The sequence below is a fragment of the Scatophagus argus genome, chromosome 14 (assembly GCF_020382885.2).
Source record: "Scatophagus argus isolate fScaArg1 chromosome 14, fScaArg1.pri, whole genome shotgun sequence".
NCBI classification, from domain to species: Eukaryota; Metazoa; Chordata; class Actinopteri; family Scatophagidae; genus Scatophagus; species Scatophagus argus.
Window position 1 is genome coordinate 19,084,475 of NC_058506.1, and position 119,615 is coordinate 19,204,089.

Here is a 119,615-nt window from a genome sequence, read left to right on the forward strand (position 1 = left end):
CCCCAAAATTGAGGCCAAAACATCTGCATCGCCCCCTGGTGGCTGGGCTGCAGTACAGCTCATAAACTCATTCAAAACCCAGCTGGAGGAGAACACGAATGATTTTTGTCCTGTTTCAGTAGGCATTACTTTAACCAGACAAGACCAGAACGGTCTGGGACATACAGGACTTTGTTCATTTAAGTCAGGAATTGATTCGGGTTGATCAGACGTTGCTTTAATTATTCAAAACTATTTACAAAAAGCAGACTCAGAAATGAGCTTCACATCAATAATTTTATGACCTTGAATGAATAAATTCAGTCAGCTACCGAGGGAGGATTTTCCGTCACCACGATGGATAAACGGGTGCTGGATGTTTTCCTCGGATCACAGAGTGAACACACGCACGAGTCGCCGGGGTTAGGACGCCTGTGCCTGAGCTTTAGAGGAAATCCACAACAATTCAAGTCAACGTCAGTCAGCAGCCACCAAACCTTGTGATTCATACGTGTTGATTTGGCTTCTGTGACGTCCACGGTGCATCACAAAACACCTTGAACTCTACCAGACATCACAGGCAGCTCAAATACGAACATCTTGTCCTTTGGAAATAATGGCTGTGGATGGTTTAACATTGTGGATTTTAAGCAGAGACATGGAGTCCTGCTCGGGTTCTGATCAGGGACAGGCTCATACCAGGTGAGTGAAATGAACTGCAGTCAGATGGTGGAATAGAGGAACAGACTGTGTGTAAGCGTGAAGTAAAAGGAGGAACCTGAGTCGGCTTTTATTTGTCCAAGATCCTGTTGCTTTGCATACGTGTCTTTAATTTAATCCTTTTGTTTGTTCTCCCTCATCTCTTATTAGTCTGTTTTTCATTTTCTCTCCTCATGTCCTCCCTCCCTGGTCCTGGTGGACTACTCATCTTTCTTCATCACACCTTTTTTTTTTTTTTATCCTTCCCAAACAACAAAAATGTCACCGTTAATGTCAGTGCAACACTGAGAAGCCAAAATTACTACAGGCTTTTAACATGGCTGCAGCTCCTCCAGAGCTTCAGAGAATCTTAATTCTGTTGTATCTCAATATGCGCCCACACACACACACACACACACACACACACTCTTCTTGGTCCTTTGGGCTCATCACAAAATAAAAGAAAGCAACTACTAAAGCTTCAGAAAGGTCAACATTGACTCATTAATTGCCCCCATGACCCTTAGGCCAGGCTTTTACCGTCACACGTGGTTTAGAAGCGACTTACAAAATCAGTTATTTCCTTTCACTGAATCCACCAACACCCGAAATTAACCCCGAGCAAGCGTCAAATGCAGGTGGATTTTCCATTTGGTGAGTGAACACCCTTCATTTCGAAGTAAATTAATACCTCGGTTAATTTGCTGTTGACATGTTGATTTACTGTCAGTTGATGTCTAACTAACCTACCGTTGCTCAACAAACGTCAGATCTGAGATTCGTAACTTGAGAGAGGAGCAATTTTCCCATCAGCTGCCTCGTGGCTTCGGTGGATGACAGGAAAAGCTAAAGGTTTAGGAAGTGAAATAAAAACAAATAACAACAATAATAACAGAAACAAGCAAGTGCCCATGTGTGTAAACATCTCCTCCATCCTCCGTCTTCTCCTGCGTTACCACGGCAACTCAAAGTCAGGCAGGATTCAAATGAGATGAATATACTGTAAGCAGACACACGCCCACACAAATGCACCCCACACACACACAGACACACACACACACACACGCCAACCCACAGAAGTACCCATCCAGGACTTGTGTTCGGTGCCGATTGTGATTGCGTGATGGGTCCCTGCTGCGCTGTTGTGTTCAGAGGACGAAAGATCAGCGTAAACAGGTGAGGACGAAGGTGATTGCTCGCTGATTACATCCACTTCTTTCATGAGGTGCAGATAGAAACGAAGAAGAGGAGACGGGCTGAAGAGGCTCTGCGGCCTCTTGGCAATCAGGACGTGAGCTGCGCAAAAGTGTCCTGAAACACGGCTAACGTCGTCGTCATCCAGCAGTCATGAAATCAGTCAAAATATGCTGAAATGGAGTCAGTTACGTCCCATCGGACAGCTGAAGTTTGGTTGTTTTTGTGTTGTACCAGGGGAGTACAGGGGATGACAGTCGCTGAAGTAAGTACTGCACTGAAGTACAATTTTGAGGACCTTGCATACTTTTTTCTTTTGCTTCTTTATACTTCTACTCCACTACAGTTCAGAGCCTCATGCAGTACTTGTACTTCAGCGATGATGAAAGATGACGTTATGAGTCGCGAACACCACGCGCCCCGGAGGGTCGGGGTCACGATATGCGGCCTGCCTGTGCTCACTCGGTCCTCACTGAGCACCAACGGGGTCTTCTGCAAGGCCAGCTAACATGTTAGCTTGACAGCTGTGGGTGCTAACAGCCGCCACGTTAGTTTCTTGTCAGGTGTTTTCTCACACCTGAACGAGACATGAGGTAGTTGGACACCATAAGTGATGGTTGTCTTTGGCGCATCCCACCACGCAGCGTCCATTTTAGCGTCTCAAGAGTCTCTCGAGTATTTAATGAATTACTACATACTGTGAAGCTCATACAATCTGAATTTCTGTGTTCAAGCCAATAAAGCAAATTTGAATCTGGGAAATAAAGAGTGTTTTGAGTGAACGTCTCAGCACAAAGAGCTCCACTGTGTGTGTGTGTGTGTGTGTGTGTGTGTGTGTGCAGTATCGCAGTGTGTGTGCGTGGTGCTGTGTCACTTCTGGATCAGACGTCATACAGTCACACTTTCTTTCACCCACACTCACACGTTTGTCACTGTTGTGTGTCACTTGACATCAAACTGAACACACACACACACACACAGACACACAGACATTGACTTGGAGTTGTGACATCACCCTGAACCCACTCAGACCGTCGTTTTCTCTTTTCATCGTCTTCTCTCTCTCTTTCCGTCCGCACTGTTGCTCAGCTCCAGCTCTGGCTGATAATTGTTATTGTTATTGTTGTTGTTGTTTTATTGCTCAGTTATTTTCTTCAAGTTTTTCTGAGTCTCTCACATCTGACTGGATGACCCGACTCGCTTTTGTTGGACAAGTTAAAGCAACTATTTTCTTATCAATAAATGGCCCAGACCCCTTTGTCGCTAGCCACACTCGCATCATTTCTCAGGGTCGGTTTGTCGGTCAGTTGGCCCACAAATCAAACTCTTTCAGTGTAATTTCGTACAAACATTCGTGGTCCCTGCCTGACTATAGCGCAGCCATGGCCTTTCCTCTAGTGTCACCAGCAGGTCAGATTTTTCACCCACGCTGTGAAATATCTGAAGATGTATTTGAAAGACGGGCACAGAGTTCCTGTTTCCCAGAGGATGTGTGATTAATGACTGCTTGCAAGTCATTCAGATTGAAGAGACGAAAGGGCGTATGCACTGCAGGACAAAGAGGGACACGTGTGCAGTCGGGTGGAGGAGGTCGGGTGAGACACGAGAGCCGGGAAGTGGTGTCGTCAGTGTCGGGACAGATTGCACTGAAAAGTGGAGTCACTTCATGGAGACACCAGAAGAACAGTCAGGGTCTTATCAAAGTCTGTAGGATTCATCCTCTGGGGTCCATGAATGTCAGGACAATCCATCCAGTCGCTGTTGAGCAGGTTAGCTAAATATAAGAACAACTATTTTTTCTTTTAAGAAAGACGCGAAACTCCTGTGGACAATATCGGAGTGAGTCAAACAGTTCATACTTTTATGCCCGCAGTCTCATCCTGCACATGTAATCCACCACTCGCGCTCAGCGTGGGCGGACTCCAACAGTGGGAACCACGTCAGCTGTAAACCACTTCAGAGGAGCATCTCTCCACCTGCTGGGAACCACAGACAGCTCAGTAACGACTCCATTTTTAGACTCTCCATCGGCCTAAAAATAAACTGTTACTACATCGTTCACATCTCAGTTGGAGGGGAAACAACAATTCTGTGTTTGTTGGGGAATTGAAGATGAGAGCCCAAACACTTGCGTCGTTTGGCTGCCGAATGTGTGATTCTGACAACAATAGTCGTAGACAAACTGAACGTAAAACAAACGCACGTCCCCGTAATGTCAAGGCAAAAATAAGACAAAAGATCCGTTCACTGCGCTTCAAAGCTACGAGAAATTTTACTCTTCATCAGGCGTCAAAGCAGAACAAACACATTCATCACTCAGGTGACTGACAGGTGATCTGCATGACTGAGCTCGACCAATCAGAGAGCTGAACAACACTGTCTGATAGTCCCACATGGACACAGGACTAATATTACACAAACACGTGCTTAACATGAATTAGTACAAATTAATCGGGAGCGCTAATTATTTCATTTTGCGCACAGTTTAGTTTTCCATATGTTCACAATAACAAGCAGATTGTGTGTTTTTGGAGGCTGCTTTTGAACACAGCTTTAATGTTGTTGGTTATCTTATCATCTTTTTTGAAAAGACCATAAAAAGATATTAAGTTAGAAACAACATGAAGATAATGAACGATAACCTTCATCACAATAACTTAATACACATGTGAGTCTGTGTGTCTATATGCTTGTTCTGCCGGACGGGATTTAAAAAGCAATAAAAACCGACTCACTTTAAATTTGTTTGCGATCATCTGATTTGATGTTACATTTAAACAAAACAAAACAGTTTCTCCGGTTTCCAGCAGCTGACACGCCAGATCATCTGCCACATTTTCTGTTTGTGATGCCACAACTGAAATTTGTCAGTTTTTCAGGCCCTTTCCCAAACATCCATTAAAGCTTAAGCACTAAATATTAAAATGCTTCTGATGAGATGTTAGCGTGTACCAGCACTAATGACCCACTACCCACAGCAGCCGCCGCAAAGCCTCATGGGAACTGAACAAAGCCTGCTGGTTGTGTTCACCCGGCAGAGAAACGTGACTCATTATTTTGACAGGCTGCATTAATGAAAAGATCTCCAGGGGAGACTTTGCAAAATTACATTTCTTCTCTCATCAGTAAACTGTAAAGGAAACTGTTGCTCACTGACTTCCTGGGAAATATTTCCCAAATGTTTGTTGGCAATAAAGGTGCTTACACACCAGCTTGGCTCCAAGTGTTTATGTTTTACCAGTTTATGCATTAAGCTTTTCTTTATTTCAGACTTTATGAGATACAGATGGCAAAACGAACAAATCTGAATGTTATGATGTTCAGTTTGTGTTGGTTAAACTGCAGCTTCAGTGTGATGATGAATTATATGTGTTTCTAATAAACTAGAAACTGCAGCGTATGTCATTACACGGTACATGAGTTACAGAAATGCAGTCGCAACGTGAGAAATGGGTTCAAAGCCTTTTTTTAAAAAAAAATCAGGCAACAGACAGAATATTTTTTCATCCAGAGAGTAAGATGAGAGAACTTCATTAATTCAGTTCTGTATTGTCAGACTCAAACTTATCGAAATCGATGCAGAAGAAACTTAAATTGCATCCACGCTTCCCCCACTTGTTTCTCCCACTGTGGATGCATGAATGTACTGCGTGCTGCGTACTGTGTACTGTGTGCTGCGTACTGTGTACTGCGTACTGTGTACTGCGGGCTGCGTACTGTGTACTGCGTGCTGCGTACTGCGTACTGTGTACTGCGTCCTGCTCAGCGCTGTCTTTAGAAACCACTGAATGTTTCAGTGAACTCTCTCGTGAACTGTGCTGCTGCAACACCTGAACAGCTGACAGTCATTCATCACAGTGTGACTTATCCTCTTAATCTGTCACTTCACTTTTCATTTGAGAGAAAGTTTTACTGAAATCAGTCAAAATCCCAGTTCTGGCTGAAGGGCTTTTCTAAAGCTTTGATACACCCACTTATCCTTTTACCAAAAGCTGTGAAGACGGAGAAGAATGAAGTTTTTGTTTAAAGGTTGAAAAAAAAAAGGGAACTTGAAGGAGACTCGTGACCCCGAAATGCTTCTTCAGCTCCGGCGTACTGCATGTGAGCAGCTTAAAGCCTCGATGCTGAGCAGTCGGGTTTCCCTGCTGAGGGCAAAAACAAGCAATCAGCACTTTGGCATCTCATCAGCATACCAATGAGCCTGTCTTATCTCGAAAACTTTCAAGAAGCAGGAACGAGGTAGGAAAAAAAAAAGTTATTAAATGTACTCTAAATGCACTTGGAGGAATGACGGATGCTGTCGCTTTTCTGTGGAGGTCAGACAGGATGTTGTTGTTGTGTCTTGTTTTAAGGCCACAGCACCCCCGTCGCTTCAGAAAGAGAGTGCTTCAGCTGCTGGTGGTCCTGCCCTCCCAGCATCTCCGGTGAAACTGTTTTGTTCTTCTTTGGAGCTGAAAGAGTGGAAGCATGTGGAATACAGATTGGATGATAAGTAGCTCTGTATTGACAGAAACAGGTGCACACAGAGCATTTGGTGTATGGCTGATTGCCACACAACATGCACACATTAACAGGGTATTGTAAGTTAATCACACCGTGGAAAGGCTTTTAATTTGCAGGTATTAAATCGTTCTCTGCACAGTTCACGGCTCTCTTTATATAATAGCTTTTGTTCGTCCCTCGCTCCCGCAGAGAGCTGTTGTCATAGTGATGTGATGCTGCAAGAGGAAGCCAGTCAGAGCTCGTCTCCTTCTCATCAAACTTCAGCTCCCGCTGAGGGCTCCGGAGCTAGAGATGAAAAATGAGACAAAACAAAAACGCACTTTAACATCTCGCCCCTTCACCAGATCCACACCCAACAGATCCGGTCCCAAAGACAGACTGTCCTGCAGACCCAAAGGGACACTAATATCACACTAGACTTGAAATGGTTCTGTGATTGTCACTCAGATGTTCACACAGGCTTTTTGACATCATTTTAAAGGAGATGACCCTCAGATACACTACATGGACAAAAGTATTTGACAGACCTCTTCATTATTGCATTCAGGTGTGGTATGGGGCTGGTTTTCAGGGTTTGGACTCGGCCCCTGACTTCCAGTGAATTGAAATCTTCATTTTGGACAATGCTATGCTTCTAACTTTGTGCCAACAGTTTGTTGAAGGCCCTTTTCTATTCCAGCATGACTGTGCCCCAGTGCACAAAGCAAAGCTCCATAAAGACATGGTTGGATGAGTTTGGTGTGGAAGAACTTGACTGGCCCACACAGAGTCCTGACCTCAACCCCATCCAACAGCTTTGGGAGGAACTGGAACGGAGATTGTGAGCCAGGCCTTTTGGTCCAACATCAGTGTGTGACCTCACAAATGCTCTACAGCATGAATGGGCACAAATTCCCACAGAAACACAAAGGTGTCTGTGTATTTGGAATGTGATGTCCGGTGTAATGGTCAGGTGTTCCATTACTTTTGTCTATATAGTTTACATTTAATGTCTGCCATCTGACCCACAGCTGACCCACAGTGAGCCGTGGCTGATGTTTAACTAACTAAGAGGAGTTAGTTAAAATGAAGGAAACGTTCATCTGCTCATGGATGATGACGTCCTCCTCGTCTGAGCTGTAATGTTAACTAGCTTAGTTTAGTTAGCCAGATGTTTTACTTCCACCAATGTGACGCTATTAGCTGCTCACACACAAAATCACACAGTCAGGAGCTTGTTTTGGTCCCTGTATCTCACTATTGAAACACTGTCCTCAACCTTTTTGTACCCAAAACTGCATTGCTGCACCATCCGCTGCTGTAGCTAAAAAATATGCTAAAAATATGTCTGCCCTTCAAAACCGAATAAAAACATGAACATAAACAAACTGCTGTGTAAACTGAAATGATGTTTACAGAAACATTAAACACAAACATAAACATTTACATAAACATTTTGTGCTTTAGCTGCTCTCCCAACAAAAGCAGTATTAATTCTCTGAATTCAAACAGATATCGAGTGTATTTTCCAGAATGTTCACTTAATCCTCAGAGGATTTCCAGGAATCGTCCAGTCCTGGAAACGTCATCGGATCTACCACAATCAGTCAGCTGTGTGACACCAAGCGACCAAACTGAAGGAGGCAATACAGGGACAAAAGACCAACGTGTGTGTGTGTGTGTGTGTGTGTGTGTGTGTGTGTGTGTGACGAACAGACTGATCTTTATGACGGAGGAACTGATCCAGACAACAGACTCAGTGTTCATCACAACAGGCTCTGAAACGACTGGCTGAAGGACTCACTGATCAAAACCTGTGTGTGTGTGAGAGAGTGTGTGTGTGTGTGTGTGTGTGTGTGTGTGTACAGTGAACTGACAGCACGTTCGGTCCGTCAATCACGAGATGCTTCATCATCATCCCAGCAGCAGGTTTCATCACACCTTCTCCTCCCTGTGATTGGTGGAGAATGACGTCAGTGCTGATTGGCTGACTTCACAGGAAGCACACTTGACCAAAACGTGACTCTGTGACTCAGGGCGAACATTAATCAGCTTCTTTGGTGCTCTGTTTTCATGTTAACTGTAGAAATGTCTAACTTTGGTAGAAGTTGAAGTTTTTTACATGACAAATTTGGCTGAATTTCTGTTGCCAGGAATGGACTGGACATGACTAGAGAATTCACTCTGATGCACCACATTCACTTGAATTTTATTTTGAAGATTTTCCTGAAATTTAGTTCCATAGTTGGATTGAGTCTAACCTGCTTCGGAGTCTTACTGATTTCATGTTACGTTCGCCGATTCGGTCTGTTTCTTCGTGGTAACAAAAAGATCTTGAAGAGCTTCTCCAGTCTGTGAGATTGAGGCCACAAACAAGCCACAGTGCAGCATCTCTAATGTAATGTAACATCCAGCACAGATGCAGAACAGCACGAGCAAACCTTCAACCTGAGTCAGTGATAAGACAATGAAGAGCCAATGAGATCCGTCGCCGTCGTCAGGAAGAGGCGTCGCTCCAACAGGACGCGACGCGGGGATTTGACACACAGCTGACGTCGCTCGGAAACGCTCACGCTGATTTGAATTCAGTGTGTTTGACAGTCAAATCAGCTGCAGGTCAGGAACTCACAGCCTGAGCACAAACACCACATGTTGGTCCAAGACGATAACCTGGACAAGAATCCTGCAGTCAGGTCGTAGTCCAGGTTGTGTGTGTGTGTGTGTGTGTGTGTGTGGCACTGCTGTGATGATGATATGAATATTTCATATACATGAGGTGCAGGTGTTGTAAACCGACAGTCACCTGATATCAGCTCACCTGTGACTGTCAGTAACTCGACATCGCTGATTAAAAGCTGCATCTGCTCTATGCTGACTTTTAGTTATTCAATACCGAAATTCTTTTAAAGGGGAAGTCCGCCTGTTTATGGTCACATCAGACTTCCCCAAAGTCCGGTGACTCACAAGAGACAGATTTTTTGTTTCCTTTTTATTAACATTTCCCATAATGCACCTTTTTGTCAGACCCTTCCTGCCTGATAGACGTCCACATCTTTATGCAGTACATATGCAGTATTTTATATCACACATTACACAGTATACTGCTGTTATAGATGGTATCATATTACTCTTACACTTTGGTTACTACACACCTCACTCGGGGCAGTACTGCAGTATGTAGCTGCTCTGTTTGTGGCTCTTTTACTCTTATTTATTTCCTCGTATGCTGTCTTTTCTTATTCTCTTTATTTCTATTTGTTTATGTTAAGATTTTGAAACTTTTCCTTCATCTGGTTCTTCCTTTTCTTTGGCTTTCTGTTGTCTTCTTGAGCTTTTCCTGTCAAACCGCTTTGATTTCTAAAAAGGTGCTATAAAAATAAAGTCATTATTATAAAAGTTATTATTAGCTGAAGTGCACTTTAGGTACTCTGTGTGTGTGTTTGCCTTGTAATTTCGAGTTCAAGTGCTCCTGTATAGTTTGTTTTATTGCAGTTCTTATCTTCATTTCATACTTTCATTGATTTTTTAAAAAAAATCTCTTTATTTATCTGTACTTCTTTCTGTCCTTGTGCTGCAGCAGCACCTGAATTTACCCTCCGAGGTTCAGTAAAGGATTATCTGACCTTATCTCCCTCCTTCACAAAGCTGACTGACCATCAGGACCATCGCTGGCTTTCAAATGGGTCTGATTTACTGTTTAGTGGACTCGGTTAACATTGTGAAGACTTTTCCCGTCACACTGCGGCCGTGTATGATCTAAACATGTAGTACACTCGTCTAAATCACGTGTCACACCTAGAAGTCTCTCTGGAGGTCGTCCTTTGCCAAGTCGTGAGTTCCTGGAAAAGCCCCGCCGGCGGGTTGATTTGTATTCTCGCCTTCCAGACGGACAGACAGACAGACAGACGGACGGGCTGAGTGTCACGAAAAGCTCCTTCTGCCAGTGATGAGACAGGACGGGAGGGACTGAACGGAGGAGAGGAGGAGGAGGAGGAGGAGGGAGGAGTCAGCCTGTCAAGGTGAACCGATAAACCTCTTTTTTATTACCGTTGACGTACAAAACACGACGCGCAGCTCCCACCGCGCAGGGTGGAGAAGAGGAGCGGAGGAGTTCACATCCTCTCACTGCCGATGATCCAGCAGGAGCCGGTGGAGAGACACACACACACACACTGACAGGAAATTCACGTTGGAAAGTGTGTGTGTGTGTGTGTGTGTGTTGTTTAGCCCTCTTTTTGTTTCTTTAAAAAAATGGACCTAAAACTGAGCTGAGTGCGTCATCCGCTCGAAGACGCCAGAGGAATTAAAGGTGAGTCTTTCTTAACGAAATGTGACGTTCAGGGACCTGTGGTGTGTGTGTGTGTGTGTGGAGCGACGTTATTGTTGTCTCAGGTATTTTATTACCTGCGTCGTTCACCTTATCTCATGATCTCCGCGTAGAAACGATGTCTCACGCCGCAGACGCTCGTTTATTGTCTGGTTGCATTCAGGAGTCTTTATTGTCAGCCTCAGGATGAAAGAAAAACCTCCCGCTGCTTCCCCTCGTGGAGGAAATTAAAGAAGGGACGTTTTAATGACAGCAACGCGTCCGAGCGGTTGCGTAAGTTCAGAATCGATCAGCTGGATCGATTTGATTCAGTTTAATTCAGAGACTCGGAGCTGCTTGGGTCCCTGATGAAGAAAATAACTTACAGCTGAAGTGGGTGCAACCACATGATGATCAATCATGAAATGAAAAGAGGTACTTTTACTCAAGTACTGTGCTGAAGAACAGTATTGATATACTTGTGCTTGATTATTTCCATTTTATGCTGATTTCTACTTCAACAAAGTGCCTAAAACTGATAACATAACATAAAAAAACACCACCAACGACAACAAACTTTATATTCTGTACTAATGAGTGAGCATTATGAATATTTTTATTTTTGGTACTTTGGTTTCTGTACTTTTACTTAAAGCAACAGTTCACCCTAAAATGCAGTCATTATCTCTTCACCTCCGTGCTGTCAGGTGAAGTTTTGTTGCCCACAAAACATTTTTGGAGGTTCACAGTGAAACAGCGTTTCACACTGTCAGAAACCGCTGAAGCAGAGGGGGACTGGCTTTAAAACATAAAAACAAGCGGAAAAGAAAACCTAATATTGCTCCAAACAGCTCGTTCGGAGTAATTCAAGTTTCTAAAAGTCCAAACATCCCAGATCAATTTGAAGACATTATTTACAAGCTGAAATCTTCACTAGCTGCTAAGCCAAAAGCAAACATGTTCCTCTAGATATGATTATTGGTTACTCTTGTAACCCAGGATTCCATGAGTATAGGTCAAGCGATTTCATTTCTCTCTTTTGGGTAACTTGATACCATTGCACCACAGAAGTACCACATTTCCCTCTGAAATGTAGTGGTGTACAAGTAAATGGGGTCAGGAAAAGAAAAGACTCCAGTAAAGTATTTGTACCTGCACTGTTCATCCAACATGGAGTAAAATCCCTGTTAAACTCTGTAGCTGAAGTCCTTAAAGACTAGCTCAGCATAAGGACAAGGACACAAATAAAAAACTCATTTCCTGGAAAAAAAAGTTTGTGATCTTAAGATTTCCATCTGACACTGAGCTCATGTGATCATGTGGGGGTTTTTTGCTATGAAATGAGTGAAATTTAGAGTGAAATGTGATGACAGACGTGCTGATCTGAAACCCCAGAGGGGATGAAGAGGCCTGCTGTGGCCTGGAGAGTGTCCTTGAAGCAAAACACCGAATCCACACACGATAAGCGGCTGGATGAGGAAAAATCAACCTGAAACTTGATAGGTAGCCACAGATTTTATATCCCTTTATAAACTGCTCTTTCTGATTGCTCATATTTTGAATGTCTGCGAATTTTTACTAAGATGAAATGCTGGTTGGTAGAGTGTGATTGACAGCCTCCACACATAGCGTTTCAAACACAACAGAGTTAGTTTGAAATGCACCGCATGGGTTTGGTGTGAAATCGACTTGATGTTTTGTTTTCATTATGCACACAAGAGAGATTCATATCCAGCTGTTGGTTTCAGGCCATTCTGCTGAATGTGCCAGCAAACACAGCAGTAAAGCCCACAAAGGCAGTGACGCTGAGGTTTTGTGAGGAAGCAAATCCACTCCACACATTTGTTAGACCTCAAGGATACACAAAATGCTTTTAACACTAAAGGTTTAAGTGGAATACAGACAAAACACTTGTTTTGTCTCCACGGCGCCTTTTTGACCAAACCTCTTTCCATAGAAGTGGAAAGCGATCGATGGATCATTTTGTCCGTTGTGGGTAGACTGCAGGTGTGTTTTCAACCTTTCTCGATTTGTCCATAAAAAAGTTTTTACATTTGGAAAAGTTGGTTTACGTAAATGAAGAAATTACTCGAAACATGAGGAACTGAAAACATTAGGAGACTGTAACCTTCCTCATAAGAAACACAGTCATGTTTCCGTCATGTTTTCCACAGTTTGAGTTTCACTTTTAAAGGGACAGTTCACCCCAAAAACAAGATCAGATTTCCAAAAATCACGAGCCGGTTTTTCAAGATAATCCACAGCATCTACTCAATTACGACAGGCTACCTAACTAAGCTAACTAAGCTAACTAAACTAACATTTCAGCTCAGCTGAAGCGGACGCCAGCAAAGCTTACTTCACACCCTGCTGTGAGCCTTTCGTCCACGTGTACATACACATCTCCTTCTGCACAGTCACAAGTAAAGAAAATAGTTCCTACACAAATTGGAGAATTAGCTCCGCTTACTGCTTATGTCGACGATCCAACTCTTTAATGATCGCACATTAGCACTGGCTGGAAATGATTCTCCTTTCACTTGGCAGATTTTCTTAAGATACAGTTAAAATTTGCACTACATTTGAACGTCTCTCTTTTTTGCCCACTGTCTTATGTAACTGTCCACTGTCAGAGCACTTTGAATTGCTGTTGTTAGAGAGTGTCTTGTATCAGATTGTGGTTCATATGAAAGAAAGATGAAAAACAAAAGGAGGGCTATAAATATGTAATGTACTGTACATGTGTTTTTGTACACATGTGGGCGTGGAGGTGGAGGTCTGAGTGTTGCTGAACGCTCCTCTGACGACTGGAACAGACAGGCAGGAAGCATGGAGAGTAAACAAGGGCTCTGTTCCAGATCAGCGCTCGTACTGTAGATTGAAATATCAGCAGCTGTGCGACCCTCCGCTGATGAATCACCTTTGCTGAACAATTTCAAATTACAGTAGACACAGGGGTGTGACTCCCAAAGGTGACGTGGAGGTGGAAGATGCGAAAACATGACATGAACGCTGAGGCTCCACTCGTGCTATAAATTCAACTTATCCTGTCCAATTAAAAATGAAAAACACACTCCTCAGAACTCATCACTTTCAATTCCAAGACGGCAGAGGTGTCACTGCTCTCAGAGGACTCATATCTGGTCTTCAGATGAGTCTGAGTGGTGACAGCATGAGATGTTAAAGGAACAGGATCTGAGAGTATTTCAAAGCGATGGTGATTCCATCATGAGCCATTCAAACAGCACAGGGTGAAATATTACATTCATAATCTCACCCGCTTTCCAAAAACAAACAAATCCTTCTGTTTTTTCCCCCTCATTTTGCTGACAGTTTGAAGATGACCAGTGGCTAATATTGTTTATTTGTTTGTTTGTTTAAACCTTGTATGATCACCTGCAGGCTCGTTACATGACAGCAGCTGATGACCACCAAAAAACAGATGATAAACAAGAGCGAAAGCTAATACTGATGTTAGCTTTTTGGAGAAGCTAACGTGTACCATTTCATGCGACTGGTGCAGCTTGTTGTGGCTCATTTGGATAGTATTTGCACTGATGTTAGCCTTCTGCCATTAAACTTCCCTGTCTGTGTATTAAAGGGTTTATCTTCTCCACAGACACGATTAATGCTCCTGACTTATTGAAACTAAAACTGAATCCATCACGGAAAGCTAACCTGACAGCGACAAGTGAACTGAGACAGCCAGCGAGTGCTGATCGAACAGTCGAGTTTCTAGTCAGAAGTTAAACTACGAGGTCTGAGATGAAGCGGTTCTGCCTTCCTCTCTTTGAAACTGAAGATGAGACAAGTAGATAAGAAATAGAAAATAAATCACACTAACTTTGATTATGACTTAACTTTCCATCTAGCGCCATCGTCAGGCCAAAATAACCATTTGTCCTGCAAAACTGACGATATTCACATCAGACTCATCTGTCCTTTGTGTTTAGAGGCTAGAATAAAATTATGGACACGGTCCACATTGTAGCAGGATCAGAGATCACAACTAGAAATAATATGAAATTATCTGTCAGCAGAAATCTTCAGACAGAGTTTCTGGGTGTCAGATCTCCAGATGGAGGTCTGCAGTCTAATTAAAGCCAGTCTGTCAGGGGTCGCTGACACGAAGTCCTGCAGACCTTCTGTTCTCCTCCACCGGCTCTCGTCTGATTTTTCTGCAACTTTGAGGGAAGAGGAGTGTCTGCATTGTCTTTAGGAGTGACATGTTTACTTGTTCTCCTCACTGCAGCGAAGAAAAAAAAACAACAACACCACAATCACTTTGCACGCTCAGTTTTGGTTCAGCTAAAATTTCTGCAGACATCAGCTGCTAATCAAGATGCAGAAATCCTGCACAGATTGGACCAAATTAAGAGAAGCGGTTTGTGTGTGTGATTATTCTGCTGCGGTTTTAACACAAAATTATTCATGTTTTCAGTTTTTCCTTCAGCGAATTAATGCTTTTTAGGAAAACGCACACAAACGCAGTAGAAGGAAACTGCATCATTCTGTCAGATTACTGAGTGTATGTACTGCTGTATGTACAGCTGGAGGAAAAATAAAGTACTCACATGATTTATTTTAGTAATAATACAGTGTAGAAATGCTGATACAAGTACCTGTATTCAAAAGAACTGTGGATTTGGACAATAAGGACTGAAGGACCACACATCACAAAATGCCCAATAAGTACATGTGCTTGAGGCACAAACTTAGGAAGAAACAACGTGACCACAGGGCCACTGTGACACTCTGAGACGGCCTTGTGGAGCGAACAACCCTCCACCACTGACCCAAACCAGACACTGAAAAACACCTTTAAAAAGGCCAAATCCATTGGACTGATTAACACGAACACAAAAACACAAAGATAAACAGAGCAAAATCAAGTCCACTGAAAAGAAACAAATCACAGCCATAGAGACATCAAGACCAGCAGCCCAGCTCAGGAACAGGAGCTTTTAAAACTTCTCTCCCAGTTCAGGTGCACCTCATTGAGCAATCAGGATGTAGAGCACCTGAGCAAAGGTAGAGAGGACAGGAGGGGAGAAGGGACAAACAGTGCAGGGAACACATACAGCCGTAACTCCTCACAGAGGACTCGATGGGTCAACATGTTTTCTGTTTCCTACCGAACGCCAGGCCTCTTTTAAGTCTGGCAACGACGAACGAATCTTTGGTTTTTCTGATGATTTTGTCATTCGAGTTTGTTCTGAAGGACTTTCTTCAATGACCCATTTTATTGTTTAATCTGGAAACCTTTTTCTGAATCATCCCTAACTGAAACATTCTGATTGCTGTAGAGCTTGTGGTAAAGCAGTGCAGGAACGAATATTTCATCGATTTGAACAAAAATAGGGAATAACGTGTCATGTTTTTTGAGCCTTCTGTAACATTTTTAGTGCCTTCATTACATCAGTGTGAATATTTTCTGTGCGAGCTGCTCTCTGAAGTGTGAAACTGATACTCACCCCCTGAGGTCAGCGTCATAATCCTGCCTGAACAGCTGAGATTTATGAGCATGCGACCTCTGCGCTGTTTTTACTGCTGCGAGTTCTCACTGTGTCGAAAATATTGTCTGAATTTGTCCTCTGATAATCAGGCACAATGGTCTCGTCTGCTCCTCGTGTGTCTTTGTAGAGCAGCGTGAGGCTGAGGAGTCCCGCTGGGATCTGAGAGGGAGGAATTCGGCATCCGGGAGGTACAGACGGACCCCCGACTCCGGTCCCCCGCAGCCCTGAAGGGACCAGGTGGACGAACCCGTCTGACAGGAATTCCTGCATCACCTCTGATGGTCTGATTGGACGTCCTGTCAGTTGTTCTGACCCACAGACCTTTTGTTTCCTCTTTTCTCTCTTGGACTTGGAAAAAAAAAAAAAGGTGATGATGCCAGTGCAACTTTATTTTCTGTCAGAAAAGATGGAGAAATTTCAAGTCCGGCAGCGTCGCTAAAACTGGGAGGATTATTGAGAGGAATCTAGTGGATGATGTTGGATGTTTACTGCTGCTGAGACCGCTGTGAAGGTGCACAGTTCAGATGTGGTCTGGGAGATTCGGACATGTTTCCATGTAAATGAAGAGCGCTGCAGAGGAGCTGATCTCAGAAACATCTGGACGGATACAGAAAGATCAGATTTCCTTCTCCTTAACTCCAGTTACCAGATTTTTGATCTTTCTTTTGCACCATGAAAGATTTCCTTTCATTTTTAGTGAATGTGCTTGGTGGTACAGTGCTTACATAATTTGCACCCAAGTCAGATTTTTTTTTTTTTTACTCCCAGTTTCTGCTGTTACATCTTAAACAGGTAACGTCCTGTGACTTAAATTCATTTAAAAAAAGTGCACACAGTCGGTTGTGATGGGACTAACGAAGCGCCGACGCCAGTGTTACCACAGCAGTTAGCCTCATCGTTAAGTTTTCACATTCAGGTCCTTTGTGCAGCTTCAAGGAAAACATTTTAATTATATGGTTAATGTTTGTGATTGCACATTTTATTGAGGATGCTGCTTTTTAATTGACAGACAGACCTGATACACAAACATAACAGACTAACTGCAGAACGTCTCGTATTCAGACATGTGACCCTTCCAGAAAGGATGCAGATTCTTCTGAATTTTATTGGATTTCCTGTCTGTGTGGACAGTTTTTTAATTTCTTCAGCCGACTCTAAGGATACCATTTTCCTTCGATTTCAACAAGAAAGCAGGAGACATTTTAATGTGTGAATCTTGTGAAGTATTGAGTGAAAGAGCTGCCATCCTGAAGCAAACCTACCACAGTTACTGCCTTCAGAAATCAAAGTTTCTAATTTTTTTTTTTTTTTTTGTTTATTCTGAAGGATGTTGGAACTTTTACTGACTTAAATTTATCACTTGCTTTTAGTCTTTCAGTTCCCAACTAGGATTTCGTCCTACATGCTCATCAGCACTTTCGGTGACATTTTTTTTAATCTGAAGTCACCTCTTCCTGCCTCGCGGGGAACTCTCAGCCCGTCCCGTCACCGCCATGGTGATGTCGCAGGGCACCTACACCTTCCTGGCCTGTTTCGCCGGCTTCTGGTTGGTCTGGGCCGTCATCGTCATGCTCTGCTGCTTCTGCAGCTTCCTGCAGCGCCGGTTGAAGCGCCGCCACGAGGAGAGGCTACGGGAGCAATGTCTGCGGTCTGTAGAGATGGAGCCGCTCAGCTGTCATCCCGCGGGATACCCTCCTGTTCCTCCTCCTCCTCCACCGCCTTCACAGCTGCCCAGGGAGCCTCCACAGTTCTGCCCTCCTCAAACCCTGTCGCCGCCTCTTCCTCTGCAGGTTCCTCATCCTCTGCCACAAGCAAACTGGATCAGCATGCCAGGTAAATATTTGGGAACAATGATGGATGGTCTGCTCTCTGAGAGCCTGAGGGTCTGGGAGGCAGTTGGGGGCAATTAAAGGTTTGGAGGGAGGATTTTAAAAGGTGAAACACATCAAGTTCCAACTTATAGACACGCCACATTTTGTATCCTTAAGCAACTACATACAGCTGAGGATTCATGAAATCACAGAGCGTTTAACCATCCATCCATCTCCTATACCGCTTTATCCGTCAGGGTCACGGGGGGGCTGGAGCCTATCCCAGCTGACTACGGGCAAGGGTTCGCCCTGGACTGGTCGTCAGTCAGTCACTGGGATTACACACAAAGACAGACAACCACACATGCACACACACTGACATCTAGGAACAATGTAGAGTAGCCAGTTGAGCTAATGTGCATGTTTTTGGGACCATGGGAGGGAAGCCAGAGTACCCGGAGAAAACCCACGCAGGCACAGGGAGAACATGCAAAGTCCACACAGAAGGGCCCAGACCGGGATTCGAACCTGGAACCCTCTTGACATGAGCCAACAGTGGTAACCACTGCACTGTCGTGCCACCCCACAGCATTTCTGTGATAATCATGTTGATTGTATTTGTTGTTTCCAGTAACTAAACATAAATCCAACATGTATGTTGTGTTTCTGAAATAAATTAATTGAAGATTTAAATTAAAATTAAGTTTAGAGTCTACCTGAGACGACCTACAGCAGCGATTCCCATACTCGAACAAGCTAACGAGTGGCTGCTGTCTGACTCTGGTGCATGAACCTGCATGAGCCCTGAATCCTCATCCGTCTGCAGTTTGGGTGTGGAGTGCAGAAAGGTTGTTTCCATTTCTGGCATCTTGTCAACATATAAAAAGCCAGTAGGCGAGAGGTTTAGTGACTGTCGGCGTGAGGCGGTGGCTGTTTCCTGGGTTTTATGTGCTGCTGGTGTTAGGAGTGAAGATTCTGCATTTACTTGCTGATTCAGGTCACTTCAAGTTAAAAACACTTGTCATGACTTCATCCTGTGTTTTTTGTTCTTTTCGTTGTTCGGAGCTGCCCACCAGCAGATTCAGCCGTCTTTGGCTTTAAGCTTTCCGATGGATGGTGCATGAAACAGCCGAGTGTTTTCCTCTCTTTGCCTTTCTTCAAACTTTAGCAGTCAGCATTCAAAATGTCAGCCGCTGCATCCATTAGTCTCAACAGCAAACTCTCCTCTGGAGCAGAGCATTAATCACTTCTCTACTGCTGAGTGTCAGTTCACCAACAAATACCAAACATGTCCCACCTTATTTGCTCTTTACTGACTGACCATAAGCATATTTCATTCATAACTGGACTCATTGCTACATCAAGTAAAACAGAGAAGAAACACGTGAACTCACAGCGCTCACATATGCGAGCAGTTCAGATGCAGACAGAGAAGCAGAGGACAGGAGGAGGATCACATTATGCGCTGTGTCAGATTATTTTAGACTCCTCAGTTCCCAGCTTCCACCTCCCTCCTTCCCTCCCAGCGTTCACGGTGACAGCTGCCGCTGAGACGTGGGTGGTGACTGTGGAGGCCGAGCGGTGACGGAGCGAGCAACAACACGGCCGGCCTAAACTAAAAAAGAGACAGAAAGGCGAGAAGAAAGAGACGATCAGAGGCCGAGCGTAGAGTCAGCGTTAGCTGGGCGACAGACGGTGGGGTGGGGGGGCTTTCTGCTCAGGTCTCCGTCTTGAGTTCCTCATGTGATTCCAGAAACAGATACTGACCGCCGCTCACGTGCCCGTAAAGCGTTTCAGTCAGCCAAAGCTAATCTGAGGCGTCAGTTAGCCGAAAGCCGAGGCTTGTGTGAAAATGCTCTAAAGTGTTGGGACCGCTGAGATGATTCATCATTCTTAAATTTTTGTTTTTGGAAAACATTTCGTCGTGAAGTAAACCCAGATTCCAGTGAAGTTTTGATGCTGTTCAAAAAAGAAACAGAATCACCTGCAAGCAGACTGTTTTGGTGATGGTTCAGACATCTGGAAGCAGATTCAGTGAGTTTGAAGGCTGTTTTTAATCAACACTCTGCCTCACTGCTGCACTCACTTCACAGTGCTTTGCTCAAGAGCACCTCAGCTGTTTCCTATTTGCAGTCCTTTGCAGTCCTCAATGCTCCTTTTTTCTCACCTCACTTGCCCATCGTTCCTCAGACCAAAGTTACTGTGTACAACATTTTTTATGGAAATTCATTCATGAGTTTTGGGCTCATTCTGCTTCACCCTCTTGGCAGATGCAAAGACGAGGCAACTTTCCTTTTCAGGAGTTCAAGCTCCAACTTAAAGAGCTAGAAAAGCACTTTCACAAGCCTCTTAAATTGTAAAGATGTCTGACATGGGGAAAAAAAAAGAAAAGTGCAACTGCAGTGAGTGCATTGTTGTCGGCGCTGAGCAGGATTAAGTCAAAGCACATGCATCTCATATGTCAGTGAAGGAGGCGATGAAACAAACTGTGAGTGTCTCTTGAGCATCAGTATGTACAGAAGACTGCTGTTTGCAACAGCTTTTTGTCTCACGTCTCCAGTTTTTGTAATCGCTGCACTGAAAGAGTAAAAGAGCATCAAGCTGCTGTCAAAGATGGTTAATGAGTGCAGACAGACAGTGAGGGATAAAACAAAAGGTTGCTGGAGTGTCAGTCACAAAGCAGACTGATGAAGAGGTTCAGTATCCAGGCAGCAGCAGAGCTAAAAGAGAAGCAGGTGCCGACCAGCTGAGTTCAGTGGAGGACGGAGAGAAAAACCAGGAGCTGCTTCGCCGAGGCAGAGAGACTCATTTGACTCAAAAACAGCCAACCAAGAAGAACTAGAGACAGATGGGCGTTAATTTATATTGTTAATGTTCAGTTATTTTGGAAACCTTCTCTGAGAGACTGCAGATTGTGCTGCCGCTCAGTCGTTTTCTATTAAACAGGGAGGCATTTCAGTTATTTGGCCTCATCTCGTGGATGTAAATGAACAAATTAATAGACACGTGAGTCAGTGTAACTCAGCACAACTCAGCAAACTGCCTCCAAAATGATCGCACCGCTGAAATCAACACGTCTCTAAAACAGTTTCAACAAAACGGAACTTTAAAACCTTCACGGAGGGCCGATTTATTGCAGGACTGTTGTATCAGCCCACATTATTTTTTATTTTTATTTTTTTTTAGATATTTTAGTGTGAACCAAAGTGTTGGACCCACTGACATCCACATCTTAACAGCCCTGCTCTCAAAGTGGCTTCATTCCTCAGTTGAAAGCTAAAGGTCGTGATTCGGTCCAGCAGAGAGGAGTAGATGCTGACGGCAAAAGATCTGAAACTGTGACAGGAGTTTGGCTCCAGAAACAGATTTCATGCATCGCTCATCTGTCATCCCACACGGCCAGCATGTCTTCCTCCGACAGGCTTTTGTATCCGAGTCTTGACCCGCACCGGACGTTCACACCGGAAGCAGATCCGATGAGTCGCCCGGTTCAGACCAGCGGTGGGTGATGATCCCTTCTCTGCAGAGTGTCGAAACCAAAATGAGTTTCTTCTCTCGGTTTTGCCTCAGTCATATAGCAACCGTGACGGTAAAACGACACGTGAACTGAGATTTCCCGGTTGATCTGCTTAGAGAGGAGAGGAGTGAGACGAGGAGATTAGACATGAGAGGATACACGAGGGAGAAAGAGGCCTAAAGAAAATAGAGATGGAAAAGAGAATGTGAGAGAGAGTAGATGAAATGAGATGAGATGCAACACAAACTGAGATGAGGTTAGACGAGAAATGAAAAGAAAGATGTGGAGACAAGAGGAGATGAGGAACGAGATGAGGTTACCAGAGAGGAGATATGACACCATGAGATGAGTGGAGAAAGAGAAGAGACATGGTATTTTATTAAAGACGAGGAGAAGCATGAGGTGAAATGTGAGCTATAAGATGTTAGCGATGAGAAACGGGGAACTGAAATGATGAGAAGAAGCATGAGACAAGAAAGACAAGGAGATGAGGTGAAGTGAGGTGAGAGGAGATTAGGTGAGGAGAGGAAAGACGTGAGGTAAATCCTGAGCATCTAAAAACCAGTGAAATGAAGCACACGCGCTGTTTCCCTTCAGTCGTGTTAATCCTGTAAGTCAACGCGGCAACTACGATCGCAGTGTTTTCTCCAGCGGCTGTCACAGATTGTACACTCAGCGCCGTGTTTGTAATGTAATAACTGCATCGCACGTAGCTCAGAGAATTGGCTGCCGCTTCAGACGAAAGCCCTCCCAGTAGAAACATCAGTCCGCTGTGTTCGTGCTCACATCGTTTAATGTATTTAAAGCTGTCCTTTTAAAGCAGCTGGCAGCATTGTTTACAGCACGCAGATCGACTGGGGGGACTTTAGACAGATCTGAGAAACAATGAGAGTCTGATCCTGTAGGTATCTGAGAGCCTCGTCGGAGGAGGGATGGATTTTGGCCAGGTGTGCTCAACACAAACGCACACACATTTGCATCTATAAATACATGCGGCACCAAGGCAACAGTTCAACAAACAGCTGTTGATTCACACCACCTTGATTTCCTGTTGCTGTGGCTGTGAACAGGTTCAAGCTGAGCTATATGATGTGGCTCGCTGGTGTCACAGCAAACTTGAACAGCAACGTGTGTCGTCAAAGCAGCCGCAGTCAGGAACGCTGACAGGAAACTACGGGAGGCTGCAGCCATTTTATCCAGGAGGTTCGCACAGCGGAGGATGCAGTCAGACTCCAGTCAGCCGCGACATTAAAGCCTCCTGCTTAATATTTTGTAGGTCTACCAAAACAGTTCTGACCTGTCGGGTGACACAGGACCTCTGCGGGTATTTTGTGGTCATCAGAATGTTGTGTCCTGTGCACTGAGCGTGAGGCCTCAGGGGTGGGAGGTGACCTACAGGTTGTCGATCAGGTTGGGCTTTGCAGAGTCTGCAGGCCGCTTTTGTGGTCCTTGAGACATTCCTGAGCTGTTTTCGAAATGTGACGGGGTACATTGACCAGCAGGGGGGGTGGGAGGGGGCTGGTGTTGATGGGAAGAGCTCTTACCATGGGGAGGGGTGGGTGTATTTGCTCTGCAATGTTTAGGTGGGTGAGGTGTGTCAGAGAACATCCACACGATGGCCAGAATCCAACGTTTCCCAGCAGAACACTGCAGTGTAAACAGCTGATTCATTTTATTCACTTCACCCGTCAGTGACGTTAATGTTGGTCACTGATAAGCGTAGACAGAGTTAAGTTAGGCAGCACAGTGGACCACATGGCAAGCAAATTATTTGTTTTAACTCTCAAAGTGTTAGCATCCGGGCTGCCTTAAAACAAAGCTGAAGCCGTGATTCAAAGCAAAACTACTTTTCTAGATGAAAATGCTTTGTCTGCGGTTCAGTCAACACTCACAGTCAGTGGGTCACGCAGGCTAATGAAGCGCAGGGCCACCAGCTCAAAGGGCACTTTTTCATGTTTTATCCACCAGTGTGATGGTCAGAACATGGGAAGAAAAGAAGAAAGATAAATACAAATAAATACACTGACTTGTGCCCAGTCAAGCTGCTCATCTCGCCCAGTGGCAAACAGAACAGCAAAGTGAAGCTCATGAGGAACTAATAAATTATGTTTTAATTTTTTAAAAATTTGATGAAGTTTGAAGTTTAAGCAAAGAAAGTTTTCTATTTCCACTTTTAAACGACAAACATCACCAGCTTTTGCTAATTAACAGTAACATTAATTCTGAGAGTAACTTTGACGGCAAGACAGAATAAAACTTGTGTGTGGTCCAGTTTACTCTGGTTTACTCAGCCAAAGATTGTTTATGAGGTAAGAGAAGCATCAGTGTATCCACGAGCATTTCAGCAGAGTGAGACCTCTTCATATTAAATTCAGCGGTTGCGTTCTCTGATTTAATATTTCATTCATCATCTTAAAGAATATAAATCATTTTTTCATGGATATAAAAGTTGAATTTTAGTGTGCAAACTTTCTCTTTTCTCCAAAAGAGCCTGTGAAGCTGAGAAGACGAGTTCCTGTTAATATTTCAGGTCCAGTGAAGTCTTTCTCTGAAAGCAGGAGCATTTGTGCAGCATTTCGACATATCGATCACAATCTGGGCAGATTCATCAGTCTGGAAATAGAAACTGTGTTCAGTTGTTCCAAAAAGACTGATGTTTGCAGCCTTAGGCTGTTTTATCAGGCCAGAAATCTTTTCCTTTATACTGACAAAACATTGAAATATAGACTCCACCATCTTACATTATGCCCACGGGCTCCCTGTCAGGTCAGATGTATTTTAGAAATGCTGCAGGAGTGAGCTTGTTGTTTTGCTTTTTCCCAGTCATACTTTTGTATCTTGTTTTTTAGCAGTTAAGCTAACACATTCTGCTGTTTTTTTGTTTTTATTTAATGCCACCCAGAAGAAAATGTCAAACTAATTTGTATCACGTAACAGATGTCATCATTCTCTAACCGTACCACACCTGAAGCTTAATGATTTAGAGCTTCGTTTTGTGTTCAACCACAATGATGGGAAATTGACTCTGTTGGAAGAAAAGAAAACTTGACTGAAGCCTGATGGCTATGATTCATGTCTCAGCATTCACTAAAAGCTTAAAAGAAAGAAAAAACTTGTGCAGGTGTTTTGACGCTGAACTTGTCTGAATCAGTCTGAACATTTCTCTGGCTGTAAATATAAACAGGGTTTGGTTCCTTCTGGGTAATTAGCAGCAGGTGTGAACGATCCAATCTCGTCAGGGCTTTCATTTGACTGCTGTGCTCACAAAGTGCAGATCCGTCATGAAATGTGTCACCGACAGATTTCAGAGAACCTGCAGAAAATTTCGACATTCTCACAACTTTGTCTCCTACAAACGCTTACATGCAACTAATTTGCAACAGAAAATATTTTTTGAAAGAAATTTAATGCAGACAAGATTACTTTTTTGTTTTCTGTCAAGTGAAATAATTTTTTTAAGCCTGTTCTGTGAATCACTTGGCCTTGAGCTTCAGCAGATTGTGTAGCTGTTGTAAACGAAGCTGAATACATTTCAGTGAAAACTATTTTCCTCATAATGTCAGACCACAACAGGCCTAAACACGATCCACGCTGAAATCCCTTCTTTATTCACTCCTCCGTACACACCAGACACTCATTAGTGAGACACAAATGGAGATTTCAGACACCTACTGTATGAATCATCATCGGCACATTTATATGTCATGTACCTGTAATTTTCACATATATAACATATATTTCATCATGGGGTTTGTCAGCAGAAAGTACTTAGCACGCTGTGGACTGTTTACCCTGATAAAACTGAACACATCCAGACTGGTCTAAATGGGAGGTTTCCCTGTTTACTGTCTGAATAAACACGAATGAATGACTGTTTGATGAAACTGTATTTTATGCGTATTTGTATCTTGTTGCGCAACGTGCTGCACTGCAGCTCCTCCAGAACGAAACGATGAAGTCATCATCAGAGGCCGAAAGATGGAGAACAAGAGCGCCTGAAATAGGAGCGAGTGATGGAGGAAATGAAAGCGTGTGAGAGAAATATTTAATGAAAGACAGAGAAACTAAAAGTGATGGTTTTTGTTCCCACAGTGGAACACATATGGGGGTTCAGTTGTGACTAGAAAATGAGGTGCCCATTTTTTTACATTAAAAGTTGTTCACCCAGCTAATACGCCAGATTGTCCAAGATTGCGTAATGACTGAAATGTGCTGCTAATGAGGACACATTCTGCACGCAACAAATTCAGCGTCAGCAGATCCAGAAACAAACAAACCCTGAAAAGAAATGCAAAGAAAACAATGCAACCGAAGTTCTCCAGACCTCTAGGGGGAGCTCTAAGTGGAGCAACTTGATTTTCAACCTCAGAGAGAAAGAGAGAGACTGTGGGAAAGTTTTACATGTGTTAAACCCGTCTGGTTTAAAATCATACCAGGATGAGTTTAATTTGCAGTATCCTCTTTTTTTCCAGACACAGATGTATTTGGGAAGCCACCCTGCTATGAGGAGGCAGTTCTGATGGAGGATCCTCCTCCACCTTACAGTGAGGTCTTGGCAGATCCGAGGGGGGGCACGTTCCTGAAGCCTGCCCCGCTCCGAACTGTGCCACCACTGCCGCAGCCGCCTCCTCCCAGGGAATACCAGGATCCTGCTCCGGTCTTCACATCTGAGACCAGCAAGCCGCCTGTGATGACTGTCTTCCCTGAGCGAGGTTACTCCTCCCTCATACGGCTGCCTTCGTCCCAGCGCTGGGACTCTTTGGGTCATCTCCTGTCCAACATGGACCTGAACCACAACAACCTCACCCCGCCGGGGGCCTGCTCCATGCAGACTGCCGCTGCAATGGCTACCATGCCCCGCCGCGAGCCCAGGACTCATCATGATGCGCTCCGAGGTGGAATACAAGGACTCCAAGGAGGCCTACAAGGACTTCGAGGAGGGACACAAGGGCTCCAAGGAGGGATACAGGAGTTCCAAGGAGGATTGCAGGGGCTTCATGGAGTCCATGGACTGAGGGGGCTGGAGCCAAGCTGTGGCCTGCCAACCGCCTTTCCCTTGCTGGGTCGGAGCACCGCCGTGTAGATGTGGACGCTCACTGGAGGAGTGTACCCAGCCAGCAAGTTGGAGGTTAATCTCTGCAGGCCCTTCGTGCAGGAGATCTGTAAAGACAGACTTCCTGTCTACGTGTTGCTCAGTGTTTACAGCAACACCGCTAGAAGTAGAGCTTTAGAGGGTTAAAGTACTGCAACGGCGTCAGGGGTTCAATTCTCCGCTCAGCTCTGTGGGCAAAGGCTGCCACTCAAAGGCTGCCAGCATCGTGGCTTTCAGCCTCATGTGTGGATAACGGAGGAGGTTACACACCATTTCAAACCAGTGCTGTCGAGTCCCAGAGGTATGCCGGTGTCATATTGGAGCAAATTGAGTCAAGGTTCTTTTGATCAGCAGAGGAGGAGAAAAACACGAAGGAGGATGAGCAACAAGCACAGCTGTTGCTCTACCTTTCATCTGCCTGTATTTTCATCTATACCTCCTCTTTTCTGTGTCACCCTCTCATTCTGTTTATCCCTCCTCTCCTCTCTCTGTGACTGAGCAACCTATTGTGCCAGTCTGCTGTTGCCATGGCTCCCGGGAACTATCTGTTGCCCACAAAGACCTCTCCTCTTTTATCTGCTCTGATTTTTCCAAGACTGTGTTCGCAGCTTGTCTCCTCTCAAGGACTGTGAGTATTAACACTTACAAAAGAACACGCGGTGACCTTCGCTGCCGCCGTGTTCGTGACGTTAGAGCACGTTTTCCCAGCTCAAACCAAAACAAAGCTGGCCAGAGAACCGAGAGTACACGGACTGCATTTTCTTACATGCTGCTTTTGTCGTTGTCGTCTTTGCTACAAACCTTTATTTGTGTCATTTATAAAAACAGTTTCTTTTTAATGTACAAATTAATCAGCATTCTTTTAAGCTTTGTGACAAATGTCTTTTTTTCCATGTTAAATAAACACATCTTCACCCGCTGGGATCCTTCCAATCATTTGTGGAGTACAGAAAAAAAGGATATACAGCTGTGATACTGTTTATCACGAATACCTGAAGTCATATCATCAATTTAGTTATTACTTGTGACAGAAGGGTCGCCGGGTCGACGGCTTGACGGCTGACATGCCCTTGAGCAAGGCGCCACCCCCCGCCCTCATATGGCAGCCCACTGCTCCTATGTGTTTCACTGCATGTTGCATGTGTGTTCAACAAGTGATGGGTCAAATGCAGAGAAGAATTTCAGTGTATGTAAAAAAAAAAATATAATGACAATAAAGTTTGAAGATTTAAAAAAAGAAGAAGAAAAGTTTAAAACTCACTACACGGCTTCAGGATTCAGCTGTAATTGCATCACATTGCCAAACTGATTTCTGTTTTTTAAAAAGTACGAACAATTCAACCTTTGGTCTTAGGTCAGAGTGTCAAGTCCCAAGTCATCATATTTCTCAGTTAGTCTAGATAGACACTTTATTGATCCAGAGGGAAATTCAATGTATGTCTCCAGTTGCATGTTGACAGCCAAGTGGGACGAATATCAACAAAGCTGAAGCGCAACACAGGATCAGTGACTTGGAAAGAAATCAAAGAATTCATCAGATAAGATTCATACAATCAGAACAGGAACTTCACCTGATGAAGTCCCTGTCCCTGATGAACGAGTGCAACTGGTGGACCGGGTACAGGATTCTCAGCTTTCTTCCCCAGTTTAACAGGAGCAATAAGACAGAATGAGATGACACTTAATTAATCGCTGGAACAGAAATTTAACATCTGAATTAAATAAATAAATTAAGACTATAAGCTGTGGGGTTTGGGTGTCGGTGACAACCATGAGATCACAACTTTTAACATCTCTAAACATGCATCTTCATCTGAATTCTTCCTCTTCACACCGCGATACACTCCATTTATAACAGAACTTGATTAAAATAAGTCGGTCATTGGTGTTTTATGTTATGATCTGTATGAAGCAGCACTCTCCGACGCCGTTCGGCCTTCTGATCTCGCTACTCTTCTGACCTCTGTGCTAACCCATGAGATTTTCACATGAATCATTCATCAGATTACCTCTGTTCTTTCTCCTCTGCTTCTCTCAGCTATAAAGTGGTCCTAAACATCTGCATATGCCAATCAGGGAGAGCTTTAATTTAAACTGTAGATTTTTGTTTACTCCCTCAGTTAGTCTCTCCTCCTCCTCTTACTTCCTCCTCCCTTGATTCTCTCCTCTGCATCCTCATTTTCTCTTTACTACCATTGACTCCCACTCCTGCCGTCATCTCTGCCTCAGAACAAGTCTCTTATTTCCCTTCATCTCGGTCCGTCTCTGTAGCAGAAGAGACAGGCTTCCTAGAAACACTCGATGTGATAGAAGCGAAGAGGAAGCTCAGATATTTTTAAGCCCTCAGATTCTCCAAGTATGATATGTCAGTGCCCCTGCTGGCATTGGTATCAGGCACCAAAACAAACTACCACATAACAAATACCTCAAAAAGAGTCCTTCATTTCAAAAGATTTCAATTTTCTTTCCTCCTAACTCTTATTGTGTTTGATCAAAGTTCACAAAAAATGCTTCACAACGGGGGATTCTTGCAGCGGTGCCCTACAAAGGCACCATGCAGTTAATGTTTAGTGAAAACTGAAATACTTCACTTAAAGGCTCAACGTGACTCTGTTGTTTGTAGGCGTACTGGGATTATGACTTTTGTACCGTTGGCTGAAAGTAAAATGTAAAGTGAAAGCAGATATGACATGTTGTCATTAAACAGTCAGTGCACTTGACTAACAAGGATTAACAAGTCAGCCCAGTTAATGATTTTTGGTTTGGTCCTGGAGTCTCATATCTGAGGTTCTGAAACTCTTTGTTCGACTCACATATTAGAAATCTTTGACCAGGTCTGTGGATTTCTATCAAGTTTGCTGTCTGTCTAAAATTGTATCTGAATACAAGGGTCTCATCCTTCTAAAGCTGCATTCGAAGACCAAAACTGTGCCATTTCAAAGACTCCTTCAAGTGTGGCCTTCTTTTCTGGGTTGTGAAGTGTACACCTGTTGGATGTGTGAGCAGGAAGAGCAGGGGATGTAAACAGGAACTGCCGATCTGTTTTGATATGGCCCGATTAGATTGGTCATGGTCATAGAGGGATGTGTCCCCCGAATTGAGACACAACCTGTGTCCGTGTCTCCACAGTCCTTTGAGCCCATGGACTTACTGAGTTCTGAGTCTGGAGTTCAAGAATTTCCTGTTTGAGTTGGTGACGATTCAAGAATTAAGAGTCAAGAGTTATAGTTAATTGAGGATCTCTGATCCATTGCTATCCCGATCTACAAACCGTTGTTGTATGCCCTGTCTGAAATCACTCCCTTGTTCACTCATTCACTACTCCTCATATGAAGGATACCCAACAGTTTACTCACACAGTAAATCAAGATTTTGAAACTTCAAATACAAGTAAACAGTAAGTGGCAGTGGATGTAGTGTGCCATAAAACCAACAAACACAAACACAGATGTTTGCAATGGTTTTCTGTCCTTGTTTGGTCAGATTCATTAATGTTCCACCTGTGTTTGGTCAGTTTCAAACGGAAACTAATCCCAGGTGTCCATATAGTGCAGTGTGTTAGCAATAAACTCACTGTCATCTTATGAGTGATGTGGCCTTTTACTTCCTGCTCTGCTGCAACTTGAGAGAAAGTCACAACACCAGATCTGTCTTCATTCTCGAAAGAGAAAAAGTTCCTTTGCGTTGTTTCCTTAATGACCACTGCTTTCTTCAGAGTTTCTTCCGATATTTTTGATATTCCTCGCGCGATTGAAGACGCCTTGACGCTTTTAAACACAATGGAACAAAGAATGTCCGAAAATTACAGTAGACGTCCTCTTTACCCTCCATTTTGACCTCATGCTGAATTATTCTCACTGTGTCTTTCTCTGAGAGACACGTCGTGAAGACTTGGTGGTTAATTGTAGGACAAAATTTCCTTTCTAGAATCCTGGACCGAGAATAGTAATTTGAGAATCGGTAGAAAACGTTCTACATTTGTAGGTGCGGCTTGTAGTTCTGTTTACGAGATTCAGTTGTGGTTGATCTGCGTTTGAGTCTGATTAATTAGTCAAACATGGAGACTGTGGATGTGAACAATCAGTGATGCACAGTTGAATAACCAGCTTCGCATTATTAATCGTGTGGTCTGAAGTGAAACGCCCTCAAACAAGTAGTGCAGCAGCAGGTTTCCACCCTGCAGCAGGCGACTCGCTGTTGAGTCACCCTTTAAACAGATCATCAATTACAATCATCAAATTTGAAACTGCAGAGCCACGTTTGACTTCATGGCCTCAGACGGAGAGCAACAACTGGAGCAATTTGTTTAAATGTCACATCCTCTCAGCCCTGCTCATTTCCTGCTGCCACAAAATGATGGTAATAATGGCTTTAAATGATTGCACTCATTTCCAGCTCAGGCTTTCATCAAGGTGGAGAGCCTCAATAATAATGCTGCAGCCAATTATTATCATGAAATCAAAAGGGGGAAGGGTCGGGATTGGCAGTTGGTTAAAAGCATAATACGCTGTTGCTCATGAATGACGTTTCCTCGAGCTTTTGGGTTTTTTTTTCCTTTTGTGAACAGGGATCTGGGTGGTTGTCCTTGCGATGGACCAAAGCCTGGCCACCATATTGGCCACCCGAGTCATAGGACACGAACACGAGCGCCTCTGGATTATCTCTTAAATACTCAACTCAAGTAAATCAACAGATGATTATTGCACAGGAAAGATTGCTTTGTATTTCTGTGCTTCCAAGCCACATCTGTGTCACTGACTTCAAATGGACCGTGATGAAGAACAAACAACTGAACTGAGATCACTGACATATAAATCTTCCTCCCACTGTACCAAAATGGACCCAAAATGTCCCACATGAGCGCTGCCATCATATTCCGGTGATGTCATTTAGAGCCAGAGTCTGTGCAGAAGTTAATTAACAAAATGCCAGACAATTTTTGTGTTGTGTTAAGTGAATTGTCCTAAGACTTTAGAAGGAGGAGCAGATCAGTATCAATTAGTTTAAGTTTAGTTTAATGAGATTCTTGTGCAAGTTAAAGATGAAAAATTTGTGTCCGTGTATGCAAATCGGAAATAGTATTTTAAAAAAGGAACTGTTTTTTTTCATTGAAATGTAATTGAAAATCATGATCTCTTCCGACACTTAACCAAAACGAATCCTACAGATTAAATATCATGAGCGTTTCACAAGCTGAAAATCTCTTTTCCTAACCAAATTGGTTCAGTCAATCATGTTGTCATTGTCCATTTCTGTTTGATATATGATACATTACATCGGTGGCTTCACGCGGATGATTCACAGATGAACATTACGTGTTCTCACATTTCTTGGCCTCCTGAAATCCGAGAGACAGATTGCACAAGCGAAAACGAGCACCACGATTTTAAAGATGTGCATTTCACCACGGAGGCCAACACCTTGAGGACGATGATTCAGACTGCACCGTTATGTAATGGAAAGAGAGGCCATTCAATGCTGCTTCCACAAGCAAACGGGTCATAAAAAGGATAGAGAGAGACAGCTTCATGGATGCTTCTCAGCGTTCACATGTCAGTGTTTTCCAAACAGATTTCACATTTTGACTCGAGATTCGGTTATCGCTCCACTAGGCGAGCATGTTATCACCAAACAGACTGGCAAACCGGTTCACAGAGTGAGAAAACATGTTGTTAGGTGCTCACATGTTTGTAACATAGTAGACGGTTTACTTTTAAATTTGTCGTTTTTGTCCCACAGCAGTCGGAGCGCACCGACTGATTTGACAGAATATTTACCTCCTCTGCTGAGCAGCGTGTCAGAGCGTACGTGACTTGACTTGAACCTTTTCCTTTAAATTTTCTATTCACAGCTCCGGGAGTAAAAGGTATGAAGTCCTGTAGCTGACAGGGGGCCATTTATTTATTCAAAAAGGTCTTGACATTGATGGTAAAATTATGAAGTTTCCTTGGTAACAATTTGATACCCAGCATGACTGTTGGCACTGGTTGACATTTTTCCATCCAAGCACCAAACAGTAAAAACAAAACAAAAGAAAGGAAACGACAGCAAACTGCTGGGATTTTCTCCTCCATCAGCACTTGACTCAACTGTTTAATATTAAGCTTGATATGTCATCTGCTCCATGTGGTCAGGAGGAAACATGTGCCTGCCCTTCCATCACCACAACCCCCTCCCCGAGCGAGGTGAGCTACGCTTATATCATGTCATGATTCATCTTATTATTGTCCAAAGTCCGTATCTATAAATGTGAATTAACAAGAAATCTCTGCCTTTAGTGAATTCAATTGAACTCTTTTCTTTTAATTTTCCCTTTCCTTCTTCCCTTTCTTTCTCTCTTCAGAGAGAGAAATCAATCATTCTCAAGTGGGGTAAACGTTCTTGAAAATGCAAGAAGTCTTAAAATAAAATTGGCCCAACATGCAAAAAACATGATTCTGAATCAAGTTTTAAGTGTCTTTTCAGAAATCTTCCTTTCTTGAGTAAAGACTTTCAGTTAGGATATAGTGTCTAAAAGGTTTAACGCTCGTCATGTTTTTGTTTATTGCTCTTAAATTAAATCGATATTAAAGCTTAAAGGGAGGCATTTCTTTCACTTCACTTGAGCATTTCAGTATTACGTTCTTTCGTACTTCGTCACCACTACAACACGTGATCAGCCCACAGTTCAGTGCCTGATAAATATCTTCTATCAAGAGGAAACTGCATGTTAGTGGCCTTTTATTGTGACTTACCCACAACACACCTGTGCGTTAATCATGTGGCTCAATCAGCATGTTGATGTGCCACACCTGTCAGGTGGGTGGAAGGGGATCAAGTCCTCACTGATTTAGATTTGACCAAATTTGTGCTTAAAATGCCTTTGACTTGAACTTTTGAAAAACGGGAGCAAAAACAAAAGTGTTGTGTTTATATATTTTGAGTGCACATTTTTGACCAATAAAACATAAGATGAGTTAATGCAAACCTCAGTTTCAAACTTGATCATATTTTAACTTTTACCTTCTGCACACTCTTGAAGTCAGAAGAAAATCAAACTGCCTCAGCTGCTGCAGTCTTTTGTCTCTGAGTGTTTAAAGGTTCCACATTCTTGATCCGACGGCGCTGAAGTCTGTGGAGCCGCTGAATAAAACCTTGGAAACAAGGAAAATTACTGCTGTTTCACTGCTTGATTCGATTTCACCATTGTGAACTCTTTCGTGGTCTGGCCTTTCAGTCTGAGACAAAACCTGCTCATTTTAAGACGGGAAATTTTACAAATTACAAAAAGAACTTCCGCTAACGCAGAGATTTCAAACCTTCAATTTTAACACAGGAAAACCACCCAGAAAAACTTTTCATCAGAAAGGAAAAAATCAAAACTGACCCTCTGAGTGAGAAAAACACTCAGCAGGAGGATAACAAACTCCATCCCAGTTGATAAGAAATATAAATTCCAGGAATTAATCATTTAAGTTGTATATTGAAACTTGAATGACAGTAAAGGTCTTAAATCTGAGCAGTAAAGAAATGGTCTGGATGTTTTCTGACGTTTGTTAATGACAAACATCAGCACATCACCAAAGATCTTGAGCATGTTTGAGACGACTGCGAAAGGAGCAAACGGAAAAAGATGAAAATTAAAAAACAAAAGACATGAAATGGAAAAGAGGAATTACTTGGGGATGATGAGGGAGAAGTTGTTCCCATTTTAAGGGTCAGCATGTGGGCGTTTATTTCAGAGGTAAGTTGGCCTTACTTCAGGGGTTAGGGTTAGGGTTAGGGTTAGGGTTAGGTGATGGGGAGAAGTAGATGCTCTTGTTGTTCTTGTAGGGGGGTAAAAGTTTATTCATGTTTGTTTTTGCTTTGTTTTCATGCTAAAACAAAGAACAAAATACTGATAATGTATAGTAATACAAAGAATACTATATAAGAAGCTGAAGCACACAGTATGTCTTCCTAGTGTAACTATAGCGTGCAGCCTGTGGGAAGTCAGGTTGCCCCTTGATCCACTTCTGTTTGCAGCCAAATTGTTTGGAACCAAACTCAGTCCCTGTGGGTCACATCTCAAACCACATCCATGTTTTTTCTGCAGCCGTGTCCTTCCTGTCGCACGCCACAGCAGCTCGTTTCTCTGAAGACGCACTGTGAAACGAGGTGGAAGAAAACCTGCAGCCTCCCGGGTCTCGATTCAGAGTCACTGTCACCGAGCTTAATCAGAGCTCATTTCCGTTGATTAATGAGTGATTAGAGGAGGCTGCTCACCAAGTGCCTGAACGAATTGATTGGACAACCCTGGGAGTATTCCCATCTGTCAGTCTAATTACAGTTGCCGTCTTCCCTCTCAACCGCCACGTCCCTGCAGCAAACAGCTCGGATATTCTCAGATCCTCTCAATCAGTCCATATGGTTTGTCAGTAGGAGAGAACCTGAAGATAAACAAGCTTTAAATGCAGTCGAGGTCAAAGATACAAACACATACTAATCGTGCAGCAATAATAGCAGCAATAATACAGTCGGTCAAAGCTGTTTACGGGAAACTATGACAGTGATTCATCATCTTTGTTTCTCCTGTGAGTTATCAAAGCAGAGACACGAGGAGATCTGATCTGGAACCAGGATTCATAATGAAGCTCGAGAGCTCAGCCTGACTCAGACCTGAAATCAGTCTCCCACTCTAAGAACTTCTGGTTATGTAAGGTAGTCCAGAATGCATGGGGGCTTATGGAGCTGTAACCAGAAAATGTGACTTTCACAGGGTAAAAAATATTTTATGCCAGTTTTCTTTATGCTTTCGGTGTAAGTGGTAGAGACGATAGATATAGTTCTGTTAGATTAGATTTTTGCGGATTTCTGCAGTTAAATGCTTTTCTGTAAGTTTTTGTAGCATCACTCACCAGTTTACAACATTCGCCATTTTGGTTTCACACATCAGTCAAGCAATAGTTAGGAAAATACATAAGGACAATAATACACAAAACCAAAAGTGTATTATTGTGGTTATGTTCACGTAATGATAATTGAAGTTAGCCAACTGTAAAGTAATGCTGCCAGTCGCAAATCCAACCAATAAGCATACATTAGCAGAATGCTAGCGCTTTATGGGCAAAACTGTTTCCAATGTGAGAAAAACAAACAGGTATTGGAAATTTTTCATAGCAATTTTGATATATAATTGATACTACATTTGAAAAAATAAAATAAAATTAGACCTTTTTTTGGTTTAGAAGTAGGTGTAAATGATTACTTTAGCCACTTAGCTCCATTCACTCCAGTTGATTGATAACTAGCTCACGAGTGCCCTCTAGGTGAACTGCAGCCAACTTCAGCACAATGGCATGAATAGGAAGTGGGCAGGTTGTCTACAGAAGGGCTTTTGACCATAGACATAAGAAAGAGACATAAAACAAAGGCAGAAAGACATAATAATAAATATGTCTCTTTATTATGACTGGTTGTGACATCCAAGTATTTCTTGGGAATTCTTGCCAAAATCTGGTTCTGTTTGTCTATCTTACAGGAGCATTACTGCCACCTACTGGGCTGGAGTGTGGGGCCAACCCAATTTTTTCCTTTTGTGTGTTAAAAACATGAGAAAAAATGCAGGAGAAAATGTAAAATATACCCAAAAAATTAACATTAATTTTAAACCCTTTAGCCCTGACAACTGATCAAATTTATGAAAATGCAGGTTTGAATACATTTGTATCTAGTGTGCCATTTTAAATATAATCTTTTAGCACTTTAGAGCATCTTTCTTTTTCAGCCGTCAGCCAACAAGGGCCAAGACATGTTCAGATATAATGTAAAAATTATTCAGTTTAAGAAAGTGAAAAACCACATGCGGGTCCCAAAAAAGCTAAATAACATCAGACCTTAAAACTGAACTCAAATGCTGCCCAATCCATTAAAATTGATCAAATTCACGATTAATGTATCTTAGTCATTACCATGACATCTTGGTGGAAAGACGGATGAATGGAGGGAGAGTTAGGAGTTAGAGAGAAGGAGCCTTCTGAAGGTTTGTGGTTGGAATGGACTGATTAGACTTCCTGGTGGGTAAGTGAAAAATAAAAAGTAACAATCTAAAGTCATGTTTGTGAGGATTTACACCTAAATAAATCCCAGAGAGAAGCATAAGAGAGAAGACAACAGAAAACATCATGTCAGAGGCAGTGAAAAAGAAATACTGTGGGGACATCTAGTGGTGGAAGTCTGAACTACAGGAGAAATCCTGAAGACTTCAAGTGCTCAAAAGTTTATTTGAAAAGTGCTACAATGCAGGTGAGCAAGGTTTGATTTATATGCCTCTGATCCAAACTTCTTCATTTTGATCTGGCTGTGGACGTGTTGAAATGACTAACTTCTCATTAGTCGTTTGTTGAGAGTTTGAAAATTAGCGTCTGTGGGCTGAGAGCATAAAACAAGGTGCTCCAAGTTAAACTACAAAAGGCATCGTTTATACACACGGATGTGACAGTTCACTCTAAAAATAATAACTTCTCGCTCTTACATGGCTGTGGTGAAGGTTTACTCCATGATGGACAAGAGTCAGGATTCCTACAGACAGCAGAGCGTTTTGTCATGCAAACATAAACGTGCTGTTTTGGGGCTTTGCTTCACCTTGGACGACGTTGTGCTTTCAGTGAACGTCTCAGAAACTAATTTTGATCTAATTTTATTTACTAAAACATAAGCTCATGCTGCTCAACAGCAGCTTGGACACAACGAATATCTATAACCACAGACATACTCAGGGGCCCTCAATCAGCTGACTTTTCTTCTTCTTTTGACTCTGATCTCAAAACTTACCAGAAAAGCAGCTGCTTTTTCCTTCAGCTTCTTTCCTTTTAATTTTTGATGTACATTCTGTCCGTCCAGACTTCTTCTAATCTGAAAGCCACCAGACAGACTCTCACTGGGCCACACAGTTGTGAATGATGGGACATAATGTCCAAATGAAATAAAGAGGTGCATATTTATTCGCTAACTGGGCCTTCATTTTACAGAAGTTAATATGATTTAGTGAATGTTGGCTGTCGTCTTTGCGTCCCCTGATCGTTCGGGACGCATTAGTATCAATCACACCAGGATCAGCAGATGCTTTTGAGAAGCAGGTGAACACACACACATAGTATCCAGGTGCTCTACACACACACACACACACACACACACACACGGGTGTTATTATTGCCTAAGAGTTTTTATTTTCTACAGGAATTTACAGCAAAAAAAAGACTAACACTGTTGATGCTAATATTCAAAAAGGTCCTGAAAATCAATTCTAGCACACTTTTTGACAGGTATTAAAAACACACACACGCGCCCGCACACACACACACACACACACACACACACCTCTCGTCTCAGCCCGCCCCACCTCTCACTCCAGTTTCCAGGTCAACTAAATATCACAGCAATTAAAATAAAAAGAAAGAAAGAAAACACATGCAGTGCTTTTTGCATTGGCACAGAACAAAAGCAGTCGGGAAGCAGAAGCAGACGTGGGTCGGTCACCATGACTTTTTTCTGTTTGTTTTGAGCCGCGTGGAGAACCAGAAAGGTTTTCAAATGCTTTTCCACAGTCGCTGGAAATGTTCTGCCATCAAAGTTTAAAATACTGAGACTGAGCACTCGTCTTTTCCTCACATTTTCTAAATGCATCAATTTGTAAGACTTCAGGTTGTTCTCAGCACTTCGGTGGCCTCTGGATCCCGACATCCCGGCATCTCTTCACTTCTCAAACCTTCACGTAACAGATACTGTCAGAGCTGACTTCAGCCTGTTTAGGTGCTACAGTCTGAATACTGTAGGTCTGATATGAAACTACAAGGAAAGATCACAAGACAGAAGGAAAAAGTTAAAGTGTGACAGTGGCTGCATGTCTGCAGGAGCCTTAAAGGGCTGTTCTGCTGTGTTTGCACAGCTGAGAACCACAAATCTGAAGCTTCGTTTTGACAGTTCAGCAGCTTTAAAAACGTAGAACCACACGCTGAAACGAAAATGTCCTTTACCTAAATGTAACAATTAATGTGTGTTTCCTGTTCTTGTGCATACAACATATTTCCATGCCATGTTGCTCTTAAGCTCAAAGCTATGATTTGCTAACAGTGAGCGTGTGGTCAGGAGGTTCACTGCTGCTTGTTTTAGTTATTATTACAATGTGTCCCTCCTCTCAGGTTTCTACAGTTTTCTGGCTGTGTGAAGCGGGAACATCTGGTTCTCCAGAGAGATTAAAACAAAGACAAAAAAAAAAATAATGTTGGCCCAAGTTTGCTTCCAGCGGTTTCATCCCAACTTCCCTCCACCATCAGTAACTGCCAGAAAAAACATTAAAATTATGAATAATGTTTAAATAAAAAAGAAAAAAACAAACAAAATACCCTCTCCGACTCAGGTGCAGGAACTGTGCCAAATGCTCTGCAAAAATAAAGGACCTGGTGGGAACATTTCTATTTTAGCCTTTGGAGAAATTTCAGAAGAATAAGAATCATACAAAGGATTCATTATTTTTTCTATGAGCACAAGCTGACGGTGGCTTCGTGTTTGTTAGCATGAAGCCAAACTCTGCTAAAAAACTCTTGGAAAAATATACAGTATATTCATCTTGATTTGATTTTTTTTTTTTTTTTGCTCATGTAAATACTCAAGGGGGCTAAAAATGATGAATTTTGTGGAAACAGAGGGGAGGGCTGATTGAGAAGCTGCAGTTCACCCACAAGGAGGCAGAAGAAGAAATAAAAGTGCACTGAAAAAAAGCAACCAGATTCTCAAGCCATTTAATCTTGAATTCAGTCGTAAAATCATACAAAAGGAGTGTAAAAGGTCAAAAAGGAGCCGCGGTTTGAGTTTACTCGTGTTGAGAAAAGAGCTGTTAGTGAAAAGCTGTTAGTGAAAGGAGTTCGGATACACCAGAATAAATAAAATATTTCACCGGCTTAAGAACAAAGTGAGGGCTAAATACAAGATTAACTGACTTGCAGAGGTGAATATTTTGGGATATTTGAGGAGGAAGGCAGAAAAAGAGGTAAGAAAAGAAGAGAGTGAAGATACACATGGCAGCTGTATTAGTTTTACAGGGTGTTATTAAAGCACTACAGACTCGGTGTGTCGGCTGCCTGCAACACACTGGGCTTCATTGTCTCTAATATGCAGCAGTGTGCTACGTTAATGTGTAATAAATCATTCACACACAGTCCCCCGCTCCCAGCGATTACATCTGCATAGCAAAAACAAAAAAAAAAAAAAAAAAAAAAGAAGAAGAAGAACAAATAAATAACAAACACACAGAAAAAAACATAACAGCCTTCAAACCATCATTAACTTGAACTCAAACCTTTTTTTTCTGTGGCTACTGTTTTGTTTTCCTCTAAAAGATAATACAGAAGTAGTTTTGATGCAAGATTCGGTATCAGTATTATTATTACTTTTTTGTTTGTTTGTGGTTTTTGTTTTTTTTTTGTTGTTGTTGTTGTTTTTTTAGAAAAAGATCTGTTTCTTCATGAAGCGCACTTCCTACTTCCTCTTGGTCCCGTGGTGGGGTCTGATTGGTCGGTTAGTCATCATCGTCGTCGACCACGGGGTCCGTGTCCCAGCACGTAATGTCAATCTCTGAAGACACACACGTTTGTTTTGAGTTAGTGAATAGAAGGTAACCACATCATTAGGAATTTCTGGTATGAGAAGATATTACAGGGACAGTTGCTGTTAGTTTGTCTGTAAATAATGAGTATATTGACTTTAGTGTAATTTTCTTTTCAGACAAGTAGCTCACCTGGTGGCTTGTTATAAAAGACCGGTGCAGGTTTAGCTGAGGACTCCTCCGATTGGCCAAATTCTTCCTCCTGTGATTGGCTGAAATAGCCCTCACTCGCCTATAAAAAGCAACAGAGAGAAAATAAGTATTAACAAAGAAAAACACAGAAAACCTTTTTTTGTTTTTTAAACCCACAACGGCAGCTGCATTAACCTGCCGGACCTGAGTCCCTTCTTTCAGCAGCGTCTCCCCATTGGTCATCAGCAGCTGTCCGTCATCCAGCTCCTGCATCTCCCCGGACGCATGCTGCAGTGCATGCTGGTAGCTGAGGGTCATCTGGTCAGAAGCCGTCACGTCCACCAGACTGGAGGGGTCCTCCTCGGTGCCGGCTCCCGAGGAGAAGGTCCCGTCCATCATCTCATCGAAGCTGAGGAGAGGTTGAGGCTTGCCACTGGCGGCGGCGGCAGTGGCGGTGCTGGGCGGGACATCATCGTGAGGGACATCATCCATCAGGTCCACCAGGTTGGACGACTGGGAGGTCTGGGAGGGGTTGGGGGGAGGGCCGGAGCTGCTGTCCCACAGATCGACCAGGCTGTCTGTCCCGGACTGCCACACAGAGAAGTTGGAGTCATGGACCTGCGGGGCGTCACTCTGCACAGGTTTAGAGGGTGTCGACTCCTGAACCGGCGGTTTCTGCTCCTGCTTTGGCTCCGAATCTGGTTGGAGAAAGGAGGATCGATTTCATAATAAAACCCAATCAATCACCAGCTGATCTAATGATTGACAGCTCAAAGAGGTCTACTGTGACTGCTGCTTGAGTCTTACCCCACTCGTCTCTGCAGTCCTCCTCATCCCTGCTGAAGTCCTCTTTGATGGGTGTGGTGACTATTTTAGGAATGGGTGACACGGCTGCCATGTTTTGCTCTGTGCTCGCTTCATCGTCATATTGCCCTACAAGGAGAGAATGGCACGACAATATTGAAAAAGCACCGAGCAAAAGTATCAAAATCAAAAGAAAATTACAGATGTTGATCAAACACAAAATGTTCCTGCTTTACTGAAACATCACAACTGGCGTTTTTGGGATTAAACGTCAGCCTATTTTTATTAAATCAGCTTAAGTTAAGACGGGTCATCAGACATGGCAACCCTGTCTCTCTATTGCAGTGTCTTGAATTGGCATAAACCACTATGACACTGTACATGACCTACTGACAGAAGTAATAAACTGCATGCATAAGCAGCATATTCCAACAACGATCCCAGGCAAGTTTTCACCAAAACCAACACAAAATCATTATGGCCCAGCATGAAACACTCGTCAGATATGCTTTTAACATTCTTTGTTATATCATCAACGTATACGGTCACAATGAGCACGACTCATATTCACGATGCTGACACCACATCTGAGGATACAAGTGATTATGACAGCCATCAACACAGTGTCAGTTACGTTCAATGAAAATATCACGTTTTCTTGGTTGATTTCATGCTTGTCGGAGTCAGACTCTCTGTTCAGAGACCAGAAAAAGATTTCCTTGAGGACACAAATCAAATCACAGATGAAGAAAAACAGAGTCACACTGACAAACTGTGTGAGCTTGTTAAAATGACAAATCACATCCAGCTCTTGCATGAGTGACATCTCCAATTCACCTGGTGGTCCAAAACCTCTGATAATGGAAACCAGTTCAGAAAACTGTGGTTATCAAAGGAGGAACTGAATTTTGAGATGACCGTCTTTATTGTCAGCTGTCACTATGGTCAGGGACGAACTGGTTCTTTGCCCACACAGCAGACAGTAAAGTCTGTGATTACTGCACCTACACATGCAATAACACGCACCACAGGTCATAAAGGCGGTCTGCATAATTTTGCTCAATATTACTGATGTCCATTTTCCCAAGCATTTGGGTCAAAGTAACAACTTAGTTTTGATCTAATCTTAAGGGGCATCTAACATGCTGATAATTTTTATTTTTTTCCAGGTTTTGAAACTTTTTTTGAGATTTCTGGCCCCCACAGCTACTACGAGGCGAGGAAGATTAATGGATTTTTGTAAGTGGTGCTCACAGCACTGACTGAACTAACCAATTCAACGGCAACAATATAAAACTTGTGACAGATATCTCAAAACCCAGGCAAATAAAACCAAAACTATGAATATACAACTTATTGTGTGTGCTGACATGTAAAACTAGAGATTAAACATATTTCCTTTCTAGACATTTTGTGAGTTGGTTGTGTTTGCTAAAACTGGAGAGGTACAAAATGGTATTACAGACCAGATGGGCCCAGGCTAGCTGGTTAGCAAGCTAACTTCAGTAGATATCTGTGCTACATGTTGATAATGTTAATTTATTTTCTGAGTATTTTAACTTTGACCATTTGTTAAACTGCGCCTTTGAAGGAAAGTCAATCAATCTGAATTACTCGTACGTGTTTTCAGTGGGCTAAAACATACAGAATCACCTTTATGGCCTTAAAACAGAATGCCAACACCACAGATGTAAAAGGGCAAAGCTCCATGTTCAGTCAAAGGTCAACAAACGGCGGTGGCGGCTGACGGATGGCTCGACGGCATCGCAGACGCACATTCAAACACAAACACTCACAGGTCGGTCAGGAGGTCAGCATTAAAAGCAGCAGGAGAAGTGTGTATTTGAGCATTTGTGCGCGGGGAGGTGTTGCCGTCCAAGATCAGAAGAGGATGGGAGGTAAAAAGAAAACCAGTGAGTTTCTGCAGATAACAGCCTGCTTTATCCCAGAAAGAAGTCAAGTTAGCTCATTGCTAATTCAGACCATAAAACGTCCAAAAAAAACTGGAAATATTCACAAAAATAATTCGACATCAGCAGCTGACTGGACAACATCTAAAGGATGAAGACTCAGGTGATGACAGACTCGACATCTACCACACAAACCAGCAAGCAGCTTCATAAAGGTTGGCTTATTATCTGCTAGTGGTCAGTGAAATGCTAGCATGTGTGTTAACCTGTTGGGTTAAGCTTAGGAAGAGCACAAGCTAAATGGCAGGTGAGCGGTCAGACGGATTGATAAAAGGTTTCATTTGTTTGTGAGTGTCCTGTAGGTATGTTAAAAATACATGCAAAGAGTTTTTTAGGCCGGATTTAGTTTCATTTCAGGACCAACAATGAGTTAGTCCGTCTCTCAATACTTTGACTTCCTGTTTCTCAGCTCTAAGCTCACTGATTCCTACTGAAGATGTGAAACAATACAAATTAGCCATCAATTAATTCGTCAAACTCTTCTGACTGCATAAGATGTTTGCTTTGGCTTGTACTGATAATTATGATTATTTATGTTGCGTGTCAACATTAAGACTCAAAAGTGAGCTGTGTAGTCAGTGATATTTTGAATTCACATGCCGATGTCATGCTCCATCCTTGTCATTTCATCTTCATATTTGTGAAAGATGTTTATGTCTGGGGACTGACGTTCGATCAAGCTGCTGGTGTCCATCTGTCTTCTTCTTCTCCTGCTGTTTATTGGTTACGTGCTGTACCTACCGGCTGCAGCAGCGGGCTGCTTCCGTGCATGTGGCGGGGTGCGGAGGGGCGACTCGCCCCGCAGTGGGGGAGTCGGACTGGGGCTGCTGGGACTGTGCTGCTGCCTCAAGAACGGGCTGTCCAAACGGCCTGGCGGTCGACACACAGCCACACACAGCCGAACACGAAGAGTCAAACACATATGACAAAACAAATGGCCAAAGACACGAGGCGACGCACCAGGACAGGGAGATGTGGGGGGGAAGACGGACGAGACAGGAAGACAGATAAAAAGCAAGAGAGGAACACAAGACGCTCAGCTCCAGAGGAAAAGAGGATTGTGGGAAAGGCACAGAGTAAACCCATGAAGAAGAAAGAGATGTGGAGAAGGAAATCAAAGAAGTCAAAATATCACAAAATGGAGAAATTATGGATGACAAAGAGTGAAGGAATGGGTGAAGAAACACATGAGGGAGTGGATGAAATAAGAATGGAATGTGGGGTCAAATGAATGCAGAGTTGGCAGAAGAAAACCCCTCAAGGAAAAAAGAAAGAAAGAAAGAAAGAAAAGAAAGAAAGAAAGAAAGAAAAGAGGTTAGTGTGGCTTTAAACCGGCCGACTGACAGCATGCAGTTAGGCAGAAATGAAACACTGTTGATGTTCGTTGTTTTTATCCCACTTTGTATTTCTGTTCTTTGAACCCGGGGTGTGAAAGTTTAATCTTGTTTTTTGAAATTGTCTTACAAATAAATAACAGCAAATAAAAAATAAAGAAAAAAAAGTGAAATCTCATCTAAGAACCTGGAGTGACAAATACACGATGGGGACATGTTCCACCTGTCACCAGGGGGAATTATACCATTACCACAGACAAACAACGTATGACAATACAATTAAGATAAGTCAAATTAAAAACACATAAAAACGCCTCAACAAGGCTCAACAGCAGACAACCAGCAGCGAGAGGAGAGGCTGTCTGGTGGTTTTACAGTGTGGACATGTTGACATTCCACTTTTCCTCTATAAGTAATTAAATTGCGATGATCTAAGGAAGCAGCAGCTGAGGAGATGTTGAAACATGATTAATGTCATGTTGTCTCACATTCACCCGCTGCCTCCCTGCACCCTCCACTCATGGAGGCTCCTTCAGGGGGTTCATGTCTCCACACACTGAACCAGGACAGGAAACTGAAGCTTTTCATGCCTGCAGACTGAAGCCAGCTCGACTTTCATCTGAGAGGAACGTAATGTACGTTTACTCAAGTCCAGCTTTGAGGAACTTGTATTTCATTTCTAATAATGATAAGTAATAAGTTGCTCAGTAACATTAATACGGCACAAATGGCTGAATCTGACATATAAAAATTGATTTCTTCAGTAGCAAAGGAAGTAAAAACTTTATTTAGTGTCTGGTGTCTGTCTTGGTGACCTGTGAGTGTTGTCATTCAAGACTGTGGATGGAAAGATGAACATCCTGTGCTTAGCTGAAGGTCCCTGTTTTATATATTCTGGAATAAAGCTCTTCATGGATAACAGCCTGAGACTTTAGAGATCATTTACAGGAAGTCCCATCTCTTGTCTGGCTGTGTGCTTTTTGTCCTGCTCCCTCTAGTTGGGTGTTCGGTCCAGTTTCACATGAGAACAAACCGAATGTGGAAACTGTCAGGTGAGGTTTTAAGACATTACCTGTCCTGGGGAAGGAGACGGGCGAGGTGTCCACACTGATGGTCATGGCTCTCTCCTTCTGCTTGAAAAACTCTCGCGGATTCCCAGACCGCTGGGCGATTATGGCCTTCGCCTCCTGGAAACACACACACACACACATATACACAGTCATTTTTATCTTTCCTTTACAGAGTATATAGTATATAGTATAGGCACTTCCAATATACCAGAGGATGAACATTGAATAAAACCAGCTATTTTTAAGTAGAATTGAAAGCTTCAGACTGTTCAACACCTCCGTTATTTTTGGAGCAATTTTACTCTTGCCTGTTTTGAATATGAGTGGGTCTCCGGGCATTTTGTAATGACCAGACTGATCCAAACAGTCAAAAGGGTAAAAAGTCAATAAAATTTTCTTTATTTAAAACTGTTAATTCCAGTTCCTCAAACTGGCCGATTTAAAGTATTTTCCTCTTTCAAATCAGCATTGCTGAACCTGAAAGTAACAATAACTGGGGACTTGTTTTTATTGCCATTTGTTTGTCAGACTCACCTCCACCTCTGACTCCTTCTTGTCCAGGTTGAGGTCCTCCAAGCTTGGCTCTGTTACCTGCAGAGGAGAAGCAGAAGAAGAAGAAGAAAAGATGGGGGAGAAAAGCAGTAATTTGAGAATCCAAACGCAAAGCATGGACAGAGAAAAACATTCAGTTAAATCAGTTGGGATTTTCTAAAGGGAAAAATCATGCGATGCCTCCAGTGAGGGGCGACACAGACAGAGTTTCAATCTCATATCAGGAGCAAAGACCGATACCACGGAGGAACTATAGTGTTTACTGGTGGCACTTTCTGGGAGAAATTTGCACTAATTATTTAATTTTCTAGCAGATATATTGTTTTGAGGTTTATGTTGAGTATAATTTCATGAGCATCATTTAACAGGTGTAACCTTGACGTAGGCCTGCAAAACTCCAGTTAAAAACCCAGGTGAGGCTCCATTTAGTCGTTAAGCCTCCTTTCTGCTTGTATTCAGTTGAAGAAACACCCCAACAACAGCCATTCGTTCTACCACATGCATACAAAACCCACTCGTGGAACCGCTATGAATGAATTTAATACATGGACCAACTCCCACCACGGAAAGTTTAGCTTGTCAGAAACTGTTCTGGCACTTCATTTGGCTTTATTTATTTACATTTTTCCACAGTTGTTTATTTATTCATCTTTTTATGATCCACACTGCCTCTCTTACAACTAACTCCAGAAGATTTTCCTCAGACATCAGAAATAAAATTCAACAACTTTATTGTCAGATTGGCTTGTGTGGGCAGACCTGAGCCCCCGGAGAAAACCCATGCCAACACAGGAACAGGGTCAGGGTTGGTGTGCTTCTTGATCTCTGGTCCTGGTTCCTCTGACGGTGAACCTCCTCCACCTGCAGCTGTTGGTGTGCTGCTTTAGGGGATGAGGATCAATAAAACCAAGGCGGCCAGAAAACCTGCAGTGATGGCCATGACCTTGAGCATGTCCTTCCACCACTTTCTTTGCAAGGTGGGCAGACAGGTCTTTGATGTGAGCTTGAAAACATCGGACAATCTCTGCTTCCACCACTGAATCCTCCAATAATATTACAGTCTCCAGAATTCGCCTACTGCAGAACTTCTTCTGCAGCTCTTTCATCACAGCCTTGCACACTTAACTGCTCCCACTACACTTCCTTTGCTGTCACATAAGTTAAGAAGTGTATAACACACTGAACATGTCTCCCCCTTACTGTTCATTTTATTTATTACCCATTTAAAATACCGTCTGCACTTTGATGCTTTTGCACTTGTGGTTACACTTCTGTTAAACGGCATTTCATTATCTCAGTACTTCTGATCTAACTGAGTTAATGATGTCAGATCACAGAAACTTACGATAGTGGTCTGGCTCAGAAGCCTCTCTCTGGCCTCTTCCTCATCCTGCAGCTTCTTCCTGTTATTGCACACACAAACACACACACATGTTATGTATTTTACACCCCTAAAGCCCTGAAGAACCCCCTGTGTAAATGACAGAAACCATATTTCTTAGTCAGCAAAGTGAAGACAAAGAAAATCTGAAATATACCATCAGGATAACCCATTCACTGCAAGACATGAGCTCTCCCCAGAAGTGAAGCCAAAACATAAGGATGGCCCCCTAGTGGCTGGCTGCAGTACAGCTCATAAACCCCTTCCAGTCCACATTAGCAGGTGTCAAACCAAATTTTCCCCAACATGGTTTCGGTTTCAGATGCACAGCTTGATTTAATTCATTATTTTGCATGAGCACATGACACACCTGCAGGACTTACAAAAGTAATTAATTAACGTGTTCAAATGTTGAGAGTCCTCTGCAGATGTTGTTTCTGAAATAATAATTCCTGAGTGTTTTTGTATGTGCTCCTCACCTGTGCTCCTCGATCTGCCTCTCCCTCTCGCGGTACCTCTTCTCTCGGTTCTCCTGCTCTATCCTCTCCAGCTCCATCCGCTCCTGCTCGTAACGCTGCCGCTCCTCTGCCACCTTCTTCCTCTCCTCCTCCTTCCTTAGCTCCTCTTCACGCTGCACAGAAAAGCACGTAGCTCAATGGCTGAAATGTCTGAGGTGATGTTTTTTCTGACCAAACCATCAAATTCACAAAGTGGGAAACAGAATAGTTTTGGTTTGATAAACACTTCAGTACTCTGTTTAGTTCTGATGTTGAATCTTGTGGCTCAACTTGATATCACAGTTTCAGAGTCCCTGAAGCTGTGAAGGGCAGATCCAGTGAACACCCTGCAGCTCCATGCAGCATGCTGTCATGGTGCATTTTGTTTCAAGGTCCTGAAGGCAACGTTTGACTTTGTTCTTCACTTCCACTGGACTCCAAACGCAACTGGATCATTAAAAGCTAATCTGGCTAAGAAGAATTGTTATATGGGAAAGACACTTATTTCTATGTGGGAGTTTAGATTGAAAGATTGATACCGTTCCATGTGAAACAACAGGCAGCAGCAGGTTAGCTTAGCAGTTTGACCTCCAAATAAAGTGGTAGTGAGTTAGTGTGCTTATCACACCTGCTAGAAATAACAGATAAACTGCTTCCTTCCTTCCCATTATGTTTTCCTTCCTGCATCCGTCTTAATTTTCTTCCACTCCATACCCACCTTGGCCTGCTCCCAAAACTCCTCTCTATTGATTTTCTTCATCTCCACCTCTGCGTTGGTCTTCTCGTACACCGTGCCCTGTATCAGCAGAGGAAGAGGAGGGAGGGGGTTGAGTTTCTTCAGACACAAGAACAGCTCAAACAGTGAGAATAAATGACCTTTATCTTCTCTGTCTTATAAACCCACTGAAGCTCCCAGTTGCCTGCAGCCAGTGCAGGTACATGCTGCTCTGTGAACTTTAAATACTCTGATTGGGGCGATCGTCCAGCTCCACGATTCACAGCAGCATGACTTGTTTGTTGGTCCAAAAGACACTAAACATGTCAGGTTGAATTCTGGTACAATGACATGCATCATATTTTCATCTGAGCTACTCTTCATACCACGTCTCCATGATCTTCGTCTCGGGTTCTCAGGCGGCTCAGGACGGGACTCGCCACCATCGCCGTCCCGTTGGTCAGCCGCTGCCCGATGGCTGACGGGTCGATGTCATCCAGACTGCTGGCATTGATGATGACCTCCACACCCTGGAGAGAGCAGAGAGATGGAAGATATAATTATTTAGTCACACACACAAAATGAACTTCTGTATGAGGAAGTATTTAGATCCTTTACCTAAGGGAAAGTACTAATACTATAAAACTACTGTATTACAAGTGAAAGTCTTGCACTCAAAAGTATTTAAGTAGTGTATTTAAGTATAATCAGGAAAATGCAGCTCATTATGAGCTGTAATGACACTTTTTTTCAGTTACAGGACTGTAACTAATGCAACAAATACACCAACTATGTTCACGAGTACAGGACTTGAGTACTTTAGTTGTCTGAATTGTTAGCTTTAACATGCTCTGAATTATTTTTAATTGGTACTGTAAGTAGTAAGAAGTAGCATTTATTTTTTGTTTATCACGGATCAGTTACAGATTATTTACTTTATGTAGTGTTTCTGTACCCTGTGTGCATGTGTGTGTTTTCGTTGAAGTAGCAGTTGTCTTTCCCACACAACCTTGACACACACACACACACACACACACACAAATACATAAATATATATATAAATGTCACCTCTGCTTTAATCTTGATCTTTTTTATCTACTGCACCGATCCAGAAATAAATACACACTCAGCCAGGTGTGCAGGTGTGAATACACCGCTGTTTATGACACACACACACACACACACACACACACACACACACACACACTGGGTGAGTGAGAGGATTATCATTCAGAGAGATTACTTTAAAAAGAGATGGTATTAGTCATGCAATACAACACACACACACACACTTGTTCTCTTTGATCCTCCTACAGCTTTAATTTGCTGTAGCTTCTTGTGTCACAGAAAACAGACCAATATTCAAACATTCTGACACAAAATTGAAGTGATTATCAGAAATCTCACCCTTTCTGGAATTACATGACCTTATTGTATGACTCTTTTTATATTGATAATATTAAACAAGTAAAATATTTAAATAAAACGGTTTGTATAAATCTGTCCTCCAGCTGAACTTTGCCACCGGAAGCCTGGTGTTTTCTGCAGAGTAACCACCAACTGCTGATCACCACTCTGTAATGGCTGTAGCTACAGCTACTGTTAGCTGCTAGCTCAGTCAGCTCAGGGAGTCACTGTGAGCAACAGGGCCCAGCTTCCTCCCAGTTTACCCAGCTAACCCAACTAAAATTCCAGCCACCTCTTACAAGTCGTACCTTTGAACCTCAGATGCGATGATGCCTGATGGCATTCACACGAGAGACGGATGAGTGTATATGAGGAAGCACCATGATGGAACTCACCTGGAAGAAGTCAGCGATGGTGGCCACGTGGCTGGCGCAGGCACACTTCCTGGCATCCGGGACGTCTTCCCCGACCTGAGAGAGAGGGGGGAGGGTTGCGAAACAAAAGTTAAACAAAGTAGAAGAAGAAGAAGGAGATGTGGAGAAAAAAAGAAGCAATAAAAGTTTAATGGCAGCAGTAACATCACAGCAGCTGCTCCTTTGTTGTTTTTTGTTAATCAAAATTTCCTTCTTGTTTTTCTTCCCGGTGCTCAGATTCAGGAGGACAGCTTTCCACTCCATTCGCTCTCATTAGGGCCTTTGTTCCACTGTGGTCATGTTCGCATTATTGAAATGGTCGTCTCATGCGATTCAGTAATCACAGATCATTCAAAGCAGCACAATGCATAGCAGTAAGCGGCGATTACGGAGAGAAAGGAACACAGGAAAACAGCACCAACTCATCTGAATTCACGGTAATTTATCTCTCATTACTAAAATACTAAAACGTCACACTGAGAAGAGAGTCTGAATGTGAATTTAAGAGTTTGTGGTACGTTTTGGCACAGGTTTGTGTATTTCTGTTCATTTTTAATATGTATTTGTTAAATTTTGGTTAATTTCTGGCACACTTTGGCCCGGTTTGGTACAGTCTGGTGTTGCTGTGTCACATTATGATGGACTCCTCTGGCTCTGCTCCCGGTCCCATTTAAACACCAAATGTTTCTCACTTTCTCAGACTCCATCCAACGTAATTACCGGCTTTTTCTATCGTTTTCCATTCAACTCTGTCTCTTAGAATTTCGATGGAATAGAACTAATTTGGTTCAGGTTTGGGAATCACTGTGGTTTACTAGGAAAGTTGATGAATCACACAATCTTCGTTTTTATCCTATTTTATGTAGAACTTTAAGTTACACATACCGATGAACTAAACTAGATAATGTTAAAGGGTTATATGTTACACCTTAACTTATAAAGATAATAGCACACAGTCTAAACCATCTCCAGCTCCATACAGATGGACTCCTTCCTTTTTTCCCTTCTTTTACTAGTGTAGAAGTTGCTGCTTGTCTGTATAAATTTAAACTCACTTACACAGAAAAGGCCGAGTGAAAATAATCCAGGCTGTCATTATGAGTCCCTCAAAACTCAACTGGCAAACCGAATGATCAGTATATTAACTATCATTCTACCTCCCCCTTCTCTTTTTACCTCTTCTGTGTCCCTTCTTCGCTCTGCACTCTCACATTACAGATGCACTTGCTCACTGCTGTTGTCAGATTCAGAAAGTAAAACATTCATCTCAAGGCTCTCAGATGCACTCAGACTGCATTGAAATGCTCTTTCAGAGACTCTCGCTGCGATAACACGAGTTCTGACATTACAAATTATTAATTTCTTCCTGCTCCTTTTCATCATTTGTTAAATGGAAGACAAATCCTCACCACTTTTTCTGTCTGTTTGTCCCGTAAGTGGAAGGTCAAACAGTCATTACAACACCAGGCTACATCAATCCACATCTGGTCGAAATGCACGTGTCTATGCTCACAGAAACACCTGGCAGCCATTTTCTAATCTCAAACGTTAGCAGTCATCTGTTTTATTAGTCAGATGGGTCTGCTCTTTTCTTTTATGACATAAAAATCAACCGTATTTGTTAAACCTTTAAAATGAACTGATTGGATCTGACTGAGAACCTGACGACACATCACTCTGCCTCTGTCCTCTGTTTACACTGTCTGCAGGATGGACAGAGACGCAGTACAATGTTCAGTAATTGTTTAATGCAAAACCTGAAAATGCTGTTTCAACCCTGATTGCCTGCAAGTGGAGCATGACTTTTTATCTTTGATGTCGCCTGTAGGTGGCAACATCAGCATGTATCTGCAGCTCTGGACTACTGGACTACTGCTTTTCTTGCTGAGCCTGCAGCTGTGTGACTGGACGGTGCAGACAGAACCTGGTTTCAGGTCCCGACCATCGTTGACATGGTGTGTCCTTGTTAAAACTGACTGCTAAATTAAAAATGTGCTGTGGTCCTTGACGAGGACATTTCAGTGTGTGTGTGAGCGTGTGCGCTGCCTGGGGTGTTTGGCGTCATCCACCAAGCCCTCCCCTCTCGTCTCCGCCCTGACCCGGCGACTCACCCAGTTGATGAGGATGTATCGTGGCAGAGAGGCGGTGGGCTCCTTCAGGCTGCAGAAGCCATACATCACCCTGCCGTTGTCAAAGGTCAGCGTGATCTCTGCCAGGCCACCTCCTGCACCACAGAGCAAGAGATTACATCACAGTAATGTCAGGTTTTAATGTTACTGACTATCAGGGATGAGCCGTGAACGTCCATTCATCTAAACACACAAAGATTAACAAATGAATCAACTCATGACGTAAACTAGGAAGCAATCAGATTTCATAAAATATAACTCTGCCAAGACCAAATAATCCTGAAAATGTGTTGTTTTAATAACAGAACCAACTTTAAATCTGCACACTTGGTAATAAACAATCATGAGAAGTAGTTAAATCCTGTCTGGGAGTATGAGGCTTTGTACACAGGTTACGGTCATGACTGTGATGGCTGTGGTCATCATTTCACTCTATCAGACATTTGATAGAAATTCTGTCACAATTAGTGCATGAATTCTTGAGTTATGGCTAAAGCTGTGATATGTGAGGTCCCAATGACTTTTGGCCTTTGACTCTAATCGGTTCATCTTTGAGTCCAAGTGGACATTTGTGCCAAATTTGAAGAGATTCCTTCATAGGCGTGCTGTTGATATCACGTTCATGTACACTGGGACGGATGTATGGACGTAGAGACAAACTCAAACACTACGGCTGTAAGTACAGTCAGTTTATAAACTATAACACACTGGGACGGATCAAAGCTGCTAAATGAGCTCAGCCACACTGAACATCAAAATGCTTTTTAGGTGTTTATACTGTACATCAGTAATTTTAAATATTTAATATCACAACAATGTACCTCTGATATGCTTTTACTTCGTCTTCTGAACATTCCTTGAGTAATATTTTGAATACCTTTACTTTCAATGGAGTGTTTTTACGTTACATTACTTTTACTTATGCACAGGATCCAAACAGTTCGTCCACCAAAGTCTGGAGCTTTGGTTTGGCAGATCAGCAGCGATGTGTTCCAGGCTGCTAGTTTTATAGTTTATGACCCTGTTCTTCAGCATAGAGACGTCCACACGCACGTTTGTACAAACACACAAACACGACTGTGGTCTGCGGGTCTCTGATCTGAACAGGCACATGGATTCCTATGCTGCTGCTGAAATATTCACGTCTCTCTGAGGAAAAGCTGACAACATGAAGGAAACTAAGACCACTGCTGGCAGAAGGGGCTCTTCATAATGCATCTCATCTTTGGCACTGATGATGCAGATACTTCACTGTAGTAGCTCTCATGTGATGAGCGTGCTCATATTCAGGACGTCTGCCTTGGTGATTACATTAGACTCACAGAATAAGCTGTGGTTCTCTCTCCGAGACAAAGCTGAAGTGATTCAAAGCAGTGGTTGTAACATAGTCCTGTAATGCGGTTCAGTTATCCAGGAGACTTGTGTGTTTTGGCATTGAGAAACATTAAGGAGATCATTGAAATGAAATTTAAAGTAGAGGAAAAATATTCACTTTCCAGCTTTATTAAGGTGAATTAGGAGTTTTTATCCTCCTAATGTGTGGACAGTATATTGAAATGCTTATGAAACCTTCCGGTGTCTATGGATTATGCCCATATTTACTAATTATTGTGTAATTGCGTCTTCATTCACACACATAACACGGTGTATTATTGCAATCTGTAGGACAGTGTGTATGTGTGTACGTGTGTTTGTGTGTATTAAATGGAGGATTCTCATTAAACTGTAATGATCACACAGCGTGTCATTAACTGCAGTAATAATGAATCCAGCTCTCTGGTGGCTCAGTAACAATCAGGAGACAGAGAACATGATCATTTTCCACCCAAAGTAGCAGTAGAACCTGCAGAGCTCATCATCAGCCATGATCATTAAAAGATAGAAAAAGAATAACAGTGAGACAGTTAAATTCTTGGACCGGATTGAAGCAGAAAAGCGAACCTTTACCTCCTGATGATGCCAGTGTCAAATCATTGCTGTCATCCTCATATGTGTACAAGGCCCTGTTAGGAGAGAGAAAGAGAGCGTGTGTCAATCAGACAGAAGTTTCTCCCCCATGAACTTTACAGTATACAGTATGCTATACTAGCAGCTCTGAGAGGCTGAACAAAGGCACAGTGGTACTTTGAGCTAAACGCTAACATCAACATGCTAATATTCACACAGTGTCAATGGTAACATGCTGATGTTTAACAGGTATAAAGTTTATCATTTTCAATATTTCACTTTAGAGTGTCAGTATGCTAACATTTGCTACAGTAGAGCAGAGGCTCATGGGAAATACTGTATTATTTGTGGAAGTACTTTGTCATAAACCAAAGTAAACTTCAAACTTGAAGTACCGTACAAATTACAAAAAATAAAAAAAATACCAAAAACTGTAAAACTATTACTACTGATTGGTCAAAACAAGACATTTGACAAAATGATGAAATGATTAAATAACTTGCCAATTAGTAAATGTTAGCACGCTAACACATTTAACTGGTATGGTGAACATGGCAGGCATTAGCATTGTCACTGTATATTAGCATTTAGCTCAATGCACTGCAGCTGTGCCTCAGAGTTGCTAACATGACTCTTGTTTTCACAATACTTATACACGTTTACATATTTAGCAGGCAGTACAGTACGTACATTCAACCATTACTGTAGCTAGCATATGAACAAGAGAAATGATCATAAACTGTATTAAACCCCATTTATGTTCAATGCTACAGAAGAAGAGTTTAGAAGACCTTTATTTCCACATATCTCATGCTGTAACATCCGCGCTGTCTGCGTTTGACCTCAGTTTCTGTCTCCATCATTATCTTTGTAACGTCTCTTCTATTTCAACCCTCTCTGCGGTGAACTTCCTCACACATTAGCAGTATTTCAGATTGTATTGTCCGTAAACACTACAGAGACTAGAAAAACCCAACCATGCTGCTTTAGACTCTATTTGCTGAAAACACATATTAACTGATAATCCTCAGAAAGCACAGCAGCAGCAGCTGAGAAAAGTAACAGAGGCTGACCCCTGTCATCACCAAACAAGTGTTACGAACCTCTTTAGGATGACTGATAGAGCTGCGTTATCTGCTCAAGTGTGCGTAAAGCAGATTACTTGGCGTGATTAATGACTGTGAGAAAGTCTCTGCCATGACATAATCGTCCCTTAGTCTCAGACTAAGTCTAACCATTTAACAAGTCTAAATCCCCAAAACAGCCCTCTGAAGAAGTGACAACCGGACAGAATGTCGCCACTTTCCAGCCTCAAACTTTCACTTCTCTAAATGTGTGGACCAAACACATACACTCACACACTAAAAAAACCAAAACAAACAAAACAAACAATTTTCTCTCAGTCTGACCTCACTTGCCCTCTACATCATTATCTTTGCCTTGCACAATTACTTTCACCCACAGTGCATGCAGACACATGAGGTACGTGCTCACTGCATTATATAAAATCAATTATCAAGAAATCAAATCCCACACACATCATATACCGACACATATGTCCGCCTCTGACCTCTTTGGCTGAGGATAAATGAAAGTGACAGAGATTGCAGTTAAGCAGACGCCTCCAGATTAAAACTGTGTGACCTTCTGTTGTGACCCTGCTGAAAAATCCATTAACCTGTGGGTCAGAATAAATTTACTGCAAAAGAACAACAAGGCTAAAAGTCTGTAGCCTCACCATTAATCTTGTGAGGCTGTTTATGGATCTTTAAATCTTCATGACTATTGGGGTACAAATGTATGGAATGTAAATGAAATTAAAATGTTTAACTCATGACCTTTTTCTAGGACATTTCAGACTCAGCAGGCTCAGCTTCGCACTGTCAAACTTCAGCTTTCATCAGTTTAACCTCAACTAACGTAAAGTAGAATAAAATGCGAATGCTTGATCATCTCGAAATTGCAGAACTTGAGTAAATGCATTCATTTACGTTCCATCATCTGGTGGGTCAGCTGAAGTTAAACATCAACATGTGCTTCCAGCTACTACAAAAGACTTCTGTTCAGTCAATCAAAGTCAATTTTCTGCAACAGGATGTGTGTGAATGAAAATCTGGGAACTAAACCTCCTTCAGGATGAGTAAACGGTATTCACAGTGTTCTCTATGATGACAACTGACTTTCCATCAAATTGGGAGAAGCTCTGGAAGCTGAAAACCAACAGGAGGAGACAGTGATCAAAATGGATTTTTCCACATATTAAATGCTTGCTAGGATTGAGGTTAGAGAAATTACCCTTTAATCTATCAGGGTTTAAAAAGGAGATTATAAACTGGAGAGCAGAGCACTGTAGATTATTGAAGATTATTATTACAAAAAAAACCAAACCAAAAAACACCATATAAAACTCTTCACCAAACTCTCAATCAGCACAAAAGCTCCAAGCTTCTTCCAATGATTGCATGTATGTATGAATGTAGTAGGTGTAGATGTGTCCAAAGCCGTCACTTATATGCATCTTCTGATAAACTACAGCTTTGGACATTTGTTTAAACATCTTTAAACGACCTTTGCTGAGAAAGTCTCGGGAGGAGACTGGTGTTAGGATGCATGTCGTCTCGGGCCAACGATGGTTTCTCTGGCTCAGAGGCAACCTGTGGTATTTCACAGAAGTCAGCAGCTTCATTGTAAAGATTTTGGGAACCAGGACAACCTGTATGTAGATCACTATGCAGCTAAACATAATGGCCATTCCAGAAGGTTTCTTTCTGTGCGTTCAGTCAGACTCTGGGACGGGCATCTGAAGTGACTCATATTTATTTGGAAAGCTGTACGAGGCTCAGCTTGTCCTGTTATATGCTGCTTTGCATGAGCTCTTGTGTTCCCAACCAAATCTCTACAACGAAGTTGGTGAGTACAAAGTCACCATGCCACATCAAGTCACAATGTCCACATTTATGGAAAATAAGCCTGGTTGAAGAATACTCGAAATTCTTTTCAAAACAAAAGGTGCTGAATCAAAGTGCAACTGGAAAAAATCCTGAATCCAGAAAAACTGCATGTTACTCAACTCATAATGACCATTTTGGGCTTCATTTTGACAGGGAGTGCTGCCGGGAAGCGAGCGGGAAAAGACGGGGAATGATGTGCAACAAAGATTCCCCTTGAATAAAGTGGTTTTGGGATCAATCAGGTCTGGAGACTCTCTGGAAGGAACTGACCATCGATGGGCTCATCTGAAAGCTAAATACCTTCAAGGGTTTTATTTTTTTTATGTTTATATTCTCCGCTACAGCAACGTCACTTCCTCGCAACCCAACAACAGCAATTTGAGAGACATTTATCTGTGTTTTGGTCCATTTTAAAAAGGCTGTGGTTACCAGCTCATGTGTTCAACCAATCAAAGTTCAAAGTTCCTTTTGAGTGCTGGGAGAGAACAAAGTGTTATTGCAATGATACATGGCTCTTAAACAGCTGAGCCTGACAGAGCTGTGAGGCTTTGTACTTTTAAATAATTGTACAAATTGTGAACCTGAGTTGCTTGTTAAAGAAGTGATATATTGAGGATAACAAGATTGTGTCTTTCACATCTGCATGTGTCTGTGTGTGTGTCTGTGTTTGTGCATGTGTGTGTGTGTGTGTGTGTGTGTGTGCCGGTTATTACCAGCCTGGCTCAGTCCAGATGACCTCATGCTGTTACAGCCTGAAGCTTTAGTCTGGTCTCCGTCTGACTTTCTGCTGACCTCACCTCAAATCCCCCTCTCTGCTTCTGCCGAGTCATTCTCTGCTACCAAAACCTTTATCTCCTCCTCCCTCTATTTCCACGCCGGACTGAGTACTTCTCTTAACATCATCAAAAAAAAAAAAAAAAAAAAAAAAAAAAAATCTGGTCTTCAATCAGCTTCATTTATCCCTCCCCCTTTTTCCATCAGCCTGGCTTTCCTCAAAGAAACTTTTACAATCATACCAGGATGTAATCAGTCATAGGGGAGGCTCCTGCAGCGGCAGTAAACAACCCAGAATGCACTGCAGCAATAGCACATTAGGCTGTTTGAACTTCTTACAAGTTGAAGTCGGGAGTCCAAACATGCAAGAAAAGGAACAACATGAACCACTCAACAAAAAACCTCAACCTTAAAGCTACTCTAAGTAAGGTATTCCATTATCAGGAAGCTATCAGAAAGAAACAAATGGACGGTTCTGACTGAACAACCATTTCCACCCCATATGCAATGGACACGTTGTTCCTTACTCCAGTATACAGGACGAGCCTCAGAGAAAACTTGGCAGCCAGAAATATTTCTAAATGTTATTGTTCTGAATGATATTTCAGAAGTGCTTGAGTGGTGGATGAAGAAACATCACTTTCACTTTCCATCAGCATGGGAGATGAGCATTTTTGGGTGAACTGATCCTTTGAATACAGCAATTCTGAGGTATGTGTACTTTACATTTATATATCTATATCTATATATAGATATAGATATATAGATAGCCAAATACACAAAGAGAGCAAAAGCCAGGGATTAAAAAGATGACAGATAATACAGACAACATGTGGGTAAAAGGATGGAAGAAAAGGGGATGATAAAGAAAATGTATTTAAGATTGAGAGAGTGATAGAAAGAGAGAGAGCGAGAGGAGGAGGTCTATAAATAATTCTCTTTAAAGCAGACAGCTGTTTATTATTCATATAAAGCCCTCGTGACCTAGAAACAGCTCTGTGTGAGTGTGTGTGTGTGTGTGTGTGTGTGAGAGCACAGCTGGACATGTGAGAGAAGGATGAGAGGAAGGAGCAGCAAAAAAGAAAAAAAAACGAGGTGAAAACAAGAAAAAATGATAGAAAAGAGGAAACAGAAGAGGATGAAAAAGTACTATACAGGAATGTAATTCTGAGGTACTTCACTGGAGTATTTCTATTTTCTGCTGCTTCATACTAGTACTCCCTAGTGATTCAGAGGGGAAACATTTGAATTTTTTGGGTTACTTTTTTATCAAAATAATTCAACTTTACATCATGTGTGATATTAAACAATTATCAAAAACTGTTGCCAATTAATTTCACGTCAGTCGCCTAATACTTGTATAAACTGTTTGCTGTTCATGTATTTTATCAGCTCTGAGTATGTTTTGTGTGTACGTCTTCATGTGTAAAGATGCAGACTATCCACACATCTGAACAGTTTAAAGAGGTCACAGCTGAAATGTTCACTATGGAAACGAGGTGAGTCATGAGCTACAGTCCGGCCTTCAACACATCTCGACCCAACTGAGCAGCTACATGAAAATACTGAGAAAAATACTACGTGTGTGTGTGTGTATATATATAAACTAATTTGTGCGTGCATGTGTGTGTGTGTGAGTGTGTACCCACGCTACCTTTGATGTTCACAAGAATCACAGTACTGCTTTTAACTGGAGGCGGCACAACAGCTTTCCTCTCTAATGTGCTCTTCACTGTAGGAGGCTGTGTGTGTGCATGCGTGTGTGTGTGTGTGTGTGTGTGTGTGGCTTCTATATAACTGACTGCTTTATTATCCGTGTTCAGGTTTCTGTGTAGTTCTGTCATTTTTTAGTGCTACAAAGATGTTAGCGTGATGTTAACATTTATTTTTCATCGATTAGAGTCAGCAAAACCCTGTTCTGTACTGTCACCTACATATGAGCGCTAATTAAAGTGCAGCAGTGCTAACAGTGACAGCAAAGCACTCAGGGACTCAATCAAGATCAGTAAAGTCTCACCTCAGCTAAAATTAGCCAATTAAACACTGTACTGTATTTATTTATTTTTATTATTTTAATTCCTCTCCTCAGTCTTTCTCCTGCTGTTACACTTTGTGATGCAGCACACATGAAGCAAACTGGATTTTCTCATCCCTCCCAGTCCATTAAAACAACAGGTTTCTTAACAGAATCAGAGGGGAGGAACACGTTGAATCTCAGCCACAGGAACAGGATGGACCGGGACTCAATAAACACATCTGTGAGACAGTCTCAACAAAAACAGGACAATGTAAACTTTACATCTGCTCTCCCCCCTTTAGAAACAAAACCCACCCTGCAGTGAGAACAGCACTGAACTGGCAGCTCGAAGCAGACAGAAAAGCAATGTGGCCTGATGAGAGGAATCTAAACAGGTAAGACTACAACAACCTTCTGCTGCTCTGTTTCTGTTATTCTGTCCACTTCCTGCATGTAGGATCAGCAGCGCACGGCACTGACTTTAGAGCTGTTAAAAAAGGAGGCTGTCGAGATAAACCGCCCCACACACCCTGAGGGGAGTGTCACCATGGCGACCGAGCAACATCCCCCATCGTTATCTCGGCAACAGCAGTTTGTGACCTGAGGGGAGCGACGACGTGAGGAACACACACACACACACACACACCCACAAACCAGGTGAAGACCAGCATGCATAGAGTAAGAGTGTCTGTGTGAGTGTGTGTGGACTCGCTTCACATCCTCAGAAAGATCTGCAGACCTGATAGCAGGAGTGTAAGGACACACAGTGGTGTCATGTCACAATACAAACACGAAACAACACATGATGTTGTGCTGAAAAATGGACGGCTGTATCACCTGAATCTTATCTAGCAGGGCACATCATTTAGCTAAAGAGCTGAAATGAAGTTTTCCACACGGCAGGATGCAGCGTCAGCTTTAGTGTGGATTGCTTCATATAAACATCAAAGAGTTCTGTCACGGTGCTTTCACTGACCCGGCCTGCAGGACACAGGTCTGCAGCTACACACGGCCTGCAGATGGCGCTGCTGCTGTTGCCTGCTGCAGAGCTTCAGTGAAGCAGCTCATCGCTGGAAACACTTCTGTACCAGTGCTAAATGACGCCAAGGTTTCAGTGTGGAAGCAGCCCCTTATTGTCAACCCAAAAAGCCTTACCCTTGAGCAATGTAAATATGCTCAGAGGACGTGGCTGTGGCTATTTCCTGGAAGCATTACGTAAAAGAGCAGACACCAGGAAACAGCCACACTCTGACAAAAGGTCTCAGTTTCTGCTTCCTACTTGGCTCAAAATGGAAGCACTGCAGCCTTAAACTGTGTGACTAACATTAGCTTGTTTTGAGCAGCGCAGGCGGTGACTGACACGATGACATGATACGTCTTCTGTGATTGGTCAGTATTGCAAAGCCGTTCACTCAAACAGAGTCGGCTGCCGCTGATACCACTCAGAGCCTTTGACACTTCCTGTACATGCTGAACTGCAGCCAGTACGTCAAAAAATATCGCAGAGGCTGACTGTGGGCTTCCAGACTTCATGCACCAGAGGCAGACGGTACATTCAGTGCTTGTTAGCTGGTGGATGCTGTTCCTGCTGCCTGTGAAGTCAGTGAGACTCACCAAGCCACTCACTTTGACAGTTAGACTATCTGTAATACATGTTGGTGCTCATACTGGCCTCCATTCATTTCTTATTTCTGCTGCTGTCATACAGTTATGTGTTCACAGATTTTTTTTTTTATTTACTGTAAAAATAATACAAAAAAATTATCACAATTATCTCTTTTTCTTTAAGCTTTCGGTATGAAATTAGAGTTTATATGACAGTGTCAGTGTTTAGACTGGTTCCCTATACACCTCACTTTCAGATACTTTCTGCCACGAGCTACTAAATCTGTTCAGCAACACAACATTTCAGTCAGTACCAGAAAAGTTTGACGGCCTAGCTTGTGCTGTGGCATGCTAATGGCGCTAACGTAGCTCTTTTCTGTACTGGTTATTATTTTGGAGTTTGCCCACAAAGAAGGCAAATGTATGAGAATGGGAAGGACAACCCGTCTGCAATTTCGAAGAGTCCACGGTAAATGAATGCAATGAAATGTAAAATTATACGAAGGCTCATTTTGGGAACAAGTAGCTGTTTGACCGAGAATAATGCGGCATCCTTTTTGAAGTGAGCACTTATAAGAACAAGACAGAGTCAGTGATGCGGATATAACCGCCCTAATGACATTAAATCACTATAAAAGACTTAGTAATTTGTGTGTTTATTGAATCAGTTTTACATTCTAAAGCTCAAAGCCTGTAAGGACTGCACCGGCTGCCATGACAACCCGTTGGAAATTGGCCTAATTTGCCAATTTGTAGAGGTTTGAGAAGTACTGTGAGAACCAAGGCAATAAAGCTGTGAGAGTTTAAGGTTCAGATCCCCTCAAGGCTCGCGCCAGGAAGTGAAAAATGAAAAACGTCTTCAGCTCATTCTACTTTCAGGCCTCTTGGACACACGTCACCAGACAGCTGATGTTATGAAGAGTGCCAGAAAGCTTTTTGCTGCTGCTGTCAGCCTTCCTACTGACTCACTGAAGACAACACACAAGAGAGCAGCCGACTAGAGAAGAAACAGCAGATCAAGTCAAGTCAGCAGTTCACTATGAGACACTAATGGAGTGAATTAGAGAGAGATGTGAAGCTCGCTGCCGTCGTCCCGTCATCCATCCAACAATCTGTAATGTTTCCGGATCAAAAGAAGGCAGTTCTGCAGCAGCATGCGACTGATAAACTGCGGCAGTAATAGTTTTTAAGCTGTTACACACATTTTTTGCATAGAAGTGACAGTGAGCATGAAATGAATCTTGTGTAGTAAAACCAAACCCACTATGGTAAACTGTTCAACAGCAGCAAAAGTGAGTGTGAAAAGAGATCAGAAACAGACACGGCAGCAGCGGGTACAATGTTTCTCTCGGCTATTTGTCTGATTTCAAAAGCCAAGCACGCTTTGTTCCCCAGCACAAATCCAATATTTATCCCCGGATTCGAGAGTTATGGATTCATCTTGGGTTTTTAATGACCAGAGGGCAAAGAAAAATATGTGCGGTCATAGAAAGACTCGAGACAGACAAAGAGCTGCGAAGACAGAAGCAGGCAGACGGAGAACATTGAGAAGTATGGAGGATGATTAAGCACGTCTGCAATGACTGTTATTCCTGTGGTCGGATAACGTAGCGTGATTTATTGGGCAAGAAACCTACGTGGTGACTTAAGGCAAAAGAAATGAGGAATACAGACATGAGGATGGAGAATTATGGGTAATGTTTCAGAGGACGTGGAGGAGGGAGTTGGGGAACAGCCGTGACTCGTGTTCCTGTCCGGTCTGGGAATGTAAGAATCTGCACGCCGATCCGATGAGTAAGAGTGTGAGTGGTGTGATGGGAAAACAGGACGAGTAATCTGTAGCCAAGCTAGCACCACCACAAGAGCAGGGTCAGGATCAGCCATCATTTTTCAAAGCTTAACTCACGAGTCAGACACCACGATCACTTCTGTGCTCTCTGTCCGCTCTGTAAAGTCTATTTCTACACTGAAGTGTTTCTAAGAATGAACCTGGGTAATATAAGCCTTCCGGACCAGTACAGAAGGGTGAGCCACCAGATGTTCTGGATCTTTTGTTCTCCGTGTTTACAATGAGACGACGGACATCTCAACTTTTAAGCCTCTAAACTATACCAAAAAATCAGCGCCTGTGTCCATGTGTCCCAAGATGGCAGCGATGGCATGCTCATCAGGAGCTGCTCGGGATTCAGTGTCTTACAGTGCCTTATGGACAGCAGGGATTAGAGCCTGATAATGTAGTTACATGTTTAGCATATTAGCTTGTTTGCATCGGAACAAGCTAACATCGGCGTTTTAACTTTACTCATACATGTTGAGAACAAATTCTGACCTGCATGTGGCACAAGAGAAAAGATTAGAAGACCTATGATTCATCCATTAAGATGTATTAATATTTAATGTGCATCCATTCAGCAGATGTTGAAAGTGTTTTGCACTAATCAGTTGGTGATGTCTCCATAAAGATAAACCAAAGTAGTCCGAATCGTGATCATGACGTGAGCCAACATTACGACACAAACAGTGTCAGAGAAAACAAAAAGACAAACAGAGGAGTGTTTCTCGTCAGCGAGTCAAGAGGAGGAAAGAGGGAGAAGGAGGAGGACAAAAGGATGGCTTGAGTCTGCATGTGTCTGGGCCTGCATTAAATTATAATGAAGGGGAGAAGAAGTCTCGGTAATGGCTTCCCTCGAGTGTTTCATCCCTGCACTGGTGTCTGGTGCAGAGAGAGGTGGAGGGGAGGGTGAAAGTTAACATGATATTACAATTATTCAGAGGTAAGAGGGAAAAATGAAATAATTCAAACCACTTCCAGCCAAAATAACATCATATACCACAGCAAATGGAGCAGTTTGTTTTAACTTTAGTCACTTCGTTGGTCCTGGTTCATATTCTGCGTTTGGCCGATAAGCTCAACCTTCATCATCACTGCGGCCCGGTGCTTAACAACGTGAACGTGACAATAATGCAGCAAACAAAAAGAAGCAAAACTGTGAAAATATTTAAAGTTCTCTCAACACAAGCAGCTGGACGAGAACTTTCACTCAAACAGAACTGAAACTGAGCATCTGGTGATACCTGACACTGTAAATCTGTTTAAATATATTCAAAGAACATTTCTTTCCATGTTTTTTCCTTATAAGCACACACACACAGAGCCAGACAGGCAGGTTATCCAGCGTCCAAACACAATCGACGTCCGACACACACGGAGAAACAGAGGCTGGTGTTTCAGAGGAACACAAATCTACACCCAAACCATAAGGACACACAAGGCCCAAATGCTGCAGCAAGCCCCCCCAAACGACTATACTGTCCATGATCCACGATGAAGATGTCAGCATCTGCGGAAGTTTTGTCCGTCTGTGTGTTATAACGATGAAAACTCTCTCTTTGAATGTATATTCAAAAACAAAACTTCCGTGTCTGTTTACAAGCCTGGAGACTGAGAGCCTGAGACTTGTTGGATGCAACGACGAGTTCATGTCCTTTATCCAGAGTTTGTTTTGTCTCCCATCACGCTTCCCTGCCATCATCCTGCACAGCTAATAATGGATCCACCAGATGGGAAGCGAAGTTATCGTGCCAAACCAGCGGCTGCTGAGGCCGCAGAATTACTGAGGGAACATTTTCCATCGATAGTCAAGAATTTGGTGAGCTCGTCTTACAGCCTGTCTCCATGTTTGGCAGCGCCTGTGCTCTTTGTAGTGTTGAGATTGGCGAAAGGCTGACTTGCCAAAGTTTTTTTCAAAGGCATAGTGCCTAGATCAGCAGCTGCTTTGTGTTGCCTGAAAGAGCTTCAGCAACAGCAGAAAATATGAATCTAATGTGAAGAGCTTGAGGTCACCTTGTTAAGAAGAAGTTGAGTTTCCGACAAAGGGAAGTTGAAACTGGAAAGATTTTTCTGAGTTGTGATATGTCTCATGACCAAACCTCAGCGGTGGTGAGTCAGTGGCAGATAAACTAAATCCAATAAGATGATGTACAATATTCTGAAATATGTAAGTACAAGTACAAATTTAAATGCATGACTTTAACTTGCAGCAGAGTATTTGTACACGCTCTACACCTCTGCTGAACCTTAAATCAAAATATTTCCAGGCCTCTGCACTAAACTGAAATGAAACCAACACAAATAAAACAGAGAAGTTAGATGTAAGTTTTACAAATCAAGTGACACTGAAAAAAAGGAAATTAGCTTTGGTCCCTAAACAATAGGTTTCATTTCTCTTTTGGGCCCCAGGCTGAGAACATCCCTGATGTGATCCTACTTTAACAAAAAGCAGAGAAACAAGATAACTGAATAGAGATGAGGAACATAAAAGAACTGTGGAGCACAGTAAGGATCTGTAATCCAGGACTGTTCAGTTCCCATCAGCCAGGACAGACGAGGAGATAACAACAAGACTGGACATAAACAACAACAACATAATAATCAGCGTTTAGCTGTTAAAAGAGCTCCAGATTTGTGTTTATCGTCCTCTCCAGGCAGAAGTTCATTTTGTTTGTCCTAGAAGTCATCAAACGCTGCCATTGTGGAGCGAGACAAAGTGTCACAGGAGGACAGGACAGTCAAAACAGCCTCAGCTGTGGCCCAAAGTCTGTCACTGTGACTTAGTCAGCATGATGGGATTTTTGTCTTGTTCCAGGCCCCTAGGACACATCACACACACACACACACACACACACACACACACACACACACACACACACACACATCACAGTCTCATCCTGGGTGCTCACACACTCACCCTAATCAGCTCTCCGGGGACGAGAATGAGAGTTTAGGATTGTGAGTCCCAGGACTCAGAGGTCTGATTGAACACTGAGTCAGCAAGAGACTCAACAGTTACACAACTACACACACACACACACACACACACACACACACACACACACACACACACACCCCTCACTGTTTCTCTGACTGTGTGACAGAGGCATTGTTTCACCCTCAGTCGACTCATTGTGTCCTCTACCCTGAAAAATGCAAAAGTGCCTCGGGGAGAAGTGGGGATGTGGGTCCATTATTCCAGAAAGGGTCGAAACATCCTGACAGATGAGTTGAAATTCCCTACTTAAGATTCACTCGAGGCTGAGTACGAGTACGAGTCTGTCTCTTTACACACCGGACGGCAGTCGATATGTGCAGCCTGCGTACAGGTAGACAAGATGAAGGGATGTTTGTGCTGCAGAGTCACTAATGAAAAACAGTTTGTGTTGTGTTGGGAACATATAGCAGTGATGAACACAAGTCTGCTGTGTGAAGACACACAAAGGTGGACACACAGGCTCAAACTGAAGCCACACGAGGAAAGCACTTCAGCGTGACGTCTTTGTCCCCGTGGACCAGCACCTGCTTGGTCCTCCTGCAGACCGCTGATTGGCCGATCAGCTGATTAAATAAATAAATTAATCTCACAAACAATGACTCTTTTTAAACGAGCACCCCCCTCATACTTGAAGATACAATTTGGGTGTGAAATTACCACACGAGTTTAGAATCAGACTTTCCCACTTTGTTTTTGATCTTTTGAAATGTGCCACTGGCAGGTCACTCCTGTCTGGACTCTGTGTGGAGGCCACAGCCACTTTCACAGCCCTGCTTTGTGTGCTAGACGGGTCACAATGGACTTCCTGTGGCTGTGGAGCCGCCGTCTCCTCCGCACCAATCAGAGCTCAGCACCGGCCAGCACAGCGTCCAGCACAATGTTGGGCCGTTGCCATGTGAGCAGCGGACGAGAGTAAACAGGAGGGGAAAACAGAAAATGTTTGGACGGGCGAGGGGACGTTTGACTGGGACCTGATGGTCTGCAGAGATAGTCCAGGCCTCTGAGAACAAACCGACAAGCTGAAACTGATAAATGACCGGCGTGTCTTTTGTTTGTACTTAGAATGAAAACGCAAGCACGTTTGAGCATTTCTAATCACCTTTCCTTTCCAACAAGGTGCCACTCGGGGACCAGTGACCTCCTCCCCGAACGTGCTGCGTTACCTGCCTTCGACTCTCATACTGAAAGGTCACAGCGGACCAACCCTGCGGCTGTTAGCGCAGGAATCCGACCACTCGTGGGCCACAGTGCGGCACCTAAATTTCACATATCATTCCTGACATTCCTGCTGAGTTTTCCTGGTCAGTGAATGTCTCTTAGGCCTCCCTTTACGTCTGTTCCAGGCTCATCTGGCTGCTTGTAGAAGCCTAAAACAGAGGCTGCTGTGTCGCCAAGACAGGTCCACACACACACACACACACACACACACACACACACCTCTTGTGAGCTGCGATCGAACACTCTCTGGTGGTTGGGCGTTGTGGGCTGTCGGACAGCGAAGCCTTTCATCCCGCCTGCCTCTTTCTCTCTCTCTCACACACACACCCTCAGTCTCTCGGCCGTCTTTTCATTCTCTCCCTCTCTCTCTCTCTATTTAAGACACACACACTCCATTTTCTTCCCTCTCTACATCTCCATCTCATGCTCACCCCCCTCCCCCCCGGGCCTCACTTTTTCTCCCTTCATCTAATTTCCGGTGTGAATGCGAGGACGGACGGCGACGAGCCAAAGTGAAGCACACATCACAATATCACACGCACAAATCACACATAAATAACCACACACACACACACACACACCGAGTACGCTGGTGATGAATGTGAAGTAGGTCAGATGACATGTGGCTGGACACAGTCACTCACTGAAGCAGGAAAGGCAAACTAAAATACATTTGAATAAACATATTTAACGTAGAGTTGATGATACACAATTTTATCTGGAGCGAGAGGCTGGAAAACGACATATAGGACATCTGATTCCCCAGAGTTTCTCCCCTAAAGTGGATTTCTTGGTCAAATGGATAAACAGCAGAAAAACACGATTATGTCATGTGATGCAAAAGCTCCGCTGAGGACAACATTATTTATAGAAAAACAGAACCAGAGCAGATTTGCATTTGAAAGGTCGCTTATTTCCTTTTGTTTATCCTTTCTTTTCTTTATCACTTTTCAGCCACGCCACGAGCACAGCTCCAGGGATGGCGAACGTCGCTCGATCCACTTAAATACCTCGACAACTGTACAAAGCATTTTGTGAAATTTTGTACAGACATTCACTGTTGTCAGAGGATGAATCCTACCGGCTTTTCCTCAAACAACACCATGAGGCTGACATTTTGGGGTTTTGATGAAATTCCTGCATAGCTGCTGTACAGAAATTCATGTTCCACTCAGGAAAAATTAAACAAACTGCTGACTGACCGACTTGGCTCATGTGGCGCCCTCATCTGGGCAAATTTTTAAACATTTTCAACCACAGCTGGGGTGTTTCCAGTGATGTGGGCAGGACTTCCTGAGGCGTCCACCTAGCGCTTCTCCACACCTGTCTCCATCTGCTCATCAGGCTCTTCTTCATAAACGCCAGCTCTACGCCAGTTTGTGTTGTGGCTTTTCCCTTAATGTCCCCCCCGAACATGTTAATAATGTGATTTTACTTTAAAATGCTGAAGATAAGTCGGCTCTTTTCTAAAAATAAACCACAAGCAGCGATACGACAATCAAATCAAACAGTGCTGTTCTTCAGCCACACACGATGATGAACACAGCTGCTCTGCATGAGAGCTTGGATGAAGTGTGTGTGTGTGTGTGTGTGTGTGTGTGTGTGTGTGTGCGTGTGTGTGTGTGTGTGTGTGTGTGTGTGTGTGTGTGTGGGAGGTAGCTACATAAGGAAAAAGAAGAGGTGGAGGTGAGTATGGGAGGGTGTTTTTCACATGGCTGACGTTCTGTGTTGTAACACCTCGTTCTGCCTTTGTGTGGGGAAATTTTATCGTGATTATCAACAAATATAAACTGTATCCATGTCAACTGAAATGTGGTGGTGTCAGTTTGTCTGTGTAACAGCAAAATGGTTTATACTTTGCATTCAAACGCTTGAATAGTCATGACTTTGTTCCAGGGTTGCCCTTAATCTCCACACTTCCTTGTAGTTTATCGTTTTGAAACTCCAGTACTGGAGGAGATTTTAAGGAGCACTTTTGGGTACGTAAATAAACCAAAGAAAGGCTCGGCGTTCCCCTAAAACAGCTGGGAACTGCAGTTTTTATATAACCTAACAGAAGGAAACGGTGCAATTGCTGGACTATTTTCAGCAGAGGATTAATCCACATTTGGTGCTCTGGTATTTGTAGCAGCAGGACGGCGGATGTGAGCAGCAAATATCGACATGCGTCTGTAGCTACCTGCAGTGCAACAGCATACCGAAGTGGACAAGTTGGTTTAGCAACAAAAGTAAAATGTTTAAATGTTAAATGAAAAAAAGAGTCAAAACACTGGATCTGAAAGGAGTGATGAGGAGACTCTGATGTTCCTCAGAATAATACATGAAACAAGCAGAAATGTCATTTCATTGTTCCTCCGATGTTTTCTTTGTTTTTTTACAGTCCTGGATGGAAACGTACAAGGATTCGATTCGCATTTTGTTTTGCACATTTGCTTAAAATTTGGTCAAAGTTTGCCATATTTGCAGGTGCAGTTCCTCCAACGTCCACTAGATGGTGACAGATTTTGCACTCACTGAAACACGAGGGAAAATTCGTCATTCCAAATTCTGTGTTCTTCCACAAGAGGTTCAGCTACCAGCAGCTAATTTCACTTCCTCTCAAATGTCTTAGTGTTGGTTTTGTAAAATGTCACATCTCAGGTTATCTGCTGCTGTCTCTCATCCAGCAGCTGACAAAATGGCTAAACGTTCATCAAACGTTCTTCAAAACGTGTCCATCAAAGCAGAATATCCAACCTCTTCCTCCGCCTCAGACAGCAGGAAGTGACAGAGCGAGCTGTGGTAGCTTGTCACCTTGCCGGGTTGTTATCCCGCCATGACGCAGACGGTGAAGAGCTGTAATTAATGGCCAGAGAACAGAGGCACGCTCACATTCGGCCCACCGGAGAGGCTGACACACACACACACACACACACACACACACAGTGAAAGAGATGGGCAGTGCCACCTGCTTCACCCACTCTCCAATTACTGAACTCTGCTGGGGGCTCAGGCAAGTCGCCTTGAGGTGTGAGTCTGCAATAAGTTTGTCTAATAAACATTTTAGACAAAACACATTTTGTATTTAAGGTCACTGAGATGTACAACAATAGCAGACTTACTGCTGGGGACATTTTGCATTTCCAGAGGAGAAAATGTTTCTAATGAAGACTTAGAAATGCCTTTAAAAGCGGCCGGTGATACTTGGTGTTTTCCCAGAGGAACCATCTGTGGTTCAGTGATTTTAACGGGTCTCCTGGAAATTCTGAATCACGACTGGTGCTGTGAATGACCCTCCTCCTCCGGTTAAATAACTGCATGATTAATCACATGCTCACCAAACTGTGGCCTCACTTGCAGTAAACCATAAATGGTGCCAGTTGTGTAGTGCTGGATATTTGGACATGTTATTCTCTAGTCTTTCCTGTCCGTGTAAAGATTTGAAAAATCTCATCAAAACAAGCAAACATCGCCTCGAATTAAGGTCGGCCCGTCTGCCGCTTGCTGTAAAACATGAAGCTTTTTCTGCATTCAGTGGGACTATCACACATTTGCTTCTGTCTCTTGCTCTTCTCTCGCAGTGAATTTACTTGATCCAAAGTCTTTTGAAGTGCATTCTCATTCACATGTATTCAAAAGAGGGGTTTAAACACTAATTATTCTAATTCTCTAATTTAGCATTTAAGTAGCTGGTTTGATAGCTATTGTGCAGTCGCTCCCTTCCCTCCTACACGAGTCCCACTGGGCAAAATCTGACAGAAAGTGTTCATTTATGCAGAACAGAAAGCAGTTATGAAATCACTACGTTATAAAGATACAAGGAAATGAATTGATGTTTTGGTCAGTTGAACACCAACTGACTAACATGCTGCTCTGTGCTTTAGTTACTTCAGTACAGGCACTGACTTCTGCTCATGTCATCATCCACCTGCTGACCATTTGCACTGTTTACCTCAACTACTTGCACTACACTTCCACCCTGCACTACCTCACCTTTGGACTACCTCCAGAACCATATTTATTTTATTTTACTTATTTTATTTTGTTTTACCTTATTCTATTTTATTCTACTATTATATGTTACTCTTTCTTACGTTCTATGTTTGCACCAATCACCAAGACAAATTCCTAGTAATGTGAAACCTCTTCACTTACAACAGCAATAAAAACGATTCTGATTCTGATTTTGATTCTGAATTGATTGAATACTGGTTGACAGCTGTGCAGTCTTGTACAGACGTTTATGGTCTACAGAGGATGCATTTTAACTGATTCTTCTTCTTGACTGAAGTGTGTGTTGTGACACATTTCTACTTCCTTCCTGTCAGATCACATACGTATCATCCCAGCCATAGCGAGTCTCGGACCTTTGCTTTCCGTTTCGGATTTTGCCAGGTTATTTTTTTTCCTTTCTTCTGAAAACCAGACAAAAATCAAAAAATCATCGTTTCTACTGCCGACGTGGTAAAACATTAACAGACTCTACCAGGTCACCAGGATTTGGTTGTGTTGCTCACTTCTGATTGGTTGAAAACACATCCTTAACACATCCCGTCTTTCCATCTTTAAACCATCCAGCAGTTCCGCGTTAACCAACAAAGGTGTAAAAACATTCAGTCTGAACTTTGTGGCTCAGTGTGAAGCTTTTCTCTCTCTGCCAAGCTCAGCTGCAGCTCGCAGTCGATGACGCAGGCCGAGGGACGATTGAAAAGAGGCCGAAAAACGCCGCCGGTGTCGGAGTCCATTTCCTCTGTTCGGCAGCGCAGAGGAAGGACGAGACACAGAGACAGACGAGACCTCCAGCTGGAGTTAAAAGCTTTTGTACAGACGGAGAGCTTTCACGTCCACGTGCTATACTCCGCTTCCTCCTCCTCCATCACTCCTGGTCTCCTTACGCCCTCTTTCATCATTCCACCTGTCTTCCTTTCCTTCCTCTTTTGTTGTTTAAATTTCTCCATTTACTTCTTCTTTTTTGTCCTTCTCACTTTTTGGCCGTCTTCGTTTACATATCACTCATCCTTCCTCACATCTCAAGCAATAATTTCACATCATTTCAGCTCAAACAACAGAGAGGGAGGTGTAATCCACATGTCCATCAACAGACAGTCCAATCGCACAAACGTCCCGCCGCCGCCTACGTGTCAGCAAAAGACCAACATGTTAGTCCGTGTCGACACCTTCTCTCAGCTTTAAGCCTGCCGCTTCCTTACTGAAGATTTAAATCTTTTCAAAGTTGTCACCAAAACATCATTTCATTCTTAAAGAGTTTGGTAATTTCCTAAAACAGCTGCTCACTGTAGTTTTTAAATCAAACAGAGGGAACATGTGCTCTGCTTTGGGACTATTTTCAGCAGCGGATTGATCCACGAGTGTATTTATGAAGCCAATGAAGCAACATGTCAGCCAGTGTGATGAAAAAAAAAAAGTTAAAGTGACATATTTTGTCATTGGAGGGAACTCACTCCAACGAAATTTGTTCTCTGCATTTAACCCACCCAAGTGACATGCACACACACACAGCAAACCCGGGGCAGTGGGCGACCGCGTGCAGCGCCCGGGGAGCAGTGGGGGTTAGGTACCTTGCTCAAGGGTACCTCAGCCATGGACACCGGGACGGGGAATCGAACCAGCGATCCACCGGTTACGGGTCCGACACCCTAACCGCTGATCCACGACTGCCCCACAACACCGATGAGCTGTTGAGTATACTGGCCTGTCAAACACACACAATCAAACTGAACTGTGGTGATAAAGAATAAGCTCATAATCTGGATGTGTTCTGGGTTGTTGATGTTGTCGTCCGGTCGCGTTAAAGAACCTGTGACACTTGTCTCCTCGTGTCCACGTTGGCTCGCTCTCCTGAGCGAGCGGCTGAGTGCGGGTAATTGATCGGCTCTGTCGATACAGGCCTGCCGTTTAACCGAGCTAACTTTGTTTGCGGCTCGACTTAAACGCCAGAGAAACAGCAGAGGACATCAGCGTCTCCTCCTCCTCGCTGTCAACTGGAAGCCGTCGGTTGATTCAAATCCTGAGCTGGAAAATTTCAATTCTGACATGAGAGGTCCAGAAAAACATTACCGACACGTTAACAAGTTGACTCACAGTCACATCAGTATGAAATATTGGAAAACATTAACGTTTTTATTTCTCTTTACTGAGCATTTGCCTCTTGAGGTTGGATTTTGATTTTTTAAAATCTAATACATATTTATCTATGCTTTTTTTTTACTCCTTTTGAAATCTACGTGTCTTCTAATATTTTTTTTAAATACTTTGTCACTTTATGTGTGGTGGAAATCTCTGAATTACCTTTTTGTTGACAGCTAAACTTGACTTGTTGATGTGAGAATCCTGAACTTGTGTTTTAATATCGAATAATTTAAACCTTAAATCTTACATGGTTTTGTCTGAACTGTTTCACTGCTATTTTTTTTTATTGTGTATTAAACTTTTAACATTTAAGTGTAAAACCTAACCTGAATGAATGATTACTTCTAAATGATAATATCATCAATGATGGCTCTTTGTTGGAGGTGGCGAGAGAACTTCCAGAGGAACTGACTGTAATTAATCTCAGCGTAGTTTGAAACATGTTTGCTTTGAGTTCGGCTGCCTGCTGCAGTTTGAACTATTGTTGTTGATGCCCCCAGCTGTGCTTTGCCATGACATTCAGCCTCTTGTCGTCTCCGTCTGATGTATTTCATAAAATGTGTCTCCCGACAGGCCTGCAGACCGGCCCTTTAAGCAGCAGCTCCTCACAGAGATAATAGACACTCCTGCTGCTTCTAAAGCCACAGAGTCTGCGAACAGCTGGACGTGTTGTCTCGTGGTCGATACTGGTGACCAGAGCTGCAGTTTAATAACCAGCACTGCAGGAGAGACGGACTCGAAAAAATACTGCAGGACGTACACAAAGTGCAAACGAGTGAATATCGCAGAGCAGAGAGCAGCAGGGGACATTTCTGAACCTGGAGGAGGAAATGGAGGAGGAGGAAAACTGTAAACTAAAAGGTCAAAGGCTCAAACATCGCTCATCTGACTCGCAAGCATCCCAGCATGCAACAGGACTGTTGGTTTTCCACAAGGTGCTGGGAGAAGTCTGAGATGGTGGACATCTGGTCCCCCTGCAGCCTCTCTGGCTCTCCGGTCGAATCCTTCATCACGATTAAGCTTCATCATTTTCAATCAGCTGAACTCCTAAATAACTTGAGCTCTCTTTCAGCGTTTGCAGCAAAAGCAGAAACACAACAAGTCTGAGTGACAGCCTAATTAATGTTCACAACCTGCAGTTAGAGAAGGAGAACGAGACGTGAGCCGCCTCTGCAGGCCTCCGACAGCAGCTTCAGGTGTGGACGCACGACACACTTTTTTCTGATTTATTCCAATCTTATTCCATCGATTCTCACGTGTGTTTGCCTCAGAATGTTTCAGCCGCGTGACGCTTCTCCATCGTACAGCAGCGAAACCTGATTAAGACCCGCTGAAACCGTCTGTCCAAACATTTCCAAACAACTCCACACCCTGAGCCTTCACTGGAACCCAGCGGACTTCAAAGACCCTCAGATGTAATCTGAGAGCGACGAGGCGCAGCTCAGCCCCACCCGAACACACACAGGACGGTCCGCTTCACACATCGGGGCACTTTTCTGTGTGTTTATGTACAAATTAAGACAATTTCTTACCTGATAGGATCGGACAGCCGCACAGGAAGAGATTCAAGCATGGAAGAGAAGAGAGAGAACAAAGTTTAGTCAGTTTAATCAAAACAACAATGAACTCTGACTGAGCAAAGTGTTTACCACACAGCTGACCTTCAGTCAGCAAGAATCCACACTTTACTGATAAGTTTGTTTCAAGCGATTTGTGGAATTTTGATTCCGCAAATTGAATTAAGAAAAACAAGACAGTGAACTTCCCCAGTATGTCAGTCCAGTGTCGGTGAATGAAGGCTTATGTGAGTAACATCACGTGTTTGCAGGTCATTATGGAAGTCGAGCTGGTTCAGAGTGGGGAAATAAAAATATCTGCTTATTACAAGAAAACACTAAACGCTGCCACGAAGGCCGCCTGCTTCCATTTGGCCAAAAAATCTACATAATAAAGCAATTCAAAGGGACAGAATCCACTATCCAAACCGTTAAAGTTTGTAATTCTCTGCTGTAAGTAAAATAAAATAAAGTCTAATCAGACGGTCTCATTGACAGCCAACGACTGATCAGATACTCAGTATGGCAGAGTCATCGTTAAGAGTGTGTCCAGTCCAGTTGGCGTCTGTCTTATCAATTCACTTAGAGAGCCTGAAGCTGCCTGAAGGACCAGAAGGACACCATTTTCATCAGTCAATGTGCTCCCTGACAAAGCAACCAATCACATTACAGGCAGAGGATGAACGGTGGCACATTGGCTGATTTGTCCCGAATGGTTTATGTGATTGCATGGGATGTTAGCATGTGTTAGCCTTCCCAGCTAACTCTCCCATGTGCTCTCATTGTGAGACAGTCCACCCAAACTACATGTTGTCACCGATGCCGTTTGTGTATTTACTAATTTACTTCATTAACTGAAGAAATTATTACCAGCTAACATAATCCAGGGGCCTTTACTCTGAAACAAATTTGACAAAACCATTTGGTAGCCCTGCTGGCTCCAAGAAAAAAAAAAAACTTCATCATCTTATATTTAACAACATGTACTGACCAATTTTTTCCCTGCTGATAATTTACTCTGAAGACCGCATTTTTCACCCTTCCTCCAATACCACATTTTACAAATTTCTTAATTAATTAAATGTTTGGGTTGCCTTCATATTGCAGTCCAGGATTTAAATAGTAATTTCAGTGCAATTAATGAATAACTTCACACCAGTAATGAGAGGACAGACACACTCCGAACTAAACATGCAGGCAGAAAACTGAACTCAACCACCAAACAAAACAGCCAGTTTCATAGTGAGATAAAAATGATGTGTAAAAAATAAATGAGCTGCTCTTCTAGTCTTTCCTTTGTCGAGAAGCCAAGACGCATTATTGTGCGCAATCAGAATTAAAGCAGCAGCACTGGCACAGTCCTAAAGGAAATCTGGAAATAAGCTGCACTGACTCCCAGAGTAAATGTGGGCGGATCGTTCAGCGAGAGAGTGGCCTGCCGAGTGGGAGGAACGGCTCAAAGATTACAATATCTGTCTTAAATCAGCCTTTGTTCTGCTTATTCATCCACGGTGACAGACTTAGCAGAAGCCTATATTAACCTGCTCCATCTCAAAATATTAACTCATTGCTTTGTGAACACAGAAAATATTCAAAACCACAGAAAAAAATGTCACATCTTTCACACAGTTAAGTAAAGTAAGACCGCAGCAGACTCTCCAACAGGACCTGAAACCTCCAGCTGTAACCTGTACCTGCAAGTCACTCAGCCTGACTGCGTTGGTCACGACTGCTGTTTTCATCCAGGAGGATCAACATGCTCCATTTCATCACAGCCACATCCATTCACACGTCTGAGCTGCCATATGCAGACCGAATGTGCCAACATGGACAGACTGAAGGCCAGCTGCCTTCATACAACCAGTCAGATCGCTGATACAGAGAGACTTCACTGCATCCTCTCTTTCAGTCAAAAACATTCACAGGAAAGAAAACCGTGCCACTCCCACTTAATATCAGGTCAAATCAGCCATTAGCATCTCTGACAAGAAGGCCAGATCCAGTTGTGCTGCTAGCAGAGTGCAGAGTGCTGCAGAAATAATTCATCTCTGCAGAGGGAAGGAAAACCCTGGTTATTCCCCCAGCAGGGCAGACTACAGTAGATTAGAGCAGAGAGAGTCGGTGACCAGAAAAGGAGAATGTGTGTCGAGATGTTTTTAGCTGGAGTCAGACAAACCTCGGCCTTCTGGGATATCACGTCTGCAGACACAGATAACAATGGAGGGATGGAGGGAGGGGTTGGAGGAGGGGCAATTTCGTGTTTTGGTGCATGCAGGGGTTGTTATGTGCTCTTGCGGCTTGGGTCTGTCTTTCCTCTCACTGTCAGCCTCAGCAAAACCAATTAAACTCTTTCATTCTGGCCCCACAGCACCACCATCTAATGGAAAAACGAGTATTTTTGTCTTATTGTGGATTATCATCAGACAGGGTGGCTGTGCTCCATGCCAGGACGCCACATGAGGTCCCAACATGCTGTTTTCCCTGCAGACAGATGGCCGCTCTCTGTTCCTTACAGAGGACCGAGAGCCCAGATCTGTTTGTTTTCTGTCTTTCTTCAAGTCTGTAATTGTTGACAGCGAAGAAGAGGAAGGACAGCCGCTGGCCCGAGTCCAACGTGACGCGATCCTGCATCATCTGCTCCTGCTAAGATCAGGACTGCTGCATCACAGCACAAACATGTTCCTCATAGTCATGCTTCCTCTTACTACTACTTATTCCTGTCAGGCAGTACAAGCAGATGTCCATAAAGAGACAGGAACAAAGTCTGGAAGTCGACCGTTGACCACTAAGATGACACAGCATTTTAATATTTTCCCTTCAAAGCTCACTTTTCACATATCTGAGGCCATGTCCTGTCAACACAGAGGCATAATAATTAAATATTCAAGCTGTGTGGCTCTGTCTGTCGCTATCCTATTAATTTTTTACTGCTGCAGGTCAAGACTGCAGTGTTTTTAACTTTAAAGAGCAAGTAAGTGCACCCTCTAATCCTGTACTTCCCACATATTTTAAAAATGCAACAAAACGGCGGATATGTGGCTTTGTGAAGACATAATTGTGCTGTACCATACAGTTGTACCAGCAGCAGTGATGTTGCAGCAGTCGTCTGTACAGGCTGCGTGTCAAATGAGTTGGAACATTTTGGTCATTCGTTCTTATGCACGTGACTGATCATTTTCTGCAGTCACCATAGTTTACTAAGTGTACGCGATGAGAAACTTTCCATAAACCCTAACGTCACTTAATGTGAGGCAATTTATCTTAAAGCATGAAAAAACGAGTGGAAAACCACTCTAACTGTAATCATCGAGTCACAATCACGTCACATAAAAGCATCACTTAAAAAGATCAGAGCTGCAGTGTTTAAAAGTATTATGCCGGGGTCACGCAGTGTGAGGGACATTTAAAATAATGTCTGGCTTAAGAGAACAAGTTACTGCATCGAGTCTGCAAGTCGTCAAACGAGAACAACACGTCTATAAAACAAGCTCCTGAAGCTACAGCACTTCAGGAATACAAGTCGTCTGAGAGATCCTCCTCCAGAGGAGATTAACCGACCTTTCCGACCACATCACATTTACAGCTGTCTTCTATTAATTCACACACAGCATCTGATGCAACTCTGCAGAAACCAGGGCAAGACAGTGAAGTAGGTGTAGGTTTGGCTACTGAATGCGAAACTACATGTCAGAGTTTACAACAGAGTTTGTATTCAGGCACAATCGAGAGGGGGGACTGTGGAAAAGACTCAAGTCAAAGGCAGATCTTAAGATACGAGGTGATTCAGTATGTTTTTGTGTTTTCTTATTCTTTCATGCAGTGACAGTAACTATACCGTCTTTAGCTCACTTGTATTGTTTTCATGTGCCAAAAAGAATAAACTCAGTGGAGCTTAAAGTTTAAAAGCTTGTCAGAGGTAGCTTTCAACCTGGAGAAGGCCTACAATAAGAGGTATCGTCAGCATAAAAACGGACATCACTGTTCAGTTGTATGTAGATAGCAGGTCAGATCCTTGTGGCATCTGACCTTGTCCAATTTAAACTTTTGGAAGTGAGGTGTTCAGCATGAGTTTTGCAGAAAAGTCTTCTAAATTACTCATGGCGCTTTACTGCTCTCTAACTACTTGCGTTATTTATTCATTTCTAAACTGAAATGAGAGTGAATCAATATTTCTTTCTTCCCCGTGGCTTTAAGGCACACTAACGCTGTCTTCTATCAGTGCTATTAATAGCCGTCTGTGAACATAGCTGGGATTTTAGCTCAATAAAAACTCTGGTGATTTGCAAGGGCAGTTTTTTAAAAAACTGCATATTTTCTTGTGTTTTTAGGCCTGTCTGGAGGCTGAAAATAGTCCCTCTTTTCCTCTCTCTCTCAAGCTCTTCTCTTTTGCTTCTCTTGTACACTTCTTAGGATATTGTGAATTTCCCAGATGTGTTTCCAGCTGTACAGATGTGATTTCACTGGTCTGGTATGTTGCTATAAGAGCGATAACGATAATCCTTTGCAACAGTGGGAATCAAAGCATTTTTGACAATAGTAACTCACCGATGGATTTGTTGAATCCAATGAATGGCACAGTTTTGGTGCCATGACAGCAAATTAATGGTCTCCTTTAATTAGAAAAAATTCTATTGGTTTCTGTGTGGGTACTTTGTACATATCAGCTTAGTAGGTCAGAAAACCTGAGAGAAAATCCATTTAATGCATTATAAGAAATTGAACCATATTCTTGAAGCAATGGGAATCCAATAAATGTATACAAGTCCTGAGTAGTCCTGAAGATATGTACCAAGATTTATGATGACTGGACAAATGGTCAATGAGTTTATTTTCCTGCTAGGCTTCATCCTTTGAGAAATCTTTGTGTTGATGGCATCCATGTTTTTCAACCGTTTGTGCTAATCTATAATAGAAATGTGTACCTTCATCCCATAATATTGTACACCCAATTTGGTCTTGACAGTCAAAACGCTGAGCTGCACACTGTGTTGATTATGGCGCCATCTTCAGGTCGTCTGGGATTGTATTTCTTGAGAAGCACATGCTCACCACTTCCAGTTATTGGGCCAAGTTTCATGTTTCTAACTCCATCCATCTTGCAGCAATTTGAGCCGTAGCGCAAGATTAAAAATGTTTATAGGCCGAGACAAACGCAGACAGGAATTGAACCCTAACAAGATAGATGGCTTTAGATGACTTTATTCATCCCCGAGGGGAAATTAGGTTAAGCCTCAGGTGTTGGCTGTCAAAGTTCATGTTTTTGTCAAAAAATTACATTTACACTACAATTCCTGGGGCTTCAAAGCAAAGTTAACTTTAGATTTATTATCATTAATTTACGTAAACATTTCAAATGATTGTCAGCAGTAAGCAGCACAGTGAGATCAGAGCTGCTGGGATGTTTCCTGTTCAAACATACATTACAACACGAGTTGTGCGTAAAATGGGGGATTGGTGTGGTTTGTGGTTTGTGTGTGTAATGTGTGTGTACTGCATGCCATACATTAAGCTTTGACTGAGTCAGTGTGACACATATTTGAATAAAAGGTTAGAAATCACAGCGTCTGAGTTGAACAGGAGAGGGCAAAATCTGTCCATCCATCTCCTCACCTATTAAACTGTCAGCTCTAATTCGAACTATCGTCATGTTTAAGACAAAACAAAACACTCATGTTGTATATTTCACATAGCTGAGCAAGCGCACTGTTTGGCTACAATAAACAGAGGAGAGGAAAAGAACAACCAAACAAATCAAAAACAGCCAAAACCAAACACTTCAGCAGCAGCAGAGTGTGACGATACCAAACTTTCCTGCCGTCTTATCGCTCGGCTCCAGACCTCAAAGATCTCGCAGATCGTCAGAGCGTCTTTGATGCTCACGGCTGCATAAATGCCAACATGTGCTCGACATCATGTCAGTGTCGCTGTGTGGTGGATCAAGGGTCAGAGCTCAAAGAAGTAGGCCAGGAGAAACCCTGCAGCGTGAGAGGGACGGTTTCTAGAGATCATCTCTAGTGCCGAGTCCGGTTTCATACACATTACACCTCACAGATCCCATACGAGTACATTTAAACAAAGAGGTCGTGCAAATCTGATTTGTTTCTAGCAGCACATCTGTAGAAAATAGGTCTTTAGGGTTTGTTTTAGTCACTAAATCACAAAACCTGAAAATATATAATAAGCTGATTGAGAGAAAATGAGTTGCCAGCTGCAATCAGTGACAGTTAGACTCCACCCTGACCACCTCCCTGCAACTCCAGCATGAAATGTAAACGCAGTGTTTCATTCAGTCTCTGTCTCATCTCTGAATATAATCCAGGCAGATTTGTATTTCCTTATGAATATATTTGCAAGTTAGTTGGGTATAAACATCATTTCTGGTGCAGCAGCTCCAAAAGAGGCTTAAAAAACAGATTCAAATTAACAAAACTTTGATCTAAATCGGGAAACATGTACAGTACTGACAGTGATCACTGCTGCTGTCCAGTAGGATCATAACAATGTGTGTTACATCAACAGAAAAGCTTCTGCACCAGAGAAAACACTGGACCTCTGCAATCTGTAGCTCTGTCTCCTCTCCACCTCCAGTCCTCTCAGATCCAATCGATAACTTTCACTGAAAAGTCTGAATGTTATTAATGCCCGAGGGGCAAGTGGAGCCATTACAGAATCAAATAAAAGCATGGAGATAAAACTACATTAAAGGGCACCAGTGTTTGTCCTTGAATCAGCTGAAGTGCCGATGATCAAGACCGTCGCGTCAGCATCAACAGCGCTGACGTTATCTCACTCAGACAACTCGATGATTACTTCTGCTTCTGCTGATCGGAAGCAAAATGCCAACTTGTAACAGAAAGGAGCTGGCGGACGAGTGAGATTAACAGACATCTTCAAATGAGCTGCTTTAGCAAAGAGCTCCTGTCTGCTAATCCCTCCAATCTGCAATTCCACTCTGATAATTAGATTAATGGACCTTCAGCCTGCTCACAACAAAACCAAAGTCCAACACAGCACAGCTGAAGCACAGGATAGTTCGTTGCTTTGGAGCAAATATGAGAAAAATGCAATGTCGTCCTGCAGCATCATCTTCTCACCTGAAGCCACAAAATCCTGTTGTTCTTTTTTAAATTGTTTTATTTTATTCAAAGCTTTATTGTGCAGCTTTGAATGTCACATTGGCAGGTAACATCAGTTTCCTGTAGAATATATTTTCCATTCACAGAAAGTTTGGCTGCTGAACCACTTAAGACAGTCGCTTCAGTGTTGCGTGAACGTGGTCGTCATGCGAGTGCTACGCTGACATGACGCAATTCTAGACTCTGACCAAAGCAAACCAAAGTTACAGTTAATCACATCCTACCATTGTCTCTCACTTTCAGGTGAGGCTGACAAACTGAACCGGAGACAAAGACGCATACAAAAAAGAATCTGCTCTGTTCCACAACATCCATTTCCAATTACAGGTACCATCCTGCAGGGTTATTTTTAGCCTGCACTGGATATCTATAGCCTCTCATTCTGAAGCACCTGTCACAGATGATGCTGCTGCTGCACCTTCACCTTTTCTATTATTTATTCTACATTTAAATTTGTTCTCTGAAACTCTCGTCCAGAATATTTCACCACTGCAAGCTTCGACTTTTATTGTAGCTGGAAAGAAACCACTCCAATGATCTGTACTGGGGCAGAGCTGCAGTAAACCGCCTCTGTGATATCTGAGTGGTTATGTGGGAGTGAAGAGTGCAGAAATAAGAGAAATTAGAGTTGAAGGTTTTTTCCACTTCAACATAGGAGGGTATTACAGCAAGTGAATCAGGGAGGTGCAACAGGAGGGATTCAGTGGGGAAAAGGTGGTGTGAAGGTGATGTTGGTGGTGTTAGGAAAACAAGCGAAGGCAAAAAAGGTGAGAAAACAAGGTTGTGTCTGAAGAATACTTATTTGGATCTTTTCCTCATCTGTAAAAAAAAGAAGAAAAAAAAAATCAACCCCAAAAACACCTCAAGCAACTGGAGATGTATGTTTAAATATACACACACTGTGAGCTTGTTTTGTTTACTGATTAGGCTAAATGTTAAGACAGCTTGTGAAACCTAGCGAACTTGGCAAACTCTGACAGGATTGGCTCCATTCAGCCACGAGAGCATGAATGAGGTCCAACACTGATAAGGTCTGGCCCAAATCCACTTCAGCCTGAAGGTGTTGGATGTGGTTGAGGTCAAGCAAGTCGAGTTTGGAGACACGACTTGCTTGACGTTAAAATGTCGAAACAGCCACAGACTGTTGACACTGAGCTACAACGGTCTAAACCAAAGCAGCGAGGCCAGTACAGGCCAGTACACTCGAGTACGTGGACACGGTGAGGAAGACACCACACTCCCCATGAGCTTCAGCAGCCAGAGGACAACCGGAGCTGTGTGGTGTTCAGTAAGCTCGGCAAACCAAACACATCACCACAGCTGCTTGGACGGCCCCAACATTAATCCAAATTTAAAATATCAGAATTTATCCAACGTGTTCTACGAAGCTCATCCTCAAACCTCTAACCATCAGCTGCACGGCAACAGAGTCTGAAGCTCTCTGATTGGATGTTTCTAATCGCTGACTTCTCTCCCGAGGTTGTTATGGACACGGTCTTGTTCCTCCTGCAGAGTTTCTATGGCGAGTATACTCACTCTGCAGCAGATGCCAAATATTACTTTAATCACAAACATTTTTTATGTGATGGGATCTGTCACCCCTCTGCCTTTGATAAAACCTAAAATAAGTCACTTTCACACTGCTCAGCAGGTCTCGGCTCAGGTTTTAGAGTCAATACTTGCAGCCTATTTTAGTCTCCTGTGCTTGGTATCCAACACCAGAATCTGAAACTGAGCCTTCCAAAAAACCCATCGCGGATGTCCTTGTTTTGCGGTGATTTGGCAGCTTAAAGATTCTGCCTTTAGATTCCAAAAGTATCTGACAAAACAGTTTGTGACAGTGAAACAAAACTCATGGTGATATTTGTGTCTGAAAGCTTTTGGTTTGAAAATATCGACATCCTGAAGGTCATAATGAGTCTGTGAGAGTGTCGGATAAGAGTTTCACTCCACGTTTGTTTGGGATGACCTTTAAAACGCTGCAGATTTCTGTCCGTGCACAAACCGTACCAGAGTGTGGAGTACGCTTCGTATTTTACATAATAGCATTTTCCGGCGTTACGCTGAGCCAAAAAAACAAATAAATAAATAAATAAATAGACTGGCTCTAATCCTTCTGTGTGTAGTGGGAGTCAGAGATGAAATGACAGAGAGGAAGAGAGGCAAAGCAACTCTGAAATGTAAAAACACGTTTCATTACAGGAACAAAAATCTGTTTAAAAAATGAACAGGGAGGAGACTGCAGGAGGCTTTGAAACTGAAACAGCTCTTTTATTTATGTCTTTAACTTTTCTGCGCTTGAGGTGTCAGACTAATTTTTAATATTTCTTGTAATGTCAATTATTAAAGGAATGTATTGCTGCACTGCTGCATGTCAAATACTGACTGTAAGGTACAGTGTAGTGGCTGGAGACACACAAGCAGACGTACCAATCCTGCAAAATCTTATTAATCTGATAATCACAGATCGATAACAACATAATAAAACAATTAAGTGTAAAAATAACACTTTCGCTCTAGTTCAGTTCATTACTTATTGAAGAAGCAGCAGCAGGACGGGAGCGAGAGGTTGAGCGGGGCTGGAGCGTTCAGACTGATCATTGTGATGTTATCGTTGTCTCATATGTCCTCGTTTAGCTCTTCTTAGCACATTCTGGCCCCGTTCAATCCAGAGAAGCACATCTGATCAGCTCTGATAGCCTTCTCCTGTAATCAGGGAGTCAGAGGACAGCACCAAGACGCTGAAGGTCAGAGTCATTAACTCAGTTTCTGGCCTCAGCTCCTCCACTTCACTAAAGGGGGTCTTGGTGGACGGACAGAGCAGTGAAATGTCAACGAAAGACAGATTAAAAGCCCCTGAGTCAGAGTACTCGCAGTCCCGCTCACACATCTGTCTGTTTTAAGACGTGAAACGGAAAACCTGTTGGACATTTGGTGCCTTCGTCACTCGTCATCGCTGCTGCAGCGGAGGAAGTGACACGCTGACAGCTGAGAGACCCGCTGACCAGAGACTGTGCAGGGAAATGCAGGAAGAAGACTCTCGAGTGAGAGTTCACAACTGCAGTGTGAAGATTCTTAGTTCATATTTTATTTGTCATTTAAATTTCATAGCACAACTTTGCATATCGCAGAACGAACACTTGATTAATGTAAAAAGACTCGATGATGATAAAATGTGGGAAGCAGGAACTCTGATTGATTTGGAGAGTCTAATCAATCCACAGAAAGAAGTCTGATGAATTTAACAACTTCAGCTCACTGGTGAGTTTGTAGGGATGGATGAGGACAGAAAGGTCAACAGCAGCATTTCCAAAGGAGTCCCATCACTTTATCTCACTTCACCATCCAATGTTCAGTTTAACGTGATAATGAGGACGAAGCACAGCGGTGTTGGTTTTACATTTTTCCTTGCATGTGTTTCACAGATTACTGAACCTTGTGACATCTGAAGTCGAGGCTCTGTTGTTTAAATGGTGCGTTATGTCTTGATAAGGACTCAAAGTTTAGGACTTGGTGATTAACTTCAGATTGTGGCTTGAGAAGCAATAACTTGGTCTAGTGCACAAACACATAGTTGGCAAAACATGAGGAGATTTCAGTCTGGACCAAAGTGACAGCAGATATTCTGACTTCAAGCTCCATGAAACACAAGATCCTACACTTCCCTTAATCATTTTTAGTTAAACTGCATGTAATGTATATTTTCTGCACAGTATCTAAGCTCTTGTGAGAAATTGTAAAACTACATGGCTGTCTGGTACCAGTTAGCTTAGCTTAAGTCCTTCCAGATCCCCCTACAGAATTAGTCTGTGACATTAGCGCACAGCAAAGTGTTTTGTAGCTGTGTGATGTTGTCAGCCATAAGGAGAAGAGAAGCAGCAGGGTTAGCTGTACCCCGCCAGCACCCAGATGGTCTGAGAAGGATGTGTGAAGCGTGAAAGGAGGAAGGAAGATGAAAGAAGTACAGAGGGAGAATATAATCCGCCCCTCGCTCTCTGGTTTCCTTGTTCACCGAACAAAACCCCCCAGAAAATAAAACAAAACTGTTATGCTGTTCTGCACAAAAGGACAACTCAATGAACCAAAAGTCAAATAAAAGATTACTGCTAAAAAAATATGCAAAGAAAAAGAGGATGGAAGGGCAGGAGCTGCACAGGGAGCTGCTTCTCTGGCTTGGACGGGGCTTCTGTAACAAAGCTATGTACAACGGGTCACTATCTCGCGCAAATAGCTGTGAGGCATCGAACGTCATGGGGCTGATTTATTGTAAGCAAACAGCCGGAGAAAGCAGACCACCGCCTGTAAGGAGCTGCAGGCAGAACATATCCTCCTCTGCACAGTATGAAGAAACACGAGGAGGGTTTCCACCCAGCTGTTCTTGTGTCTTCTGTTCGCTTGTGTATCGCACATTAATTAAACTTCCTGTGACGACGTGTAGGCTTATCAGAAAATCTTAATGTATGCAAACAATTTGTCCGAATGTTGGACAGTCGATCCTGATCAGGTATGAACTGCAACTTAGTTTGGCTCTTTTGTAACCTGACACCAGCAGAATAGTTTACAAATGCACATTTTTCCATTTCCTCTCAATTCACGCTTGATTTCCAAGGGACACGACAACAGGCCAAAGTGCCAAAGTGCAAACAAGTGGAGAGACCGACAACCGATCAGACAACGAAACGTGCAACGCAGGGTTTGGTCTCAGCAGGGAAAAAAAATGGCGGCCTCGCCACAGACCGCATCATGTCAGAGCTAAATGAGACACTAACATGTTTCTGAGACGAGAAATAAGCAACGCGGTAAACGTGAACTTTATTCGCGTTTGTTCAGTGATAAGTCCGACACGTGACTTTCCGAATGTGCACCGGAGAAGCTCCTCCTGTCTGCCATCATATGGTCCGATTGGACCAAATTGCTGCAGATCAGAAGGAGATCTGGAGATGAATCTGCCAGAGCGAATGAGCTCAGCAGCTCTTTTAAATGAAAACTGACATGTTGTCTCATGGCCTCCAGACTGAAGGGCCCTCGCGTTATCACAGTCCACACTGTGATCCTGTCAGCTTCATCAGCTGTCATTAGAACAGCAGATCCACTCCTGCAGTACTCCCTGCCACTCGTATCATGGCACCATTCAGCCAAACTGCATCTTCTGTGGGCTGGACTGAAAAATATACACCACCAGACAGCCGACTGGATTCACAAACTGTGGCACAGCTGTCATGTACTCTATACAGATAACTCTTAAACACTGTTGTTAGAGTAGAAGAAGCGTCACGAAGCATGTTTCAACACCCTTCCACACAGATGAATACAGTCATTAACACTAAGTATCAAATCTGCATTAACTGATTTTTCAGTATGAGAGCAGAAAAGTGCAGGAAACAAGCTGCAAACACAACACCGACATGTTTTCACCTGATAAAGTCACAGTTAATATGAACACATTCAGCAGATCATTCTCATTCATTTAGAGTTCCTGGTCAGAGGAAGAATTTAAGTTCAATTCTGAGTCTCTTTTAGTTCTGTTTTTGGTCTCCACCGACTCCCTTCAGGGAAACATCTGGATCTTTAGCTGCTAAGTGTTTCTTCATCAGCGGCTAACTGACTGTCTGTAGGCTGTCTGTGCTGAGCAGGTCTTGTAGAGTGGACACTGGCGCTCACAGTTCGGCCAAAGACACCCTGAGAAGACTCATCACTTTAGTTTTTAACAGTCAAAAACATCATCCAGCATGGCGACACTGAACGTGACTGCACTGATTATATCACATTCAGTACATGCATGTAGTTTCTCATGAATCCACTGGTCTGAGATCTGAATCCCCTCAAGCAGACTGCAGTAACTATGAAAACCACACTATAAAGTATTAAAAACATGAATGCTTAAGAAAGCCGAAATTGCATCAAAGATGAGACATCCCATGATGCATCAATATTAAATAGACTTACATGGCAGAGTGTGCAGTTGGTGCATTAGACTGCTGCAAAAGAGGATTTTTTTTTTTTTTCAGGTTTAAATGAAGTAAAAAACAATTGAAATCAAACAGCCAACATGTGGGGACCCTGCAGAACAGCTGAATAAACTTAATATGTAGTTTGCACAGGTGGATGAAAAGAAATGAGAAGACGAGATGAGGAGAAAGAGACGAAGTGCTGAAGTGCTGCACTGCTTGTATCCAGGCAGAGGGAGAAAACCTGCGAGGGGACTACCCACAATGCCCCTGTGGACTCCTGTGCATAAGCTGCCACCCTCCCTCCTCTGAAACACACACACACACACACACACTCCAGTAAGGCAGAGTGCTTAACTCAGCAAAGTGCAGGCCAAGCTGCTATCACTCATGTTTGTCTCTTGGCTCGCCATCTTGTTTTTCTCTATTTTCTGTCTTCATGTTGTGCTCTTCTGTCTGTTTGCGTAACATTGCTCAATTTCACATCAAACACGCTACGAGCAATAAATATTCAGATCAGAGTTTTGTTCTTTAAAAAAACCCCAAAACAAATAAACATTAGACATATCACATTATTAAGAAAACATAACTATATGCAGACAGCCATGAGTACATAATCTGAATCAATACAAGAAGCTTCTCCTCTAACTGATGACTTTGTTATTTTTCTTAGTTTGGACACACTAAGAAAAGCCTGAAACATCTGTGAGTCCACCAGTTCACACCTGGCATCAAAAAGTGTCTTGAGTGACCACTTGAGATCAGACTTGTCTGCTCTGCATGCAAATAAACATAACAAACAAACAAACACAAATCAATGTATAACATTTGCCAAATTCGCAAGAAGGCTCAAATAATTAAGAATGTCTTACACAAAGTGTTTCACGTTTCTCCTAATTTAAATCACAAAACTGTGCGTTTTATCAAGGGAGCCTGACTTTCTCCATGGGCGACTTATAAGTAGCCTATATTGGTTATTGTTTACTGTATTTGCAAACTTGGACACGTTAAGCATCAATAAAATGTCGCCGTCTTTCATGAAGTTGGTGTTTCTGCTGAAACAGACGGTACATCACAAACATCTGAATGAGTCCAAACACACAATCTGAGTCTTGATCAATCTTGAGACTCGATTTGGATTCAACTTTGTCTCTGTCAACCGCCACACCGCCACGCCGTTCATTTACGTGACCTAAACGTATGATCAATGCAGCGCATCAAACCCTCAAAGTGGCAGCTAATGCCTCACACCTGTTGTGGTTTTGCAGTTTTCCTGGCAGGACTTTCTGTTTCCTCCGGAGCCATTTGTTGATTGGATCCTCGTGGTATCATGTGGCTTTGAAACTGGCGGCGGCGTTGCCGTTAGGAGCCGCAGAGGAAAGCAGTTGATTTTATCCTCGCTATCTGATGGACAAACTGTTCCGTTCTGCGCAGCGCTCCACTGAAACCCACAGCAAAACAAAACTGGGCCATTGGGAGCAAACAAGCTCACAGAATAAAGGAGCAGTATGGACAGGAAGACCGATGGAGGGGTTTTCACTGCACACAGTACAAACTGTGAGGTGATGTCTGAATACGAGCCCAGACAGCGGGGATGTGGCCCGGGCTGCACTGCAGGACCGCAGGTCATTTTTCATTACAAACAGATCCAGAGATATCAAGTCAGGACTGAAAACGCACAACTGCAGCCTTTTGGTGCTTCTCATTTGAGCTGAAGTAACATCATGATCGTCAGGTTAGTCATGACACACACACACACACACACACACACACAAAAACAACAAAAAAAATCCATGCAGGTGTAAGGTCCAGTTCTGACTGCACTGAGCCTGCAGGGAAACTCAGCTTGTGTACTGATGCCAACTCTAACAGAATGCTGTCCATCTCTGCTTCATTCTCCTGCAGTTTCACCCAGCGTTTTCAGAGCTGCCCACTGAGGAGCTCGCCGAGAACCACACGCCTTCCAGATCTTCTTTTCTGCTGTCATCCACCAATAGGAACGCTGAAGAGTCGAACGCCAGCCAACAGCAACGTCACGTCTGAAGGATCAAGGAACTTTTATTGTCATACCAGCTCACATTTACATGCTTATGGTACGAAATTAGGAACAACAACTGCTATTGGTTATTGGTTTCAAGCTGTTTGCCCACATGAAAATGATGGCGAGCAGTTCAGAAATCAAAACCATTGTTTGTTTGGTTTTTTTACATGGCCTGAATGGAGAGATCATGCCTTTTTCTTCTTCTTCATGCATTTTTTAAAAATATTCTTTTCTGTCTTTTCAGCTTTGAGGCGTGACAGGAAATGGTAAGCTCCTCTCAGTCTCCTGTCCTCCGGGGACTCGGAGCCGAAGCTTTCACCCCTGCTGGGACCGGGCGTGTTCAGCCAAATCTTACGCCGCAGACACACTCCTGCCATCCAAATCCCTGTTTAATACCGGGACATGACAGACTAATGGAGCAGGGGTGAGGAGGGAGGGGGGAGGAGGAGAGGCAGAAAGAGGCCGATTCCCCTCAGCACACACTCTCTCACACACACACACACACACACACCAAGCCTCTGGCAGGGCACCTGAACAATCGCCTTAACATCAAACAGAGCTGTACACAAAGCTACGAGGATGTGAGGGGAGGCCACATTATCAGACCTGCTGATAGCGTCACACGCATTTTACATTTTATCAAATGGGAGACGTGGTTTGATATCCCAGTCCTGAACCAATGACATTTATTCATCTTGAATTTTCAATAACTGAATATTTTATGTGCTTATACTATTGCAGAATTGCCAAATTTTATCTTTTTTTTGGAGTCTCGATCAGTCTAAAGGATGCCAGAAAGCTGTCCTTCGGAGTGTCCAATATTTGCTGGCATTTCTGAGTCTTTAGTCCACAAAGTGGAGATAAATCTGTGGATGACAATGGTGAGAATGGAGCTGAGAATTCACATCACCCAAATGGACTGCATGAGCTTCTGCTTCTGCATTAACACAAGAAATCCTGTAAAATGCATTGCAGGGTTTGTGTTTCTGGTGAAAGTGTCGATCTGAGAGGACCTGCCTGCAGCTGAATCCACCGAGAGGGAAAGAGGGGAGTCTTCAAAGGCTCAAAACAATAAAATCAACCATCAAACAGCACAGAAACACACACACGGCTGCGCGTGCACGCACACATGCGAGCATCAAGGTACATTTGAAGTCGTGCACGAGTGTGTACGTGACTGCACACACGTGTACACAGCAGCACCGGTTCATCCATCCTCGTGTGTGTGTTTTGCCCGTCCACCTGAGGCATCAGGAAAACACTGAGCAGTGGTTCCCTCTTTTCTTCATGTACACAGAGAGAAAATTATCACCCTGCAGGCACAAAATAACAGACACAGGAACAAGAATATTCTTTTGTATCCAGGCTTTGCTTCGTGGTCTGTAAAATACATTCAACGTCCACATGTAAGGAATCTTCACACTTCAAAGACAAATGAATAAACGCTCATTTGGAGTGCATCCGGACGATTTGCAAGTTTCATCAATGAAATGAATCTACAACGACTTCCATCAGCTCATCTTTATTTTACAGCAGGGACAGACAGACAGACAGACAGACAGACGTGAGGATGGGCAGACATCAGGGGATCAGCTGTCTGGATGCACAAAACCAAATCAGGGCCACGTTTCCTCTCCAGCAGACAGCATAAGCTAAATCATGCAGATTCAGTCTCATCAACAAACTGGAGGGCAAACTGCTGCTTATGTGCCCCACATAACACACTGAACAACCTCCCGTCTCCTCCAAATTACACGTGTGTACTACTCATTTGTTTAGCTGTATGAAAACATAATCACTGCCTGGATTAGCAGCCTGTTTTTGTTGGTTGGTGCACATAAACTGTGCAGAGGAGGCTGGGGCGGATGGTGGGCAACCGGAGACAGAGTTTGACATCCTGAGTGCAGCACATTGCTCATGTTATGTTCTCGAACCTGAACCAAGTGCTGCGAGGGCCTAAGCGAAGCCATAAAGAAAAGTTCTGCCGTCATACTGGCAGTAATTATTGTTGTGATGTCCACCTCAGCCAGGTTGGACTGTGCAAACGTTTTGCTGCATATCTGAGTCAGTGAGCTCAGATGCTAACAAATCTGATATTGGCTGTTTGTCTGTCTTATATAAACGACATTCTAGGAGACTGGGGGGGCTGAATGATGCCTTTCATAAGATATTTACCGAATTTGGAAAATCATGAAAATCTTCTCGTGGTGTTTTATCTGCAGATGAATTTCATTTTGAGCTCGAGCTGAGGTCCTGTCGTCCTAGAACACGATCACTTGAAGCAGTGTCTCTGCCAAAACACCCACAAGTATCAGCCAGTGCGGCAGAGACTCTGCAGGGCTTCTGATCGAGTATCGACTCAGTGGAATCGGACAGAACATCAGCGCAGTCATTGGACCGTCGCCGTAACGCAGATGAGTGCTGACTCTTTATGGACAGCACGCCGGGCTTGGTAAGTCAAGCTGTGCTCAGCTGCATGTGTGCCAGCACGCCTGCCGAGGCTTATGGGATTGAAAGGAGAGCGAGGGAGAGTTTATGGCACTGACATTTACGACGACAGTGGATGCACTTGACAAGCTGCCGGCTGCTTCACTGTCAGCGCGGACAGACCACAGGAAGGACCCAGAAGAACTATTTCAGTTCCTTAAAGTAAACCAGCTGGAGTCAGGAGGCAATTAGCTTAGCTTAGCACAAAGAGTGAAAACCGCGGGGAATCAGCTAGCCTGGCTCTGTCCAAAGTTCAAACAGTACACCTACTGATGAGCACATGGTACTGAATCCCAGAACTGAGTCGTACTGTTAATGTGTTAATCTCGCCAGGAAACCAGTGGTGGGATTCAGATCGGCATCAAAACACTGTAAAAGTGCCTTACTGATAACAGAATGTGCTTAAACTACCAAAAGAAAAAGGCTTCATTACGCAGGTAATTTTATATGTATGATAATACTGGAGAATAATACACACTATACTGAGTGACAGTAATACAAGTAATAAAAGTCATTTAAATGCCCTAAAAATGCTGCACATCCTTTGTTGTTATGAACCAAAGTAACAACCAGTACTGAGTTAACAGTGCAGCTCTGCTCAGTCTCTCGCGCTCTCTCTCTCTCTCAAGCTGGAGGAGTTAATCATTGACTGACATTTTAATAGTATTACCACATGTGGAGAGAGAGAGAGAGAGGAGGAGGGATGGAGGCGAGAGAGAGAGCGAGAGAGAGAGAGAGAGAGAGAGAGAGAGATGAATATGTATGAGTGAAGTGAGAAAGAGACGTCTGAGGCACAAAGGAATGAGGGCAGAAAGAATGACGGCTGAACTAAACGGCTGCACGCTCGCCTTTCGATTCACTGCCTCCATCTTCTCAGTGAGACCCACAGAAGTGAGCAAACCGCCGGGCCACCAACCAGTGTGTGATAAGACAGCTTCTGCAGGGGGAGGGAAAAACACAACAATCCGCCGCCATGTTTACTTTTAGTGCCAAAGAAACATGTTCTGGTTTATTTCTGTCCGCACGTCCAGCATCACGTCACAACTGGGGCCAAAATCAGGACGTGGACGTCACTGAACCATCAGTTTACTACTGTAGGGGCAGCTGTTAAGACACGGAGCTCCTCCAATCAGAAACAAGTACGAGTGATGACGAGTGTTAACTCTGCACACGCTCAGTAGGATTCTCAGTCGTGTGTGGAAATGGAGCTGAATCATTCCACCTTTGGCAAGTTCCTTCCTAAGAAAAAAAAGCTGATAGCTACTTTTTTGGGTGAACTGAATTTTACGTAAGGTCATATGACAAGAGAAACAGATGTAAATATCGATGCTGCTTCATAGCATCCAGGATTTCATCACGGCAGCAGGATGAAGACTGTTGCTCAGCTGCTGAGTCTTCTGCAAAAACAGAAACAGACGTTTGTTTTGCGTACGACGTCTGGCATCATAAAGACTTCGGACCCCAACCACTTTGTTTGTCCTGCTGACAGTCGGAGATGATTTCTTCTTTCTTTCCTTATACAAGTCGCTCTTGTGTTTTAACCGCACTACATCAGCTGCAGGCCAGAAAACAGTCTTTTGTTTCATGTTGTCGTATCATATGTAAAGATTTCAAAAGGCACCCACAAATGATGACGTCCAGGAAAAGCACTGAGACGATTATTTTTTCCATGAGAGATAAAGACTTTTGCGTTTAGTTTGGTTTACAGCAGCACTAATTGGGTTCATTCATTACAACCGAATACATTCGTTTCCCTTCTCCCACTCACCAGGCTCGATCCTGGTTTGCTGTGCGTGTCAGACGGGACACTGCACTGAATCATGCTCTGAAAGAACAACCTGCTGCCACATCTTCCCACCAAATCTGCTGCCTCTCACCACAACTGACCCAAAAAAGGGAATTTAAAACACTACAAAATGAATTCTTGTCAAGAAATAACTTCAACACATCCGCTATTTATAGTCTCTCTTCCTAAAAACTCTGACTTCACTTCCTTCACAACAACCGCACGTTACAGCAGGTAAGAACATATGAAGCGTCCTGCACCTCTGCAGCGACTGGAAGCTCCCTCCCATAAATCACTTCCATAAATCCCTAAGCTTGAGCCGTCATCCAGCGAACACATGATGTGAGGAGGCAGTGAGAGGCACGAGCAGGAGGTGGGGGATGGCAGCATGAATATGGGTTTATTTCAGTAGATTACAGCACGTTTCCCCACCTGGAGTTCATTTATAGAAACATCAAGTGTGTGTGTGTGGGGGGGGGCTTCCTCTGCTAACACATGAGGAAGAGAGGAGTGGGACAGAAACGCAGCAAACTGAATTTAATTATGGTGGAAATCAAGCCAGACAGGAGGAAGATGACGAGGAAGAAACAGATGGATAATGATAAGAGAAGAAGAGATGAGGGAGAGCAGTGGAGAGCTCGCAGGGCTGAAGAAACAGGAAGCTGTGATGGAGGCTGATCCCCACGTGACGACCTGAGAGAGTCTGAGATCGATGAAGAGGAGAAGGCGAACGCCGAGGACAAGGATGACACGTCTGTGTGGAAACACTTCACCTATCACAGTTTGGTTTTCATACAAAACCCCCGACACCATCACCTGCAGCCTGCCCCGGGCTTTGTTATTCACTATCACCTTTTTTTACTGCAGGCGTCGTGTTCACAGCTCCAGAGTCAGTATAAACAGTGACGGTGTAAAGGTGGATGTCGGAGTAATAGTTTGTTGTGGCCTCCTTCGTTTCCGTATCACATGATGTCACACGATATGATAAAATGTGGAGCGCGCTTCATCTCACATCCCAGTGAATGTCGGCATGGAAACAGAGTTTAGTGCAAGTGACCGTCTTCAGTAACGATCCCAATAAACCGTATTTATATTGCACAGAGAAACAAGAGCGTCTGCTGGAGCACAAATTGGATTTCATCTCAACTGAAACTACACACCAGCACAGCTGATTTAGTGATGATGTAGCGTCACATGATTGAAGGCAATCACACAGTCAGTGAGAAACATTTGACAGGCAGCTTCACATCACAGCTAGTTCACATAAGGAAACATCTACTGTGGAGCGTTATAAATAAATGCACTAATTTTCTGGTGTAATTTGGGAGGAAATTTAGCAGTCAAACAGTCTTTACTTTCCCTTTTTCCTCCATTAGTGGTTAGCGCAGCATATTTGAAATGTAGCTCAGCTTGGCCAAACTGAAGAAAAACAAAACTGAAAGAAAAATTGACAAAAGGAGTTAACACACAAGAAACAGCTCTGTACAGGATCATCTAACCCCTCCTCTCGACTCTTGTGAAACGTTCCCTCTCCTAAAGAAACAAAAACTCCCCCCAAATTAAAGCTGGAGCCTACATTACCCACAATCCCACTCCATTGCTGACAGCTGACAACAGTCAGATATTGGGGTGTGTTATGCTAGTAGTGGCAAATGTAGCCTTAGCCTCAGCTATGTTATGCTTGAGCGGGCAGAGTGACAGGAAGTCAGTCAGTAAAGGGAACTTGGGATCCATTTTACATCCTAACAACACAACAGGTGTTTGATTTTGTCCCTCCAAGGACAAAACTATGGACCAACCACGTCAACCTGCAGTGTCGTCCCTGCTCCTGTCACATTATACAGTAGGGAGCGAGTGTCAGTGATAAAAGCTATAAATGTAAACAATAAAGATCAGGGTCGACACGTGGAATATTTTTAGAGCTCAGCGCCGAGTCACCAGACGTGATCGGCTGTCGAGTCAGACAGCATTCACGCCAACAGCGCCGTGTTTGGGTCGGTTCAGTTCGGTAGGAGTGTCACAAGGCCTGCATCACCTGATCGTGTGTCAGTGTTGGAAATGGTTTAAAATAAGCTTGTGAATTCACAGCAGAGGCAGCTTTTTAGATGCCAGGCAACTCGTTGAAATAATTTCAGAGGTTTCATTTTTAATTTTTTAATAAGGGGGGAAAGCAAAGGAAGCAGCAGTGCAGACCTGCAAGTGGAGACACGCCCACACCTGAAGTCTGTTAACTCGATGCAACTTAACCTTATTAAAGCATAACCAAAAACAAACTAACGTTTTGGTTTCACACGGGACACCAACGCTCGTCTCCCGTGTGTGTTTGTTCAATCCAAAGCAGAGTTTGATGGACAGCTTTCACACCGGGCCAAACAAACCAAACAGCTCAGGTGTGAAGGCACCTTCAGTGACTCGTTCGAGAGGATGTTTTTGCAGATTAAAGACTGCATTTGATGATTCGCCCAAACTACGCGGTGCTGTAAATGTCTCACAGTCAGTGTGTGTGGATGAAGACTGTCTGTCGCAGTTCGCAATTTTGTATAAATTGTTGTAAATTTCTATTTCAGTGAATCTTGAGTTTTGTAGTCCTCTTTTCGCTTATTGTTTTTATTGCGATTCGTCAAAATACCAAAATTCCTCATATTTAAAAACCTACATGGTGATAAACTTGATGCTGATCGTTCCTCACTTATCTTAGGGGCCGTTTGCCGAGAGGAAACTTCAGTGACTTTGTTAATTCGTTTCAGCCGTCACTCCAGCTGACTGCAGCAATCAGTTCAGCACAAGCCAAGTCCACCCATTTAGGTTCCAGGTTATTAAAACACTGGAAGTCATTAAATGTCTCATGAAAAGCATTTTGGAGTGTTACCACACAATAGTCTTCCTCCATAACCACAGCACCCCACATCTGAAAGCCATTATCCAGCTTTTCAGTCACCGAATGACACATGCAGACAATAGCTGGAACGTCCCTCATAGGAACTGCAGCGCTGACACATGGAGGGTTGGACGAGCACCATCACTTACACCCAAACTCCAATTTAAACAGTAATGTAAACATACGAGAGGCTTATTTCAGCTGTTCGCCGCCTCGCCTTCGCAGAAATCTTTGGCTGCGGATTTCATTCAGGTCCTCACAGGACAATAAAAAACATCCAGAGACGGACGCATGTGGAAGGAATAACGGCTGCAGGCCGGAGGGGTGAGGCTCCACAGCTGGGACTCTTCCTCCACTTCCACACACTGATTTACAAGTTTCAGAAATTCACCGAGCAGCCAACAGCTGAGATAGCTGCAGAGTGAGGGTCAGGGCAGGTCGGACATCGCTGCGCCCACACACACACACACACACAGTTTCCACAGCTGTACAATCTGATATCTACAACTACAAGGCTGAAAAGAGCACCAAAAGCTAAGAAAAATACGCCTTCACCTGCTCATTATTTTCTCCATTTATCAGCTGATTGTTTGGTTTGTCGGACACATTTCGCTGCACAGCCTGCCCTGAATACACAGCAGAGACATTAAAGGGCAGCACCTGCCAAATGTCCACCGATGGACGCTGTCCTACCATTTCTACACATTTATACATTTGTATAAATGCACATTTATGCACATTTCAAGCTCTTTTCTGTGCACACGGTTATGAACGAGGCCGCTGGACTGGACTCTGCGGCGTTTACATGAATAAGAAGTTTTTTTCCTCTCTTTCTGGTTTGCTTCTGCATAGTGTGGCTCCACTGGCTTTACACTCTGGGACATAATGCACATAAAAACAAATGGGCTCTGGCATCAGTGTAATAACACATTAAAGCAATATGGTTTTAAACTTTATGACACCTGACCTTGCAGGAGTCCTGTCAACACTCTTTACAGCGTGGGTCCACTGGGAAAAGGCTTTTTGAATCGGATGTGAGGTTGACTGACTCCATCGCATCCAGCTCTTGTTTAGACATTCAGGGTTCAAGCATGTAGTCTGGACTCGTCTCTCGCCAAGGCCAACACAGGAACCATCTGCTCTGACATGAGGATCATTTAGAAAACTACACACTATTTACGGCCTTCATTTGGGCCAACAAAAAAATCTGCTTTTGGCACAAAACAGAATGTGGACTTTCTGGTTGTCTGCAGAAGAAGAAGCTGCAGGTTAACTAAAGTCTCTCTCCTCCAATGTGGACAGTTAATATTACAGCAAGGAGCTACAGTAAACCGTCAGACTTCACTGTGAACCCCCCAGTGGAGGTAAAGCAGTTCACATTACTCTAAACTGGTCCAGCTCCTCAGAGCCAGGAGAGAAATACGGACAAATAACACGTCTCGTCTTCCTTCTTCCACTGTTCTTCAGCTTCTGGCTGCAGAGCTGCAGACTGAACGCTTTTGTCTTCCAGTGAAAAGAAATCTCAGAGTCTCACGGGACGGCAAGCTGAACATCACCAAGATACAGCGCTTGAGCCAGACCAGAAAATCCCGCTCTAATCTGCACAGCCAGGGGTGAAAGGTTTTAGAAGATTTTCACCATGAGCCTGTCAGAGACATCAGGCTGTTAAACCCTCCAAACCAAATCCACTAGACCCCAAATTCCTCACCCAAGACTCAGTTCATATTTTGTGAGCATTTTGAAAAGAGCAGCAAGAAAGTTATACAGTGAGAGGATACAAAGATACGTGTTGTGAGATAAACTCTCAGTGATGATGCTTTTAGATCTGCGTTAATGTGGTATTACGTTTGGTTATTGCAGTATTTACATTCTGTTGAAGCTGGTTTCCTTCTCACAGGCTGGAGATGGAAACTAATGGAGGTCTTAAATTACTGCATCGACACCAGGAGTTTGCCTCATTTAACACTTCAAGGATGAACGTTTATTTTTGGCTAAACTGCCAGAAACAAACTGCAGCTGAAGATAAAAAAAATATCATCTCATGACAATCAAGAAACAATCAGGATATCCGGAAAGAAAAAAGTGAAAAACTTTGAAATGAAGATGATCCTAATTGGATCTTAATCATAGACTCGCACACACACACTACACACACACACTTTGGCCTGTTGTCAGCAGTATTTCAGTATTTACACCCTTCCCCCCTCCATTGACCTCTTTAGCCACTACAGTTTCAGTTTCTATCCCTTCCCAGATCCTCATTGGCTCCCCTCTCCCATCGCTGACTGCTTCTGTCTGCCGTCCTGCTCTCATTCCTTCTTCAAATACAGAAAATCGTTTAAAACCTTTTAACCGAATCAAACTGCAATTTGTTATTTGCGTTTCACAGTCGAGCTTCTCTCGTCAAACGCCGACTTGTGATTGAAAAGAGCCCAGTAAACTGCTGCCCCTGTGGTTCGTTGTGACCTCCATAACCTAAAACACGTTTTCGTCACCAAACAGTCTGTTCAGGCGGAGCTTTAATTTAGGAACTGAAGCAGTTAAAAAAAATAAATAGATAAAAGTTTTGAAATTGCAAAACGTCAGATTTTAGAAATTCAGTGGAATTTAATTCAGATGCAGTCCAGATCAAAGTTAGTGGTTTGTCCTGCAGATGAAGGTCCAGTCATGACCGACTGACCACACACACACACACACACACACACACAGATAAGAGTGATGCTGTTCCTCTCTCTCAGTGTCGCGGTGACTCAGACGTCCACTGTGGACAATCACTGGCCTCCGTCCCTCCATCCTTTGTTTACTCAGAGGGACAAACTGTTTGTTTGAACTGTGTCAGTGTCTGTAGTGTCTGTAGGTTCAGTGTGAACGGAGCAGAGGAACGCGGTGAGAGTCTTTTTATCTTTTGGGGGGTTTTTTTGTTCTCGTTGACAGGGATACAGAGAGGCAGCGACGACAAAATGTTTCCAAAAATACAGATTTATCCTTCAGTCATCTCTCTGAGGAGGCAGGAATAAAAGAAGGGGTGTGGACAAATGTACTCCAAAACAACCTCAGGACAAAGTAGGAGCTGAGAGGAGAGCAGAGGGAGAACGGAGGAGGACCGGAAATGGGGAGCGATGAAGAGGAGGTGGAGGAAGCTCACAAAATAGGTGCTGTGGATTGAGACATTAGGATCTCAGCATCAAATTACTGGAAGTATAATGACAATAAAGGTTTCGCTTCTGAAATCAAAGCATACATGAAAAAGAAAGAACGGCATTTATTTACCTACCACACTGAATCTTCAGACGTCATCAGACAGCAGATACAGTGACAGTTAAGTCCGCTGTGTTGGCTCTTTAAAAAAAGCCATTACGTTTGGCCCAGGGGTCAGGTGTCAGACCTGGTCCGGGAACAGAGGCTGGACTACATTGAATTCCAATCTGAATCCAGTCAGAGCTCAGACTGGCAGCAGCGTCAGTCCTACTTCTGTCCCAACGCACCCCGTCTGTCTCATCAGGCCCAGTCTGTGGTTCAAGACACAACACCTCCAAATGCCAAAAAAACAAGGCAGAAATCTGCTTGTCCTGAAAATCTGTCAAATTTATTCAGGCTAACACAACTTCCAGGAGCGAACGTGACAAAACGTGACAGGACTCAAACAACGTGTCGTCAGTGAACATCAACACCTCAGTTACTTCAGACTTTTATCAGCAGTGGTGGTTATTTAACAGCTGCCATACATCACACTCCATCTTTTGTTCTTACCGCGTTGTCCATCTTATGGCAAATCATTTGCATGTGTCATGTTTTGATGCTCTCATCATCAAATCTTGCAGAAAAAAAAACAACAATAAAAAATCTAACGGTGCCGAATGTGATCACATTGCCAGGAAAAAGGGACAGGGTGACTCTGGTGTGCACTGACCTGAAGTAACCAATGAATGTGACTCATCCATCGCAAGAAACAGGAAGTCCACTCAGTCTCGGTGTGAGGACAGTCCAGCTCCATCTGCATTCAAGAGACTGAAGCCTCGACGAGAACTCCTCACACGTTACTGTGGCTGTTACTCACCAAACACCCGGAAACGCGATTAAGAAACGATGGGCTCGGTCTCACTCTCGTTACGACAGCCACAGAAGACTTTTATCTGCTTTTGACTGAAGAAAACTGAAAAAGACCAACACACAAGGCTGCTTTAGTCTTTTCCTGCTCGTTTATTCACAGACAGCCTCGGCCTTGTATCCAGTGGCGGCTCTACATTGAATTATTCCCCGGGCGAGACCCCCTCCGAACCTCCTCTTTAGCTCGTTTCACCTCTCCTTCTTTTCTTTTTATCCTAAATTATGCACCTGATGGCTTTGACCTTTTTCTGTCCATCGTTTACTCGGCACTCGACAATCAACGAATTTCCCAACACTGTCACTCAGGACCAGGACTCAAGACTAAACCAATTCACCTTGGTGACCACAGAATCGTTTTGTATGACCTATTTTTATTTGGCCGTTTCACACAATTCAGAAAAACAAAAATGTGCAGGAATTATAGGCCTGTATTTATAACGTTATGAATGAAATGTGCGTTATATGGAAGAAAGTCAAGGTGTGACTGACTTTAACCATTTTATACAGTAGATTCCCGCCTGCCTGTTCAATTTGGGAGAGACCCAGAGGTGACCTGTCCGCCGCCCCTCCCCTTTACCTTTCTCACACACAGCTTCAGTGTACGGCACCTTCTCAGCAAGCAGGTGCGCCTGCAGCTGCAGGGGGCGCCAATTTGCCGATTCTCCACACGGCGATATCACAAATAATAGAAAACCATGTAGCGGCGCATTTATTTTTTTTTCCAAGCACTTGTGCCGCCCCCCTTGTGTCATGAAAAAATGCCGCCCCGGCAAAACCGCTACTGCTTGTATCACCACGGCTCTCATGCTACACCTCTGCAGGCTGACGCACACACACACACACAACAGCATCACACACTTTGTGATCATTTAAACTACCTTAAAAAGAAACGCTTGTAATCACAGCTTTCCTTCCCCTCGCAAAGTCACCCCTCAATTTTCCCTTTAATCACGGCGGCCCGTCTGTCAGGCCTGTGGGGGCGTCAGCCTGAGACGCAAACACGCGTGTCATCACTTCAGTAAGGCTCCACAATACATGACTGACAAGCGGCCTCTGAATTTCATATGGGAAAAACATCGAAAACTGATGTGAAACAGCTGCGGATCAACGCCGCACCTCATCATCTGAAACACCTCTTTTTAATAAACGCTGACGAGGTCTGGCGGTTTTGAACGGGAGCCTCATTTATAAAAGTGACTCAGTTGAAGAAATGAGGAAGTGAGCTCATCTCTGAGCTCGAGTCTCGACTCGATGTGAGCGATTCTCCTGCTGGCCATGTCGGGGTACTGCAGTCAGATCTTTCCACACTTGGGTTCGTCCTTGTCAACCTGCTGTCTCCTCTGGACTAAACCCTCATTTGTGCTGTGCTGTGCTGTGTCTCGATTAACTTCAGCAGCCTGTTCATCTAAATCGCGCTGTGCTTATTTAATTTTATTCTATTTTTTTCTTTATTTGATGAACCGCAGATTAACCACAAAATTTACCCACCATAGTGTGAAATACAGTTTAACTACTGTTGTTACTACCTAAAATCTGGTTGCAGTGCAGCAGTGAAAGGACGTCAGGGCCAAAGTAAGAGATTAGATTTAATGGCAAATACTTGAACTGATTAACTGTTGATCAATACATTAAAATAATTGTGCTTCAAATTTCGTCCCTACTTTAAGTTTGTGTTCAACATAAATGAACTAAAATGAATGCATATGTGACACGAAAAAGGCGAGTTATTACTGTGGTGGATCATTTTCACCTACACGTCGCTTTGGCCGGTGAGTCAGTAACTTCTTCCACCACTGAACTGCTCACTTCTGCTGTTTAAACGGTCAGAAAGTTCTGCTTGTGGGTGAATGACGACACCATGAGCTTCACAGAGACACTCGAGTGTTGACGTTGGGTTCATGTAAAGACTGACGGCGACATGTTCGTTCTAATCAAAGTCACTGACCGGGCAGCAGAAATCTCATTGAAAGTCTTCTGGCTCACTTGCTGTACACAAGAACAACATGAAAATTTTTCTTGTTTAATTGGATCCAATCTAAGACGTAAGACATAACTTAATTATTAGATTTAACATAATCTAACACTGATTTCATCAAAAATGTTAGGTTTAATTCATGGTTTAGTCCTGGTGTAGGACGACTGATCACATCTAAGAGATAACTAATGTTGGCCTGTGCCTCCTGCTTTATATGCTTTAAATTTATCCCTTGGGCTTATTTTCATTTAATAGATTGTGTTAATGTGTTCAAACCTTTTTTGATTCTTCTCATTGTGTCTGCAAAAATGAAATACAGGTTCACTTTTGCATGATTTCTCAGTGCTTTGCTACTACAAAAAAGGGATGAGTTCTGCAACTCTGGTTGTAATTTAAAATGTCTTCTATGTGTGAAAGCCAAGCTAAAAATAAGAGCTGACTGACTTCTCTTTTCTGGCCAATTTAATCTCCCTCTCCTCCTCGTCCTCCTCCTCCTGTTATAACTGTGAGGGCAGAGTGCAAATGATTCACAAAGAGGAAAAAGAAATTCAGAAAAGCTTCGAGGTTACAAACTGAAAGCTCCCTCTTGTACCACGGCGCTTGTTGGCTCAAAACCTTTGAGAGCGGCACCAAAATGACAGCGTCGACACTCAGACAGAGTTTCATTTCCCTTCACTGACTCGCGCTTTTAAAGGGGACTGTTCATTTCAGAGAAGGCTGGATTTTGACTCAATGACCAGGGTCACTCCTACGCTCCCAGGATCTTCTGCTCCCCACTTTAATATGGCACATTATGGGAACATAAGGGCCCTGTGTCCCCCAGTTCAACATGGGTTCTCACAAGGTCCTAATGTTCTTAGGGTCCTAACGTTCCCCAGCTTGACGGTTAGGATGAGGGTTAACGGTGTGCTAGTAGAATATTGAACAGGGGAGCACAGCAAAACAGTAAAATACTCTCTTGTTCCTAACACACATTTACGAAATCCCTTATCATTTCCACGGTTTGTTCTGGTCCAACAGTCCCTCCACTTGTTTTTAACGGCCAAACTTCCTGCTTCAGTGGGGAACACAGCAGGTGAACAAAGAAGCTGTCTTTGTTTGGGAGTGTGCACTTAGTTCAACTAAGTGCTAACATCTCCATGCAAACCTGCTGCTGTTTAGCAGGTTCACCATGCTATCTCTACTTAGCATGCTAACATTTGCTAATTAGCACTAAAAACAAGGAGGCTGAATATCACTGGTTTTGCACTTCAGTACTAAGGACAAGCGAAGGGACAACTAAAGTCAAACTCATGCTTCCTACAGGACGAGGCTGAAAGCAGGACTGAAGGTGGTCAGTGCAGACTTTGATATTGCAACTCTGTTGGTATGAAAAGAAAACCTGAATGTCAGTAATCATAAGATTTCGAAGGTGAACCCACAAATATCAAAAGAGTTTGGAATCAGTGAGCAGAGCAGATCAGCAGGGAGGATCCAGAGGAAGAAAAACTCCGACTTGACCTTCACTTTCACCAGCACAGAGCACAATAAGATTCATTAAACTTATCTCCTCAGAGGAACGGCCCTTTGAAAACATCCAAATACACCACTGACATCACATCAGAGCCAAGTTTAATCAGAGACCCTCGCTGGTTATTTCCAGATGTCAACCTGATATGCCAAACTCTCAGAACAGTTTCACAAACAAGAAAAAAAATAATAATCGAGCTCCGAATTAATTTTCCATCCAGCCCGCTGCAGCAGCCTCCAGCTGTATAACCTCCCTGCTCCCTGTACATGGCTCAGTGTTGTGCAATAAACACAAAGAACCTCCATCATTTGCTGCCTCAGGGGGCGATACCACCAAGTCCACCTGGGGAAAACCATTTCGACACAGTTCACTGAATCCCTCATGTTAGCTAACATGAGTCTGGGGTCAAAAACAGCAACAGTAAGCAGCTCTAATGAATCTGCAGGGTCCAGGACGAGACCGAACAGCCAGACCAGTTTGTTCTGCGGCCCCAGTCAGCCGCAGGCCTGTTTGCTTTGGCTCGCCATGTGGCAAGAGTGTGTTTCAGTAAATAACTTTCTATAGTTACATGTAGCTTTGATTCCTGTTTAAGAATATGATGAACAACAACAACAACAAGCTGCATCTCATGATCTCCATCAGCTGAAAAATCCAGTATTGTCAGTGGACCTTGAGATTTTTCTTTGTCAGAGGTAGTTTTCCCATTTTAATTTACACATTTAAAGGGTTAGTTCACCTCTTCCTCCCACTGATATTCATCCAGTTTTCACTGAGGAAAAAAACATCATTAATTCTAATTTACAGCTCAGTAACAATACCAAAGAAGTTTTCCCGTGTCAGTGTTGTAACTGGTCCCTCCACGAGTCTTTCTAAGTGTCAGAGTGTCCCTGTAAAGCCGGTGTGGGTCTGCTTTTGATTTGCTGGTTTCTTCGTCTGGACCGCGGCATCGCACCACCCTCCTCATCCCTCATCGTGATGCTGACCTCGGCCTGACACGCCCGAACCGCAATCTCACGTTTCTCTGAGACATTCAGTGAAGGTTACAACCCCATTATGGAGCCGCCACGAGTCACCGCCAGCCAGAGGAGGAAAAGGAGGAGGAGTGGAGGTGAAATGTTTCACGAGGTTAAAGGGAAAAAAAAATAAGTAAATAAACAAAACTGGCCCTAAACCATGTAAGTGAAGAAGCCCTAAATGCGCAGTACAGGACGGAGATTAATTGTCCGGGGAGATGATGTCCGAGTGAGTTTCACAAGAGCAGACATGATGAAAGCAAAAGCCCGTTTCGCATGCTGCGCTACTGACCCTGTTCTGTGTTAATGTGAGTGCAGGCAGTGCAGAGAGAAAAAGACAACATTCCTGACTGCATTCAGAGCAACTTCAGGCGAGAATACGCGCAACAGAAACAGAGCGGAAAGTAAAGAGAAGAAGAATGAGGGTCCTCAGCTCAGACAGGAGGTCAGAGGTCAAACCTGATGAGTCTGAACAGACTTCCTGTTTGCCTCCTGACCTGCTGAGCGCCGCAGGTTGATGGAGAATCTGTCATTAGGTCTGTGAGGCTGACCTGCATGTGACTGCGTTTGGTCAGCTATACAGACGGGTGAAAAACAAAAAAAGTACCCTAACGCGTCTCCAGGACAGCTGCAGCGGCGAGGAGCGGCGACCGCAAGCTTTCAGCGGAGATCTGAGCTTATGATTCACATCATTTTCATCCTCAGCTGTCTGCATCCACTACATTTCTCCACTCGTTTATTCTAGTTTTTCCTTTTATTCACTGCCTGGTCAGTTGAGCAAAGAAATAAAACAAAATTCACCACCAAAGAACAACATGAGCCCAGACTGCCAAAGAACATGACCACTGGCTGTTTTCTTGTCTGCGTTTTGTTCTGCCTTTGACCTCTTCGACTACACTGCGTGACCGACCTTGAATCCAGACCTCAGTGCGAATACAAAGCTTCTCCAGGGGCAAATAAAGAAAACCACGTTAAAAAAAAATGGACAGCCGGGTAAAAAATAAAAAAAGATGTTTACAGTTCAAACAAATGCGTCAGACCTGAAGCTTCTTTGTCTGAGGGTTTCAGTTAATGAAACATGACTCAGAGTTCGACGACCCTCCTGCTCAGCTCCTCTTACCACCCGTTTCTTCTTCTGTCAGCCTGGCAGAGGTGACTCGTCAGGTAACGGCTTCCTCAAACAGCTGGAGGGGCTCAAAGGGTCATGTGACCGCAGCCTCAGGCCAATCAGCAGCCGCGGCGCGCTCAGCATTCCTGGACGTCTGAGGATTGTTTGATATCGGATAACCCTGATTCGCCCACTGCCCTTTTCACAGCGTCACCTTCACTGCAGTCTGACATTTGTGGTTTGACAGCCGACATTCTTTCCCGTTTCCTTCAGGCACTGGATGAAATAATGATAACAGGCTGTGAGGCCTCGCTCGTCTTATTTACGTCTCTTGTATTTACAGCTGAAATTCGGACAATCAATGAAGTGAACCTAAACAAAATGGCCTCATCAGTTTAAAGCTGGTTTGTTAGAATATCTGCTGATATTCTGAGTATGAACATGCACATAACCGTCCATTAATGAAAGCTCAGAAATTCAACTTTTCTTAAGGGAAGTTGGTTAAGTAAATTCCTTCTTGCATGATTTGATCCTCCTGTGCGACCAACCGTTGGTGTATTCATCCTTCCTGCTGTCATGTGATGCACGCTGTCCATCGCAGGACTTGTAGTCAACAAGGTAAACAAGGTTGTCTCTGAATGAGCACAATCCAAAACAGACGGTTCTTGGCACATTTCATGTTTGCACCCGCAGACGTGTTCACTGATTTTGCATTTTGAGTTCTGACTGTTTTTTTTAATCGTTCATGCATTACAGTGGTGCAATTTAATGCATCCTCCTGCTTTCATAAAATTCTTGCACTATTAGAAAATGAAGAGAAAATGCAGAGGAAATACAAACGAGCTGCTGATTATCCCTCAGACTAATTAACGCAAGACGAAGAGTTCACAGCCATGCAAGCAGCTCTGCGAGTCTTAAATCAAAGCGTTGGACAAAGCTTTGACCCAATGATGGCGATCATCAAAGTCCTAACACTTCATCACGACGGGACTATCGGTGTTTGAACAAATTCCACGACAATCCAGTGAACAGTTGAGCTATTTCACAAAAGTCAACCGCATGGTGGAGCTACAGGAAAAGTCAGATGACCACCACCGGCATGAGGGTTAATCCTCTGGGGGTCACGAATGTCTGCAGGGAATTTCATCACAATCCATTGTGTTGGACCGGTGTCCATCCACAGAGCCACGACTCTGACAAAGTTAAAGCACAATGTCTGACCAAGACCACGCATGAAAACAAGAATCATTTTGTAACTCATCATAACAGTCCTTATCGGGGTGATTGTCCGTGTTATCAGGGGAGACCGAGCGTCTCTCTGAATACTCACCCGTCATCTGAATCCCTCCTGCTCGTTACCGCTTCAGCAGTTTCGCGTACCTGCTCTCAGCCCCTCAGCTAATGGCGTAGCGAGGGCTGAGGCCGTCAGACCCGACACTGAGAAGCCGGCAGAGCTCGAAGTCGGAGCAACAGGCTGCACAGCTGCAGTGCGGTGTGAGTGAGGAGGCTGAGATAAGTTATGTGAGGACGTCACGCAATTAATGAGTCAACCTCTACGGCTTCGCGTGTCACGAAAATCACTCAGGAGACGGACATCAAACCTTTACATGAAGACAGAGCTTGAAGAAAAGACGAAGAAGAAGAAGAATACCAAAAACTACAAACCTGAAAATAAATAAATTTGCAGGGAATTATTTATTTTATCTGCTTTCACCAAAATACGGGAGCCAACAAATGTCACTGATGAACAATAATCATAAAAACCCATTTATTTTTCTGCTGAACGACTAATCATTAAATCGACTTACAACTCTGATTCTGTTTGTTGGCTGCACGTATTCCTGATCCCAACGAGATGCAAAGTTCAGCCTTAGGCAAATAACATATTCTGTGCCTTTCTTATGATTTCTTATTATTGATTAATCCTTTTCTCCATTATTTTCTCAATCATTTGGCCTATAGTAAAGAACACTTTGTGACACAGCCCAAAGAAATTTGACCCGTCACTAAGGATGGAGACAGAGACAGACACACTGTAAGCTGGGTGAGTATAACGTTATTAGGACAGAGGGGGTGTTGGGGGGTGTCCTGTGTTGTTTGGGGTCAGCCATGTTTGGAAGTCTCTGTCTTTGTTCAAATCTCATCAAGTGTGAAAATCGGGGGCAGCCCTGAGGCCCTCTGCACCATCATTATTATCATCATCATCATCATCATCCGAACAGGAACAAGAAAACATTTGAAGGCCACTGAAGGAAACATTAAGCTTTGGGGGTTGATTGTTGGAAGATCTCACTCACATGAACATGACGCAGCGACCGATGACAGATGTAATTTACAGTTTTACAGTTCAGGGAGGTCCAGAGAGATTTGTGTGGGGGGACCAACATAATTTCCTGCCCAGATCAACAACGTTAACAACCAGTTGACAATGACGTTTTAATCCCTGGAGAGCTCAGTGTCAGACTTGTGACACAAACAGCCAACACAACACAACCCAAAGCTTTTAGCAGAGTTAGAAATGTGTTTCCACATGTGCTGGGCGTCAAACCTTTTTTGAGTACCAACCAAAATGTCAGTAGCAGTGAAGACTGTAGTGATTGGTCATCTTCTTGTTTACTTATACTTTGAAAATATATTTCCTCATTTAAAACCATACATTTAGTAAATTTTATTCCCATTTTCATTAAGGTTAAGAACCTGTCCATGAATACTGTGAGTTTCCATTTGGAAACCTCAGGAGTGTGTCTCTGCTTTTTGCAGATGATGCAGTTCTGTTGGCTTCATCAGACCGTGACGCACTGAGGTGGTCTGCAGCCGAGCATCAGCACCTCCAGGTCTGAGGCCATGGTTCTCTGCCAGAAAACAGTGGATTGTAAGTGAGTTGCTGTGCCAGACCAAGGAGTTTAAGTACCTCAGGATCTTGTTCATGAGTGAGAATAAAAAGGAGCTTGAGATGGACAGACGGTTTGGTGCAGCGTCAGCAGTAACTCTGGCATTGCGGTAAAGAGCAAGCTGAACCGGAAGGCAAAGCTCTCAATCTACATCCAAACCCTCACCTAGGACCACGAGCTCCGGGTAGCGAAAGAACCAGATCACGGATACAAGTGTCCAAAATGGGTTCGGTCCACAGCCACAGCCTTAGAGAGACGTGTGAGGAGCTTGGACGTTCAGAGATCTCCAACATGCTGAACGGGGCCAGCTGAGGCATCTGATTAGGGCCCAGAAACGTTTTCCAGCCCATCCCCAGAGGGACGTCTGGAATACCCTGCTGCCACCACAAACCCACATTACTGCAAAACGGATGGAGAGAAATTCTTTTATGTCTGATTTGTGTCCTAAGAAAAACTGTGTGATTTTGTTAAATACGTAGAAAGTGAGTTTTGCACAGAGGAATGTTTATATTCCTCAATGTGAGGCATCAGATGGTTTTCTGTATCCTTACAACACTGTATCATATATAATGGACAAAGTCTCTAAAATTTCTAGCATACAAGGTCAGCCTGATAAGCCTCCACTTCTATCTTTGTTTGAATTTTATCTTTATTTGGTCAAATTCCTGTAAATGTGATTTTATATACTCTCAATCCCCCAGTTCACTGTAAGGCAACCAAAACTGTGTTTAAACCCCCAAAAGAGCTCAGATTTTAGGATTTGGTGGGGGGCTGATTGAGCACTTAGAGGGTTACAACTAATGATCCTTTTAATTGTTAATGAATACGCGTGTGTTAGTATTTAGTATCTACACAGGGACCTCCTCAGCAGTGAAAACCTCCACTGTGTCCAAACCAGAAAGAAAATGTGGAACCAAAACCGAAATGTGCTCCAAAACAACGACGGCTACAAACAGAAAGCAGAACTAGTGCATGTGTACTTAAGGCAATCTGACCTCATTCCCACTAATGACCGGCAACAGATGGCACAGGTTCACATTTCATAGTTAGGATGGTGACTCCAGTGTGTTTGGCTCCAAATGAATCAGAACAGGATCTGTAATCTGAGCTAAAAACACTGCGCGACCTCCAGCGACTTTAAAATCAGAGGTCACTCATCAATCAGCCATTATGTTCAGACTGTACGTTTAATAACACCACAAATGATCACATCACACATGTGAAAACTGTGAAAGGGGAACCCCAGAGACTCCTCAGTTGAACCTGTGGCCTCTATTTAATCAGTTCATCATCCGACCGCCATTTTGGCTCACTCACAGCACCCATTTTCAGACGCAACAGCTGCTCTTAAAAACCATCAATCACCACAACCAGATTAACCCATCAACTTGTCATCTGACGATATGTCGATGTCATGTTCACGACTTGTTTCTGCTGCCCCCGTGTGGCCAGAAAAAGAACTATTACATCAGGTCTGAGGTTAAAAAATGACAGAGTGTGACTTCAGACTGCTTACGGTGGTGGCTGCGGGCTTATCGTGATCAAGGACAACAGGTTACAGTTTAACTTTAAACCTACAGTCCTGCTCAAAGTCAAATATTATCTGGCTCATTAACTCCCAAAGGTGCAGCAGTTTCTCCAAATGAATACAAATCAATTTCACTGCCTGGCACACTCAAACAAATAAAATTCCTGCAGCTAACGGCTCTTATTCACTCGGATTGCCGAAAACATTCCTGTTCTGGGTTCACATGCTGGTGGTGAAAGGCCGACGTCCAGCATTTCCTTGTTGGCTGCTTCACTGTGGGCACAGTTACACACCTGGCAAATCTGGAAATTTTATTTATTTACTAAATATAAATATTAAATTACTCACACAAAATAAAAAGTGCACGTTGAGGCTTTTAAGTCCTCAGAGGATCATTAAAAATGGCAGAATTTCAGTGTTTAGAGACTTAGGGAAACAATTTTCTTTAGCAACTTTGGCTGTAGTTGATATAAAACTGCCACACGTGCCTACAAATACGTGGTGTTTATCAATTGTCAAAATAAATAAATAAATAAGAAACTTGCTTCGTGATGAACTGTGATATTCTCGCAGTATCTGGTCTGGGGGCGCAGTAATTTCACTTTCACGCATCAGTATTTCAGCAGGATCTTTATTGCCATCTCTTGCACTATTTCCAAGTAAGGAACAGCCACAAAGGGTGATGATGGAAGTCCCCCCCACCACTTCCTCCCCTCCCCTCCGCTCCCCTCCCCTCCCACCACCCCGGCCTCGCCCCTCTCCTCTCCGCCCTCGTTTGGGGATGCAGGGGATCACCAGTACTTGGGGACCGGGCTCGCGTACCTCTGCTGAAGCCTCACAAAAACACACATCGCCTTACAGAAAAGGCTGGAAATCGCTTCCAGCTGGCTGCGGGTGGACCTGGTCCCGACTGAGCACAGAGAGGACAAACTGAGAGCAGACAAAGCGCTCCGCTTGCACAATTATTTGTCCAGTGCGCACACAGTGTTGCACGGCAGCGCACATTGCCCCGACTCTGCAGTGTGCACTTCAGGTCAGAGCGGAAAACCTGCTGCTGTGCGTTTTCCAACCCCGAGCAAAACTCTCACTTTCACCGCGTTAAAGCTTCGCTCGTAGCGGCTGAATGCGCTTAATTACGAAAAGGCGAAGGAGATCAACTCGTCTGTGGTGACTGAGTGGAGCTGTACTGGATCTGACGGCCCTCTCTGTAGTTTGCACCAGTCACGGTGTGATGATGATGATGATGATGATGCGCTTCGGTCCTGTCCGGCGCATCAACTGCGTGCACCAAGACGGACAACAAAACCCCGAGGGACGGTACAACGAAACAAGGAGAAAGAAGAGATGGAGAAGGGGAGAAGCAGGACTGAAGGGATGGACGGACGGCAGGACTCACCAGTCGGTGTCCGAGGTCTCGTCAATGACGTCCTGGTAGGCGGTCAGCAGGGCCAGTCTGTTCTTACCGAGATTCACAGCCATGTTTCTGTCCCTGCCAGCATCCAGACCGCTGCTGATGGAGAGAGACACGGAATGAGACTACAGAGAGGACGGAGAGGAGGAGGAGGAGGAGGAGGAGGAGGCGGGTCTGACTGGTGGAGACAAAGAGATGATCAGAGTCCGAGCGGTCCTAGCGCCGGAACCCGGGCTGTACGGCCTAACGGGTCCTAGTGCCCAGGAGTCAACTTCCTCTAAGACTGGACGAAACCTCAGTTGCTGTTAGGACACGTCGATACAAAAGAGATTTGGTGCATTTACTCAAGTACAACTTTGAGATACTTGTACTTTATTCATTACTGCTACCTCATACTTTTGCTCTACAATTCAGAGGGAAATACTTTGACTTGTAGTGACTTGTGTTTCATTTTTCCCCCCACAGTCCAGCTAACAGTCCGTCTGTAGATCCAGTGCTCAACATGTCTGTTCTGGACTACAGTGGAAACATGGTGGACTCCGCCAGAGGACCTGCTCCCTCTGTAGACCTGCTCCCTCTGTAGATGAAAATGGTTCATTCGAAGGTAACGAAACATGACGACTCTTAGTTTCAGGTGATTATTCACTAATCGAGACTTTATCATAAATATCATATTCCATTTCTGCCCTCAACTCTGAGATCTGATCTGACTGCTTCTTACACAACTGTTGGTGGAGCAGAAACATCCTGTTTGTACAACTGAGGAACGTGACGGAGTCAGAAATTTAGACGACCGTGGCTGTTGGCTCGTGGTTTATTAATATGCCTGAATGGACAATAACCACCATCTATGAGATTAGATGTACCACTTGAAAGTGTCTGCAGTAAAACAAATTATAAATCTATTATCTGCAAGCAAAAAGGAGTACAGTCATGGTGCTTATTGGCCACATGATGTGACAGGCAATTAAAACAGTGCCTATAATGTCTGCTTTGTAGCTGTGAAACTCTTGTGACCAACTGTCTGTCTTAGGCTTGTTTGAGATCAAAGATCTCACAAGAATCACAAGAATGTAGAAATACTCAAGTACAAGTACCTCAAAACTGTACAGCACTTGGGTAAATTACTTTCCAGCACTGCAGGAGTGAAACGCTTGATGGGAAATGACTGAGCTGAGAGAGCAAGCTGCTTTGCTTTAGCAGCAGTGGAAGAAGAACGAGGCAGACAGAATATCTGAGTGAAAAGAAAATCATATAGAAAATTAAATAAATATACAAGTTAATGATCGACACTCACCTGGCCTCTGAGACTCAATGCGGGTCTTTGCTCTGGTCCTTCCCAAAATGAAATCGTTATCACTTACTGCACATCAATCCTCCACTCAGTGAAAATAAACACAAAGAAATGGACTCGACTCGTATCCTCTTTGAAGCCGCTGTGATTCGTGCAGGAAACATTTTAACATGCACACACAGTTTGTCAGCTTCCTTAATGTCTCGAACCTGATCACACACAGGTGGCAGCGATGCGTGCGGTCTGAACGGTCAACGAGATGCATCTGGTGCAGCAACAGGATCTCAGCTCTCGACTCAAACTTTCTGAATCAGTTCGAGCGACAAAAGATTTTCATGGCTGAATTCCCTTCTTTCACATAAACACCACAGCTTGAATTCTCATATTTGGTTTGCATTTTTTAGCTTCAGGGGGTGTTGAGTTATTCTAAAGGGTCAGTTCACCCAAATTACACAAAGAACTTGATTAAATGTATTCTTTCTTTGCACTGTGACTGAACACAGGAGCATCTGACTCCTCCGCGGCGGCCTCTCGGAGGAGAAATGAGTCGTTGTGTCTTCTCTTGCGTTGGCCTCCTGCAGCCTGTCAGAGGCTGAACCGAGGAGGTCGTTCTCAGAGAGGAGCAGGACGTCTGAGCCGAACCCTGGCTGCAGCTTGTTGCTCCTGCACCGCAGACCAGCAGCTAATTAGGATGCTGATCCAGAAGCAGCTCCAGGCTGACTGTGCTGCTCTGAAATCAGATCTTCATGATGTCTCAGAACCCAGCAAGTGTTAACACAGATGGTGCCGGGCAGGAGGTTCAACATCAGCGCTGACGAGCACAAAAAAAGATAAAAACTGAAAGTCTGGAGCCATCAGTATCTCATCACAAAGTAGAAAACAATTGTTAGGCAGATCAGAAATAAAGACATTTGTTGTATGTACTTTTACTGAAGTAAAGGATCTCAGTACTTCCTCCACCACTGGCGACAGCTAATGGAAATTCAGATAAACAATTTTCATGCAACTTGTCCCCTTTTTTAAAAAAAAAAAAAAAAAAATCTTACATGATTCAAATATGTATAAAACTGGTCTAATTGTGATTTGATTAACATTTGTGTATCTAAAGTAAAGGTTTAAAAGAGCATAATAAACATTTTCAGTGACCTGGTGTTCCAAGAATTCCCCTCAAAGCCTTTCTGTGGGGTTAAAAACCCCCTCATGAATGATACACTGAAAATGAGCCTCTTTTCTTCCCGTTTCCTGGAAGACTTGACATTTTGGAGGAGGTTTCCCCCGTCCGCCGCCGCTGGTTGGTTGCCGTGGAGTTGAACCCCACATGGGCAGCCTCGCTGTTTTTCTCCCATGCTCGGCTGGCGTGGAGCCCACATACCTTCCCCTCTCAGTGCTCCACACTGGGGCCAGAGGATAATAGGAGGGGCGGGGACGCTGGTGGCACAAACGGTGATGTTGTACAAGACGAGCCCCCTGAAAACTCATTCAGTTTGCATAATTTGGCTGAGCTGAATTTAGCTCAGAAGATCATAGCAGAGGCTCTGCACCCTCGCTGGGCGGAGCAGGAGAGGCGTCACATCTCAGCGGCGTTCGGCTGCTCTCGTCACATGGACTGAAGTTGGCTTTTGCACTTTGCCAGAATGATGCTCCTTGGGATTGTGCGATGCTTATGGTGACATACGGTGGTTTATTTTGGCTGGATATTCTTCTGTGTTTTTTGTGCAAATTGCAAATTCACCTCGGAGGAATAAAATTTTCATCCACTTGGCTATTTTCACTGCTCCAATGGTTTTATTTATTTCCATGTGAATTCACTCCTACACTTTTTTATTTTTACAAAATCCCTTAAGTCGAAGTTCATCCTGCTAAATGAACAGACAATCAGAGGAGAATCACAGCTCAGCCTTCACACGTATTCCATGTGAATCACAAATAAATAAGAAGCCTTCACACCACCAGTTGAATATAACTTCTGTCCTCACAGCTTAAGTGGAACCATAGCAAACATTTCACCAGAGGACTGAAACAATAGGAATAAATGAGTAGCTATTAGCGTTGAGGCTTATGAGATATCACTTTGTTGTTTACATGAACAAGGAAGAAAAATGAATGATCACTGACCCCTCAGTCAAACACAAATGGCCTGCTGCTAACATCAGCATGCCGACATGCTCACAGTGAAGCTGACATTCTGCTGATTAGCTTGCGCATCATGTCAGTTTTACATGTTAGCATGCTAATGTTTGCTAATCATCACTAAAGCTGAGGCTGAAAAGTTTGACCCGGCACAAAATGAAAAGTCAGAGAATCACTGCGATTCATCCTGAGGGACGCATCAAAATCTGAAGCTAATTTTTCATGATCCAACTGATTTTGAGAGAATTTGCTCAGAACCAGTTCAGACAATCAGAGCTTGTCAAGCCTGACTTTACTGGATAATCCTCAGTTAAATCTCGTGTTAAACTCTAAGCTCAGTTCACCCCTGTGCTAGCACGGCTAAAAATGCTACTGTGACTCGTGAACAAACGTTATTACAAATTTTGTCCAACATGATGTACCACACACACCCTGTACCAGACACACACACACACACACACACAAACACACGCACACACACAGAGCCCCTCCCCCTCCCATTAAGTGGGTTTGCATTAATTAATTCTCTTCACCCTGCAGCTCCTCCTCGTTTCCTGCAGACGCTGTGTTTTGTTTGGTGTGTGTGTATGTGTGTGTGTGTGTGTGTGTGTGTGTACAGTATGCTAATGTGTATATGTGTGCATATGGTGGCCTGCAGTTACCATAAATGTTTCCTGGTATTGATGAAGACAAAGTGGGAGGTTAAAGCAAACGCCTCCTGACAGACTTTTCTCAGCAGCTGCATTGGATCAGAGCGACTCTCAAAGTGCAAATCTCCTCCTCTAAATGAGATCCAGGCCTGCAGAGTGAACTGACACTGAACTGCTGCCTCTTAATGGAGGCTCTGACTGGACAAATTAGCCTGTCAGGGCAGAATGGTGGAGATTACACCCAAGGAATAAGTGACTCTTAGAAAATCAGTAAGTTTTAATCCACGACGGGCAGCTTTAAGTCCCTCAGAATTAGGTCAGTTAAAAAAGATTACTTTTAATTTTAGTCGTGTGAAACAAACTTTTCTGCTGAAGTGTGTGACAAAAGAAACTCAATTTAAATATCATTTATCTAATACACTCGGACATTAAACCCCAAGATACCAGTACTATTTTGAGATTGTAAATTTGGAGTTTTTCTTTTGTCTTCGTCCTTATTTTTACATTTTTATATCTGCTGGACCCACAGCAGAGCAGAGGCCACTTTACGAAAACTAACGTGGATCCAGAAGAAAAAATAAAGATTAAGTACGGTGGCCTTGAGAGCTCAATACTGCAACTTAAACCTGCAATGAAATTTTGATGTTCTGCATTTTCTTATTGTAAACACACACAATACTTATCAATAAGATTGATTTGTCATCAGTTTTGGTGTGTTTGGGATTGAATTATTAAAATTGACTGATAGACTGATACCAGAGACCAGTACTTTTCCTACGTATTTGAGCAAAACTATGAATGCAGTATTGGAGTATTTATCCATTATTGTATTACTACGTAAGTACAAAACGTCTCACAAGAACAAATAAATGTTGACATTTAACTTGGAGTAAAAATGGTAAAGTCTGGAAGAAAACATTAGAGGTCTGTCTTCTCCTTCCTTTGTTTTAATAAACTCAAGCTGCTGCTCCTCTGCAGGGGCTCATTGATTGAATTTATTGATCAGCTGCTATACTGGGACGTCTCTGGTGGAAGAGGCAGACAGGTGGACAGATGGGAGGTGAACAAAAGCAAAGAGAAAAGGTTTCCCATCTGTAGTCTTTGTGTGAGAGTGACTGAGATGGCTCTAAGACGACAAAGAAAACAGTGTCTTTCACTTGCTGATGCGCTCACAGCAATAAATCAACGTATGACCGATCAAATAGAAGCTCCAGACTTTTAAACTCTCTCTGTCTCTAAGCTCACGTCCTCAGAGATGGACTCAGGAGTTTAGCCTGGCTCTGATCCACACACTGTCTGAGTGCAGATTAAGTGAAATGAAACGATAACTGAGGATGGGTTCTGAACTGTATAGTCAGAATCTGAGGATCTGACCAGGGGCTTGTGGGAGTTGTGGTGTGTGTGGACAGGAAGCAGATTTAGAAAAATAAATACTGAGGATTCATTCTGAAATCTGTGGATGTCGGCAGCAGAGCTGAGCTGTAAATTTCACTCAGGCTTCAAAGAATCTGAGGAGGATCTGGTTTGGTCTCTGAAGGCCTCTGCTCGTTAAACCTGCAGCGCTGCTGGACAGACAGCACACCAGCGGCTGCTTTGATATCATACAATAATAACAAAATTTTTATTTGTAGCAAAAACCAGCAATTAAATAAAGCAAATGAAAAACATTAAGAATGTCCAACAGGTTTGAGACATAAAAAATACGAATAAGAAGATGTTTTATGTTATAAAGTAATATTAAAGGGCGGCACGGTGGTGCAGTGGTTAGCACTGTCGCCTCATAGCAAGAGGGTTCCAGGTTCGAATCCCGGTCTGGGCCCTTCTATGTGGAGTCTGCATGTTCTCCCTGTGCCTGCGTGGGTTTTCTCCGGGTTCTCCGGCTTCCTCCCACAATACCAAAAACATGCACATTAGGTTAATTGGTACTCTAAATTGCCCCTAGGTGTGAGTGTGAGAGTGTGTGGTTGTCTGTCTTTGTGTGTTGGCCCTGCGATTGACTGGCGACCAGTCCAGGGTGAACCCCGCCTCTCGCCCGTAGTAAGCGGTATAGAAAATGGATGGATGGATGGAAAGTA

General features: G+C 43.3%; 2 protein-coding genes and 1 long non-coding RNA gene across 7 annotated transcripts; 2 read left to right on the forward strand and 1 right to left on the reverse strand.

Annotated features, from left to right (window-relative positions):
- Nucleotides 1-10,152: 10,152 nt before the first annotated feature.
- Nucleotides 10,153-27,903, forward strand: LOC124070927 (proline-rich protein 7). Of its 2 annotated transcripts, none has more exons than XM_046411272.1 (3): nucleotides 10,153-10,663; nucleotides 16,304-18,009; nucleotides 25,977-27,903. In XM_046411272.1, exons 2-3 carry the CDS (start codon nucleotides 17,670-17,672, stop codon nucleotides 26,585-26,587), a joined length of 951 nt encoding a protein of 316 aa, XP_046267228.1. In that variant the 5' UTR covers nucleotides 10,153-10,663; nucleotides 16,304-17,669; the 3' UTR covers nucleotides 26,588-27,903. The 2 variants fall into 2 exon arrangements, with proteins under 2 accessions (XP_046267228.1, XP_046267229.1); XM_046411273.1 differs by having other exon boundaries at nucleotides 16,309-18,009.
- Nucleotides 27,904-37,757: 9,854 nt separating this feature from the next.
- On the reverse strand, nucleotides 37,758-113,577 carry dbn1 (drebrin 1). 4 transcript variants are annotated; one of them, XM_046411844.1, is made up of 15 exons: nucleotides 113,452-113,577; nucleotides 54,569-54,624; nucleotides 52,604-52,716; nucleotides 50,475-50,549; nucleotides 49,059-49,202; nucleotides 48,676-48,753; nucleotides 47,940-48,091; nucleotides 47,425-47,482; nucleotides 46,062-46,118; nucleotides 45,530-45,644; nucleotides 41,157-41,282; nucleotides 40,545-41,047; nucleotides 40,350-40,449; nucleotides 40,095-40,186; nucleotides 37,758-38,401 (listed from the first exon to the last, which is right to left on the reverse strand). In XM_046411844.1, exons 1-14 carry the CDS (start codon nucleotides 113,532-113,534, stop codon nucleotides 40,131-40,133), a joined length of 1,716 nt encoding a protein of 571 aa, XP_046267800.1. In that variant the 5' UTR covers nucleotides 113,535-113,577; the 3' UTR covers nucleotides 37,758-38,401; nucleotides 40,095-40,130. The 4 variants fall into 4 exon arrangements, with proteins under 4 accessions (XP_046267800.1, XP_046267799.1, XP_046267801.1 ...); XM_046411843.1 differs by having other exon boundaries at nucleotides 40,088-40,186; XM_046411845.1 differs by having other exon boundaries at nucleotides 37,758-40,186; nucleotides 40,554-41,047.
- Nucleotides 113,578-113,622: 45 nt separating this feature from the next.
- On the forward strand, nucleotides 113,623-115,120 carry LOC124071293. The gene is made up of 3 exons (XR_006845313.1): nucleotides 113,623-113,814; nucleotides 113,932-114,070; nucleotides 114,984-115,120. It is a non-coding gene; the product is annotated as an uncharacterized LOC124071293 (long non-coding RNA).
- The last annotated feature ends 4,495 nt before the right edge of the window (nucleotides 115,121-119,615 follow it).

Coding starts and splice junctions, on each gene's coding strand:
- LOC124070927 (XM_046411272.1), top strand. CDS start 17,670: ATGGTGATGTCGCAGGGCACCTACACCTTCCTGGCCTGTTTCGCCGGC. Junction 18,010..25,976: donor AAACTGGATCAGCATGCCAG/GTAAATATTTGG, acceptor CTTTTTTTCCAG/ACACAGATGTATTTGGGAAG.
- dbn1 (XM_046411844.1), bottom strand. CDS start 113,534: ATGGCTGTGAATCTCGGTAAGAACAGACTGGCCCTGCTGACCGCCTAC. Junction 54,625..113,451: donor GAGACCTCGGACACCGACTG/GTGAGTCCTGCC, acceptor CTCTCCTAACAG/GGCCTTGTACACATATGAGG. Junction 40,450..40,544: donor AAGGGACTCAGGTCCGGCAG/GTTAATGCAGCT, acceptor TGCTTTTTATAG/GCGAGTGAGGGCTATTTCAG.